Below are 134226 nucleotides of genomic sequence, written 5' to 3'. Positions count from 1 at the left end.
CAGCGTCAAGAGGATGCTATCCCAATCCAGTGTATCTATGTCAGATGACAAATTATCTGCTCACTTTTCAATAGCACTACTCGCCCACGCAGATGCAATGGCAGGTCTGAGCAGCGTACCTGTGGTCCCATAAATGGATTTTAACGTAGTTTCTTGCTTACGATCTGCTGGGTCCTTAAGGGCCGCCGTGCCCGGTGCTGGGAGAGCCACCTTTTTAGACAAACGTGAGAGGGTCTTGTCCAAAATGGGGGGTGACTCCCACTTTTTCTTGTCCTCAGTGGGAAAAGGATAAGCAACCGGAATCCTTTTAGGGATTTGAAACTTTCTGTCAGGGTTTTCACAGACTTTTTCAAATAGAGCGTTCAGTTCATGACGGAGGAAACGTCACCTCCGGTTTCTTTTCTTTATACATACAGACCCGTTTATCAGGAACAACAGGGTCCTCAGTGATACGCCATACATCTTTTATAGCCACAATCATGTACTGAATGCTCTTAGCCAATTTCGGATCTAATCTGGAATCAGTGTCCGTGTCAGTATCAGTGTTAACCAACTGGGCAAACGAACGTCTTTGTACCCCGAAGTGTCCTGGACCTGCGATAACATATACTCCACAGATTTTTTTGATTTTTTTTTATGCCTGGGTCCGAGACTCAGACTTATCCAACCGCTTACTGATACGAGTCCTATTCGCATTCAAGACATTCACCCAGTTAGGAGTCGGCACGACAGGGTCTCACCCCCATTTATCTGTGTTCCCAATACAGTCTCCTCCTGGGAAGAGCACTCAGCCTCAGACATGTCGACACACGTGTACCAAACACTCACAGACACACCGGGCTTATAAGGGGACAGACCCACAGTAAAGTCTGTTAGAGGGACACAGAGAAGATTTGCCAGCTCACAACCCAGCGCCAAACAACAACCCTGAAAACACTAAATAATGCCTCAGAAGTTGTAGCGCTTTTCTGCCAATATATTGCACCAAAAACTTACTGCACCCCCCCCCCCCCCCCCCCCATTTACACCCTGATAGTTGTCAGACAGTGGAAGGGAGGACCAGCGTCTCTGCAGCCTTGTGAGAGGAAATGGCGCCGAGCAGTGAGCTGAGGGAGTGAGGAAAAAGTCTGTAATGGCGCACTTCTGCCCGCTCCAAAATGAATAAATAATTATACTGGCGGGGGTTCGGACAGTGCCTAGGCACTAATGTCCTCTCTTGCCAGGTCAAATTGAGGATTTTATGCTACCCAGGCCGCCCCCCCCCCCCCCGCCCTGCCTGTGATTTGTGTGGGAGCATAGCGTGCAGCGTCTCGCCCGCCGCGCTGTACCTCATAAAGCCATCACTGAAGAGAAGTCTTCTTTCTTCTGCTACTCACCTGTCTTCTGGCTCTGTAAGGGGGTGACGGCAGGCTGCGGGAGTGAGCATCTAGGCGTACCCAGCACTCATCACCCTTTGAACTCACTAGAAGTAGGTCATACCTCTCTCACCTAAGTCCCACGAAGCAGGGAGACTGTTGCCAGCAGCCTCCCTGAAAATAAAAAACCTAACATAAGTCTTTTCAGAGAAACTCAGTAGAGCTTCCCTGTAGTGCATCCAGTCTCACTGGGCACAATTCTAAAACTGGAGTCTGGAGGAGGGGCATAGAGGGAGGAGCCAGTTCACACCCTTTCAAAGTCTTAAAGTGCCCATGTCTCCTGTGGATCCCATCTATGCCCCATGGTTCTAATGTGACCCCAACATCCTCTAGGACGTATGAGGGGAAAAAAAAATTAATAGAACCACCACCCAACTGAATCTGGGAAAGGCAAAACTAGGACACACTTCTGGCGCACACCCTTAAAATAAAAATTATTATAATCACATTCACCTATTAGAATACATATACACACACACACACACACACACACACACACACACACACACACATAATATACATACATAATGAGATATCCTGGCGATGGGACCCAAGTCTAAGCACAGAATGCAGTTATGTTTCATATACACCCTATGCACACAGCCTGAAGGTCATTTTAGCCAATATTTTTAATAACTGTACGATTAACAAGGTATGTGTACATACACACAATTCATTTATGTTTCATATACACCTTATACACACAGCCTAAAGGTCATTTAATACAATATTTTTAATATCTTTGTGTATTAAACAAAGTTTGTGTACATTGAGCCATCAGAAAAAGGTTTCACTATCTTAGTCTCACTCAAAAAATTCCGTATTTTGGAATATTCTGTATTTCGGAATATTTGGATATGGCACACTCAAAATAAATATATATATATATATATATATATAAAACACAATCTACAGTAGGGTTGCAAATACTTCCTTGGATGTACATAAATTAGCACACGTTTGGGCCAGCCTAATCTTCCAAAGAAATCTCCACCAAAATGTGAGAATTCAATTGTGGATGTAACATAAACCTACTACCTGTATATCATATATCTTGCTTGGTCAGGCATCCCACCCAATCAGGCAGGTCCCCAGGCTGAGGCATGCCCACAATTAGCATGCTGCATGAATGTTAAGGGCAGTACACACAGGAAAAAAGGTTTGCTGAGTGATCTGTCACAGATCGCTCAGCACACATCTCTCCCCCCACTCAGTACAGCACAGTGTGCTCAGCGAGGGGCACTCATTTCACCCAGCGGGTGAAGTGAGTGATGTGCTAGATTGGCCAATCTAGCACCGGCGACAACAAAGCGCGGGGCCGCACATCGCTATTGCTGTGGGGCATACACACGGAAAAATCTGTGCTTAAAATCTAAGCAATCTAGTCATCACGGATCTCTCCGTGTGTACCCCCCTTTACAGCCTACTTCCGCTTGGGTGAGGAAAGCTTTAGTGGACAACGGAAAATATGGGAAGACCTAGCAGATTGGGTAGAATGCTGAAACGCCACTAATGTACTAAATTACATTTGTAACCTTTAAAGGGGGGTACACACAGAGAGAAATCCATGCTTAAAAATAAGATTTTACTTACCGGTAAATCTATTTCTCGTAGTCCGTAGTGGATGCTGGGGACTCCGTAAGGACCATGTGGAATAGACGGGCTCTGCAGGAGACAGGGCACTTTAAGAAAGAATTTGGATACTGGTGTGCTCTGGCTCCTCCCTCTATGTTCCTCCTCCAGACCTCAGTTAGAGAAACTGTGCCCGGAAGAGCTGACAGTACAAGAAAAGGATTTTGGAATCCAGGGCAAGACTCATACCAGTCACACCGTATAACTTGTGATAAACTTACCCAGTTAACAGTATGAACAACAACAGAGCATCAGATCAACCCTGATGCAACCAAACATAACCCTTATGTAAGCAATAACTATATACAAATATTGCAGAAGAAGTCCGCACTAGGGACGGGCGCCCAGCATCCACTACGGACTACGAGAAATAGATTTACCGGTAAGTAAAATCTTATTTTCGACTCCGTAAGGACCATGGGGATTATACCAAAGCTCCCAAACGGGCGGGAGAGTGCGGATGACTCTGCAGCAACGAATGAGCAAACACAAGGTCCTCCTCAGCCAGGGTATCAAACTTGTAGAACTTTGCAAAAGTGTTTGAACCTGACCAAGTAGCCACTCGGCAAAGCTGTAATGCAGAGACCCCTCGGGCAGCCGCCCAAGAAGAGCCCACCTTCCTTGTGGAGTGGGCTTTTACTGATTTTGGAAACGGCAATCCAGCCGTAGAATGAGCCTGCTGAATCGTGTTACAGATCCAGCGAGCAATAGTTTGCTTTGAAGCAGGAGCACCCAGCTTGTTGGGAGCATACAGGATAAACAACGACTCAGTCTTCCTGACTTTAGCCGTTCTGGCTACATAAACCTTCAAAGCCCTGACCACATCTAGTAACTCGGAATCCTCCAAGTCACGAGTAGCCACAGGCACCACAATAGGTTGGTTCATATGAAAAGATGACACCACTTTTGGCAGATTCGCAATTCTGCCCTGTCCATATGGAAAACCAGATAGGGGCTTTTATGTGAGAAAGCCGCTAATTCTGACACATGCCTAGCTGAAGCCAAGGCTAACAGCATGACCACCTTCCAGGTGAGAAATTTTAACTCCACGGTTTTGAGAGGCTCAAACCAGTGTGACTTCAGGAAACTCAACACCACGTTAAGATCCCAAGGTGCCACTGGAGGCACAAAAGGAGGCTGAATATGCAGCACTCCCTTTACAAACATCTGTACTTCAGGAAGAGAAGCCAGTTCTTTTTGAAAGAAAATGGATAGGGCCGAAATCTGGACCTTAATGGAACCCAATTTTAGGCCCAAATTCACTCCCGACTGTAGGAAGTGAAGGAAATGGCCCAGCTGGAATTACTCCGTAGGGGCATTCCTGGCCTCACACCAAGCAACATATTTTCGCCATATACGGTGATAATGTTTAGCCGTCACGTCTTTCCTAGCCTTTATCAGCGTAGGAATAACCTCATCCGGAATGCCTTTTTCTGCTAAGATCCGGCGTTCAACCGCCATGCCGTCAAACGCAGCCGCGGTAAGTCTTGGAACAGACAGGGTCCCTGTTGCAACAGGTCCTGTCTTAGAGGCAGAGGCCATGGGTCCTCTGTGAGCATTTCTTGCAACTCTGGAAACCAAGTCCTTCTTGGCCAATCCGGAACAATGAGTATTGTTCTCACTCCTCTTTTTCTTATGATTCTCAGTACCTTGGGTATGAGAGGAAGAGGAGGAAATACATAAACCGACTGGAACACCCACGGTGTCACTAGTGCGTCTACAGCTATCGCCTGAGGGTCTCTTGACCGGGCGCAATTCCTCTGTAGCTTTTGTTGAGGCGGGATACCATCATGTCCACCTGTGGCAGTTCCCACCGACTTGCAATCTGCGCGAAGACTTCTTGATGAAGTCCCCACTCTCCCAGGTGGAGGTCGTGCCTGCTGAGGAAGTCTGCTTCCCAGTTGTCCACTCCCGGAATGAACACTGCTGACAGTGCTCTTACGTGATTCTCCGCCCAGCGAAGAATTCTGGTGACTTCTGCCATCGCCACCCTGCTCCTTGTGCCGCCTTGGCGGTTTAGATGAGCCACTGCGGTGATGTTGTCTGACTGAATCAGCACCGATTGGTCGCGAAGCAGGGTCTCCGCTTGACTTAGGGCGTTGTATATGGCCCTTAGTTCCAGGATATTGATGTGAAGGCAAGTCTCCTGACTTGACCACAGACCTTGGAAATTTCTTCCCTGTGTGACTGCCCCCCACCCTCGGAGGCTTGCATCCGTGGTCACCAGGACCCAGTCCTGAATGCCGAATCTGCGGCCCTCGAGAAGGTGAGCACTCTGGAGCCACCACAGAAGAGACACCCTGGCCCTGGGGGATAGGGTAATCATCCGATGCATCTGTAGATGTGATCTGGACCACTTGTCCAACAGATCCCATTGAAAGGTCCTCGCATGGAACCTGCCGAAGGGAATGGCCTCGTACGATGCCACCATCTTTCCCAGGACTCGCGTGCAGTGATGCACCGACACATGTTTTGGTTTTAAGAGGTCTCTGACCAGTGTCATGAGTTCCTGCGCCTTCTCCGTCGGGAGAAAAACCTTCTTCTGGTCTGTGTCCAGAATCATGCCCAGGAAGGGCAGACGTGTCGTAGGAATTAGCTGCGACTTTGGAATATTTAGAATCCAGCCGTGCTGTTGTAACACTTCCCGAGAGTGTGCTACGCTGATCAGCAACTGCTCTCTGGACCTCGCCTTTATGAGGCGATCGTCCAAGTATGGGATAATTGTGACCCCCTGCTTTCGCAGGAGCACCATCATTTCCGCCATTACCTTGGTAAATATTCTTGGTGCCGTGGAGAGACCAAACGGCAACGTCTGGAATTGGTAATGACAATCCTGTACCACAAATCTGAGATACGCCTGATGAGGTGGATAAATGGGGACATGAAGGTATGCATCATTTATGTCCAGAGACACCATAAAATACCCCCCTTTCAGGCTTGCGATGACCGCTCTGAGCGATTCCATCTTGAACTTGAACCTTTTCAGGTATATGTTCAGGGATTTTAAATTCAATATGGGTCTGACCGAACCGTCCGGTTTCGGTACCACAAACATGGTCGAATAAGAACCCCTTCCATGTTGAAGGAGGGGAACCTTGACCACCACCTGCCGAAGATACAATGTGTGAATTGCAGCTAACACTATTTTCCTCTCTAAGGGGGAAGCTGGCAGGGCCGATTTGAGGTATCGGTGAGGGGGCATCTCCTCGAATTCCAGCTTGTATCCCTGAGACACAATCTCTATTGCCCAGGGATCCACCTGGGAGTGAACCCACTTGTGGCTGAAATTTCGGAGACGCGCCCCCACCGGGCCTAGCTCCGCCTGTGGAGCCCCAGCGTCATGCGGTGGATTTAGTGGAAGCCGGGGAGGACTTCTGTTCCTGGGAACTAGCTGTGTTGTGCAGCTTCTTTCCTCTACCCTTGCCTCTGGCAAGAAAGGACGCACTTCGGACTTTCTTGCCTCTTTGTGAACGAAAGGACTGCATTTGGTAATACGGTGCTTTCTAAGGTTGTGAGGTAACGTATGGCAAAAAATTTGACTTTCCAGCAGTAGCTGTGGAGACCAGGCCCGAGAGAGCCTCCCCAAACAATTCCTCACCCTTGTAAGGTAAAACCTCCATGTGCATTTTTGAGTCGGCATCGCCTGTCCATTGCCGAGTCCACAGGACCCTTCTGGCAGAAATTGACATTGCATTTATTCTAGAGCCCAGTAGGCTAATGTCTCTTTGAGCATCTCTCATATACAGGACAGCGTCTTTTATATGCCCCAGGGTCATTAATATAGTATCCTTGTCTAAGGTATCCAGATCCTCAGATAAGGAATCCGTCCATGCTGCTACAGCACTACACACCCAGGCCGACGCAATTACCGGCCTTAGTAAGGTACCTGAATGTGTGTAATTGACTTCAGGGTACCCTCTTGCTTTCTATCCGCAGCATCTTTTAGGGTGGCCGTACCCTGTGACGGCAGGGCTACCCTCTTGGATAAGCGTGTTACAGCTTTGTCCACCCTAGGGGAGGATTCCCAGCGTAACCTGTACGTTGGCGGGAAAGGATACGCCATAAGCATCCGTTTGGAAATCTGCAGTTTTTTATCTGGAGATTCCCAAGCCTTTTCACATAACTCATTTAGCTCATGTGAAGGGGGAAAGGTCACCTCCTGCCTTATTTCCCCATACATATGAACCCTCTTGTCAGGGACTGGGGTTTCCTCTGTGATGTGCAACACATCCTTCATTGCTATAATCATATAACGGATGGCTTTTGCCAATTTAGGCTGTAACTTTGCATCATCGTAATAGACACTGGAGTCAGAATCCATGTCGGTATCTGTGTCAACAATTTGGGATAGTGGGCACTTCTGAGACCCTGACGGCCTCTGCGACATAGGATCAGGCATGGGCTGTGACCCCGACTGTACTAAGGTTTCAACTTTATCCAACCTTTTATGCAAGGAATTAACATTATCATTTAAAACCTTCCACATATCCATCTACTCAGGTGTCAGCGCCGTCAGCGGCAACCCCACATTCATTTGCTCCCGCTCTGCTTCCACATAGCCTTCGTCACACATGTCAACACAAGCGTACCGACACACCACACACATACAGGGGATGCTCTTTTTTGAAGACCATTCCCCCACAAGGCCCTTTGGAGAGACAGAGAGTATGCCAGCACACACCCCAGCGCTATATGTCCCAAGAATCACACAGTAACTTAGTGTTAACCCAGTAGCTGCTGTATATAAAGCTTTTTGCGCCTAATTTATGTGCCCCCCCTCTCTTTTTACCCTCTTCTACCATGTTTCTGCAGGGGAGAGCCTGGGGAGCTTCCTCTCAGCGGAGCTGTGGAGAGAAAATGGCGCTGGTGAGTGCAGAGGAAGAAGCCCCGCCCCCTCAGCGGCGGGCTTCTGTCCCGCATTTGTGTGTAAAAAATGGTGGGGGCTCATGCATATATATATACAGTGCCCAACTGTATATATGCTGCTTTTTTGCCAAGAGGTTCCTAATTGCTGCCCATGGCGCCCCCCCTGCACCCTACAGTGACCGGAGTGTGTGAGTTTAATGTGGGAGCAATGGCGCACAGCTGTAGTGCTGTGTGCTACCTCAATTTGAAGACTGGAGTCTTCTGCCACCACTTTTGAAGTCTTCTTGCTTCTGTCACCGGCTTCCTGTCTTCCGGCTCTGCAAGGGGGACGGCGGCGCGGCTCCGGGATCGGACGACAAAGGGTGAGATCCTGTGTACGATCCCTCTGGACCTAATGGTGTCCAGTAGCCTAAGAAGCAGGACCTATCTTCAGTGAGTAGGGCTGCTTCTCTCCCCTCAGTCCCACGCTGCAGAGAGTCTGTTGCCAGCAGATCTCTCTGAAAATAAAAATACTTTCTTATAGTAAGCTCAGGAGAGCTCACTAAGTAGCACCCAGCTCGTCCAGGCACAGATTCAAACTGAGGTCTGGAGGAGGGACATAGAGGGAGGAGCCAAAGCACACCAGAATCCAAATTCTTTCTTAAAGTGCCCATGTCTCCTGCAGAGCCAGTCTATTCCCCATGGTCCGTACAGAGTCCCCAGCATCCACTAGGACGTTAGAGAAATATAACCAATCTAACTAGATTGCATAGAAATTAAGCAATGATCTCTCGTGTGTATGCCCCCCATGCGATAGCGATGTGCATCGCTATCGCAGTCTAGCAGGTCGCTCACTTCAGCGCTGGGTGAAATGAGCGGCACCCCTCCCCCTCAGCACACATCACGCTGAGCGGGGGAAGAGATGTGTGCTGAGCGGTCACTGATAGATCGCTCAGCACACATCTCTAGGTGTGAACCCTCCTTAAGTCACAAGGTGAATCTCAGTGAATATTGTTCGGCAGAACGAAGATTTCAAATATTCTCAAGAACAGGGTGTAACATTGGCAAGCTCCTGAAATAGCATTTTCAGCCATGTACTAGGGAGCAGAGATCTACACCTCAAACAACTAGACTTAGCATAGTAATATTTAGTATTTATTCCTTATACTAAACTGGTGTAAGACTATTATTAAGAGTAAAGGCCCGTACACACTGATCGATGTATCGGCCGTTCTCTTGAACGGCCGATACATCGCGGGACCGTCGGCCAGTGTGTACGGGCGATACGTCTGTGAACTCAGTCGTTCACAGACGTATCGCGGCGGTCGCGCAGCACAGCCGACAGCCAATATATCTAACGATATATTGGCCCGTCGCTGTGTGTGTACGTGGGGGTCGTCCGACCGCCCGTACACATGCTGCGGCGGCCGGCGGTGATTGACAGGTGAACTGGGCGGGCGCGAGCGCCCGCCCAGTTCATGACGTCAGTCTCCCGACGGATCGGGCTGTATGTATGCACAGCACACTGCCCGATCCGTACATAGATATATCTAATAGTGTGTACCCACCTTAAGAGTACAGCAAGAAATCTGATCTAGCTAAAATGCTCCACTTCACCTGCTGAGAGGTGCAAAGTCAAACCTACATACAGAAGCTGTGGAATGTGGATTCTGACTGCGATAGGAATGGGAGAGACTCTTCAAAATGTAAAAAAAAGGGGGGGGGGGGGGGGGGGGGAGTCTAGAGATTATCCCTCAATCAATGATGGACTACACAAATTAGTAACATACACATCTCAGTACAGTGATGTGACATTTGCTTGTTAAAAGTATAAATGCACATGAAGAACGTAAAGAAAAAAAAGAAAAAACAAAACACACCACCACAATACATACAAAATAATAGGATTTTAATACCTACCGATAAATCCTTTTCTCTTAGCCCGTAGAGGATGCTTCAAGAACCATGGGCACACTATAAGACTTTGAATGGGTGTGAACTGGCTCCTCACTCTTTGCCCCGCCTCCAAACTCCAGTTATAGGAACTGTGCCCAGGGAGACGGACATTTCGAGGAAAAGGATTTATTTAATTATTTTAAACTAAAGGTGAGATACATACCAGCTCACACCTCTAACACGCCGTACAACATGGCATTCAACAAACAATGCATGCAACGGCATGACCAACAACAGTCACAGAGTGACTGAACTCAACGCAACATGAGCGTAACTATAACCAAACTACAGATACAGCCCGCACTGGGACGGGCGCCCAGCATCCTCTACGGACTAAGAGAAAATAAGAATTTACTCACCGGTAATTCTATTTCTCGTAGTCCGTAGTGGATGCTGGGAACTCCGTAAGGACCATGGGGAATAGCGGGCTCCGAAGGAGGCTGGGCACTCTAGAAAGATTTAGGACTACCTGGTGTGCACTGGCTCCTCCCACTATGACCCTCCTCCAAGCCTCAGTTAGGACACCGTGCCCGGACGAGCAGACATAATAAGGAAGGATTTAGAATCCCGGGTAAGACTCTTACCAGCCACACCAATCACACCGTACAACTCGTGATACTATATCCAGTTTGACAGTATGAAAACAACTGAGCCTCTCAACAGATGGCTCAACAATAACCCTTTTGTTAACAATAACTATTTACAAGTATTGCAGACAATCCGCACTTGGGATGGGCGCCCAGCATCCACTACGGACTACGAGAAATAGAATTACCGGTGAGTAAATTCTTATTTTCTCTAACGTCCTAGTGGATGCTGGGAACTCCGTAAGGACCATGGGGATTATACCAAAGCTCCCAAACGGGCGGGAGAGTGCGGATGACTCTGTAGCACCGAATGAGAGAACTCCAGGTCCTCCTCAGCCAGGGTATCAAATTTGTAGAATTTTGCAAACGTGTTTGCCCCTGACCAAGTAGCTGCTCGGCAAAGTTGTAAAGCCGAGACCCCTCGGGCAGCCGCCCAAGATGAGCCCACCTTCCTTGTGGAATGGGCATTTACAGATTTTGGCTGTGGCATGCCTGCCACAGAATGAGCAAGCTGAATTGTACTACAAATCCAGCGAGCAATAGACTGCTTAGAAGCAGGGGCACCCAGCTTGTTGGGTGCATACAGGATAAACAGCGAGTCAGATTTTCTGACTCCAGCCGTCCTGGAAACATATATTTTCAGGGCCCTGACCACGTCCAGCAACTTGGAGTCCTCCAAATCCTTAGTAGCCGCAGGCACCACAATAGGCTGGTTCAGGTGAAACGCTGACACCACCTTAGGGAGAAACTGGGGACGAGTCCTCAATTCTGCCCTATCCATATGGAAAATCAGATAAGGGCTTTTACATGATAAAGCCGCCAATTCTGACACTCGCCTGGCTGAAGCCAAGGCCAATAACATGACCACTTTCCACGTGAGATATTTCAGATCCACGGTTTTTAGTGGCTCAAACCAATGTGATTTTAAGAAACTCAACATCACGTTGAGATCCCAAGGTGCCACAGGAGGCACAAATGGGGGCTGAATATGCAGCACTCCTTTCACAAATGTCTGAACTTCAGGTACTGAAGCTAGCTCTTTTTGAAAGAAAATCGACAGAGCCGAGATCTGTACTTTAATGGATCCTAGTTTTAGGCCCATATTCACTCCTGCTTGCAGGAAATGCAGAAATCGACCTAGTTGAAATTCCTCTGTCGGGGCCTTTTTGGCCTCGCACCATGCAACATATTTCCGCCATATGCGGTGATAATGCTTTGCCGTAACATCTTTCCTGGCCTTAATAAGCGTAGGAATGACTTCTTCCGGAATACCCTTTTCCTTTAGGATCCGGTGTTCAACCGCCATGCCGTCAAACGCAGTCGCGGTAAGTCTTGGAACAGACAGGGCCCCTGTTGTAGCAGGTCCTGTCTGAGCGGTAGAGGCCACGGGTCCTCTGAGAGCATCTCTTGAAGTTCCGGGTACCACGTTCGTCTTGGCCAATCCGGAACCACGAGAATGGTGTTTACTCCTCGCTTTCTTATTATTCTCAATACCTTTGGTATGAGAGGCAGAGGAGGGAACACATAAACCGACTGGTACACCCACGGTGTCACTAGAGCGTCCACAGCTATCGCCTGAGGGTCCCTTGACCTGGCGCAATATCTTTTTAACTTTTTGTTGAGGCGGGACGCCATCATGTCCACCTGTGGTTTTTCCCAACGGTTTACCAGCATCTGGAAGACTTCTGGATGAAGTCCCCACTCTCCCGGGTGGAGGTCGTGTCTGCTGAGGAAGTCTGCTTCCCAGTTGTCCACTCCCGGAATGAACACTGCTGACAGTGCTAGTACATGATTCTCCGCCCATCGGAGAATTCTTGTGGCTTCCGCCATCGCCATCCTGCTTCTTGTGCCGCCCTGTCGATTTACATGGGCGACTGCCGTGATGTTGTCTGACTGGATCAGCACCGGCTGGTGTAGGAGCAGGGATTTTGCTTGACTTAGGGCATTGTAGATGGCCCTTAGTTCCAGAATATTTATGTGAAGGGAAGTCTCCTGACTCGACCATAGTCCTTGGAAGTTTCTTCCCTGTGTGACTGCCCCCCAGCCTCGAAGGCTGGCATCCGTGGTCACCAGGACCCAGTCCTGTATGCCGAACCTGCGGCCCTCTAGAAGATGGGCACTCTGCAGCCACCACAGTAGCGACACCTTGGTTCTTGGAGACAGGGTTATCAAGCGATGCATCTGAAGATGCGATCCGGACCACTGGTCCAACAGGTCCCACTGAAAGATTCTGGCATGGAACCTGCCGAAGGGAATTGCTTCTTAAGAAGCCACCATCTTTCCCAGGACCCGCGTGCAGCGATGCAGATACCTGTTTTGGTTTCAGGAGGTCTCTGACTAGAGATGACAACTCCCTGGCTTTCTCCTCCGGGAGAAACACCTTTTTCTGGACTGTATCCAGAATCATACCCAGGAACAGTAGTCGTGTCGTCGGAACCAGCTGTGACTTTGGGATATTCAGAATCCAGCCGTGCTGGTGCAGCACCTCCTGAGATAGTGCTACTCCCACCAACAACTGTTCCTTGGACCTCGCTTTTATTAGGAGATCGTCCAAGTACGGGATAATTAAAACTCCCTTTCTTCGAAGGAGTATCATCATTTCCGCCATAACCTTGGTAAATACCCTCGGTGCCGTGGACAGTCCAAACGGCAGCGTCTGGAATTGGTAATGGCAATCCTGTACCACAAATCTGAGGTACTCCTGGTGAGGATGGTAAATGGGGACATGCAAGTAAGCATCCTTGATGTCCAGGGATACCATGTAATCCCCCTCGTCCAGGCTTGCAATAACCGCCCTGAGCGATTCCATCTTGAACTTGAATTTCTTTATGTATGTGTTCAAGGATTTCAAATTTAGAATGGGTCTCACCGAACCGTCCGGTTTCGGTACCACAAATAGTGTGGAATAATAACCCCGGCCTTGTTGAAGTAGGGGTACCTTGATTACCACCTGCTGAGAATACAGCTTGTGAATTGCCGTTAGCACCGCCTCCCTGTCTGAGGGAGCAATTGGCAAGGCAGATTTTAGGAATCGGTGGGGTGGGGACACCTCGAATTCCAGCTTGTACCCCTGAGATACTATTTGCAGGATCCAGGGATCCACCTGTGAGCGAACCCACTGATCGCTGAAATTTTTGAGGCGACCCCCCACCGTACCTGGCTCCGCCTGTGGAGCCCCACCGTCATGCGGCGGACTTGGAAGAAGAAGCGGGGGAGGACTTTTGCTCCTGGGAACCTGCTGTTTGTTGCAGCCTTTTTCCCCTACCTCTGCCTCTGGACAGAAAAGACCCGCCTTTTCCACGCCTGTTTTTCTGGGTCCGAAAGGACTGAACCTGATAAAACGGCGCCTTCTTAGGCTGTGAGGGGACATGGGGTAAAAATGCTGACTTCCCAGACGTTGCTGTGGAAACTAGGTCCGAGAGACCATCCCCAAATAATTCCTCACCCTTATAAGGCAACACTTCCATGTGCGTTTTAGAATCTGCATCTCCTGTCCACTGGCGAGTCCATAAGCCTCTCCTAGCAGAAATGGACAATGCACTTACTTTAGATGCCAGTCGGCAGATTTCCCTCTGTGCATCTCTCATATATAAGACTGAGTCTTTTATATGGTCTATGGTTAACAGGATCGTGTCTCGTTCTAATGTGTCAATATTTTCTGACAGTTTATCTGACCAAGCAGCGGCAGCACTGCACATCCAAGCTGACGCAATAGCTGGCCTAAGTATAATGCCTGTGTGTGTATATACAGACTTCAGTATCGCCTCCTGCTTTCTATCAGCAGGTTCCTTGAGGGCGGCCGTATCCTGAGACGGTAGTGCCACCTTTTTAGACAAACGTGTGAGCGCTTTATCCACTCTAGGGGGTGTTTCCCAACGTGACCTATCCTCTGGCGGGAAAGGGAACGCCATTAGTACCTTCTTAGGAATTACCAATTTTTTATCAGGGAAAGCCCACGCTTCTTCACACACTTCATTTAATTCATCTGATGGGGGAAAAACTACGGGTAGTTTTTTCTCTCCAAACATAATACCCTTTTTAGTGGTACCAGTAGTTATATCAGAAATGTTTAACACCTCTTTCATTGCCTCAATCATACAGTGAATGGCCTTAGTGGGCATCAGGTTTGACTCATCGTCGTCGACACTGGCGTCAGTATCAGTGTCGACATCTGGGTCTGCTTGAGGTAGCGGGCGTTTTAGAGCCCCTGACGACCCATGCGACGCCTGGGCAGGCACGAGCTGAGAAGACGGCTGTCCCACATTTGGCATGTCGTTATATAGGGAGTCTATACGTGCACTCATTACTTTCCATAAGCCCATCCACTCAGGTGTCTGCCCCGCAGGGGGTGACATCCCTTCTAAAGGCATCTGCTCCGCCTCCACATCATTATCCTCATCAAACATGTCGACACAGCCGTACCGACACACCGCACACACACACAAGGAATGCTCCGAATGAGGACAGGACCCACAAAAGCCCTTTGGGGGGACAGAGTGAGAGTATGCCAGCACACACCAGAGCGCTGTATAATGCAGGGACTAACTGAGTTATGTCCCCTATAGCTGCTTTTTATATTATATATGTATTGCGCCCAAATTTAGTGCCCCCCCTCTCTGTTTTTACCCTGTTCTGACGTGTAGACTGCAGGGGAGAGCCAGGGAGCTTCCTTCCAGCGGATCTGTGAAGGAAAAATGGCGCCAGTGTGTCTGAGGGAGATAGCTCCGCCCCTTTTCCACGGCCTATTCTCCCGCTTTTTTCAGGATTCTGGCAGGGGTATTTACCACATATATAGCCTCTAGGGCTATATATTGTGGTATTTTTGCCAGCCAAGGTGTTTTTATTGCAGCTCAGGGCGCCCCCCCCCCCCCCCCCCAAGCACCCTCAGTGACTGAAGTGTGCATGAGAAGCAATGGTGCACAGCTGCAGTGCTGTGCGCTACCTTGGTGAAGACTGATGTCTTCTGCCGCCGTTTTTCCGGACCTCTTCTTGCTTCTGGCTCTGTAAGGGGGACGGCGGCGCGGCTCCGGGACCGAACACCAAGGACTGGGCCTGCGGTCGATCCCTCTGGAGCTAATGGTGTCCAGTAGCCTAAGAAGCCCAATCCGGCTGCAAGCAGGCGAGTTCGCTTCTTCTCCCCTTAGTCCCTCGTTGCAGTGAGCCTGTTGCCAGCAGGTCTCACTGAAAATAAAAAACCTAAAACTATACTTTCTTTCTAAGGGCTCAGGAGAGCCCCTAGTGTGCATCCAACCTCGGCCGGGCACGAAATCTAACTGAGGCTTGGAGGAGGGTCATAGTGGGAGGAGCCAGTGCACACCAAGTAGTCCTAAATCTTTCTAGAGTGCCCAGCCTTCTTCGGAGCCCGCTATTCCCCATGGTCCTTACGGAGTTCCCAGCATCCACTAGGACGTTAGAGAAAAGGATTTACCGGCAGGTATTAAAATCCTATTTTCTCATATGTCCTAGAGGATCCTGGGGATGCTTCAAGAACCATGGGGTATAGACGGGATCCACAGGAGACATGGGCACACTATAAGACTTTGAATGGGTGTGAACTGGCTCCTCCCTCTATGCCCCTCCTCCAGACTCCAGTTAGATTCTGTGCCCAGTGACACTGGATGCACACTGAGGAGCTCTCCAGAGTTTCTCAGAAAAAGACTTTTGTTAGTTTTATTATTTTCAGGGAGGCCTGCTGGCAACAAGCTCCCTGCATCGTGGGACTGAAGCAGACCTACCTCTGAGTTCAAAGGCTCTGCTTCTTAGGCTACTGGACACCATTAGCTCCAGAGGGTTCAATCACTTGGTGCACCTAGCTGCTTATTCCCGGAGCCGCGCCATCACCCCCCTCACAGAGCCAGAAGACAGAAGCCGGGTGAGCATGAGAAGATCAGAAGACTTCAGTGATGGCAGAAGACGGCGTTTGAGGTACCGCGCGGCAGTAGTGCTGTGCGCCATGCTCCCACACATAACACGGCACTGCAGGGTGGACACCCTGGGCAGCATGGGAACCTCAAACAGCACTGGCATAAGTGAAAACAGTGCCTAGGCACTAGTTAAGGGACCCCCACCAGTATGAATATAAATTTAAGCGGGACTGAAGCGCACCATGTAGTGGGCGGGGCTTAGCCCACACAGCTCTGACCAGCGCCATTTTCTCTTCACAGAAGCTGCAGAGACACTGGCCCTGACCTCCACACTGCTGTACAAGTAACAGGGTGCCAAACCAGGGGGGGGGGGGGCACAAGTGTGTGTGTGTGTGTGTATATCTATATATATATCTATATATCTCTAACAGGTCTGGGCAGTCTTTTTACTTGCTTCAGTACTGGGATAGGCGCTGTGTTGTGAGCTGGCAGAACTCCCTCTGTGTCTCTCTTACAGGCTTTGTTGTGGGTCTGTCTCCTATAGCCCCAGTGTGGTTGTGGGTGTCGGTATGTCTGACGGACGACGGATGAGTGGGTAAACATGTTGAGTGTTTTAAATGCAAATGTGACTCGGTTGACTAAGGTATTTGATAAATCTGAGTCTAAGAACCAGACACAAACACACAACACATACAAAATAATAATTTAATACTACCAAGGAGCAGGTTTGCATTTCAAATATATTCTGTTATGGGTAAGTAAGTGTTAACGTTCTTAAAATCAGGAGATTCCAGTAAACAGTGCTCATTAGCATCACACACTTACAGTATTTCTGCCAGCTACTCAGGCAATGAAACAAGACATTCAGGCTGAGGTAAGTGACATTGTGAAGTCTTTAGTTGTACCTATGTAAACAACTTTCCATTGTACAGTAAGTGCACAAATCACATTACAAGATCCCACAAAAGTGAAGTGGTTTTAGAAATTCACAGCTACAAGGTGATCCAGATCCAGGAAGGATTAGACTTTAATCAAGTTCTCCACAATCAGCTATAACAATCTTTTTGGTAGGACGTCCATTCTTGCTCCCACAGGCTTCCATTTTCCTGACTACATCATAGCCATCTTTCACATATCCAAAGACCACATGTTTGCCATCCAGCCTAGAAGTTAAATGCATTGAAAAATTATTGTGTATCGTCCCAAGAGTGTCCAAATAAAAAATAAATTACATATACATATATACATATACATATATATATATACATATATATATACATATATATATATATATATATATATATACATATATATATATATACACATACATACACATACATACATACATACACACGTTGAGTATCCCATATCCAAATATTCCGGAATACAGAATTTGAGTGAGATCGTGAAACCTATGTTTTCTGATGGCTCCATCTACACAAACTTTGTTTAATAAGCAAAGTTAGTAAAAATATTGAATTAAATGACCTTCAGGCTGTGTGTATAAGAAACAAATGAATTGTGTGGATGTACACGCTTTGTTTAATGCACAAAGTTATTAAAGATAATGGCTAAAATTACACTCAGGCTCTGTGTATATGAAACACAATTGTATTCTGTGCTTAGACTGGGATGGGGGGGGGGGGGGTGTACATACACACATATTATATACATACACACAAAACAATAACAAAATTAAACTTGCATTCCACTATATAGTAAAATGTAAAGTGTTACATTTAAGTGAAACTATGGGTGATTTGTACATACATGTGTAAACATTAGTAAATCTGTAAATATTTTTCAAATTTGTAGTCCTTAAAATCCCCCAATTGTGTACACGATGAATGACACTTGGTTTATCTGATAAGTCTCCACTTTTGGCAGCAATAAATAATTCAAAGCAAAAATAATCGAATACAGCCACTTCTGTTAGAGACAGTTTTATGGGATTTAGAGAGACTGGATATAGCCGTTTTTAAACTGTACTTTATTTTTAAATTTCCTTATCTTTTCATGCTATCCTCACTTTAATCAAATATTTTGCTAGGGATTTCATAACAGACGGTGGCAGTGCAGGTTAACAAGCCATTGTTGATCTGTTTTAATAAGATACACAGTTGGCAAGCAAGAAAAGCAGTGCCAAGATTGACATTAAGGAAAACCTGGACTCAGAATTAAGACTATAATGAATATGTGAAAGCTGTTCTGATGGTAACCAGAGCAGACAGGGACAAAATGAAAGCATGTTGCCATTTACAATACCAGGATCCTAAAATCTAGCAATAATAGGCACTGAAGAAGCAACAAAGAGCTGATGCATTAATGAGGTTAGAGGACTGTGCAGCGCTTTGGGACTGGCTTCATGGAAAGTGGGTGTGGATCAGTGGATCATTGATTTGACCAGAATAAGGTCGACAAGTCAATACGACGATTCCATATGGTCGACTTGTACAAGGCTGATAGGAAAGGTTGACACGAGTTTTTTTTTTTTGTTTGTTTTGTTGGTGTCATTTTCCAAGCTAAAATGCATGTGACCCCCAATTAGCGTACCGCTTTGCTCACCACACTTTGGGCAAGGTGCCTCGCTCCACTGTGCTCGACACTGGTTACTATTTCTAATAGTAGTCCACATGGATGGTAAATAATGTTGGGTTAAAAAAAAAATAAAAAAATTTGAGTCGACCTGTTTGTTAACCATTGTCATGTTGTTCTTTGGTACCTGTCAAACTAATGCACAACACCCATACGGGGGTCGACCCTATCATCCTGATCCCATGGAGATGCAAATGTCCAGATGTTAATATGATATAGGAGAAGTTCACTGTTATTACATATTCCCATCCAACACATTAGCATTGTTAGAGGTAGCAGCAACAAACAGAAAAAAAACAAAAAAACAAAAAACAAAACCCTAAACCACCCTCGTATTATCAGCACTAGGAGTATACTGAACACTATTGTTTACACTCGCATGCATTCTTAGCATAAAAGGTTCTTACAGGGATAGCCTTAACAACCTCTACTCTGAGAGCCTGATTATAAGCTTATCAAGTTCCTCACATAAGAGGAGATGTATCAAAGTTTGAAGAGATAAAGTACTAACCAATGAGCTTCTAACTGCCATGCTACAGGCTGTATTCGAAAGTGTCAGGAGCTTATTGGTTTGTCCTCTTCTCTCTCAAAGCTTTGAAAAAAAACCACCAAAATGTTGGTGTGGCTGGCGTACTGAAAGTGGTTTCTTTTCAATAGACTTTTTGTTAATATTTTAAAATCGGTTAGCTGAGAAGACGTGTATACTTTCAGGAGATTGGCCTACAGTTTCTTTTCACTGCAGGTTGCTGTGGAAGATCTCTGGCTAGTTATTTATAGACATGTTAACTGTATCCAAGAGAGACTAGTCATATGTGCTTAAGAGAAATTTACACCCTTAAGTTCTGTTACACACATTAAGTAATGCTTTACAATGGCTTTGTCCTATTTGACATACATACTGAAAAAAATCAGTACAGTATTATTATAGGAGGCCATTGTCTCAACATGGTTTTGTGAGAAATAGGTCATGCCAAACTAATCTTATTAGCTTTTATGAGATAGTAAGTGACAATCTGGACCAGGGCAACGCAATAGATGTGGTTTATCTGGATTTTGCAAAAGCTTTCAACACAGTTTCTCACAAGAGGCTGATTTTCAAATTAAGAGAGCTCGGTATAGGGGACACTGTTTGTACATGGGTAAGTAATTGGCTTGATAACAGGGAACAGCGAGTGGTGATTAATGGGATGTTTTCCTCCTGGGCTAAAGTAATTAGTGGAATACCGCAGGGTTCTGTGCTGGGGCCACTATTGTTTAATATATTTAGTAATGATTTAGGAGTAGGATTAGGAAGCTGTGTGTCAATTTTTGCAGACAATACTAAAATATGTAGGATAATCAAGTCAGATGTGGAGTCTCTCCAGAGTGATTTCTTTAAACTGGAAGTTTGGGCATGAGGTTTAATGTGAAACTTATGCACTTTGGGACCAAGAATAAACCGGCAACCTACCAATTAAATGGGGGGGGAATAAAAAATAAAAAAATAGGGGAAACTATTAGAAAATGATTTGGGGGTGCTCACTGATAGCAGTATTAGCAGCAACACACAATGATAATCTGCAGCAACAAAGGCAAATGAGGCCTTAGCATACATTAGAAGGGAAATTGAGACAAGGGATGAGAGTGTAATCCTGCCACTGTACAAATCATTGGTACGACCGCAACTAGAGTATTGTGTACAGTTCTGGGCACCACTATTTAAAATAATACATATTAGAACTTGAAAAGGTTCAGAGCTGAGCCACCAAACTGATTAAGGGGTTGGAGACGACTAAGAGGAGATATGATTAATATTTTCAAATATATAAAGGGGCAATATGCGGAACTATCATGCGAGTTGTTTATTAAGCGACCTCTACACAAACCACATGGACATCCGCTAAGGCTTGAGGAGAAGAAATTTCATACTCCGCGCAGGAAGGGATTCTTCACTGTAAGGGCAATATACATATGGAATACACTGCCAGTGAAGGTTGAAATGGCAGACTCAGTCAATGCTTTTAAAAATGGGTTAGATAAATTTCTAATCGAAAAAGATATAAGAGGATATAGCCTTTAACCTAAATATATTAGGGAATGCATTATAATTCAGGTTGAACTCTATGGACTACTAGTCTTTTTTCAACCTCACCAACTATGTTACTATGTCTGAGCAGGGCACATCATGTACCAAATAAAAAAGGTATTGGTCTGTAGATTTGCAAAATTACACTGGCATTGTAACTTGGTGCTTCGTTTCAGTGTTATGTGGCAAAACGTCCACCTGCCATTTACAATGCATCACCATAGTACTCTGGAAAATTTAACAGTTGGTGAACTCTAGCTGTGCACCTGCTGGGCGACCTGGAACATGTGACCTGCTGGATGGTCTGGAAAGTGTGATGAGTATTTGCAGCCACCCACAAGGCAGGGATTTACTGAAATTCTACTTTTAAAGGGGTAAAATGTTCCACCAAGCAAACCTTTTCCTAGTTGAAACCGGGAACATCAGCTAGTTATTAGGCGGGGAACCAAAGCGCTTTCCAAGATTAATTACGTTTGAAAAAAAAAAAAAAAAAAATATAGAGTTGCTCATCTTAAAGCTTTAATAATAGTATTGTATGAAGCATGAGTAGAAGGCATGATATTATCTGCCTCTTAAAAACAACATCAACTGTTAAGAACACATAGAACAATTATATACTCACCATTCTGTTTTCACCGTGCAAATAAAAAATTGAGATCCATTTGTGTTTGGACCAGCATTAGCCATTGAGAGAATACCTAAGTAAATAAAATAATATCCATTAAGAGAAACTATTATAGAACAGTAAAAGCAGCTGGAAATGAATACAAAAAGGAAGTCTAGAATCCCTTGTGCTCCACAGATTAACAACAACATTGACAGTATTGTTTCTTTCTGAACATACAAATTGTGATGTGGTCCAGCTGTTGCAATTCTTACTAAAAAATTATACATAGTTTACATAATTGATTATGCTAAATTTGGCGAGTTCCCCACACCTCTTAGATTACAAACTCGTTGGACAGGGCTTTCATTGTAATTATTTTTTGTATCATGATTGCCTTGATATACAGCACTGCATAATAGGTCAGCACTTTATAAATAAAGTGACAATGAAGTACTGTACAGAACAAAAGATATAATTACTCTGAATTTAGAGCTTCCACAATAAATTAACAAGGAAACAGTTTTATGGGGGAAATCTACCTGTTATACCCCTTCTCCACTGCCGGAATTAACAGTGTAATTGCCAGGTTAACCTGGGTCGCGGCTCAGTGGAAAAGGGTCCCTTTAAAAGCATAAGGAGAGCCAGACCACCAACAGTACAGAAACAATGCAGTGTGAAAGAGGCTGACCAGGGAAAAACCTGGGTTGAAGGTACAGTGGAAAAGAGCACTGACCCAGGTTGGGCCCAGGATTTAGTTGGGAAAGTGGCGGCAAGGGGTCAGTGTCCAGATTGCCCATCTGTGCCAGTTATTTTCAGTCCACAAATACAGATCTGGAGAAAGTCTGGATATCCAAATTGAGGCATGTATTTGCAGCTTTAATTACCAGTAATCCAGACATACCTGGTCCTGTGTGTTTCAGTATAAAGTTCTCATCTGGGAAGCGACTTCCATAAATAGATTTCCCTCCAGTGCCATTATGATTTGTGAAATCGCCACCCTGTACAAAAACAGCTCATGTTTACCAAGAGGGCAGCTACAGCAAGACCAAGTACAAGAGCAGTGACGTCACTTTCAGAGCGGAACGGCTTGCAGGACAAGAGAGATTAATATCACAATGTATTCTTGTAATGTTATAAGGTATCAACTGTAGCCAAGTTATAGGCACCACTAGACGTTTGCTCTATAAGAAGTGCTGTAGGGCATATTCTCCATTATAGTAAAAGTTCTTCTAGTAGGATGCATTCATTAGGTTGACAGTGACATAGTCGACACTGTTAACATACTACTTAAAGCATTTTCACAGTGTCGGCAGGATAAACTTAAACATCCTGCTTTAACAGTTATACAGATGTGTCCTCATATATCCAGCCTCAATATGCCACAACGCAAGATGCCTGGCGTGAGTGAGCCACCAGGTCCCATGCCTATACGGATTAATAGGATATGCAACTTGTATATGTGTCTCGCTTAGACTGCAAATGGAGCAGAACTTGCAGATTTTTTCCCCCAATGCAACTGTACATTGTAGCACTTAGTATGCAGATTCAGAAGGCAAGATTCAAATCTCCATCCTATTCTACCGCCCCTTATCGCGCCCGCCGGCAGTATTCTAATGAATCTGCGGACAGGCACGACAAGTTAATTTCAGCTCGCTACCACTAGGAGATGTGTGTAGAGACCCATTTGCATGCCCAAACGGGTCTTTTCATGCTCGCCTAAACCAGAGTGTAATGGGCACGATAAGTTGGGGGACATTTGAAGATCAACCCGCGATCTCCCGTCACTTTAGACTGGATATCGGGGGGTGCGATAACATTTGAATTCCCCTCAGAGACGGTCAAACACAGATATACAAGCATCATATCAAATTAATCAGCACAGTGTCATGGTGTTTTCCAATCACATAGCATTGTGATAAAGACACATTTTGGTCAAAAAGACGCCTGGTGCTAGTAGTTTCACGGGACCTGGCATGCCGAGAGAGGATGTTTGGCGTGACTGCAGCAATGATGTACGAGGACACATCTGTAGTGTGAACATAGGTGCTGCCAAAGTGAAAATGGTCACAGACAACGTATCCTATGTATGCCATTCTAGCATATAGCATAGGATAAAGAAACCAAAAAAGAAAAGGAAAAAAAAAAAAATGGTTTTGTCTATGCAGTCCAGATATATTTATCAAGACAGGGCTACATTTCAGAAAAGTGTACATAAACCCCTGTAGTTTATGTGTAGGGAGATAGGCACATTTGTGTATAAGCTCAGTTGTAAGATCATTCTATATATTTATACTTGATTCAGGTAGCCCTCCGACACCTAACTAACATAAATTACTCTATTCTAGGTCTTGTCTCCTAACTACACCATGTAATTATACCATATAAATAAGCACCTTTGTTTTTTTTTTATTTGAGCACAGAGGCAAGACAGGCAAGAGGTGACTGTGAGAGAAACATACCTGGCACATAAAATTCTGAATTATTCTGTGGAACGTGGATCCTTTATAACCAGACCCCTTTTCAGCAGTGCATAGCGATCGGAAATTTTCTATAAAAAAGGGAAAGATAAAAATACTCCGTTTTTGCCAAAACATTATAGATACTTAATATAAACATGATCAACTTTATACACTAAAAAAAAAAAAAGCAAAAAGAAGAAGATGTAGCAAGTTTGCACCTGGACAAAAACCATGTTGCAATTCAAGGGGTGCAAATAAGAGGCGAGATAAAAAAAACAAGCCCACAAACAAAACACTCCAACATTTTAAAGGTTAACAAAAAAAAGGCAAGGTAAATACTATTCAAAATGTTAGTACAGAATCTAGAAAAGTGTATGGAATAGTATATTTTTAATTGGTTTTAATTTGGATATCGTCCAGATGGTGGCCTTTATTCATGATACACATTTGAAGACGTATTCTTAAGTTTTGCATCACTAGGTGGGTCATTTCTGGGCATTATTGCTGCAACTTCTTGGTGAAGCGTTGTCTGGCTAAGCTTAAAAGCAGAATTTTCATTACTGGGCAAAAAACAATCCTCATCAGCTTCATGAGAGGCCTCTACACAGCCAATGGGATCATCTACAAACATCCACCAAGAACCATTAATGAACTGAAGGCTGCTACGCGCCAAGAAATGACAATACAGGTATCATAATAAACTGTATTCCAGGCGCTTTTAGATTATGTACTAAAATTTTGATTAGGATTCACCATGCCTTTTCTGTAAGCCTTCAAAATCTGGGAGGTTTTTTTTGCCTCACCTTGTCCAACTACAATTTTTTATTTTTTTATTTTTTTTTACTCCTCATGCAGGGTAAATTCTGGCTGCTTTTGAATGCAGCCTACAAATGCTGGACAGTTATACCCCTTTCAGACCGCACAAATAACCCGATATAAATCCGGTATTATTGCCGGGTCGATGCGGGTTCGCTGTGCAGTGTGAAAGGGTCACTGCCGAATACCTGGGTCACCAGACCCGGTAATTCAGCCCGGGAATAAAGGGTTATTCCCATGTCAGGTGCAGTGTGAACGGGTTACCCGGGTCGATGTGACCCGGTACCCGTTCACAGCATAGGGAGAGGTGGCGAGGAGATGATCTCATCTCCCAGCGCCGCCTCCGCACCCATCCCAGCATACTGCCGGGTCGGGAAGCCAGTTCTCCAGTTCCAATGTCGAGTCGCACCCGGGAAGGACCAGTTTCCAATTCCCGGGTGCGACCTGGCATTTGCGATCTGAAAATAAGATTTTACTCACCGGTAAATCTATTTCTCGTAGTCCGTAGTGGATGCTGGGGACTCCGTAAGGACCATGGGGAATAGACGGGCTCCGCAGGAGACTGGGCACTCTAAAAAAGAATTAGTACTACTGGTGTGCATTGGCTCCTCCCTCTATGCCCCTCCTCCAGACCTCAGTTAAGGAAACTGTGCCCGGAAGAGCTGACATTACAAGGAAAGGATTTTGGAATCCAGGGTAAGACTCATACCAGCCACACCAATCACACCGTATAACTTGTGATAACATACCCAGTTAACAGTACGAACAACAACAGAGCATCACTAACAGATGCCAACATAACATAACCCTTTATTAAGAAATAACTATATACACGTATTGCAGAAAGTCCGCACTTGGGACGGGCGTCCAGCATCCAATACGGACTACGAGAAATAGATTTACCGGTGAGTAAAATCTTATTTTCTCTAATGTCCTAGTGGATGCTGGGGACTCCGTAAGGACCATGGGGATTATACCAAAGCTCCCAAACGGGCGGGAGAGTGCGGATGACTCTGCAGCACCGAATGGGCAAACACAAGGTCCTCCTCAGCCAGGGTATCAAACTTATAGAATTTTGCAAAGGTGTTTGAACCCGACCAAGTAGCTGCTCGGCAAAGCTGTAATGCCGAGACCCCTCGGGCAGCCGCCCAAGAAGAGCCCACTTTCCTTGTGGAATGGGCCTTTACCGATCTTGGATGCGGCAATCCAGCCGCAGAATGAGCCTGCTGAATCGTTTTACAGATCCAGCGCGCAATAGTCTGCTTTGAAGCAGGAGCACCCAGCTTGTTGGATGCATATAGTATAAACAGCGAGTCAGTTTTCCTAACTCCAGCCGTTCTGGCTACATAAATCTTCAAAGCCCTGACTACATCAAGCAACTTGGAATCCTCCAAGTCACGAGTAGCCGCAGGCACCACAATAGGTTGGTTCAAATGAAAAGATGACACCACCTTCGGCAGAAATTGCGGACGAGTCCGTAATTCTGCCCTGTCCATATGGAAAACCAGACATACGCCTAGCCGAAGCTAAGGCCAATAGCATGACCACTTTCCACGTGAGATACTTCAGCTCCACGTTCTTAAGTGGCTCAAACCAGTGAGATTTCAGGAAACCCAACACCACGTTGAGATCCCAAGGTGCCACTGGTGGCACAAAAAGGGGGCTGAATATGCAGCACTCCCTTCACAAACGTCTGAACCTCAGGAAGAGAAGCCAGTTCTTTCTGAAAGAAAATGGATAGGGCTGAAATCTGGACCTTTTTGGACCCCAATTTTAAGCCCATAGTCACTCCGGACTGTAGGAAGTGCAGGAACCGGCCCAGCTGGAATTCCTCTGTAGGGGCCTTCCTGACCTCACGCCAAGCAACATATTTTCGCCATATACGGTGATATAGTGCTTTGCTGTCACATCCTTCCTAGCCTTTATTAGCGTAGGAATAACTTCTTCCGGAATTCCTTTTTCCGCTAGGATCCTGCGTTCAACCGCCATGCTGTCAAACGCAGCCGCGGTAAGTCTTGGAACAGACAGGGCCCCTGTTGCAACAGGTCCTGTCTGAGAGGCAGAGGCCATGGGTCCTCTGTGAGCATTTCTTGCAGTTCCGGGTACCAAGCCCTTCTTGGCCAATCCGGAACAATGAGTATTGTTCTCACTCCTCTTTTTCTTATGATTCTCAGCACCTTGGGTATGAGAGGAAGAGGAGGAAACACATAGACCGACCGGAACACCCACAGTGTTACTAGTGCGTACACAGCTATCGCCTGAGGGTCCCTTGACCTGGCGCAATACCTTTTTAGCTTTTTGTTGAGGCAGGACGCCATCATGTCCACCTGTGGCAGTTCATCGATTTGCAATCAGCGTGAAGACTTCTTGATGAAGTCCCCACTCTCCCGGGTGGAGGTCGTGCCTGCTGAGGAAGTCTGCTTCCCAATTGTCCACTCCCGGAATGAACACTGCTGACAGTGCTTGCACGTGATTCTCCGCCCAACGAAGAATCCTGGTGGCTTCCGCCATCGCCACCCTGCTTCTTGTGCTGCCCTGGCGGTTTACATGAGCCACTGCGGTGATGTTGTCTGACTGAATCAGCACCAGTTGGTTGCGAAGCAGAGGCTCCGCTTGACTCAGGGCGTTGTATATGGCCCTTAATTCCAGGATATTGATGTGCAGACAAGCCTCCTGACTTGACCACAGCCCTTGGAAGTTTCTTCCCTGAGTGACTGCCCCCCATCCTCGGAGGCTTGCATCCGTGGTCACAAGGACCCAGTCCTGTATGCCGAACCTGCGGCCCTCGAGAAGGTGAGCACTCTGCAGCCACCACAGAAGAGACACCCTGGTCCTGGGGGATAGGGTGATCAGCCGATGCATCTGAAGATGTGATCCGGACCACTTGTCCAACAGATCCCACTGAAAGACCCTCGCATGGAACTTGCCGAAGGGAATGGCTTCGTATGATGCCACCATCTTTCCCAGGACTCGCGTGCAGTGATGCACCGACACCTGTTTTGGTTTTAGGAGGTCTCTGACCAGAGTCACGAGCTCCTGAGCCTTCTCCGCCGGGAGAAACACCTTCTTCTGGTCTGTGTCCAGAATCATGCCCAGGAAGGGCAGACGCGTCGTAGGAATCAGCTGCGACTTTGGAATATTCAGAATCCAGCCGTGCCGTTGCAACACTTCCTGAGAGTGTGCTACACTGATCAGCAACTGCTCTCTGGACCTCACCTTTATGAGGAGATCGTCCAAGTATGGGATAATTGTAACTCCTTGCTTTCGAAGGAGCACCATCATTTCCGCCATTACCTTGGTAAATATTCTCGGTACCGTGGACAGACCAAACGGCAACGTCTGGAATTGGTAATGACAGTCCTGTACCACAAACCTGAGGTACTCCTGATGAGGTGGATAAACGGGGACATGCAAGTAAGCATCCTTGATGTCCAGAGACACCATAAAATCCTCCTCTTCCAGGCTTGCAATGACCGCTCTGAGTGATTCCATTTTGAACTTGAATCTTTTCAGATAAATGTTCAGGGACTTTAAATTCAATATGGGTCTGACCAAACCGTCCGGTTTCGGTACCACAAACATTGTGGAATAGTAACCCTTTCCCTGTTGGAGGGGAACCTTTACCACCACCTGCTGGAGATATAACTTGTGAATTGCCGCTAACACTAACTCCCTTTCCATGGGGGAAGCTGGCAGGGTTGATTTGAGGTAACGGTGAGGGGGCATCACTTCGAATTCCAGCATGTATCCCTGAGACACAATCTGTATAGCCCAGGGATCCACCTGTGAGCGAACCCCCTGGTGGCTGAAATTTCGGAGACGTGCCCCCACCGCTCCTGGCTCCACCTGTGGAGCCCCAGCGTCATGCGGTGGATTTAGTGGAAGCCGGGGAGGACTTCTGTTCCTGGGAACTAGCTGTATGGTGCAGCTTCTTTCCTCTACCCCTACCTCTAGCAAGAAAGGATGCACCTCTGACTTTCTTGCGAACAAAAAGACTGCATTTGGTAATACGGTGCTTTCTTAGGCTGTGAGGGAATATATGGCAAAAAATTGGACTTCCCAGCCGTAGCTGTGGAAACTAGGTCCGAGAGACCGTCCCCAAACAATTCCTCACCCTTATAAGGTAAAACCTCCATGTGTTTTTTAGAGTCGGCATCACCTGTCCATTGCAGAGTCCACAGGACCCTTCTGGCAGAAATCGACATTGCATTTACTCTAGAGCCCAGTAGGCAAATGTCCCTCTGGGCATCCCTCATATATAGGACAGCGTCTTTTATATGCCCCAGGGTCAGTAAAATAGTATCCTTGTCCAAGGTATCCAGTTCCTCAGACAGAGTATCATGTCCATGCTGCTACAGCACTACACATCCAGGCCGACGCAATTGCCGGCCTTAGTAAGGTACCTGAATGTGTATAAACAGACTTCAGGATACCTTCCTGCTTCCTATCCGCAGGATCCTTTAGGGAGGCCGTATCCTGTGACGGCAGGGCCACCTTCTTAGATAAGCGCGTGAGAGCTGTGTCTACCCTAGGGGAGGATTCCCAGCGCATCCTGTCCGTTGGCGGGAAAGGGTACGCCATAAGCAACATCTTTCATTGCTATAAATCATGTAGCGGATTGCTTTAGCCATTTTAGGCTGTAATTATGCCTCATCGCCATCGACACTGGAGTCAGAATCCGTGTCGATATCCGTGTCAACAATTTGGCATAGTGGGCGCTTCCGAGACCCTGACGGCCTCTGCGCTGTGGGATCAGGCATGGGCTGAGACCCCGACTGTCCCAAGGCTTCTGCTTTATCCAACCATTTATGCAAGGAGTTTACATTATCATTTAACACCTTCCACATATCCATCCAATCAGGTGTCAGCGCCGTCGGCGGAGACACCTCATTCATCTGCACCTGCTCTGCCTCCACATAGCCCTCCTCGTCAAACATGTCGACACAAGCGTACCCACACACACAGGGGATGCTCTATATGAGGACAGGACCCCTACAAGGCCTTTTGGGGGGGGGGGGGGGGGGGGGGGGGGTGGAGAAGAAAGAGAAAGAGAGAAAGAGAGAAAGAGAAAAAGAGAAAAAGAGGAGAAAAAGAGAAAAAAGAGAAAAAGAGAAAAAGAGAAAAAGAGAAAAAGAGAAAAAGAGAAAAAGAGAAAAAGAGAAAAAGAGAAAAAGAGAAGAAAAGAGAAAAAGAGAAAAAGAGAAAAAGAGAAAAAGAGGAAAAAGAGAAAAAAGAGAAAAAGAGAAAAAGAGAAAAAGAGAAAAAGAGGAAAAAGAGAAAAAAAGAGAAAAAGAGAAAAGAGAAAAAGAGAGAAAGAGAGAAAGAGAGAGAAAGAGAGAAAGAGAGAAAGGAGAAGAGAGAAGAGAGAAAGAGAGTATGCCAGCACACACCCCAGCGCTATATAACCCAGGAATCACACAGTAACTTAGTGTTTACCCAGTAGCTGCTGTATATATGATTAATGCGCTAAATTTATGTGCCCCCCCTCTTTCTACCGTGAGTCTGCAGGGGAGAGCCTGGGGAGCTTCCTCTTAGCGGAGCTGTGGAGAGAAAATGGCGCTGGTGAGTGCTGAGGAAGAAGCCCCGCCCCCTCAGCGGCGGGCTTCTGTCCCGCGATTTGGTGCAAAAAATGGCGGGGGCTCATGCATATATACAGTGCCCAGCTGTATATATGCTGCTTTTTGCCAGGAGGCACTCAATTGCTTGCCCAGGGCCCCCCCCCCCCATGCACCATACAGTGACCGGAGTGTGTGGGTTAGTGTGGGCGCAATGGCGCACAGCTGCAGTGCTGTGCGCTACCTCATCTGAAGACGGGAGTATTCTGCCACCGATTTTGACGTCTTCTTGCTTCACTCGCCGGCTTCTGTCTTCTGGCTCTGCGAGGGGGGCGGCGGCGCGGCTCCGGGAACGGACGACCAAGGTTAAGTTCCTGTGTTCGATCCCTCTGGAGCTAATGGTGTCCAGTAGCCTAAGAAGCGCAACCTAGCCGCAGTTAGTAGGTTTGCTTCTCTCCCCTCAGTCCCACGTAGCAGAGACTCTGTTGCCAGCAGAAGCTCTCTGAAAATAAAAAACCTAACTAAAATAAAAAAACCTAACTAAAATACTTTAATAGCAAGCTCAGGAGAGCTCACTAAAATGCACCCAGCTCGGTCCGGGCACAGATTCTAACTGAGGTCTGGAGGAGGGGCATAGAGGGAGGAGCCAGTGCACACCAGTAGTACTAATTCTTTAAGAGTGCCCAGTCTCCTGCGGAGCCCGTCTATTCCCCATGGTCCTTACGGAGTCCCCAGCATCCACTAGGACGTTAGAGAAAGTGGTATTATTTTACACCTTGATTCAAGGGTCAGCTAGAACATGCCAAATCTTAGAAGTTTATTTACGAAGAACCCAGGGTTTCTTAAAACGTTTATGCCATATATTTCAAATGGCAATGCTTATGCTAGCCAGGTCTTTGCTTCTAAAAGCACTGTCCTTTTAAATAATCAATCAGAAACATGATCAGAAGTGCAGATGCTTTGTAAATAAACCGCCTAAATCTCTGCACTTTTTTTTTTTTTTTTAAACTGCCCCACTTGCAGCGCAGCATGGTTTTGCGACGGTTCAAGTTTGCCGATTTTTTTATTTTATTTTTTTCAATTTCAATTCTGATTCAGTCACAAAAATGTATTTTATATCAACATTTGTTAGAATAAACTACTATGGCACTTCATGTCATGTGAAACAAAACACATGGTTTGACACTCAATGGTGCCTTCTCTTTGTAGGATGCTTACGGTGAGGTTCCCCCTCAAACACTAGGAACCCAGAGCGCTGCACTCATCCATTTTCACGAAGGCATCTTTAAATCAAGTCATGCAACATGCTCATTAACATTACAAGGACATGCAGGTCCTTTTCATCACAATGTGCAGCACACATGAAATACACAGGTTCTGGCGCAGATTAAAGCCAGGCGAAATGCAGGCTTGAAGTCAAGCCAGCAACAGAACCGGTGTAATTTTGGAGTGTCCCGGTTTAAAAGTGATATATATATTTTCTGATCATTTTGAAATGTACTAGAAGTTTAATACAGTATGTTTTTTTTTCAAGCTAGTGACCAATGCAGTGAATGAGCACTATAATTGAATTTACAGGGAACTGTATTAAGCTCTGTATGTCAGGAGTTCAATGACCTCTTAACTTCATATACAACATTCTGAAAACTAATAGTTTCACAATACTTACCAGCAGTTTTAGGCACCACATCTGCTTTCAACTGCAAGAAAAACAAAGAACAAACAAAAAAACATAAGATTTGAGTAGGGGTGGAGTAGTGGTGTATGCAAGAGAGTCGATTACATTAGAAAATAAGATTTTACTTACCGATAAATCTATTTCTCGTAGTCCGTAGTGGATGCTGGGACTCCGTAAGGACCATGGGGAATAGCGGCTCCGCAGGAGACAGGGCACAAAATAAAAGCTTGAGATATCAGGTGGTGTGCACTGGCTCCTCCCCCTATGACCCTCCTCCAAGCCAGTTAGGATACTGTGCCCGGACGAGCGTACATAATAAGGAAGGATATTGAATCCCGGGTAAGACTCATACCAGCCACACCAATCACACCGTACAACTCGTGATCTGAACCCAGTTAACAGTATGATAAATTTAAAGGAGCCTCTGAAAGGATGGCTCAACAATAATAACCCGAATTTTTTGTAACAATAACTATATACAAGTATTGCAGACAATCCGCACTAGGGATGGGCGCCCAGCATCCACTACGGACTACGAGAAATAGATTTATCGGTAAGTAAAATCTTATTTTCTCTAACGTCCTAAGTGGATGCTGGGACTCCGTAAGGACCATGGGGATTATACCAAAGCTCCCAAACGGGCGGGAGAGTGCGGATGACTCTGCAGCACCGAATGAGAGAACTCCAGGTCCTCCTCAGCCAGGGTATCAAATTTGTAGAATTTAGCAAACGTGTTTGCCCCTGACCAAGTAGCTGCTCGGCAAAGTTGTAAAGCCGAGACCCCTCGGGCAGCCGCCCAAGATGAGCCCACTTTCCTTGTGGAATGGGCTTTTACTGATTTTGGCTGTGGCAATCCTGCCACGGAATGTGCAAGCTGAATTGTACTACAAATCCAACGAGCAATCGTCTGCTTTGAAGCAGGAGCACCCAGCTTGTTGGGTGCATACAGGATAAACAGCGAGTCAGTTTTCCTGACTCCAGCCGTCCTGGAAACATATTTTCAAGGCCCTGACAACGTCCAGCAACTTAGAGTCCTCTAAGTCCCTAGTAGCCGCAGGTACCACAATAGGTTGGTTCATGTGAAATGCAGAAACCACCTTAGGTAGAAATTGAGGACGAGCCCTCAATTCCGCCCTGTCAGAATGAAAATTTAGGTAAGGGCTTTTACATGATAAAGCCGCCAATTCTGACACACGCCTAGCTGAAGCCAAGGCCAACAGCATCGACACCTTCCACGTGAGATATTTTAAATCTACCGTAGACAATGGTTCAAACCAGTGTGATTTTAGAAATCTCAACACAACATTGAGATCCCAAGGTGCCACTGGAGGCACAAAAGGAGGCTGTATGTGCAGCACCCCTTTCACAAATGTCTGAACTTCAGGTACTGAAGCCAGTTCTTTCTGGAAGAATATCGACAGGGCCGAAATTTGAACCTTAATGGACCCTAATTTTAGGCCCATAGACAGTCCTGTTTGCAGGAAATGCAAGAAACGACCCAGTTGAAATTCCTGTGTAGGGGCCTTCTTGGCCTCACACCACGCAACATATTTACGCCAAATGCGGTGATAATGTTTTGCGGTTACTTCCTTTCTGGCTTTTACCAGAGTAGGGATGACTTCTTCTGGAATGCCCTTGTCCTTCAGGATCCGGCGTTCAACCGCCATGCCGTCAAACGCAGCCGCGGTAAGTCTTGGAACAGACAAGGCCCCTGCAGTAGCAGGTCCTGTCTTAGAGGTAGAGGCCACGGTTCGTTCGTGAGCATCTCTTGAAGTTCCGGGTACCAAGACCTTCTTGGCCAATCCGGAACCACGAGTATAGTTCTTACTCCTCTCCTTCTTATGATTCTCAATACTTTCGGTATGAGGGGCAGAGGAGGGAATACATACACTGACTGGTACACCCACGGCGTTACCAGAGCGTCCACTGCTATTGCCTGAGGGTCCCTTGACCTGGCGCAATATCTGTCCAGTTTTTTGTTTAGACGTGACGCCATCATGTCCACCTTTGGTCTTTCCCAACGGTTTACAATTTGGTGGAAGACTTCTGGGTGAAGTCCCCACTCTCCCGGGTGAAGGTCGTGTCTGCTGAGGAAGTCTGCTTCCCAGTTGTCCACTCCCGGAATGAACACTGCTGACAGTGCTATCACATGATTTTCCGCCCAGCGAAGAATCCTTGCAGTTTCTGCCATTGCCCTCCTGCTTCTCGTGCCGCCCTGTCTGTTTATGTGGGCGACTGACGTGATGTTGTCCGACTGGATCAACACCGCCTGACCCTGAAGCAGAGGTTTTGCTTGAATTAAGGCATTGTAAATGGCCCTTAGTTCTAGAATGTTTATATGAAGAGATGTTTCCATGCTTGACCACAAGCCCTGGAAATTCCTTCCCTGTGTGACTGCTCCCCAGCCTCTCAGGCTGGCATCCGTGGTTACCAGGATCCAATCCTGAATGCCAAATCTGCGGCCCTCTAGTAGATGAGCCCTCTGAAGCCACCACAGGAGAGACACCCTTGTCCTTGGCGACAGGGTTATCCGTTGATGCATCTGAAGATGCGATCCGGACCATTTTCCCAGTAGATCCCACTGAAAAGTTCTTGCATGGAATCTTCCAAATGGAATCGCTTCGTAAGAAGCCACCATTTTTCCCAGGACCCTTGTGCACTGATGCACTGAGACCTGTCCTGGTTTTAGGAGGTTCCTGACTAGCTCGGATAACTCCCTGGCCTTCTCCTCCGGGAGAAACACCTTCTTCTGGACTGTGTCCAGAATCATTCCTAAGAACAGTAGACGTGTCGTTGGAATCAGCTGCGATTTTGGAATATTTAGAATCCATCCGTGCTGACTTAGCACTACCTGAGATAGTGCCACTCCGACTTCTAACTGTTCCTTGGTTCTTGCCCTTATCAGGAGATCGTCCAAGTAAGGGATAATTAAGATGCCTTTTCTTCGTAGAAGAATCATCATTTCGGCCATTACCTTGGTAAAGACCCGAGGCGCCGTGGACAATCCAAACGCAGTTTTGTACTACAAACCTGAGGTACCCTTGGTGAGAAGGATATATTGGGACGTGGAGATAAGCATCCTTGATGTCCAGCGACACCATATAGTCCCCCTCTTCCAGGTTCGCTATCACCGCTCTGAGTGACTCCATCTTGAATTTGAACCTTTTTATGTAAGTGTTCAAAGATTTTAGATTTAATATTGGTCTCACCGAGCCGTCCGGCTTCGGTACCACAAATAGTGTGGAATAATACCCCTTCCCCTGTTGTAAGAGGGGTACCTTGATTATCACCTGCTGGGAGTACAGCTTGTGAATGGCTTCCAGAACTGCCTCCCTGTCGGAGGGAGACTTTGGTAAAGCAGACTTCAGGAACCGATGAGGAGGAAACGCCTCGAATTCCAGTTTGTACCCCTGTGATACTACCTGTAGAATCCAGGGATCCACTTGCGAGTGAGCCCACTGCGCGTTGAAATACTTGAGACGGGCCCCCACCGTGTCTGAGTCTGCTTGTAAAGCCCCAGCGTCATGCTGAAGACTTGGCAGAAGCAGGGGAGGGCTTCTGCTCCTGGGAAGCGGCTGCATGGTGCTGCCTTTTTCCTCTTCCTCTGCCCTTGGGCAGAAAAGAGTGACCTTTTGCTCGCTTGTACTTATGGGAACGAAAGGACTGAGTTTGAAAAGACTGTCTTTTTCTGTTGATGTGAAGTAACCTGGGGTAAAAAGGTGGATTTTCCAGCCGTTGCCGTGGCCACCAGGTCTGTTAGACCAGCCCCAAATAACTCCTCCCCCTTATATGGCAATACTTCCATGTGCCGTTTGGAATCTGCGTCCCCTGACCACTGTCTGGTCCATAATGCTCTTCTGGCAGAGATGGACATTGCGCTTACTCTTGATGCCAGGGTACAAATATCCCTCTGCGCATCACGCATATATAGCAATGCATCCTTTAAATGTTCTATAGTTAACAGAATATTGTCCCTATCCAGGGTATCAATATTCTCAGTCAGGGAATCCGCCCATGCGACTCCAGCACTGCACATCCAGGCTGATGCGATTGCTGGTCGCAGTATAACACCAGTATGTGTGTATATACTTTTCAGGATATTTTCCAGCCTCCTATCAGCTGGTTCTTTGAGGGTGGCCGTATCAGGGGACGGTAACGCTACTTGTTTAGATAAACGTGTGAGCGCCTTATCTACCCTAGGGGGTGTTTCCCACCGTGCCCTAACCTCTGGCGGGAAAGGGTATAGTGCTAATAACTTATTAGAAATTAGCTGTTTTTTATCGGGGGAAACCCACGCTTTATCACACACCTCATTTATTTCCTCAGACTCAGGAAAAACTATTGGCAGTTTTTTCACACCCCACATAATACCCGCCTTTGAGGTATTTGTAGTGTCAGAAAGGTTTAATGCCTCTTTCATTGCCGTGATCATGTAACGTGTGGCCCTACTGGACATTACGTTTGTCTCGTCACCGTCGACACTAGATTCAGTATCTGTATCTGGATCCGTGTCGACCCACTGAGGTAGCGGCCGTTTTAGGGCCCCTGAGGGTGTCTGAGACGCCTGAACAGGCACTAATTGATTTGCCGGCTTTCTCATGTCGTCAACAGTTTTTTGTAAATTGCTGACATTATCACTTAATTGCTTAAACACAATCATCCAGTCAGGTGTCGACTCCCTAGGGGGTGACATCACTAACACAGGCAACTGCTCCGCCTCCACCTCATTTTCCTCCTCATACATGTCGACACACGCGTACCGACACACAGCACACACACCGGGAATGCTCTGATAGAGGACAGGACCCCACTTAGCCCTTTGGAGAGACAGAGGGAGAGTCTGCCAGCACACACCCAGCGCTATATATATATATATATATACAGGGATAACCTTATATAAGTGTTAATCCCTTATAGCTGCTGTTAATCTAGTTATTTGCTGCCAAAATGCCCCCCCTTCTCTTTTTTACCCTGAATCAGATGCAGTACTGCAGGGGAGAATCAGGGAGCCGTCCTTCCAGCGGAGCTGTGAGGGAATAATGGCGCCAGTGTGCTGAGGAGATAGGCCCCGCCCCTTCACGACGTCCTTAACTCCCGCTTTTTTGTGTAAAATGGCAGGGGAAAAAATACATCCATATAGCCCTGGAGCTATATGTGATGTATTCCTTTTGCCAGCTAAGGTATATGTGTGTTATATTGCGTCTCAGGGCGCTCCCCCCCAGCGCCCTGCACCCTCAGTGACCGGAGTGTGAAGTGTGCTGAGAGCAATGGCGCACAGCTGCGGTGCTGTGCGCTACCTTAGTCTTGAAGACAGGATGTCTTCTGCCGCCGCTTTCACCGGACCTTCGTCTCTTCTGGCTCTGTAAGGGGGACGGCGGCGCGGCTCCGGTGACCCATCCAGGCTGAACCTGTGATCGTCCCTCTGGAGCTAACGTCCAGTAGCCTAAGAAGCCCAATCCACTCTGCACTCAGGTGAGTTCGCTTCTTCTCCCCTTAGTCCCACGATGCAGTGAGCCTGTTGCCAGCAGGACTCACTGAAAATAAAAAAAACCTAACTAAACTTTTATTTTAAGCAGCTCTGGAGAGCTACCTAGTTTGCACCCTTCTCGGCCGGGCACAAAAATCTAACTGGCTTGGAGGAGGGTCATAGGGGGAGGAGCCAGTGCACACCACCTGATATCTCAAGCTTTTATTTTGTGCCCTGTCTCCTGCGGAGCCGCTATTCCCCATGGTCCTTACGGAGTCCCAGCATCCACTTAGGACGTTAGAGAAATGTAATTACTTTACTGGCTAAAATAAACCACAAAAATAAACAAAAACACACAATCCACAGTTTATATTTATAAGTGAGCTATAAGAGTTCAGGAAAACTATTTAGACATGTAGGTGATCAGTTTATGGGCCATGTATTAATATTGGCCACAGAAACATGATGCACCATGTACATGCTGCTTTGTAGTTAACTGCCACCAGTGCACGTGGACACAGTCTACTTAATAAGGGAGAATTCTGCAACACGTCAGCACATGATTTCCTGTCCAACAGCTTCCTGCATATGTATGATACACATAGGACAGAAATGATACTGTATATTCCACTGCTTGTTTTGCCTGAGTGGATCTTAAAGAGCAAACATTTTATTACAATCATTTCACTTACAATCGATCCATAGAAAATGTAAGACTAATGCAGGCATCGTAGCTGCTATCAGTGCATTGTCGGCTTGGCAAAGGAGGATCTGGCAGCAGCAGACTTCTACAATGACTGCTCTAAGTGCAAACAAAAGTCGCTTGTTGCCTCAGTGGAGTCACAGTCCTTTTTAAGATAAAAAGCCAAGTTCACAGGCTAATATTTGCTGGTGCAATGTTCATTCGGGAACTTAATGTGCTACATAGTCCCTACAGAGGTGACTGCAGTTCAAACCAGGCGAGTGAGCGATTGGCAATAAAAACTACCAAGGTCATGGGTTACCAGGAGAGATGTCACTCCACAGCATCTTATTTAACACCACCACCACCACCAAAAAACAGAGGGAAGTGTGATGCACCACCTTCAGCAAACAGCTCTGCTATGGCAGATTCCTACATGAACAATACAGGACACTTGAATGACATTATCAGCCAATAACTTCTGGTCTGGCGGTTACTCTTCAACGCAAGAGATATGATTACACTTTTTTTTTTTTTTTTAAAGTTAGAACACCCTTCAAAATGAATTCCTATGAGGGCATATGAATGTATGACAGCTCATGTTTTGGTGTTGCTCATAAAAAGGTGGCAGTCACATGAAGTAATGTTTCATCTTCCCAGTACATTCCTTGATGAGTAACAGAATGCAATTGTGCCTATTTATCACGTACATTCTGACAACAGGTATTGGCTGTTTGTATGAGAAACCTTCACAACTTTACTCATTGTATTTTTCCCCAAGAATAAGTTACAAAAACAGATCATTGCATCATTCAGAAACCAAAATTACCTGTCCTCACTCTTGGGCTAAGTGCTACTACGGAAGCCAGTGACCGAATGATGTTATTTGAAAGGGATGGTGGCCTCACTATTAATAAGTTAGTGGCAAGCCCCATTTCCGGATCATTCCAGTGGCCATGAGAAGGGAGCTAAAACTAAGCCAGGGGTGGGGAACCTGCTGCCCCTCCAGCTGTTGTTGAACTACACATCCCAGCATGCCCAGCAACAGTTTCAGCACCGCCAAATAGCAAAACAGTGGCAGGGCATGCTGGTATGTGTAGCCCAACAACAGCTGGAGGTCCAAAGGTTCCCCACCCCTGAACTAAGCTAGTGGTGAATATGTGGATACAGCCAAGTGGAGCAACACACCAAGAACCAGGGAAACTGGCAAGAGGGGGCAATCCAGAAGCCCTGAAGGTTATTCTTGCATTAAGACTGTCAGGAAAGGAAATTATTTGCTGGCTTAGGGGGTTACCAATTCAGTTTTACTTCGGTCATTTTGTGTGGGTATAAGTTTTCTACATAAACATTTTCACTACAATAGATGACTTCATGTACTGTGTGGTTCTTTACTGCACGGTCTCTAAAGTCTACGGTACACACTTTGCCAGTCACTTGGCTGATTAGATTGGTACACTCTAATCGGGTGATCAGGAGTGTTTTAAACATGATCCCCTGTGACCCCTGTACATGCTGAACTAGAAATACTGTAACTCAGTCTGTGGGGGAAATTCAATTGTTTTATTGCAACCAATCTCCCATCTAAAGTGACGGGAGATCGCCAGCTGATCTTTAATTGCCCGCACCCAGGCGGGTTTAGGCGTGCAAAGCACCTAAACCAGAATAAAACTAATAGGTGCCAGTGTGAAAAGACCCATTTGTGCGCATTGCATTTCAACTCGCTACCTCTAGGGGTAGCAAGCAGAGATTAACTTCACGCATCCATCGGCAGCAACATTGGAATAGCTACCGGCAGGTGCTCGCCTGGACCAGCGATAACATTTGAATCTGGTCCTGTATGGGATTGGGAGGTTGACAGATTAAATATTAAAACGCCCATAATATGCGACCTTTGATCCGACAGCAGCAGGAGCATTTTAAGCAGTTTATCAGCTAACGCTTTAGCATGCACACCTATACAGTTGTCATGACCATCAGCAGATATCAGCCCAACCAGAGCTGGATTTTTTTTGGGGGGGGGGGGGGGAGGTGTAGAGCCCTGGTGGTAAGTACCCCCCCTTGCCACCCACCGGCTCTCTTATCCAATTCGTTCTGCAGTGCTGTGCTCCCTACTACACTGGTGCCGCATAGCTGTACAGGGCAGCTGAGCAACGTCTCAGCTGTCCATTATTGCATGAAGCAGCAGCCTGCGGCTCAATCATTGGCTGGGCACGCAGGTGGATTTGGTATGTAATCCCGTCGCCCAGGATACCTAATGTCACTATCCCGACATCGGCATAGCGAGCGGTGGAATGCCGGCGAGTGAAACGAAGCCACTTGTTGGCTCAGTGGCAAGCTACGCTCACCACAGGTTCTATTCTCCCTCTATGGGTGTCGTGGACACCCATAGAGGAGGAATCACCTACCTCAACGGTATACCAGCAGTAGATAGTGCCCCCTGTCAGGATCCAGACGATTGGACGCAGGGTAGAAGGAAAAGGGATCCCTGGCAGTATGTGTGGAGCCTCTGGAGGTTGTGTGCTGCTTAGAGGAGAAATACAATTTTTAGATATCGATAGGAGAGATAATTCATCTGCTGCCACTTTATTAGGGGCCCCACTGTCTGAAGTGCCCTGGGACCCCCATAGGCCTTAATCCAACCCTGGGCCCAACAACTGTATAGGTACCTACCCAGCACTACAGTCTCACACATGAAAAGAAAACCCAGTCAAAATACAGATACAGCACATAAAAGGACACAACACAAAATCAAGCACAATTCACTTAACTAATACACAGAGAAACTTAACTATTATGTATAATGACATTTAACAAAAAAACAAACAAAAAAAAAAAACACACCACACACAAACACCACATTTCCCATCTTTTTAAACCGCTTTATACAACTGGGATTATTCTTCCTGAAGAAGTCTATAGAAAATCTTCATATACAATAATCCTTAAAGGGGGGACCTAACACACCACTAAGATTAAAGCATACTTCCCTTTATAGAACAGAATGGGGCCAGACAAGTCTTATGTAATCTACTTAATTGCAGAGTAAGGATACACACATGACACATCTTTACATTGTACTGTAGATACTAGTGTAGCATCATGCCATCACCCAGTCTATACAGCTAACTATTGTAATGTCAATTCATCTAGTTATATATAAAGGCAATGCTTTTTGTTTCTAAATTGTAACATTACTGTAAACAACCCTAATGGGGGTATCCAATTAGTCGCCATAATGCAATCTGCGATCGTGGCTAAGGTTATCGCACCTATCTCCCGAAAAATCATCTTATGCTGATCATTTTTTCAAAGTACAAGGTAAGCTTCAAATAGTTAGAATTATCCATCTTTATATGCAAGATAGCTCATTTAATAGAGTGTCTGACTGCAGTGCTACAGGCATTAGTTCGAATCACAGATATGTCATCATCTTGAAATGTAATAAAGGAGAGTGTGACTGAATAAACAAAGGAATCTCAAGTTGAGTTAATGAATGCTGTATAGGTATTAGTGACAGAAGGGGTCATGGTAGGAGACGGGTGGTCAGGAGATGTCAGGCTTAAAATTATATATATATATGTGTGTGTGTGTGTGTGTGTGTGTGTGTGTGTGTGTGTGTGTGTGTGTGTGTGTGTGTGTGTGTGTGTGTGTATATGTATATATATATATATATATATATATATATATATATATATATATATATATATATATATATATATATATACACACACACACACACACACACATACATACATACATACACACACACACACACACACACACACATATATATATATATTTATTTATTAATAAAAAGGGGGGGGGGGCGAGATGCAAGTGAAAGCAATTAAAACAGATAACTTACAAGTGCCGCCAACAGTGCCCCCTACCATGCAGAGCTATGTGCGGTGCCCCCTCCGTGCACCTAGTGCCGGCCCTGATTACATGACATGCATTAAACCAATTCCTTCTTTTCTATTAGTGACACTGAATAGGGTAGGGGTTGTCCAGGTTGGTTCTCACATCAATACTGAAATGGAAGTTGAATGGTAGTTTGTTGGCTACAAGTAGTGACATTCTGGTTGAGCCACATTATATTAGCTGCAAAGTGTAACACTTCCTAGACCTAAGGGTGCCATGAAAAAATTGCTGAGGGCCTCAAATTGCCAAGAAACATTATATTACAGGATAAATAGGGCAGAGTAGGTAGTACTTATTCTCCTAATCAATGCAAGTACTAATCTTTGCATGACAGGGATATATAAAAGAACTAATCAGCAGCTTTCACAATATAATTTTAAAGCTTTCTAACACACATTGGATCCCGTACTGAAATCTAGTGGAATTTAAATGATCCACAACATAATGTACATACATCACACTTTGGTAATAAAATTACAAGACTGTTGTAGTTTAACGACTAAAGCTAAAACTTGTTGTTCAAACAGAAGTGTGTCAAGGTTTTACACACATTACATCCAAGTTCCTTAGTATTGGCAGAGCTTGTGGTGCTGGGCCAAAACAAACAAACATAAAAAAAATATATAATAATAAATAATAATAATAATAATATTTTAATACCTACCGGTAAATCCTTTTCTCTTAGTCCGTAGAGGATGCTGGGGACTCCGTAAGGACCATGGGGTATAGAAGGGATCCGCAGGAGACATGGGCACACTATAAGACTTTGAATGGGTGTGAACTGGCTCCTCCCTCTATGCCCCTCCTCCAGACCTCAGTTAGAAAACTGTGCCCAGGGAGAAGGACATTTCGAGGAAAGAATTTATTGTTCAAACACGGTGAGTGTCATACCAGCTCACACCACGAACATACCGCAGAACGTGGCATTCAATAGAACACCAGCCACTTGCTGAAAAAATATGTAACACAACCTGTGTGTCAACCCAATCAATAATAAGATACCGCATGCCATGAACATTGTCAGCAACAGCCTGACAGAAAAGAACCACCACAAGAGTGTAACCATATCTGCAGACAGTACGCACTGGGACGGGCGCCCAGCATCCTCTACGGACTAAGAGAATAGGTATTAAAATCCTATTTTCTCATACGTCCTAGAGGATGCTGGCGACTCCGTAAGGACCATGGGGTTTATACCAAAGCTCCAGACCGGGCGGGAGAGTGCGGACGACTCTGCAGCACCGATTGAGCAAACAAGAGGTCCCCATCAGCCAGGGTATCAAACTTGTAGAGCTTAGCAAAAAAGTGTTTGAACCCTACCAAGTGGCCGCTCGGCAAAGTTGAACCGCCGAGACTACTCGGGCATCCGCCCAAGAAGAGCCCACCTACCTAGTAGAATGGGTCTCCACCGACTTCAATACGACAATCCAGCCGTAGAACGAGCACACCGAATCGTATCATAGATCCAGCGTGCAACAGACTGCATAGCTGCAGGCGCCCCAAACATGCTGGGAGCAGACCGGACAAACAGAACCTCTGTTTCCCCAATCAGAGCCAATTTGGCGACCTAAATATTCAAAGCCCTGACGACATCGAGAGACTTTGAATCAGCCAATGCTTAAGTAACCACAGGCATCAACATAGGCTGGTTTCTGCGAAACACCTAAACCACTTTTGGCAGAACTATTATCAGAGTTCTCAATTCCGCTCTATCCACATGGAAGATCAAACAGGGGCTCTTGTGAGACAAAGCCGCTACTTCCCACACCCGCCTTGCGGACGCCAAGGTCAATAGCATGACCACTCTCCAAGAGAGAAATTTTAACACAACCTTCCATAAAGGTTCCAATCAGCGTGACACAAGAAACCGCAACACAATGTCAAGGTCCCACGGTGCCAATGGGGCACAACTGGAGGTTGGATGTGCAGTACTCCTTTCACGAAAGTCTGAACTTCCGGACAGGTGGCCAATCTTTTTTTTTTTTTTAAAGAAAATTTTTAAGGCCAAAATGCACTGAAATGGAGCGTAACTTTAGGCCTGCCTCCACACCTGCTTGCCAAGAATGGAGAAGACGACCCAGCTGAAAGTCCTCCGTAGGAGCCTTCTTGGATGCACACAAGACACATACTTACGCCAAATACGGTGGTAAGGCCTTTGCCGTTACTTATTTTCTAGCCTGAAGAAGCGTGGAAAACGACTTCATAGGGAATACCCTTTCGGGCTAGGATATGGCGTTCAACCGCCACTCTGTCAAACGCAGCCGCGGTAAGTTTGATACACTCCCGGATCTTGCTTTAACAGTTCCTCACGTAGAGGAAGAGGCCAGGGATCTTCTATGAGTAAATCTTGAATAACTGGATACCAAGCCCTCCTTGACTTAGACCGGAACAATGAGGATCGTCTGAACCTTTGTTCTTCTTACGTTTATCCCCTTCAGAAAAATTGAAAGCGGAGGGGACACATAAACCGACTGAAAACACCCAATGTGTCACGAGGGCGTCCACTGCCATAGCTTGAGTGTCCCCTGACCTGGAACAATATCCCTGAGGTCTCTCGTTAAGGCGAGACGCCAACATGTCCCATTGAGGCACCTCAAAGACTTGTCACTTCTATGAAAACTTCGATAACTGTATTCCTCCCAGATGGAGATCGTGTCTGCGGAGGAAATTAATTTCTCTGTCGTCTACATCCGGGACGAATACTGCTACCATAGCGTTTACCTGACTTTCCGCCCAGCGGAAAACTCTCGGCTTCTGCCATTGCCGCTTTGCTCCTTGTTCTGCCCTAGCGGCTTACTTACGCCACTGCTGTCAAGTCGTCCGACAGAATTAACACGGGCAGATCACGAAGAATGTGTTCGTTGAAAATAGCTCTTAATTCAAGAAAGCTTATTGCAAACAAGCACCGAGCTTGACCTTTTCCTCTGGAAATACTTCCCTTGGAAAGACTGCTCCCCAGCCTCGGAAATCTGCATGCATGGACACCAGGATCTAATCCTGGATCCCGAACCTTCGTCGCTCTAGGAAGTTAGACTGTGCAGACACCACAGGAGCAATATCCTGGCCATTAGGATAATATTCCGGTGCATGTGCAGGTGAGATCCGGACCACATTTTCAACTGGTCCAGTGAAAACCACTCCGGCATTTGACCTGCTCACCGAACAGGCCTCTTAGGCCGCACCCATCTTCTTCAACAACGGAACATATTGATGGATTGTCCATGCAAATCTGATCTGACGCTGGTTCCTCAGACCTCTTTCCACAGGAAAACATAGAACCTCAACCATTCAGTATCTACTCTGATACCCACCTCAGACATCCGCGTCGTTGGGAACAACAGCTATTCCCTGTGTTGAAGAACAGTCAGAGAGAAACAACGATTTGAACCACTTGTTTCTTGACCTCGCCGTAATCAGGAGAGCGGCTCAGTACAAAAATAAGATTTTAAACCTACCGGTAAATCTATTTCTCCTAGTCCGTAGAGGATGCTGGGGACTCCGTAAGGACCATGGGGTATAGACGGGCTCCGCAGGAGATAGGGCACCTAAAAAGAACTTTTACTATGGGTGTGCACTGGCTCCTCCCTCTATGCCCCTCCTCCAGACCTCAGTTAGAGAACTGTGCCCAGGAGATGGACAATACAAGGCAGGATTTAGAAATCCAAGGGCAAGATTCATACCAGCCCACACCAATCATACCATGTAACCTGAATCATACATAACCAGTTAACCGTATGAACAATAACAGTAACGGTCCAAGACCGATTCCAACTGTAACACCCTTATGTAAGCATCAACTATATACAAGTCTTGCAGAGTTTCCGCACTGGGACGGGCGCCCAGCATCCTCTACGGACTAGGAGAAATAGATTTACCGGTAGGTTTAAAATCTTATTTTCTCTTGCGTCCTAGAGGATGCTGGGGACTCCGTAAGGACCATGGGGTTTATACCAAAGCATCCAATCGGGCGGGAGAGTGCGTATGACTCTGCAGCACTGACTGAGCAAACGCTAGGTCCTTATCAGCCAGGGTATCAAACTTGTAGAATTTAGCAAAAAAGTGTTTGACCCCGACCAAGTCGCCGCTCGGCAAAGCTGCAATGCCGAGACGCCTCGGGCAGCCGCCCAGGAAGAGCCCACCTTCCTAGTGGAATGGGCCTTAACCGAATTTGGTACCGACAATCCAGCCGTAGAATGAGCCTGCTGAATCGTATTACAGATCCAGTGAGCAATAGTCTGCTTCGAAGCAGGTGCGCCAATCTTATTAGCAGCATACAGGACAAACAGAGCCTGTGTTTTCCTAATTCTAGACGTCCTGGCTACATAAATCTTTAAGGCCCTGACTACGTCCAGGGATCTGGAATCCTCCAGGTCACTTGTAGCCACAGGCACCACAATAGGTTGATTCATATGGAATGAAGAAACCACTTTAGGCAAAAATTGCGGACGTGTCCTCAATTCAGCTCGATCCACATGAAAAATCAAGTAGGGGCTCTTGTGTGACAAAGCCGCCAATTCTGACACTCGCCTTGCTGATGCTAAGGCCAACAACATGACCACCTTCCAGGTAAGAAATTTCAACTCAACCTTGTTAAGCGGTTCAAACCAGTGTGATTTTAGGAACTGCAACACTACGTTCAGGTCCCATGGTGCCACTGAAGGCACAAAAGGGGGCTGGATGTGCTGCACTCCCTTTACAAACGTCTGGACTTCTGGAAGAGAAGCCAATTCCTTCTGAAAGAAAATCGAGGGGGCAGAAATCTGTACCTTAACAGAGCCTAATTTCAGGCCCATATCCACTCCTGTCTGTAGGAAGTGTAGAAGACGACCCAGATGAAAATCTTCCGTAGGTGCATTCTTGGTCTCACACCAAGACACATACTTTCGCCAGATACGGTGGTAATGTTTTATCGTCACCTCCTTCCTAGCCTTTATTAAAGTAGGGATGACCTCTTCCGGAATCACCTTTTTTGCTAGGATTCGGCGTTCAACCACCATGCCGTCAAACGTAACCGCAGTAAGTCTTGAAATACACAGGGCCCCTGTTGCAACAGGTCTTCCCTCAGAGGAAGAGGCCAGGGATCTCCTGTGAGCATCTCTTGTAGATCCGAGTACCAGGCCCTTCGAGGCCAGTCTGGGACAACTAGTATCGTCTGTACTCTTCTTCGTCTTATGATCCTCAACACTTGTGATAAGAGGAAGAAACACGTAGACCGATTTGAACACCCACGGTGTTACCAGAGCGTCTACTGCTACTGCCTGAGGGTCCCGAGACCTGGCACAATACCTCTGAAGCTTTTTGTTGAGGCGTGACGCCATCATGTCTATTTGAGGAGTTCCCCAAAGACGCGTTACGTCTGCAAAGACTTCTTGATGAAGTCCCCACTCTCCTGGATGGAGATCGTGTCTGCTGAGGAAGTCTGCTTCCCAGTTGTCCACTCCCGGAATGAAGACAGCCGACAGAGCGCTTAAGTGATTTTCCGCCCAGCGAAGAATCCTGGTGGCTTCCGCCATCGCGACTCTGCTTCTTGTCCCGCCTTGGCGGTTCACATGAACCACTGCTGTGACATTGTCTGATTGAATCAGAACCGGTAGGTTTCGAAGAAGACTCTCCGCTTGTCGAAGGCCGTTGTAAATGGCCCCGAGTTCCAACACATTGATGTTTAGACAGGACTCCTGGTCTGACCACAGTCCCTGAAAATTTCTTCCTTGTGTGACTGCTCCCCATCCTCGGAGGCTCGCGTCCGTGGTAACCAGGATCCAATCCTGAATTCCGAACCTGCGACCCTCCAGCAGGTGAGTACTTTGCAACCACCACAGGAGAGATACCCTGGCCCCTGGGGACAGAGTTATTTTCCGATGTAAGTGCAGATGGGACCCGGACCACTTGTCCAGGAGGTCCCATTGAAAAGTCCTTGCATGGAACCTTCCGAAGGGAATGGCCTCGTAGGCCGCCACCATTTTCCCCAGAACTCGAGTGCATTGGTGAACGGACACCCTTTTCGTTTTTAGCAGGTCTCTGACCATGTTCTGGATGTCCTCGGCTTTCTCCAGTGGGAGAAAGACCTTCATTTGTTCCGTATCCAGTATCATACCTAGGAACGTTAGCAGAGTTGTCGGAATCAACTGTGGCTTCTGTAGATTTAGAATCCAACCGTGTTGCTGGAGCACTCTCAGAGAGCGTGCCACGCTGCTCAGCAATTTCTCTCTGGATCTCGCTTTTATTAGGAGATCATCCAAGTATGGGATAATTGTGACTCCATGCTTGCACCATCATTTCCGCCATTATCTTGGTGAAAATCCTCGGGGCCGTGGAAAGCCCAAACGGCAACGTCTGATATTGGTAATGACAATCCTGTACAGCGAATCTCAGGTATTCCTGATGGGGGGAATATATGGGGACATGAAGGTACGCATCCTTTATGTCCAGAGACACCATAAACTCCCCCTCCTCCATATTGGCTATTATCGCTCTGAGTGATTCCATTTTGAATTTGAATCTTTTTATGTACAGGTTTAGGGACTTCAGATTCAAAATAGGTCTGACCGCACCGTCCGGTTTCGGGACCACAAATAGGGATGAGTAGTAACCTCTTCCCTGCTGGTTCAGGGGAACCCTGATTATTACTTGCTGTAGACACAGCGTTTGAATTGCAGCTAAGACTACATCCCGTTCTGATGTGGAAGCTGGTAGGGCCGATTTGAAAAATCGGCGCGGGGGCACCTCCTCGAATTCCAGTTTTAACCCTGGGAAACTATTTCCAACACCCAAGGATTCAGGCCTGAGCTGACCCAAGCCTGGCTGAAAAGTCGAAGACGTGCCCCCACCGGTGCGGACTCCCTCAGGGGAGCCCCAGCGTCATGCTGTGGGCTTTGGAGTAGCCGGGGAGGACTTTTGTTCCTGGGCACCTGCCGAAGCAGGTGCTCTTTTGCCTCTGCCCTTACCTCTGGCGAGGAAGGAGGATCCCCGACCTCTTCTAGACTTGTGCGACCGAAAGGACTGCATCTGATAGGGTGGTACTTTCTTTTGCTGTTGGGGAATAAATGGTAAAAAGTTTGATTTACCTGCTGTGGCTGTAGAAACCAGGTCCGTCAGCCCATCCCCAAACAATACATCTCCCTTATAGGGTAGAACTTCCATATGTTTTTTGGAATCTGCATCACCCGTCCATTGGCGAGTCCATAAGGATCCTCTCGCAGAGATAGACATGGCATTGGCCCTAGAAGCCAGCAAACCAATGTCCCTTTGAGCATCCCTCATAAATAAGACTGCGTCTTTAATATGGGCTAGAGTTAAGAATATAGTATCCTTATCCATCTTATCAAAATCAGCTGTCAGCTCATCTGTCCAAGCTGAAATCGCGCTACACACCCATGCCGACGCAATTGTCGGTCTAAGGACTGCTCCAGTATGAGAATAAATACACTTTAAGGTAGTCTCTTGCCTGCGATCTGCAGGGTCCCTAAGGGCAGCTGTGTCAGGAGACGGTAGCGCCACTTTCTTGGACAAGCGCGTCCGGGCCTTGTCCACAGTGGGAGGTGATTCCCAACGCTCCCTGTCTTGTTTAGGGAAGGGGTATGCCATATAAGTTCTTTTGGGTATCTGCGGTCTCTTTTCCGGAGTCTCCCAAGCTTTTTCAAAGAAATCATTTAGTTCATGAGCTGTGGGAAAAATTTTAATCTGTTTCTTTCCCTTAAACATGTGCACCCTTGTGTCGGGGACAGAGGGTTCATCCGCAATATGCAACACATCTTATTGCCACAATCCTACACTGAATGCTTTTTGTCACCCTAGGGTGCAATTTCACTTAATCATAGTCGACACTGGAATCAGAGTCAGTGTCGGTAGTAGTGTCTTGTGTTAAGGGACGCTTTTGAGACCCCGACGGGCCCTGTGAGTCGGTCCAATCCAAGGATTGACCCCCTGATGTCCCCCCTAGTTCAGCCTTATCAAGCCTCTTATGTAAGGATGCCACACTTGTATTCAACATATGTCACATGTCCAACCATTCCGGAGTCGGCACAACCGACGGGGACACACCACTCATTTGCTCCACCTCCTCCTTGGAAAAGCATTCCGCTTCAGACATGTCGACACCACGTACCGACACCCCACACACACAGGGATTAACCTATAAGGGGACAAAACCCCAACCAGGCCCTTAGGAGAGACAGAGAGCGAGTATGCCAGCACACACCCAGCGCTTAATAACACTGGAAAGATATGACCAGATAGCACGTGTGTGTGTGTGTGTGTGTGTGTGTGTGTGTGTGTGTGTGTGTGTGTGTGTGTGTGTGTGTGTGTGTGTGTGTGTGTGTGTGTGTGTGTGTGTGTGTGTGTGTGTGATATATATATATACATACATACATACATACATACATACATACAGATTCCCACTCACTGCGCTCAAAATGCCCCCCTCCTCTTTTTTCCAGCCTGAATGTTCAGCAGAGGAGAGACCAGGGAGCCAGCGTTTTCCTCATGCAGCTTCTGTGGAGAAAATGGCGCCGGTTAAGTGCTGGGGATCAAGCTCCGCCCACCCGACGGCGGGCTTCGGTCCTGGCGATTTTTTTTTTAATAGAAAATGGCGGGGGATCGTAGAATTACTGCCCAGCAGCCTAATCTACCTTGTCAGTGCCCAAATGTGAGGTTTATTGCTGCCCAGGGCGCCCCCCCAATGCGCCCTGCTCTGTGTGTGTGAATGGGAGCAATGGCGTGCAGCTTACCGCTGCGCGCCTTACCTCATGAAGATCTGATGTCTTCTGCCTTCTCATACTCACCCGGCTTCTATCTTCGGCATCTGTGAGGAGGACGGCGGCGCGGCTCCGGGACGAACCCCAGGTGAGACATGTGGTCCGACTCCCTCTGGAGCTAATGGTGTCCAGTAGCCTTAGAAACAGAACCCAACCGTTAAGCCAGCCCTGCTTCTCTCCCCTCAGTCCCACGATGCAGGGAGCCTGTTGCCAACAGGACTCCCTGAAAATAAAAAACCTAACAAAATTATTTTTCAACAAAAAACTCTGGAGAGCTCTCTGCACTGTACCCATTCTCCTCTGGGCACAAGATCTAACTGAGGTCTGGAGGAGGGGCATAGAGGGAGGAGCCAGTGCACACCCATAGTAAAAGTTCTTTTTTAGGTGCCCTATCTCCTGCGGAACCCATCTATACCCCATGGTCCTTACGGAGTCCCCAGCATCCTCTAGGACGTATGAGAAATAACAATGGCTCTTACTATTGAAAGAAAACCATCATACTGCCAACACTCCGGTGACATGGCAAAGACACTCCTGGATATCAACCCAGGTACGCTGAATGCTGAGAAAAACGCATTTAAACCCTTTTTCTACCTTTACGTGCTGGAGCTCCCTGGCCTGAGAGATTCCATCCTGTAATTCAACTTCGTAAGTAGAAATGTTTGTTTGTTTGTTTGTTTGTTTGTTTTTTAACAGGGACAGCAGGACAAAGTCCTGAACCTGACGCAACTCTGGTATGGCGTTGCATACTACCTGCCCTTCCAGAGGAGAATCAGTAAGATCTATTTGAAAAATCAGTGAGGGGAATCTGTAAACTCCAGTATGACCCCCTTTGGATTCTATTATTAACTCCCAGGTCTAGGTCCATTCCTGGACTGACGGAAAAACCTTAGACGAGTTCCCATCAGTGTGGGCTCCAGCCAGATAGACCCAGCGACATGAGGTGGACGTGGTAGAAACAGAAGACAATATCCCCTTCTGCGAACCTAACAAGGCTGCAGAGCTCTTACCTTTTCACCTTCCACTATCTGCACAGAAAGGGAAAAAAAGAACGGTATCGAACCGGTTAAAATGACTGCATCCCACAAAAGAATGCGTCACCAACCGTTGTGAGGGAATCTAACTCACGAAGGTAGACTTACCAGTGGTATCCGCCGAGAGTGACTTAACTGGGGCATCCACAAACAACGGTACACTGCCCCAGGGAAAAACTCCAGTATCTCTGAGTCAGCCTCAGCATTCCCCCGGCCACACCTCCTGTATACGCACGGCTGCCTGCCGCCATGTTATAGAGAAGAACCAACATAAGAAACATCCCCTCTCTCTAGGGTAATTCTATCGGATGCCTTTCCGAGTGCATGTAATGCAAATAACTTCAAAGCATATAAATAAAATATCACTTAGCTTCCTGTACAAAGGATCGTGATAGGGCCCCTTGCCGACCAGTAGTTGACATTCACAGTATTCTATCCGCGGCGGGAAAAGAATAAACACTCTGACTCCTCGTGAGGATCTGAGACCAACTCGTCACGGCCGACCTAGAGCTTTATCAACAGAGCGACCAGCACGAGAAGGAACACTTTTACTTCAGCATTCATTAGAAATCGTAATATGAATATACATATTGTAATACACAAACACACAGATCCTATAAATATATACATATTAATATAATACATATAAGCAGATTGTCCGGAACCGTCGGGTCCCTAGTGACATTAATGTTTTCTTAATGTGTATGACCATGTACTGAATGCCCAAGTTGTGGATCTAACCAGGAAACCTTATGGTCGACAGAAAAACCTAGTATTTGTCGACAGCAGGGAGTAGTAACCAGGGAAGTATACATATATAATTTTAATCTCACTTCCACACAAATACTACCATGTCTGTGCTCGAGCTACAGGTCCATGGAACAGTAAAATATATATATATATACATATACACACACACACACACACACACACACACACACACACGTATAAGTTAGTTACAGCATGTTAATTTACACCCAGTAATAACAGTTGGTGCCGACAGGGTCACCCACATACTATTGTGTCTCCCCTACAGTGTTTACTTTTGAAAAGCATACAATTACCAACCTGCTGACACTGCATCTACTGAATCAAGTATCAACAGGAGACGGCGATGCCAACAGATTCCCATAGCGGTTTGCGACATAGCACTCAAACATGTCAACACATGTGCACTAAAAAGCTATAGTGGGTATAGACATATATGCACAACTCAATGATTACATGCCCATTGTCTAAGATAGTGCTATATTTCATTCTATATATCACTAAACACTGTGCCCCCCCCCCCTTCGTTTACACTGTACACACTGTTTTGGCGGGGACCGTGAAGAAAATGGCGCTGTATCATGTTGTGAGGGCTAAGCCACGCCCCTTCTCGGCGCGCTTCAGCCCCGCTATTATTTTAGCTTTTTATGCTGGCAGGAGTCCGTATACAGTGCCTATGCACTGTATACATGTTTAGCCAGGCTTAATGGAGAGGTATATTGCTGCCCAGGGCGCCCCCCCTGCACCCTTGTAAAGCCGTTGGTGTGTGTGGGAGCATGGAGCGCAGCGCGACTGCTGCGCGGTACATCTGAGACTGTGAAGTCTTCTGCCGTCACTGAAGTCTTCTGTTCTTCTAATACTCACCCGGCTTCTTTCTTCTGGCTTCTGTGAGGGGGGTGACGGCGCGGCTCCGGGAACAAGCAGCTAGGCGCACCAAGTGATCGAACACTCTGGAGCGAATGGTGTCCAGTAGCCTAATAAGCAGAGCCCTTGAACTAAGAAGAAGAAGAAGTAGGTCTGACTTCTCTCCCCTCACTCCCACGAAGCAGAGAGCCTGTAGCCAGCAGGTCTGTCTGAAAAACCTAACAAAGTATTTCAGAGAAACTCAGTAGAGCTCCCCTAGTGTGTGTCCAGTCTCTCCTGGGCACAGAATCTAACTGAGGTCTGGAGGAGGGGCATAGAGGGAGGAGCCAGTTGACACCCATTCAAAGTCTTATAGTGTGCCCATGTCTCCTGCGGATCCAGTCTATACCCCATGGTCCTTACGGAGTCCCCAGCATCCTCTAGGACGCATGAGAAAAATATATGCACCAATAAATAAAATCGGGCAGCGACGGACCAACGGCAGGGGCCTCTCTAATAACCCGTCGGCACTGCATGTAGGGCCGAAGGAGATTGTCTTTGAAAACCCACAGGAGTGCGCACCATCAGCAACATAGTGGGTACACAGTAGACGATGTGCCTGATTGGACGGCATATCATCTGGGATCCGCTCTTTAGGTTGACGGTAAGTAGGTCGACCACTATTGGTCGACAGTAAGTAGGTCGACATGACATAAGGTCAACATGAGTTTTTCATTTTTAGAACTGTTTCATACTTTACGATCCACGTGGACTACAATTGAGAACGGTAACCTGTGCCCAGGGTAGCGGAGCGAGGCACCTTGCCCGAAGCATAGCGAGCAAAGTGAGGGACACAGTGCACTAATTGGGGTTCCCGGTCACTGTAAGGAGAAAGCAACACAAAAAAAAAAAAAAAACACACACAAAACAAACTCATGTTGACCTAGTACATGTCAAGCTAGAGTGCCTGTCGACCTACTTACTCTGAGTCTAATCTACCTAACATACCACACCCTATCGTCTAGTGCAGTGGTTCTCAAACTCGGTCCTCAGGACCCCACACAGTACATGTTTTGCAGGTAAACCCAGCAAGTGCACAGGGGTATTAATTACTCACAGACACATTTTAAAAGGTCCGCAGGTGGAGCTAATTATTTCACTTGTGATTTTGTGAGGAGACCTGCAAAACATGCACTGTGTGGGGTCCTGAGGACAGAGTTTGAGAACCTGTGGTCTAGTGCAGTGATGTTTAACTTACGGCACACCAACAAGACTTTAAAATTGCCAAGGCACACAATCAGTGCCCCACAGGAACACACAAACAAGCCCCCACAGTAGTACAAACACACTGGTCCCCAAAGTACTAAATCAGACACACTGCCCCTCACAGTAATACAAAAACATTGGCCCTGACTATAACTAAAGAAAATTAGTCCTCCACAGAAACCCCCCCCCCCCCCCCCCCCCCAAAAAAAAAAAAAAAAACCAGGATATTAAATTCTTTCCTCGTAGTCTGTAGAGGATACTGGGGTTCCATGTAGTACCATGGGGTATTATAGACAGGTCCACTAGGAATTTGATAGTGTGGGCTGGCTCCTCTCTATGCCCCTCCTACCAGTCTGATTCCGAAACAACACACAAACCAGAGGAAAGCTATGCTAACAAAACTTCAAAACAGTAACAGCAACCGCTGAACCAACAATACTTAACGAAGTAACTGTGCAGGAAAAACGAAGCACCGGGCGGGCGCCCAGTATCCTCTACGGACTACGAGAAAAGGGATTTACTGGTAGGTAATTAAAATCCTATTTTCTCTTACGTTCTAGAGGATACTGGGGTTCCATTTAGTACCATGGGGATGTACCAAAGTTCTCAAACCGGGTCGGCGAGTGCCGAGGTTCCTTTAGAACAGATTGACCAAACTGAAGGTCCTTAGAGGCCAAAAGTATGAAACTCGTAAAACTTAGCAAACGTGTTCGAACCAGACCAAGTAGCCGCTCGGCAGAGCTGTAAAGCCGAGACACCCTGGGCAGCCGCCCAGGAAGAGCCCACAGACCTGGTAGAGTGGGCCTGTACAGATTTTGGATTCGGCAAACCTGCAGTTGAATAAGCATGCTGGATAGTGAGCCTGATCCAGCGTGCAATTGTCTGCTTTGAAGCAGGACACCTCATTTTCTTGGGATCATAGAGAACGAACAACGAGTCAGATTCCTGTGACGAGCTGTCCTCTTTACGTATACCTTCAAAGCGCTCACAACATGTAAAGACTTTGAAGTAGCAGAGGTGTCGGTGACAACCGAAAACACAATAGGTTGGTTGATGTGAAACGCAGACACCACTTTAGGAAGAAATTGCCGACGAGTTCTCATGGAAAATTAAACAGGGGCTTTTGCGAGACACAGCCCCCACCTCCGACACACATCTTGGTGAAGCTAAGGCCAACTGTGTGACGGTTTCCCACGTAAGGTCATTTACGTCCACTCCTGTAACGGTTCGAACTGGTCCCATTGGAGGAACTGCAGCACCAAATTGAGATCCCAAGGTGCCCTGGGAGGCACAAAGGGAGGCTGCATGTGCAGAACACCTTTGAAAAATGTCTGGACCGCAGGGAGAGAAGCCAAATGTTTTTGAAAGAAAATGGACAAGGACAAAATCTGGACTTTTATGGAGCCCAGACGTAGGCCCACATCCACACATGCCTTCAGAAAAAGCAGGAAACGTCCTAGGTGAAATTCCACCGCAGAATAATTTCTGCTCTCACACCAAGAGATGTATTTCTTCCAAATACTGTGGTAATGTTTAGAAGTTACCCTCTTCCTGGCTTGGATCATAGTCAGGATAACTTTGTTAAGGATCCCTCTTCTGGCTATAATCAGCCGTTCAACTTCCATGCCGTCAAACGTAGCCACGTTAAGTCCTGATAGACGAATGGGCCCTGTTGCATAAGATCCTCGCGAAGAGGTAGAGGCCACGGATCTTCAAGGAGCATCTCCAGAAGGTCCGCGTACCAGGCCATTCTTGGCCAGTCCGGAGCAATGAGTATTGCTTGAACCTTTTCCCTTTTTATTCTTTTTAGAATTCTTGGGACGAGAGGAATTGGAGGAAACACGTACACCATCTGACAGACCCATGGAGTCGTTAGAGCGTCCACCGTCACTGCCTGTGGATCTCTCAACCTGGAACAATACCGCTTGAGCTTCTTGTCGAGACGAGAGGCCATCATGTAGATTCATGGCTATCCCCATCGACGTGTCAAGCACCTGAACACTTCCGGGAGAAGGCCCCACTCCCCCGGGTGCAGTTCATGTCTGCTGAGGAAGTCCGCTTCCCAGTATTCTACTCCCGGAATGAAGACCGCTGGCAACACCACAGCGTTTTTTTCTGCCCAGAGGAGAATTCTTGACACCTGACATTGCTGCTCTGCTTTTCGTTCCGCCCTGTCAGCTTATGTACGTCACATTGTCCGATTGGACCTGAATGGCCAGATCTTGAAGATAGGGGCCTGCAGAAGGGCATTGTATATGGCCCTGAGTTCCAGAATGTTGACAGGAAGGATGACTTCCTGACTTCACCATCTTCCTTGAAATTGCACCCCGTTGGTGACTGCTCCCCAACCTCTGAGGCTTGCGTCCGTGGTTAACAGAATCCAGTTTTGAATTCCGAACCTCCGACGAGGTGAGAAGTCTGTAGCCACCACAGAAGAGAGATCCTGGCTTTTGGCGACAGACGGATCCTCTGGTGCATGTGAAGATGCAATCTAGACCATTTGTCCGTCTTGCGTGAAACCTTCCGTATTGAAGCGCCTCGTAAGAGGTCACCATTTTCCCCAGAAGGAGAAAGCATAGATGCAGCAATACCAGTGTTACCTTCAGGGCATCCTGAACCATCAACTGGATTACCAATGCCTTTTCCTACAGAAGGAACACTTTCTGCAAATCCATGTCCAGTATCATTCACTGGAATGGAAGCCTCAGTATTGGCTCTAGGTGAGATTTCGGAAGGTTCAGAATCCACCCGTGATCCTGGAGACGTTTGGTTGAGAGACCAATGCTGTCCAGCAACCTCTCCCTGGACGGCGCCTTTATCAGAAGATCATCCAGGTACGGAATTATATTCACCCCCTGTTTGCGGAGTATAAACATCATCTCTGCCATCACTTAGGTGAATACCCTCGGTGCTGTGGAGACCAAATGGCAGGGCCTGGAACTGGTAGAGACAGTCCTGCAGTGCAAACCGTAGATAAGCCTGAGGAGGCAGCCAGAACGGAATGTGAAGGTACGCATCATCGATATCCAGAGACACTAAGACTTCCCCTTCCTCCAGACCCGAGATCACCTCTCTCAGAGACTCCATCTTGAACACTTAAAAACGGGTTCAAGGACTTGAGGTTCAGAATCTGCCGTACCGAACTGTCCGGTTTCGGTACTACAAACAAGTTGTAATAGTACCCCTTGTTGTGCAGATGAGGTAAAACTGGAACAATGACCTGAGTCTGTACCAGTTTTTGGATGGGCTGCTGTAAAGTTATACTTGCCTCTTGTGAAACTGGTAAGCCTGATTTGAAGATTCTGAGGTGGGAGCTCTTGGAACTCCAGTCTGTAGCCCTGGGAAATAAGATCTATGACCCAGGGATCCCGGCATGAACTTGACCAGATGTGACTGAAGAATTTTAGTCGGGCTCCCACCTTACAGCCCTCCAGGCATCGCGGTCCACAGTCATGCTGAAAGCTTTGAGGAAGCAGAGCCTGAGCTCTGTTCCTGAGCACCTGCAGTTGCTGGTTTGCGTGGTTTACCTCTGGAGGCCGTAGAAGCGCCTCTGGATTTGCCCTTAAACTTGGCCGTCCGAAAGGACTGTAAATTTGAAGCTGAAAAAGCTTTCCTGGCAGAGGGAGCTGCGGAAGGAAGATACGTAAACTTATTTGCAGTAGCTGTAAAGATCCATTTGTTTAATTCATCTCCAAACAAGGCCTCTCCTGTGAACGGTAGGCCTTCCACGCCTTTCCTGTAGTCCGCATCAGCAGTCCACTGGCGTAGCCACAAGCCCCTGCGTGCCGACACTGCCATAGCGGTGGTGCGTGCATTAAGCAAGCCCATCTCTTTTATGGCTTCCACCATAGAGTTCGCAGCGTCCTGTATATGCAGCAGGAGTAAAACAAAATCCCCTTTAGACAAGGAATCTAACCCCTCAATTAGGTTACACAAAACAAAATGTAGCGCCTAAGGTCGTCAATGAGTGAGAACAGTCATTAGTACCACAAGATTTATTTATAAACCATTAATAGTGCACATATTTAAAAACCAGTAATAAAAGCAAATATGAAGCTACTCCTATGAATGATGGAGGTCAGTAACGAAATGTTCAAAGAACCTGTTCCATTTATAAAAGTCCCTTATGGATCCTGCGAGGCCAAAAACAGTCACAACCGTGAGTATATATTTACCACCATATTGTAAAGGCGTTTAAGCAGAGCAGCGTCCGCAGATGGCAGTCCCTTATTCAGTGGTGGTAATTCCAAGAGTCCACGGTGTACGTCGTCCCTCTTTCAGGAAACCAATCGGTAAGAAGCAGTAGTCAGGGACTTGGTCCAGGTGTTCGATCCTCCAGATGTTTAGATAGGTAGTAGACTTACAACAGATCCCACCAACGCATTTCGTTGCGTTCACGCAACTTTTTCAAGGTGCTACTGGTCCTGCTGTGAGGGGTTTTTATACCCCTTTCCAATATGAATGCTCATTTGCATAAGTGATACAATTGACCTTCTCACCTCATTAGACGACCAGAATAATGACAGACATATTACTATTTAATAAAAAAACTTATTCACACATATGATCATATATATGATATTCATATTATAATTCATAATTTAATTTAAAAAACGTTTGTTTAAAAATTGGTCACATGACCATTCATCTCATCTGAAAGGGAATTGATGTAAAAAGCGGGATGGACTAGATAAACTATAAATATAGACACATTAAGCCCTGATGATCATATATATCCACATTTTAGATATATCTCAAATGCTAAATCAAAGTTGGGCGGAAGGGCAGCTGTGTATAATCATTGCGCTCACCGAGCGGCGCCGCGCCTAAGCGCGCACCCTGATGACGCGGCACAACAAACGTCGCGTCATCCCGCTGCATCCGCGTGTAGTTCCGTCGCCGGGGGAGACGTGGCATGGAGGTCTCAATGCCGCGTCATCACCCTGCGTCCATTGACGGTGATCATATACAAATCGGAAGTATCAAATGGTTGTCAAGGCAACGCATGTACATGCACGTTGCCCCGGTAACCTGGTTAACACTGGCTCATGTTTTTAGTTGATGGTAATAAAAATAAATATAAAAGACAAAAGAAAAGAGAAAAAGAAGAATAGTATGGTAGCGAAAAAATCCCATAGTAGGATTCAAACCAGTTTGTAATCAATGTTGGGAGAACCCTGTAGTATATTCAGTGGATCAATACAAATTTATTATAGTTCTAAATGCATAATAATAGTATTACATAATCTAAACTATATAATGATCCACTGGACAAACTAGATCAAAATATATAGCAAAGTTTGGACCAACAAATTTTAAACAAAGATGATAATAGTGTGTATTACAGAGAATATACATATATTTAATCTAAAAGGTCCCCTATTATAGTCTATATTGATATTCACATGTATATAGGAGGGGGGAGAGACTGCAAAAAATAAGAATTTACTCACCGGTAATTCTATTTCTCGTAGTCCGTAGTGGATGCTGGGAACTCCGTAAGGACCATGGGGAATAGACGGGCTCCGCAGGAGACTGGGCACTCTAAAGAAAGATTAGGTACTATCTGGTGTGCACTGGCTCCTCCCTCTATGCCCCTCCTCCAGACCTCAGTTAGGGAAACTGTGCCCGGAAGAGCTGACATTACAAGGAAAGGATTTGGAATCCAGGGTAAGACTCATACCAGCCACACCAATCACACCGTACAACTTGTGATAACCATACCCAGTTAACAGTATGAACAACAACTGAGCCTCATTCAACGGATGGCTCATAACAATAACCCTTTAGGTAAGCAATAACTATATACATGTATTGCAGAGAGTCCGCACTTGGGACGGGCGCCCAGCATCCACTACGGACTACGAGAATTATAGAATTACCGGTGAGTAAATTCTTATTTTCTCTTACGTCCTAGTGGATGCTGGGGACTCCGTAAGGACCATGGGGATTATACCAAAGCTCCCAAACGGGCGGGAGAGTGCGGATGACTCTGCAGCACCGAATGAGCAAACTCAAGGTCCTCCTCAGCCAGGGTATCAAACTTGTAGAATTTAGCAAATGTGTTTGAACCCGACCAAGTAGCAGCTCGGCAAAGCTGTAAAGCAGAGACCCCTCGGGCAGCCGCCCAAGAAGAGCCCACCTTCCTTGTGGAATGGGCTTTTACCGATTTAGGATGCGGCAGTCCAGCCGCAGAATGTGCCAGCTGAATCGTGCTACAGATCCAGCGAGCAATAGTTTGCTTTGAAGCAGGAGCACCCAGCTTGTTGGGTGCATGCAGGATAAATAGCGAGTCAGTTTTCCTGACTCCAGCCGTCCTGGAAACATAAATTTTCAAAGCCCGGACTACGTCCAGCAACTTGGAATCCTCCTAGTCCCAAGTAGCCGCAGGCACCACAATAGGTTGGTTCAAATGAAACGCTGATACCACCTTTGGGAGAAATTGGGGACGAGTCCTCAATTCTGCACTGACTGAATCAGTACTGGTTGGTTTTGAAGCAGGGGCTCTGCTTGACTCAGGGCGTTAGTTCCAGTATATTTATGTGTAGAGAAGTCTCCAGACTGGACCACTGTCCTTGGAAGTTTCTTCCCTGAGTGACTACCCCCCATCCTCGGAGGCTTGCATCCGTGGTCACCAGGACCCAGTCCTGTATGCCGAACCTGCGTCCCTCGAGAAGACGAGCACTCTGCAGCCACCACAGCACAGACACCCTGGCCCTTGGGGACAGGGTGATCAACCGATGCATCTGAAGATGCGATCCGGACCATTTGTCCAACAGATCCCACTGAAAGATCCTTGCATGGAACCTGCCGAAGGGAATTGCTTCGTAAGAAGCCACCATCTTTCCCAGGACTCGCGTGCAGTGATGCACCGACACCTGTTTTGGTTTCAGGAGGTCCCCGACCAGAGATGACAATTCCTGGGCCTTCTCCACCGGGAGAAACACCTTCTTCTGTTCTGTGTCCAAAATCATTCCCAGGAAAAGCAGACGCGTCGTAGGAATCAGCTGCGACTTTGGGATATTCAGAATCCAGCCGTGCTGTTGCAACACTTCCTGAGAGAGAGTGCTACGCTGACCAACAACTCGCCTTTATGAGGAGATCGTCCAAGTACGGGATAATTATAACTCCCTTCCTTCGAAGGAGCATCATCATTTCGGCCATTACCTTGGTAAATATTCTCGGAGCCGTGGAGAGACCAAACGGCAACGTCTGGAATTGGTAATGACAGTCCTGTACCACAAACCTGAGGTACTCCTGGTGAGGTGGGTAAATGGGGACATGCAAGTAAGCATCCTTGATGTCCAGCGACACCATAAAATCCCCCTCTTCCAGGCTTGCAATAACCGCCCTGAGCGATTCCATTTTGAACTTGAACTTCTTTATATAAGTGTTCAAGGATTTTAAATTCAGAATGGGTCTCACCGAACCGTCCGGTTTCGGTACCACAAACATTGTGGAATAGTAACCCCTTCCCTGTTGAAGGAGGGGTCCTTGATTATCACCTGCTGGAGGTACAGCTTGTGAATTGCCGCCAGTACTACCTCCCTTTCCCTGGGAGCAGCTGGCAAGGCTGATTTGAGGTAACGGCGAGGGGGGAGTCGCCTCGAACTCCAGCTTGTATCCCTGAGATACAATTTGTACAGCCCAGAGATCCACTTGTGAGCGAACCCACTGGTTGCTGAAGTTTCGGAGACGCGCCCCCACCGCACCTGGCTCCGCTTGTGGAGCCCCAACGTCATGCGGTGGACTTAGTGGAAGCAGGGGAGGATTTTTGTTCCTGGGAACTGGCTGCCTGGTGCAGCTTCTTTCCTCTACCCCTGCCTCTGGCCAGAAAGGATGCGCCTCTGATCCGCTTGCCTTTGAGGCCGAAAGGACTGCATTTGATAATACGGTGCTTTCTTAAGCTGTGAGGGAACCTGAGGTAAAAAAGTCGACTTCCCAGCTGTTGCTTTGGATACGAGGTCCGAGAGACCGTCCCCAAACAATTCCTCACCCTTATAAGGCAAAACCTCCATGTGTTTTTTAGAATCAGCATCACCTGTCCACTGCCGAGTCCATAATACTCTCCTGGCAGAAATGGACATTGCATTAATTCTAGATGCCAGCAGGCAAATGTCCCTCTGGGCATCCCGCATATATAAGACGACGTCTTTAATATGCTCTATGGTTAGCAAAATAGTATCCCTGTCAAGGGAATCAATGTTATCTGACAGGGTATCAGTCCATGCTGCTGCAGCACTACACATCCAGGCTGAAGCAATAGCAGGTCTCAGTAGAGTACCAGAGTGTGTATACGCAGACTTCAGGATAGCTTCCTGCTTTCTATCCGCAGGCTCCTTTAGGGCGGCCGTATCCTGAGACGGCAGTGCCACCCTTTTAGATAAGCGTGTGAGCGCCTTGTCCACCCTAGGGGATGTTTCCCAACGTAACCTATCCGTTGGCGGGAAAGGGTACGCCATCAGTAACCTCTTAGAAATCACTAGTTTCTTATCAGGGGAACTCCACACTTCTTCACACAATTCATTTAACTCATCAGATGGGGGAAAAGTCACTGGCTGCTTTTTCTCCCCAAACATAATACCCCTCTTGGTGGTAACCGTGTTAACGTCAGAAATGTGCAATACATCTTTCATTGCAGTAATCATGCATCGGATGGCCTTTGTAGACTGTACATTTGTCTCATCCTCATCTACACTGGAGTCAGACTCGGTGTCGACATCTGTGTCTACCATCTGAGCCAGAGGGCATTTATGAGCCCCTGACGGCCTCTGAGTCGCCTGGGCAGGCGCGGGCTGAGACCCCGGCTGTCCCAAGGCTGCTGCGTCATCGAACCTTTTATGCAAGGAGTTGACACTGGACAGGACCCCACAAAGTCCTTTGGGGAGACAGAGAGAGTATGCCAGCACACACCACAGCGCTATATAACACAGGGATTTACACTATACAAAGTGATTTACCCAATAGCTGCTTAAATATCTTATTTGGCCTAAATTTATGTGCCCCCCCCCCCCCCCCCCCTCTCTTTTTTACCCTTCTTGTATCAGGATACTGCAGGGGAGAGCCTGGGGAGCTGCTTCCAGCAGAGCGGTGAAGGGGAAATGGCGCGGATGTGCTGAGGAAGAAGGCCCCGCCCCCTCAGCGGCAGGCTTCTGTCCCGCGTTTTGTGTACTTTAATGGCGGGGGGTTTTACACATATACAGTGCTAGACTGTATATGTGTATTTTTAGTGCCAAAAGGTATTAAAATTGCTGCCCAGGGCACCCCCCCAGCACCCTACAGTGACCGGAGTGTGTGGTGTGCAATGGGAGCAATGGCGCACAGCTGCGGTGCTGTGCGCTACCTTAATGAAGACAGGAGTCTTCAGCCGCCGATTTCATCGTTTCTTCTGTCTTCTGGCTCTGCAAGGGGGGCGGCGGCGCGGCTCCGGGAACGGACGATCGAGGTCAGGCCCTGTGTTCGAACCCTCTGGAGTTAATGGTGTCCAGTAGCCTAAGAAGCACAAGCTAGCTGCAAGCAGGTAGGTTTGCTTCTCTCCCCTCAGTCCCACGTAGCAGTGAGTCTGTTGCCAGCAGATCTCACTGAAAATAAAAAACCTAACAAATACTTTCTTTTCTAGCAAGCTCAGGAGAGCCCACTAGGAGCACCCAGCTCTGGCCGGGCACAGATTCTAACTGAGATCTGGAGGAGGGGCATAGAGGGAGGAGCCAGTGCACACCAGATAGTACCTAATCTTTCTTTTAGAGTGCCCAGTCTCCTGCGGAGCCCGTTTATTCCCCATGGTCCTTACGGAGTTCCCAGCATCCACTAGGACGTCAGAGAAAATAAGAATTTACTTACCGATAATTCTATTTCTCGGAGTCCATAGTGGATGCTGGGGTTCCTGAAAGGACCATGGGGAATAGCGGCTCCGCAGGAGACAGGGCACAAAAAGTAAAGCTTTCCGATCAGGTGGTGTGCACTGGCTCCTCCCCCTATGACCCTCCTCCAAGCCTCAGTTAGGTACTGTGCCCGGACGAGCGTACACAATAAGGGAGGAATTTTGAATCCCGGGTAAGACTCATACCAGCCACACCAATCACACCGTACAACTTGTGATCAAACCCAGTTAACAGTATGATAACAGAGGAGCCTCTGAAAGATGGCTTCCTAAACAATAACCCGAATTAGTTAACAATAACTATGTACAATTATTGCAGATAATCCGCACTTGGGATGGGCGCCCAGCATCCACTACGGACTCCGAGAAATAGAATTATCGGTAAGTAAATTCTTATTTTCTCTATCGTCCTAGTGGATGCTGGGGTTCCTGAAAGGACCATGGGGATTATACCAAAGCTCCCAAACGGGCGGGAGAGTGCGGATGACTCTGCAGCACCGAATGAGAGAACTCCAGGTCCTCCTTAGCCAGAGTATCAAATTTGTAAAATTTTACAAACGTGTTCTCCCCTGACCACGTAGCTGCTCGGCAAAGTTGTAATGCCGAGACCCCTCGGGCAGCCGCCCAAGATGAGCCCACCTTCCTTGTGGAGTGGGCCTTTACAGATTTAGGCTGTGGCAGGCCTGCCACAGAATGTGCAAGTTGGATTGTGCTACAGATCCAACGAGCAATCGTCTGCTTAGACGCAGGAGCACACATCTTGTTGGGTGCATACAATATAAACGAGTCAGATTTTCTGACTCCAGCTGTCCTTGCAATATATATTTTTAATGCTCTGACAACGTCCAGTAACTTGGAGTCCTCCAAGTCACTTGTAGCCGCAGGCACTACAATAGGCTGGTTCAGATGAAATGCTGACACCACCTTAGGGAGAAAATGCGGACGAGTCCGCAGTTCTGCCCTGTCCGAATGGAAAATCAGATATGGACTTTTGTAAGATAAAGCTGCCAGTTCTGACACTCTCCTGGCCGAAGCCAGGGCTAGTAACATGGTCACTTTCCATGTGAGATATTTTAAATCCACCTTTTTTAGTGGTTCAAACCAATGAGATTTTAGAAATTCCAAAACCACATTGAGGTCCCACGGTGCCACTGGAGGCACCACAGGAGGCTGTATATGCAGCACTCCCTTAACAAAAGTCTGGACTTCAGGAACTGAAGCCAATTCTTTTTGAAAGAAAATCGACAGGGCCGAAATTTGAACCTTAATAGATCCCAATTTGAGACCCATAGACAATCCTGATTGCAGGAAATGTAGGAATCGACCCAGTTGAAATTCCTCCGTCGGAGCACTCCGATCCTCGCACCACGCAACATATCTTCGCCAAATGCGGTGATAGTGTTGCACGGTTACTTCCTTCCTTGCTTTAATCAAAGTAGGAATGACTTCTTCCGGCATGCCTTTTTCCTTTAGGATCCGGCGTTCAACCGCCATGCCGTCAAACGCAGCCGCGGTAAGTCTTGAAACAGACAGAGACCCTGCTGAAGCAAGTCCCTCCTTAGAGGTAGAGGCCACGGATCTTCCGTGATCATCTCTTGAAGTTCCGGGTACCAAGTCCTTCTTGGCCAATCCGGAACCACTAGTATCGTTCTTACGCCTCTTTGCCGTATAATTCTCAATACTTTTGGTATGAGAGGCAGAGGAGGAAACACATACACCGACTGGTACACCCAAGGCGTTACCAGCGCGTCCACAGCTATTGCCTGCGGATCTCTTGACCTGGCGCAATACCTGTCCAGTTTTTTGTTGAGGCGAGACGCCATCATGTCCACCATTGGTCTTTCCCAACGGGTTACCAGCATGTGGAAGACTTCCGGATGAAGTCCCCACTCTCCCGGGTGAAGGTCGTGTCTGCTGAGGAAGTCTGCTTCCCAGTTGTCCACTCCCGGGATGAACACTGCTGACAGTGCTATCACATGATTCTCTGCCCAGCGAAGAATCCTTGCAGCTTCTGCCATTGCACTCCTGCTTCTTGTGCCGCCCTGTCTGTTTACATGGGCGACTGCCGTGATGTTGTCCGACTGGATCAACACCGGTTTTCCTTGAAGCAGAGGTTCTGCCTGGCTTAAAGCATTGTAGATTGCTCTTAGTTCCAGAATGTTTATGTGAAGAGACGTTTCCAGGCTCGTCCACACTCCCTGGAAGTTTCTTCCTTGTGTGACTGCTCCCCAGCCTCTCAGGCTGGCGTCCGTGGTCACCTGGATCCAATCCTGTATGCCGAATCTGCGGCCCTCCAATAGATGAGCACTCTGCAACCACCACAGAAGAGATACCCTTGTCCTTGGAGACAGGGTTATCCACTGGTGCATCTGAAGATGCGACCCTGACCATTTGTCCAACAGATCCCTCTGGAAAATTCGTGCATGGAATCTGCCGAATGGAATTGCTTCGTAAGAAGCCACCATTTTTCCCAGGACTCTTGTGCATTGATGTACAGACACCTTTCCTGGTTTTAGGAGGTTCCTGACAAGCTCGGATAACGCCTTGGCTTTTTCCTCCGGGAGAAAAACCTTTTTCTGAACCGTGTCCAGAATCATCCCTAGGAACAGCAGACGAGTTGTCGGCATTAACTGGGATTTTGGAATATTCAGAATCCACCCGTGCTGTTTTAGCACTTCTTGAGACAGTGCTAATCCCATCTCTAGCTGTTCTCTGGACCTTGCCCTTATTAGGAGATCGTCCAAGTATGGGATAATTAATACGCCTTTTCTTCGAAGAAGAATCATCATCTCGGCCATTACCTTTGTAAAGACCCGAGGTGCCGTGGACAATCCGAACGGCAGCGTCTGAAACTGATAGTGACAGTTTTGTACAACGAACCTGAGGTACCCCTGGTGTGAGGGGTAAATTGGAACGTGGAGGTACGCATCCTTGATGTCCAAGGATACCATAAAGTCCCCTTCTTCCAGGTTCGCTATCACTGCTCTGAGTGACTCCATTTTGAACTTGAACTTCTTTATGTACAGGTTCAAGGACTTCAGATTTAGAATAGGTCTTACCGAGCCGTCCGGCTTCGGTACCACAAATAGAGTGGAATAATACCCCTTTCCCTGTTGTAGAAGAGGTACCTTGACTATCACCTGCTGAGAGTACAGCTTGTGAATGGCTTCCAAAACCGTCTCCCTTTCGGAGGGGGACGTTGGTAAAGCAGACTTCAGGAAACGGCGAGGCGGATCTGTCTCTAGTTCCAACCTGTACCCCTGAGATATTATCTGCAGGATCCAGGGATCTACCTGCGAGTGAGCCCACTGCGCGCTGAAATTCTTGAGACGACCGCCCACCGCCCCCGAGTCCGCTTGAGAAGCCCCAGCGTCATGCTGAGGCTTTTGTAGAAGCGGGGGAGGGCTTCTGTTCCTGGGAAGGAGCTGCCTGTTGGTGTCTCTTCCCCCTTCCTCTGCCTCGTGGCAGATATGAATATCCCTTTGCTCTCTTGTTTTTAAAGGAACGAAAGGGCTGCGGTTGAAAAGTCGGTGTCTTTTTCTGTTGGGGAGTAGCTTGAGGTAAAAAGGTGGATTTCCCGGCTGTAGCCGTGGCCACCAAATCTGATAGACCGACTCCAAATAACTCCTCCCCTTTATACGGCAAAACTTCCATATGCCGTTTTGAGTCCGCATCGCCTGACCACTGTCGCGTCCATAAACTTCTTCTGGCCGAAATGGACATAGCACTTACCCGTGATGCCAGTGTGCAGATATCCCTCTGTGCATCACGCATATAAAGAAATGCATCCTTTATTTGCTCTAAAGACAGTAAAACATTGTCCCTATCCAGGGTATCAATATTTTCAATCAGGGACTCTGACCAAGCTACTCCAGCACTGCACATCCAGGCTGTCGCTATAGCTGGTCGTAGTATAACACCTGTATGTGTGTATATACTTTTTTGGATATTTTCCATCCTCCTATCTGCTGGATCTTTAAGTGCGGCCGTCTCAGGAGAGGGTAACGCCACTTGTTTAGATAAGCGTGTGAGCGCCTTGTCCACCCTAGGAGGTGTTTCCCAGCGCGCCCTAACCTCTGGCGGGAAAGGGTATAAAGCCAATAACTTCTTTGAAATTAGCATCTTTTTATCGGGGGCAACCCACGCTTCATCACATACATCATTTAGTTCTTCTGATTCAGGAAAAACTATAGGTAGTTTTTTCACACCCCACATAATACCCTGTTTAGTGGTACCTGTAGTATCAGCTAAATGTAACACCTCCTTCATTGCCAAAATCATATAACGTGTGGCCCTACTGGAAAATACGGTTGATTCGTCACCGTCGCCACTGGAATCAGTGCCTGTGTCTGGGTCTGTGTCGACCGACTGAGGCAAAGGGCGTTTTACAGCCCCTGACGGTGTTTGAGGCGCCTGGACAGGCACTAACTGATTGTCCGGCCGTCTCATGTAGTCAAACGACTGCTTTAGCGTGTTGACACTATCCCGTAATTCCATAAATAAAGGCATCCATTCTGGTGTCGACCCCCTAGGAGGTGACATCCCCATATTTGGCAATTGCTCCACCTCCACACCAATATCGTCCTCATACATGTCGACACACACGTACCGACACACAGCAGACACACAGGGAATGCTCTTATCGAAGACAGGACCCCACTAGCCCTTTGGGGAGACAGAGGGAGAGTTTGCCAGCACACACCAAAAGCGCTATATATGACAGGGATAGCCTTATAATAAGTGCTCCCTGTATAGCTGCTTTTATAATATAATTTTTGCCACTATTTTGCCCCCCCTCTCTTGTTTTACCCTGTTTCTGTAGTGCAGTGCAGGGGAGAGATCTGGGAGCCGTCCTGACCAGCGGAGCTGTGTAAGGAAAATGTCGCTGTGTGCTGAGGAGATAGGCCCCGCCCCTTTTTCGGCAGGCTCGTCTCCCGCTCTTTAGTGTATTCTGGCAGGGGTTAAATATCTCCATATAGCCCCCGGAGGCTATATGTGAGGTATTTTTTAGCCAAATAGGTTTTCATTTGCCTCCCAGGGCGCTCCCCTCCCAGCGCCCTGCACCCTCAGTGACTGCCGTGTGAAGTGTGCTGAGAGGAAAATGGCGCACAGCTGCAGTGCTGTGCGCTACCTTTAGAAGACTGAGGAGTCTTCTGCCGCCGATTCTGGACCTCTTCATGTTTCAGCATCTGCAAGGGGGCCGGCGGCGAGGCTCCGGTGACCATCCAGGCTGTACCTGTGATCGTCCCTCTGGAGCTGATGTCCAGTAGCCAAGCCGCCAATCCATCCTGCACGCAGGTGAGTTCACTTCTTCTCCCCTAAGTCCCTCGTTGCAGTGATCCTGTTGCCAGCAGGACTCACTGTAAAATAAAAAACCTAAGCTAAACTTTCTCTAAGCAGCTCTTTAGGAGAGCCACCTAGATTGCACCCTTCTCGGCCGGGCACAAAAATCTAACTGAGGCTTGGAGGAGGGTCATAGGGGGAGGAGCCAGTGCACACCACCTGATCGGAAAGCTTTACTTTTTGTGCCCTGTCTCCTGCGGAGCCGCTATTCCCCATGGTCCTTTCAGGAACCCCAGCATCCACTAGGACGATAGAGAAATAAAAAGATATATGGATAAGTGGAAACAAGCATAGTCTGGTTTCCCATTTGTGAAAAAGGAGGGGGGGGGGGGGGGGGGGGGAATAGAGAAGAGAGAGGGACGTCAGGAACGCAGACGAACTATATGTAATATTATAAAACTGTATTGAGTTCCATTGCTTCATTTAATCCTAATGGATAGATGGTATTTAGTTTGAACATCCAATATAGTTCTTGTATACACAAATTTCTGTACCGATCCCCACCCCTCTTTGTTATTTCTATATGTTCAATAGCTGTCAAGCAAAGGGAACTTGGATCTCCATTATGAGTATCCCTAAAGTGCCTAGACACGCTATGCGTCTGTACTCTGTTGATAATGTTGCGTCGATGTTCTAAAAAACAAAAGTTCTAAACAAGAACTATATTGGATGTTCAAACTAAATACCATCTATCCATTAGGATTAAATGAAGCAATGGAACTCAATACAGTTTTATAATATTACATATAGTTCCTCTGCGTTCCTGACGTCCCTCTCTCTTCTCTCTTTTCTCCCCCTTCCACCCCCCCCCTCCTTTTTCACAAATGGGAAACCAGACTATGCTTGTTTCCACTTATCCATATATCTTTTTATTTTTGCATTCTCTCCCCCCTCCTATATACATGTGAATATCAATATAGACTATAATAGGGGACCTTTTAGATTAAATATATGTATATTCTCTGTAATACACACTATCATCTTTATGTTTAAAATTTGTTGGTCCAAACTTTGCTATATATTTTGATCTAGTTTGTCCAGTGGATCATTATATAGTTTAGATTATGTAATACTATTATTATGCATTTAGAACTATAATAAATTTGTATTGATCCACTGAATATACTACAGGGTTCTCCCAACATTGATTACAAACTGGTTTGAATCCTACTATGGGATTTTTTCGCTACCATACTATTCTTCTTTTTCTCTTTTCTTTTGTCTTTTATATTTATTTTTATTACCATCAACTAAAAACACGAGCCAGTGTTAACCAGGTTACCGGGGCGACGTGCATGTACATGCGTCGCCTTGACAACCATTTGATACTTCCGATTTGTATATGATCACCGTCAATGGACGCAGGGTGATGACGCGGCATTGAGACCTCCATGCCACGTCTCCCCCGGCGACGGAACTACGCGCGGATGCAGCGGGATGACGCGACGTTTGTTGTGCCGCGTCATCGGGGTGCGCGCTTAGGCGCGGCGCCGCTCGGTGAGCGCAATGATTATACACAGCTGCCCTTCCGCCCAACTTTGATTTAGCATTTGAGATATATCTAAAATGTGGATATATATGATCAGGGCTTAATGTGTCTATATTATAGTTTATCAAGTCCATCCCACTTTTTACATCAATTCCCTTTCAGATGAGATGAATGGTCATGTGACCAATTTTTAAACAAACGTTTTTTCAATTATATTATGAATTATAATATGAATATCATATATATGATCATGTGTGTGAATAAGTTTTTTTATTAAATAGTAATGTCTGTCATTATTCTGGTCGTCTAATGAGGTGAGAAGGTCAATTGTATCACTTATGCAAATGAGCATTCATATTGGAAAGGGGTATAAAAACCCCTCACAGCAGGACCAGTAGCACCTTGAAAAAGTTGCGTGAACGCAACGAAACGCGTTGGTGGGATCTGTTGTTGTAAATCTACTACCTATCTAAACATCTGGAGGATCGAACACCTGGACCAAGTCCCTGACTACTGCTTCTTACCGATTGGTTTCCTGAAAGAGGGACGACGCACACCGTGGACTCTTGGAATTACCACCACTGAATAAGGGACTGCCACCTGCGGACGCTGCTCTGCTTAAACGCCTTTACAATATGGTGGTAAATATATACTCACGGTTGTGACTGTTTTTGGCCTCGCAGGATCCATAAGGGACTTTTATAAATGGAACAGGTTCTTTGAACATTTCGTTACTGACCTCCATCATTCATAGGAGTAGCTTCATATTTGCTTTTATTACTGGTTTTTAAATATATGCACTATTAATGGTTTATAAATAAATCTTGTGGTACTAATGACTGTTCTCACTCATTGACGACCTTAGGCGCTACATTTTGTTTTGTGTATATGTTGTTTGGGGGTCTGACCAACCCCGTGTGTTTAGCTGCTGTGGTGCACCTTCCCATCTAGCGCCAGGACTAAATCACCTAGGTGATTTACCTTCTTCTTCACCCTCAATTAGGTTACCTGACCATTTAGCAATGGCTTTTGTGATCCACGCACATGCAATAGTGGGTCTTTGGTCCACCCCAGCAGCTGTGTACGATGATTTGAGTGTAGTCTCAATTTTACGATCAGTCGTGTCTTTTAGGGAGGCTGCACCAGGTGCAGGCAATACAATTTTTCGTGACAGCCTAGAGACTGATGCGCTCTCCATCAGTGGATTTTCCCATTTTTTCCTATCCTCCAGAGGAAAAGGAAAAGATAAGAGCAACCTTTTAGGGATTTGAAATTTGTTATCAGGATTAACCCACAGTTCTCCAAACAGGGTATTCAATTCCTTTGACGCAGGAAAAATGACTGAGGACTTTTTTACATTAAAATAAGATTACTCACACTCCTCTGACACCTTATCAGGAATTTGCAGAACATCTCCGATAGCCTCTATAAGAGCCTCTATTCCCTGTGACAGAGTAGCATCTTCTCTCTCCAAATCCACCTTGCCCTCCTCCATGTCTGACCCGTCAGCGTCAGACTGCAGGATATGGGCCAGAGATAGTTTTTGCAGACGAATGGGAGGGGATTGACTCTCTATTCATAAACTCATCCACAGTCTATCTTAAGTATTGTGTCTCTCATTGCGGGATAATTTCGTAGAACTATTCCTTTAACGAAATTAACCCACTCCGGTTCAGCGCCACTATTCTGGGAAGGTGCACTGCCCTGAGTACCCAGCAGTGAGCCCCCTGGTTAATAGGAACACTCCGCTGTACAAGAAACACACTCTTTGCCTGAAATAATGTAAATGTGACAGCGCGCGCGCGCACACACACACACACACACACAGGTTAAGCACAATTAACCCACAAAGAGCCCTTCAGGGAGACAGTTATTTGGAGCCAGCCCCCACCGCGCCCTAATCACTAATACCAAGCTTAGCTGGGTTGCAGACTAAGTACCCTGATAGGGGACTTTTAGTACACTAATAACAACTCCCCCCTGCTATGACCCCCTGGTACCGCTCACATAAACAAATAATCAAACAGGAAAACAGCAACATATGCGCCCTACACACTGGGCGATAAAACTGCAAGATTTGAACGATCTCGTTCATTAATGAATGAGATAACGTTCATATCAGTCAGTGTGGAGGCATCAGCGATGAAAGATGCGCGGCCCCGCGCTCGTTCATCGCTGGTTCCCCGTCGGCTGTGCATGCAGGCCAATATGGACGAGATCGTCCATATTTGCCTGCACGTCTACGGAGCCGGGTGACAGGGGGAGTGAAGAAACTTCACTCCCCCCGTCACTGCCCCCCCCGCCGCCGGGTCGCCCGTCTGCCGTATCGACGGTCGGGCAGCTCGGCGGCACATCGCCGAGTCTGTAGGGCCCATTACAGTTGATGACAGTATAGGACAAATACAGGGTAAATAAACATAGCTACATCAGCAGATGACACTGGAATAAGTATCAGGTGGCAGAAGACTGATGGATTTGGTGCAGTTGAAGATTATTAAAGTAAGAAAGGATAAGCACATGAGGGAAGAGGGCCCTGCTTGTGAGAGCTTACATTCTAAAGTTCAACAGCTGGAGTGTCAAGGTTAGCCATCACTGGTGTACAGTGTACTGAGACGCAGCTGTGTACTGCATCTGGAGACGCATTCCGCCCCAGTTAGAAGCCGTGGGTCTCCGTACCCTCATGCCGTCATAATGGCCGGCGCCCCGCTAACCGGGACGCCGGCTTAGTACTCACCATTCTTCTGGCTCTGTTAGGGGTGGCAGCTAGCTGCGGGAATTTACGGTCGCCGTGGTGGGGCTTGCGAATAGTTCCCTCAGGAGCTCAGTGTCCTCTCAGCGGGGAACAGGACCATTAACCCCTCAAGGGGTTGGGCCGTTCCCACCCCTAAGTCCCACGAAGCAAGCAGGATGGTGCCATCCAGACCTGCCTGAAAATAACAAACATATAAAATAAATGCAGAAACCTCTTCAGGAGCTTCCATAAGCGTGACTGGCTCCTCCGGGCACATTTTCTAAACAGAGTCTGGTATGAGGGGCATAGAAGGAGGAGCCAGTCCACACTATCAAATTCTTAAAAAACCCATGGCTCCTAGTGGACCCATCTATACCCCATGGTACTAAATGGAACCCCAGTACCCTCCAGGACGTAAGAAAGAAAAAAAGAAAAGAAAAGAAAAGAAAAAAAAAAAAAAAAACACACACACACCCCAACACCACCACTGCGTCCTACCAGTCAGTTGGTGATAAAAGAAGAAACTCAGTTGTCACTGTCCTTCAGTGACGGGAGCTTCAGCATCCTCAAATGTGTGGCAGTAGCCTGCACTAACGGTGAGAAGGTAGCAGCACTAAGCAGGCGGGTGCATGACCTATGGAGGTCCACATCTGAGCCACCTGGGCCCAAAATAAGTTAATTAATGGCAGCAGATGCGCACCTGATCATGGACTCAGGTGTGCTGTGGCACAGCGGTCGAAAACCACCGGTCTAGAGTGTACCCAGCTTAACACCAATCTGCCGACCTGTCTCCTCTGGACAGGAAGTCCAAACTAAGGTCACCCTGCACAGTATTTAAGGTAGTGATAGGCAACCTGATACAGTCCAAGGACCGCACTATGTGGCCCTCTAACCTTCAAACAAGCTGCATATTACCAATCTCAGTAGCAATTTAAATGAATATTTAAATGGGGGTGGGGGTATTTGTCAAAGCTCGGAGAGAGATACAATTGTGACAGATAAAGTACCAACCAATCAGCTCCTGTCATTTTTAAAATCAGCCTGTAAAATAAAAGTAGAAGGCAGTTATTACTTTATCTCTCACAATTGTATCTCTCTCCAAGCTTTAATAAATACCCTCTTTAATCAAGAGAGACACCTATATGTAATAACTGATCAGTAGGCATCTCAAACAATTATAAAAGTTACACCAAACATTAATGAGAACATAGGAAGGAGCTGGGGGCTGCTAGTGAAAGCTTGGAGGGTTGCCTGTTGCCCATCACTGATTTGGGGACACGAGGACAGTGATAAGAAGCATTGCACCAGCTGACACACAGCCAGCACCGTGACCTTGACAAAGACTGGAAAGTGAAACAACACAAGAGATAATTAGAACTTGTGAAGCATAACCTGTAGCTTCTGCTGCCACTGCCCACAAGGTAAACCAGCGTTGCACCAGGGACTACAGGACCAGGATCAGGCGCAGGACTCCGAGACAACTTTCTCAAATAAATGGTGGGGGGGTTGCTCTAAAAACGTCCTACAACTTGCACATTGGATACATAGGAGGACATGGACTCTGGCAAGTTATGAATGAAGAATTCACCCCCTCAGCCTGTAACCTAGTAACTGGCTACAGTCTACACGGTACTACCAGTGCAGAGCAGCCATGCAGCAACCGGCCAGGATCAGGATGGGAAGGGTACACTACACAGACACTGCATGCAAAACTGCAATCACGGGACAACGCAAGGATTACTGCTCACCTCGAAAACAATCCGCCCCAGAGGCTGGTTGTCCGCCGTCACATCCATGTACACCAGCGGGTTACCCTTACGGGTAGCCGTACTGTCCGTGCATGCTCTGGCAGAGATTAATGAACCATTTCCCAGGCGGCAGCACCGGAGCAGGAGGCGGCTGTTTGATAACAACATAATGCGGGAACGTGAAGCTACTCTGTGCGTGTGTCCATGTGCCGGCCCGGCCGCCGGTATATATACTGTGTGCATGTGTGCAGCGACGCCAGCGGCCAGGACGGGAAGTGCAGGCGCTGTGACATAAGTGAGATTACATAGTGTACTGTACTTAACCACTTTATGTCACTTCCTTCATGCCAGAGACAGAAGTACACGTTTTATTGGTTTTCTCTGGAGAAATAGGGCTATGTGGCAGCAAAGTCAAATGAATATATATTTTCAGGAGCCACTTTTGTTTAATTTTTTCTATTTTGTATAGTGCAACCCTATAAAGCCTGTCACATGATCATCAAATAACAAATGTGATACATTTGGTATTTACTTCAAACAGACTTGTTCCCAAGACTGTAAGGAACCCAAATATATGTGGTTTATTTTACATTTTGAGTAATTATATGGCTGTAAGTAAAATACATTTATATATATATATATATATATATATATATATATATATTTATTTATTTTTTATTTTTTTTTACTTTTTTTCACACTTTTTCATTTTGTATAATTCATATTTTATCTATACTTTTTTTTTGTAATACCAATATAAATAGTAAAGTAACAGAACTACAGCACTAATAACAAGTCAAGCTTAAAGCACCATGGGGTGAGAATGAATGCCAAAAATCAACCTGATTTAGCGTGGCAAATGAGTACGTTTTTACAGAAGTCAGGAAGGGGTATAAAAATAAGTTCATATTATGTCACACTATAGTAACGCTACTTCATCACTTCATAATATGCCCCAGGTCATATTAAGTAAGTTTTTAATGGGTTCCAGTTAATTTTATACACCATTACAATGAGTAGGTTCAGGGAAATACCTAGATATATTGTAGACCAAGGCAAAAGTTTGTAAGGGCCCCTATGTACCACCAACCCATTATGAAAAATGTATAGAGCACGTGTAACTGTGACAGGGAGGGTGGGCCTTCCTCAGCTCTGGGCCCCATAGTAGCAGTGGTGCTGATTCTGAATATGACATCGCATTTGCTAGATTGGCTCTAAGGCTGGGTACATACTTACCCCTGGCACATTAGATGTGACATCGTGCAAGATCCCCCCCTGATACTTATATCGTTCATACACAGTGAATTATATAGTTTGCATCTCGCCAGTGACGGCATGCACCCACAACCAGATGCATGCCGTCTTGTACAATATCTTTAGATTTTAAGGTGAAAACTAAAGTTATTGTACATCATTAATGACCCGCAGGAGCGCGCATCGTTAACAATATAGTGAATACACACTGGACGATGTGAACAATATATCGTCTGATTCAGCAGATGTATATATATTGGGTGCACATCGCCAAGTGTGTACCGAGCCCAAGTTTTGAAATTTTATCTTTCAACTAGTCCTTGGCATCCAGCTCCCAGTTCATCTCGTGAGGGGGTTTATTAATTCTTAGTTTTATCTTTGTTAGTTTGTCTGATGGGTCAGCATTCTGTCAGGCCTAGACAATAATTAACCGATCTACTTCTATTAGCTCCAGTTTATGTGGATTCAGTAGTGCTGGTTCTTTCTGTAATAGTTATCTTGGCAGTGTCTGCGCGCCCAGGAGACCAAATACACCATTTGAACTGAGCCCTTTTAATATAGATAATGGTGGGACAATTTTTAAAAATCTTAAATTAAACCTGAAGTTATTTCTTTAAAACGCATGTATCATAAGCGTAAATAAATTGCTGGGCATTCTGTGATTATGAAGAAAGTATAAAATTGTGGCAATTATTAAATAAACTGATTTCATGCATGCAGTCTTGCAAACTGTCAGTAAATTTACTACTACTATATAAAATAATTCATAGTTTTACCTGCCAGAAAGACAAATCTAATGATAAATAAAAATAATAATAAGTAAAAAATGTCTAGCAATCTGTAACATTGTTTTCCAGGATACTTGGGACAACCCTTGCAAAATACAGTATATAATGACCATTTTATGGAGACGTATTAAAAACTAGAATACTAACCCATGTTACAAATATATACTAAATATTCATTATTTATATATAGGAGAAAAATGACACTACAGAGGTATTCTGCTTGTTTTAATGTGGTTTGATTTCAACAGAACAGAAACGGAGAGAGTGGTCTGTGGTTTGTATATCAATGTGTGCTGTAATGCTTACTTGTTATATCCCAGCTTTTAATTGTTATTTTATGGGTCTGATCATCCGTGTGTCTCGTGGGAGATATGACGGAGAACTGATTGTTCTAGGATTAAAGAAGGCATGTTACACATATGCAAGTCATACTAAAGAATACCACAACATCATTTACATAACATAACACTGGTCAGCACACTACATGATGTACAAAACATTGCCAACGTCTAGACTGTCAGAGGACACAGGTCATAACATCATGGAGACCTTTTGTTACATTCCACTATTGCTTGTCATAGGCAGGTTGCAAGATCTTCATGAGAGGTAATTAATGAGTCAAAGCATTTACAAAGCAAGAACAAGCAGTCACCGTATGTTTCAAAGCACAGGTGTAATACTGTACCTTAGTATGACTGTACAATAAAATGCTATGTCATAGATACACATTAAGTACATATGCATTCTGTAACAAGGGTTGTACTAGAGCAGACATGTCAAACTCAAAATCCCAACTGGGCCAAATAATCAAAGTCTTGTGTGTGCCGCAAGAAAAGAAACAGTCTTATATGCAATTTTCAAAGTTTTTTTTAGAAAAACTAACAATAAAAGTATAATCAAAGAGATGTCAAGTATCGTGATGAAAACATTTACTTTAATGCAGTGGTGCAAGTAGGAAAAATTTCTTAGTGGTAATGGGTGTGTGATACACACATGGGGGCCAGATACAAATATGCTCTCAGTAGTGCAGTGCTAGATACACATATGACACCAATAGTGCAAGATACACATATGCCACCAGTAGTGCAGTGCCAGATACACATATGCCACCAGTAGTGCAGTGTCAGATACACATATGCCCCTTTAAAGTGCCAGATACACATATGCCCCTACAGTGTCAGATATACATATGCCCCCCCACAGTGCCAGATACACATATGCCCAGACTGTGCCAGATACACATATGCCCAAACTGTACCAGATCACATATGCCCCCAATGTGCTTACCACTGCTGCTGCCAGGGATGTCCTGCCTGGCAGTTTGTGAGTGCAGGAGGGCGCAGTGCGCGCCTCTCCTGCTCCTCAGTCTGGTCTTCGGCAGCAGCGCAGGTATCTTAAATCAGGTGTCGGTTCATGAGCCAATCAGAGCTCGCAGATCGGCAGCTCCTGATTGGCTGCCAGTTCGCGAGCTCTGATTGGTTCACGAACCGGCGCCTGATTTAAGATACCAGCACCGCTGCCGGAGAAAGCAGTCGGGCCGCAAAAAGAAACCTGCCTGCGGGCCGCAAAAAGAAGTCGAGGCCGCGAGTTTGACACCCCTGTACTAGAGGGATGTAGTTATGTGACCGAACCCAACCCATACTAGATGAAAGACTCAGTGTTCTTTGTTGGTATTTCTTAAAAAATATTTTTTTAGGCATCTGTGTCTCACATCAATGGTGATGTTTTCTACCTGTTGGTCCCAAGGCTTTGGTGAGATATTTTAAGGTAATTTCTGGAACAGGAGAGGCAGACAACACTATAATAGGGCGACCTGCTGCATTGTATCCCTCTGTCATTATGTGATGCCAGTCCCAGCCTGGTCACCACAGTGAAGAGTTGCCTATAAGAACTGGGACTGCAAAAGTGGTGTGAGCCCCTTCTGCTTCCAGGCAAACCAGCTGTGTGCTGAATAGCATCGGGACTCCACTTGACGCTCATGAGGGTATAGTGTCAAGGTAACGGGAGATGCAACAAACCTATGAGAGAGAAGATAGAGAAGCTGCTTTTAGCATCCAATTAGATTCAAGCTGTCATTTTATAGGCTGTGCTAGATAATTATAGCTAGAACTGATTGGTTGCTATGGGAAACTTCTCCACTTTATCTGTCTCATAGGTTTGATACATCTATCCGCATGTGTAATAATATTTAAAATAGGGGTGTGCAATTGTTGCACCTGGACTGGAGGCACTTAAAGAATTTTAGAGGCTCATTTATTAACAAGTGATAAAACTTGTTGCATATCATGAATGGTGCTACTGCCAAACAGCTCCTGTCATTCTAAAGACAACAGTTAGGAGCTGATTGGCTGGAGCACCATATATCATACGCAACAAGTTTTATCTTTAGCAATGAGTTTTATTACTTGTTGATAAATAAGTCCCTTAGTATGCTGTTGAAGGCAGCACACAAATATTTTTGTATTTACAATACATTTCAATAAAAAGACAATGGTATTTATTGTGAGACCCATTTGTGTATCTTCCACACAAATTTACAACACTAATGTTAAATAAATTTATACCTCTTTTAAACCAAACTTCTGACCCAGTTTATTGCCGGGGCAACTCAGGTCCTGGCAAGGGTCTATGCGCGTTATGTCCCAGGACTTCGACCCTGGTCACAAGGGTTAAACCCAGGACCAACCCAGGTAGGCTGCTATCAGGGCCGGCCCGCCCGTTACGCGGGTTACGCAAAAGAGTAAGGCTCCACAGTGTGGAGGGCGCCGACAGCCTGCACCACGCTCCCAGCCCATGCTGCATACCTCCAGCTCCGTAATCACCGATCCGCGGTGTCGCAGCAGCGGCCACTAAAAGCCGTCATACTGGCGGCGCCACACTGCTGTGTTGGGCTGCCGGCGGCCTTGGAATGAATGAAAGGCTCTCAGTCAGTGGCCACACAACCTGCAGCAAGGAGCCGGCTCGGGGAGGGAGGCAGTATGCAGCCAAGCACATGGCTCAACGCAGAGGGAAAAGTAAGCCAGAAGCGTTTTTTTTTTGTTTTTTTTGGTAATAAGTTAAAATTAAATAAACAAAGATTATCTATCTCTATACACTGACTATCAGTTTAAGATGAGGCTGCTTCATCTATTTTCAACATGATGAGTATACAGTATGCTGCTGTAGCTGTAATCATTGCCACTTATGCTGTGACTTTGCACTTTATGGTCATCTATATCTTTTTGTCTACTTTTGCATTATATGGATGTGCTGGATATATATATATATATATATACACATGCGCGCGCGCGCGCACACATACATATTTTATATATATATATATATATATATATATATATATATTTACTCTGTTTACTACTAGTGCACTAGCCTTGAAAACAGTGTGCTAGTGGCACCGAAACATTGGCATCATGGTGTCACATTTGTATTGTGTCTTTACTAAACTTCAATAATTCTTCAATCATCTGGGAGTGCCCCATTTTTCTTTTAACTGGTAACTATCTCTTCACTGAGGGCACCCATATATCACACAGCACCAGTGCCGAGTGGCAGCTCGAAATTGTATCCTATATTAGATAGATTACATATATACTGGGGTGCCCAAAGTATTATATTGAAATACAGTGGACGGGACTCCCAGACCCTGTTATCTTAAAAATCAATGCAACACAAAGGTTGTTATGATCAATGTTTCATGTAATTAAATAGGAATCAAACAGATATTACACATGTACATACATATATAGTGCAATGTTGTGGACACCCATGAGTGGGAATAGCCCTGGCGCAGCTGTTGGCATTCTCGGCGGTCTGGATCCCGGTGTCAGTATTCTGACCGCTGTTATCCCAACTGCCAGAATATTGACTACATCCCATGCTGGGGGGAGCACCAAGATTGTTCTTGCCTCCGGGCTATTGGGATGAAGTTACGCCACTGCGCACCAGGTATCTGTATAACATGTTCTACCTGGTACAATGTGTATAACGTGCTCTACCTGGTGCAATGTGTATAATGTGCTCTACCTGGTGCAATGTGTGTAACATGCTCTACATGTGTGGTGTAATGTGAATTGGTACTATTATGTGGCCATGCTCTTTCCCTATGAAGCCACGCCCCTAAATTTTTGGTGCGCGCCTATGGCGCGCACTGTCCTTGAATTCAAATATGGGAGGGGGAGCATCAATTTACTTTCTGCCAAAGGGCACCAAAATGTCTGCTACACAGCCCAGCAGCACTGTCACCCCATCGACCCCCTTGCAACAGTTTTGTAGTGTCCAAGTCAAGTCTGTTTTTATATTTGAATAATTAATAAGATTAATATGAACCTTCATTCCAATGGGACCCAGAAAAGGATGGGTAGGACCCCAATTTTTAAACGTTAGATTAATTAGATTAATTAGAAAACACTTATTTAGATGTTTTGCCCTTTAAGTTTTAACTTTGTGGTAGGCAGTTGATTTCGCCCATATTTCGCTTAATGCGCTTTAAGCTTTTGTGTGTGTATAATATTTTCCATCAGCCATGGGGGGCGCCAAAATCTATATTCGCTTACCAAAAAATGTAGGCTTGGGCCAGCCCTGGCTGCTATGTGAATGGCGTGACACAGGTTATCCGACACGGCTAAAAAGACCAGAGAGACAAATCAGCTATAATTGGAGATGATGTCATCTCCAAGCGCCGGCAGATCAGGCAGATTACACCGGGTGCATTTTGAAAGGGACAAGCCAGCAATAACTCGGTCAAGTTTGCAGTGTGAACACAGTTTCCTCAGCTGTGACACGGCTTGCAACAGTGTTCAATAACCAAGGTTGGACCCGGATTTTTATTGTGAAGTTTCTTTTGTATTTGTTGAAAGATTGGTAGAATCTGCTATATTTGCATAGTGTCAAATATCTAAGCTCTCTGAGAACAAAAACTGTGGCAGAACTAGGTGCAGCAATTAACCCTTTTTGTGTAAAATAGCAAACAACAATATTACAAGGGTTGAACCTTGCAAGTAGAACATTTTAATTCACTGTATTCTCTCCAGGTATTCACAACTCAACATGCTGACCAGGGCTGTAACTAAGGTTTGGTCAGGATGGCAACCACCAGGGCAGATGGTTAAGGTGGGACACCACGAAGCTCGGCCTGCCAACCCATAAGGAATATGACTAGTGATCCCATCTCCTTCCAAACCTTCCAAAGCAATAAGGAAAATAGGACTGCTTGGTGTGGCACTGCCTTCATGTTGCTTTGAGCTGATGGGCTCCATAAGGCAATGCACCACTCTTAATAGATTTAATAGATTTTGCCTCAGGTCATGCCTCCCCTACTCCCCACCCCCTCTCTTTACACTCAAAAGGCCACCATACATCAACAGTCATTTGGGGCAATTTGGTGTTTGGCAGACAATTGTGTAAATAAATATGCAATGTATGGGGTTCACAGACCGCAGATTCAAACCAAAAATCGATTGGGATTGTTAAATCAGGTTGTTTAACATGGTGGATTTCACAGATCAATTGGGACTGTAAATTGCTAGTGTATGGTAACAATCAGCAGATTTGCAGACAGTTTCTAGTAAACTGATGAGCCTTTCAAGATTGGCAGATCTGTATTTGCTGAAAATGATCTGCAAATCACTGAAAAATATCTGCTATGTATGGGCACAGACTGTGGGATTAGGGAATCTTTACATCTGGGTGAAAAATCTCAGCTCATGCCCTTGTTGCATTCTCTATCATTAGCCCCATGTTTGCATATAACCTAGAAAGTCCTCACATGTTGCACCTCTGTCCTCCCCTGCTCTTATCCTACAGCACCTCTACTGTCCCCCCACTTTCCCATTGTCACAACTGAGGGCCTGAGCTGACGGAAGGCAGCCTCAGTTGTAGGGGCTGAGATGTACCGGAACCTGGGAGGTTGTATCAGACCCCTGGACATGTAAGTAACATGAAGAGAAACCGCCCGAAGGCGTGACCACGACAACTTGAGTAAAAGTCAATGATATTTATTTATGACAAACTCCATGCATCACAGTAGCAGTAAAAAGTAACATAAAAATCAGCAGAGAAATAATAATACAGTTCCTGGGTACTACAGGGTGGCAGGGGCCACAGAGCTCTGGTGGTATGAGACAGTTCTTATTATCTGCAAGTTGGAAAGTCCTTACCAGGCTCAACTGTAGCAATGAGGAAAGCCCAGGGTCGTACCAGCTGGTGTTCCAGGGAAAGCTGGACTGCTGTAGATAAAATGCTGCTGTGGGTACTGGTTAGAACCAGACAGGTGTTGGCACGGAGTGGATACTGGCTGGAACCAGTTAAATCATAAATAAAGCTTGAGAGCGATGCAATGTAGATGAAATGTAGAATTTGAGAGCGGAGAAATAATAATACCGGTGGAGAGTGGTAAACTGCAGAAAGGACACCGGCCCTTTAAGAGAAGCTGTACACTGCTGGAAGCTGAGCTGGAAGCAGGTGATGTTGTAGTTGGAAACAGGTGAGTCCAGAATGGATCGGAGAGTCAGGCTACACCGCAGATGGAATGCTGGTGCGGGTCTCTATAGCAGAAGTCTGGAGACAGGAGCTGGAACCTGGAAGACAATCACAGGAGAGAGACAAACTGGAACTAGGTTTGACAACCAAAGCACTGACGCCTTCCTTGCTCAGGCACAGCATATTTATACCTGCAGCAAGGAAGGGGTTGGCTAGGCAATTATGCAGATTAACAATACAGACAGCAGATTGGTGGAAATGATCAGATGACAAAATCCAAGATGGCTGCGCCCATGCAGACACTTGGAGGGAAGTTTGGTTTGTAATCCATGTGGTCTGGAAAACAGTAATGGCGGCGCCGGCCACCGGAGACAGGAGACGCCAGGCTGACAGATGCACATCCGACCACGCGGACACAGCGGAGGCCGCGGCTGACGTAATCGCCACTCTGAATGCAGAAGCTCAGGGACGGCGGCGGAGGCCGCGGGAGACGCCATGCCAGATGTATAAGGCGTTACTGTGACTGCGTCCAGAGAGACAGGAGAGGATGCGGGAATGTGCACATCAGGATAACAGATGGGATCCGGTCCTGGAGCGCTGAGCCAGCCTTAGGAGGCATCTGATAGGTAAGAAATGGCGTCCAGATACCCGGATCGTGACAGCACCCCCCCTTTAGGAGTGGCCCCAGGACACTTCTTTGGCTTTTGAGGAAACTTGGAATGGAATCTCCGGACCAAGGCAGGAGCATGGACATCAGAAGCATTGGTCCATGAACGTTCCTCAGGGCCATAACCCTTCCAGTCAATAAGATACTGAAGTTGACCGTAACGGTGACGTGAGTCCAGGATCTTGGCTACTTCATACTCAACGCCTCGTTGAGTTTGGACTTTCGGAGTTGGAGGGAGTGAGGAATGAAACCGATACAAGATTAGCGGTTTCAACAGGGAAACATGGAATGTCCTGGGTATCTTTAAGAAGGGAGGCAACTGGAGTCTGTAAGCAACAGGATTGATGACTTGATCAATTTTAAAAGGACCGATGTAGCGAGGTGCAAACTTCATACTGGGAACTCTTAACCTCAAATTCTTCGTGGATAACCATACCCGATCACCCACCTTGAGAGCAGGAACTGCTCGACGCTTCTTATCCGCAAACTTCTTGTACCTGAACGATGCCTTGAGCAGAGCTGATCGTACGCTCTTCCAGATATTGGCAAACTGATGCAAGGTGATATCCACTGCGGGAACAGAAGTTGCTGGAAGCGGTTGGAACTCAGGGACTTTAGGGTGGAATCCAAAGTTAGTGAAGAATGGTGTTGAAGAAGATGAAGAATGATACTGGTTGTTATGACAGAACTCGGCCCAGGGAAGTAATTGAACCCAGTCATCTTGAGAGGAGGACACATAGATGCGGAGGAAGGACTCCAAGTCCTGATTCACCCTCTCAGTTTGACCATTGGTCTGAGGATGGTAAGCCGTGGAAAACTTTAGCTTGACTTGGAGGGCTTGACATAAACTTCGCCAGAATTTGGCTGTGAATTGAACTCCTCGATCTGAGATAATTTCTTCAGGCAGACCGTGGAGTCGAAAGATCTCTTGTATGAATACTTGAGCCAACTTGGAAGCTGACGGAAGACCGGTGAGAGGAATGAAGTGTGCCATCTTGGTGAACCGGTCAACTACCACCCAGATGGTATTAAACTTGTTGCACATGGGCAAATCTGTAATAAAATCCATCGACAAATGGGTCCATGGTCGACGGGGAACAGATAGTGGAACCAGTTGCCCCGCAGGCGACTGGCGGGATACTTTATGTTGAGCACACTTTGGGCAAGATGCAATAAACTCCAAAACGTCCTTTTTCAGAGTTGGCCACCAATAGGACCTAGAGATAAACTCCAGGGTTTTTTGGATACCTGTATGTCCGGCAAAGCGGGAAGCATGGGCCCAATGCATGAGCTTCTTCCTTAGTGTCGGCTTCACAAAACTTTTCCCTGATGGGGGCGTAGAGTCCATCCCTACCGTGGAGAATGCCAACGGACTTATAATAGGATGCTTGTCTGAAGACTCTGACTCATTTTCTTGCTCCCATGAGCGGGAAAGGGCATCGGCCTTGCGATTCTGAGAGCCCGGACAGAACTGGAGTTTAAAGTCGAACCTGGAAAAGAAAAGTGCCCATCTGGCCTGACGAGGGTTGAGACATTGTGCGCCTTTCAGATATAGAAGGTTCTTGTGGTCTGTAAGGATGGTGATTGAATGAGAAGCTCCCTCCAACAGATATCTCCACTCCTCTAGAGCGAGCTTGATGGCTAGCAACTCCTGGTCGCCAATGGCATAGTTGCGCTCCGCTGGGAAGAACTTCCGTGAGAAGAAACTGCAAGGATGTAAATGGCCATCTTTAGCCCTCTGAGATAACACCGCTCCTACTCCAACGGAGGAGGCATCCACCTCTAGGATGAAAGGAGAGTCGATGTCAGGCTGTTTCAGGACAGGCGCAGAGATGAACCTCTGTTTTAAAAGATGAAAAGCTTGCATGGCTTCTTCAGACCACTTGGACGGGTTAGCACCCTTCTTGGTGAAAGCAGTAATAGGCGCCACAATGGTGGAAAAGTCTCGTATAAACTTTCGGTAATAATTGGCGAACCCTAAGAACCTCTGGACCCCTTTGAGGGTTAAGGGTACCGGCCAATTCTGGATTGCTTGTAGTTTCTCAGGATCCATCTCTAGTCCGGAACCGGACACAATGTACCCTAGAAACGGAATGGACTTGACTTCAAAGACGCATTTCTCTAATTTGCAATAGAGATGATTGACACGGAGACGGGACAGAACCTCCTTTACCCAAAAACGATGTTCCTCTAAATTGTTGGCAAAAATGAGGATATCATCTAGATAGACCACGACATGACGGTATAGAATGTCTCTGAAGATCTCATTGACGAAATGCTGGAAGACAGCTGGAGCATTGCTCAATCCGAAGGGCATGACGAGGTACTCATAATGTCCGTCACGGGTGTTAAATGCGGTCTTCCACTCGTCACCCTCACGGATCCGGATGAGATTGTATGCACCTCTCAAGTCCAGCTTTGTAAAGATGGTAGCTCCGCTAACTCTGTCAAAGAGCTCAGTAATCAGGGGTAAAGGATAGCGGTTCTTGATGGTAATGTCGTTCAAACCTCTGTAGTCGATGCACGGCCGCAGACCACCATCTTTCTTTTTTACAAAAAAGAAGCCTGCGCCGGCTGGAGAAGAAGAAGGTCGAATGAACCCCTTTGCTAGGTTCTCTTTAATGTATTCCTCCATAGAATGCGTCTCGGGCAGAGACAACGGATAAGTTCGGCCTCGAGGTGGAACCTTCCCTGGAACGAGATCAATCGGGCAGTCCCATTCTCTATGAGGAGGAAGGATATCAGCAGAAGCTTTACTGAACACATCCGTGAAATCTTGATATGGAGGAGGTGGAACATCAGACGACCTGGGGGAGGAAGAACAGACAGGCAACACTTTAAACAAACATGTCTCAGCACAGGAGGGACCCCATGCCAGGATTTGCGTAGTCGTCCAATCAATTGTAGGATTGTGAAGACGGAGCCATGGAAGGCCCAGGACCACAGGATGTGTGGCTCTTGGAATCACTAAAAGTGAAATAAGTTCGGAATGAAGAACTCCCACTCTCAGACGAACTGGTAGAGTCCTTAGAGCAATAACTGTATCAAAAATTTTACTGCCATCCACGGCAGTTAAGGAAAAGGAGGAAGGAAGTCTCTCGGTGGGTAGGGACCACCGTTTAACATAGGCTTCGGTAATAAAGTTCCCAGCTGCTCCGGAATCCAGGAGGGCAATGACGTTCTGATAACGTTGAGCAACTTGAAGCGAGACTGGGAGATTACAATCTTGAGGAGATGGAGAGGAGATCATTACTCCTAGCCGGCCCTCTCCTTGGCGAGCTAGGATTTGAAGTTTCCCGGACGTTTGGGACAGGCATGAATAGTGTGAGACGGGGCTGCACAATACAGACAGAGAGACTCAGAGAGACGTCTTCGGCGCTCAGCAGGAGTTAAACGGGAACGGCCAATTTGCATGGGTTCATCTTTAGTTGGTGACAGTTGGCGAGAAGGAGGAGCAGAAGATTTTGGAGCAGATGATCTTCCACGCTCAGTTGCTCTCTCTCTGAAACGTAAGTCAACTTTTGTACAAAGTGAGATTAGCTCATCTAACTTGGAGGGTAAGTCTCTGGTAGCTAACTCATCTTTAATACGCTCGGATAAACCATGCCAGAATGCAGCATACAGGGCCTCGTCGTTCCATGCCAGTTCAGATGCCAGGATCTGGAACTGTATAAGATATTGTCCTACAGTATGTGATCCCTGGCGTAAACGGAGAATCTCAGACGAAGCTGAAGTTACCCGGCCTGGCTCGTCGAAGATGCGCCTGAATGTTGACACGAATGCAGTGTAAGAAGATAGCAGGGTGTCGGACCTCTCCCATAACGGTGATGCCCAGTCAAGGGCTGAGCCACTGAGAAGTGAGATGATGTAGGCAATTTTTGTACGGTCACTGGGAAAATTGCCAGGTTGTAGCTCAAACTGAATCTCACACTGGTTGAGAAATCCCCTGCAGAATCTTGGAGATCCGTCAAATTTTGCTGGCGTTGGAAGATGAAGACGTGGAGCAGAAACGGGTAAGGTGGGTGGGGTTATAGTTGGAGTCACTGTGGTTGACGCCCCAGATGCGCCTGATCCACGGAGAGTTGTCTGAATCCCATCCAGCCGAGTAGAGAAATCCTGGAGACAGCGGATGATGTGGCCCTGTGCAGCCTCCTGATGTTCAAGTCGGGCTGCCAGTTCTTGCATCGGCCTGGCCGCTTGATCCTGGTCTCCGGCTGGATTCATTTGGTCAGTGCTTACTGTCACAACTGAGGGCCTGAGCTGACGGAAGGCAGCCTCAGTTGTAGGGGCTGAGATGTATCGGAACCTGGGAGGTTGTATCAGACCCCTGGACATGTAAGTAACATGAAGAGAAACCGCCCGAAGGCATGACCACGACAACTTGAGTAAAAGTCAATGATATTTATTTATGACAAACTCCATGCATCACAGTAGCAGTAAAAAGTAACATAAAAATCAGCAGAGAAATAATAATACAGTTCCTGGGTACTACAGGGTGGCAGGGGCCACAGAGCTCTGGTGGTATGAGACAGTTCTTATTATCTGCAAGTTGGAAAGTCCTTACCAGGCTCAACTGTAGCAATGAGGAAAGCCCAGGGTCGTACCAGCTGGTGTTCCAGGGAAAGCTGGACTGCTGTAGATAAAATGCTGCTGTGGGTACTGGTTAGAACCAGACAGGTGTTGGCACGGAGTGGATACTGGCTGGAACCAGTTAAATCATAAATAAAGCTTGAGAGCGATGCAATGTAGATGAAATGTAGAATTTGAGAGCGGAGAAATAATAATACCGGTGGAGAGTGGTAAACTGCAGAAAGGACACCGGCCCTTTAAGAGAAGCTGTACACTGCTGGAAGCTGAGCTGGAAGCAGGTGATGTTGTAGCTGGAAACAGGTGAGTCCAGAATGGATCGGAGAGTCAGGCTACACCGCAGATGGAATGCTGGTGCGGGTCTCTATAGCAGAAGTCTGGAGACAGGAGCTGGAACCTGGAAGACAATCACAGGAGAGAGACAAACTGGAACTAGGTTTGACAACCAAAGCACTGACGCCTTCCTTGCTCAGGCACAGCATATTTATACCTGCAGCAAAGAAGGGGTTGGCTAGGCAATTATGCAGATTAACAATACAGACAGCAGATTGGTGGAAATGATCAGATGACAAAATCCAAGATGGCTGCGCCCATGCAGACACTTGGAGGGAAGTTTGGTTTGTAATCCATGTGGTCTGGAAAACAGTAATGGCGGCGCCGGCCACCGGAGACAGGAGACGCCAGGCTGACAGATGCACATCCGACCACGCGGACACAGCGGAGGCCGCGGCTGACGTAATCGCCACTCTGAATGCAGAAGCTCAGGGACGGCGGCGGAGGCCGCGGGAGACGCCATGCCAGATGTATAAGGCGTTACTGTGACTGCGTCCAGAGAGACAGGAGAGGATGCGGGAATGTGCACATCAGGATAACAGATGGGATCCGGTCCTGGAGCGCTGAGCCAGCCTTAGGAGGCATCTGATAGGTAAGAAATGGCGTCCAGATACCCGGATCGTGACACCCATCTTTAGTGCCTAAACTCCAGTTAAACTCCTGCTACTGTTAAACTAGGCATACACAATACAATTACAACACAACTACAATCTATCATTTGCTCCCAACACTGGAAAAAGAACAAAACCTGTCATTCATACAAATTGGTTAAATATAAATGTAACCAACTTGGATGAAGTGAACTACTGTTTTTGTCCGTTTTGCAGTGTTTGGGTGCAAATGGTTGATTGTCATTTGTCCTCATCCATTGCCAGATCTTCATTCCAACCAGCAAGATATGGCAGATAATCTGCCAGATAATTGTATAGTGTGTACCTAGCATAACTGCACAGTCTCATCCTGATCAGTTTCCCATAAGGACCACTAATTCCACTGTATCACCTACCTTTATTGTATATTACACCTCCTACTACATTTCAAGTTTTTATGGGCAGAGTCTTCAACGGGATGCGCTATACAGCACCGATAGGCAAGTTATAAGTAAACACTACTCTGAAATCATTCACTTTGCCATGGGAGTCCTTGGTACAACCCTAGCTCTGAATATGGTGGCTCATAAGACGAGAAAAACAAAGACTTTGGGGAAAATGTCATAGGGTCCGAGTTTGCTGAGGTCCAGGATTTTGGCTGAGATTGACCGTATTTTTTAAGTGGCAATCATTTACAAGGCAAAACCAGGTTGGTTTTGCCACTATAAAAATATGGGCCCTCATTCCGAGTTGTTCGCTCACTAGCCGCTTTTCGCAGCAGTGCACACACTAAGCCGCCGCCCTCTGGGAGTGAATCTTAGCTTAGCAGAATTGCGAACGAAAGATTCGCAAAATTGCTAATAGAAATTTCTTAGCAGTTTCTGAGTAGCTCGACACTTACTCCTACACTGCGATCAGTTCAGTCAGTTTCGTTCGTGGTTTGACGTCACAAACACACCCTGCGTTAGCCCAGGCACTCCCCCATTTCTCCAGCCACTCCCGCGTTTTTCCCAGAAACGGCAGCGTTTTTTCACACACACCCATAAAACGGCCAGTCCGCCCAGAAACACCCACTTCCTGTCAATCACACTCCGATCACCAGAACAGAGAAAAAACCTCGTAATGCCGTGAGTAAAATACCAAACTTCTTAGCAAATTTACTTGGCGCAGCCGCAGTGCGAACATTGCGCATGCGTAGTTAGCAGAAAATCGCACCGATGCGAAGGAAAATAACGAGCGAACAACTCGGAATAAGGGCCATGGGCAATTTTGGCTGAAATCCCAGACCCTAATACATTTTTTCCTTTATTTTGTGTTGCTGTCCATGTCTCTTTGTCTGAATGGACATACCCAGCTCCAACAACAATACCAGTCAGCTAGCCGCTGACTCATTACTGTGCACAACCACAGTAGAGTGGGTTCCTGGTTTAAAATGTTAATTTGGTTAAACTACAACTATTGGCAGTAATTAACCACTTGGTCATGCACACACTTGTAGAACCACAAGCTGGTGCACGCTCATGGTACTGAAGTCACTAATTTCCAGATAAAGCTACAGCTTGTAGAACTACAAGATCCAGCTTGCCCTAACAGATTTTAATATTTTATTTGATATCCAAATTCCATTATTTTTTTTTACAATATTGATCATCTAAATTCATATGAGAATTTTCTTTACTCCCATCCTGAAGTGATGCTAGCTGAGACGCAACGCGTTTTAATTAAAATGGGTCTGTACACGAATAGCAAATGTGAGTGACTTGCCTGATTGGCTGGAGCATAGGAAAGTCACTTTTTAAAAAATATCTGTTTACTTTTATTATAATAATCCACAATACAATATGTACAATAAGAAATGCAGATGCATATAGTCTGTAAATAATTCAACAATAAAACATACTAGAATACATACAGAAAGGTGCCCAATGAGGGTTACATATGGCATTCAGATAAGTAGAACATATACTATGCCAGTTAAACCTGGAAGGAATACCGACAGCATGATAGTCAGTAAAGGACAACTATCACAAAGCAGTATGATGGCATTCATTCAGGTAGAGTAGCACCAAAACAATAAATGAGAATTCAACTGAATATGGATAATGAGGACAAAATAAAAACAAAAGGACGAAAGCACTAGGAGAGGGAAAGAAGGGATAGCAGAAAAGGGTCAGCTTACTACAGCACAATGCCCAACTCTGTAGAACAGTGATTTTCAACCTTTTTTTACTCGCGGCACACCAAACAATATTTTAAAATTGCCAAGGCACACCATCAGTTCCCCACAGAAAAAAACAAAACACACACATTGGCCCTCACAGTAAAAAAAATAAAAAAAATAAAAAAATTCACACATACATTGGCCTACACAGAAAAAACAATCACATTGCTCCCCACATAAATCATGTTGCCTACTTAAATCCTATTGCTCCACACATAAATCAATCACATTTCTCCCCACATAAATCCTATTGCTCCCCACATGAATTATTCACATAGGCCCTCATTCCGAGTTGTTCGCTCGGTATTTTTCATCGCATCGCAGTGAAAATCCGCTTAGTACGCATGCGCAATGTTCGCACTGCGACTGCGCCAAGTAACTTTACTATGAAGAAAGTATTTTTACTCACGGCTTTTTCTTCGCTCCGGCGATCGTAATGTGATTGACAGGAAATGGGTGTTACTGGGCGGAAACACGGCGTTTCAGGGGCGTGTGGCTGAAAACGCTACCGTTTCCGGAAAAAACGCAGGAGTGGCCGGAGAAACGGTGGGAGTGCCTGGGCGAACGCTGGGTGTGTTTGTGACGTCAACCAGGAACGACAAGCACTGAACTGATCGCACAGGCAGAGTAAGTCTGGAGCTACTCTGAAACTGCTAAGTAGTTAGTAATCGCAATATTGCGAATACATCGGTCGCAATTTTAAGAAGCTAAGATTCACTCCCAGTAGGCGGCGGCTTAGCGTGTGTAACTCTGCTAAATTCGCCTTGCGACCGATCAACTCGGAATGAGGGCCATTGTTCCCCCATAAATCCTTATTCTCCCCACATAAATTCTATTGAAATCCTATTGTTCCCCACAGGAGAAATAAAATAACTAATGTTATCAGATGTCCTCCTCTCTGTCCCTCAGTGGCAGGGGTTGTTCATAGTGGATTGTTGCGAAATACTGAGCAGCGGGCGGTCGGGCAGGTGTGGATGTAGGTGGGCAAGGAAAGCTGTTTATGCATACGGGAACTGGAAGATGTGTATGCAGGCGGGTGGGCTGGCTGGGTGGTGAGAAGCGGCGGCCGTGACCTATGATATCACATAGTTTTCAAGGCATAGGTCATGGCCAGAGCACGACTGATCCTCTAAGAAGAACCTGGGCCAACAGTTCACTCTGAAGGTGCAGGAAGCTGCTCTGGCTCCGCGGCACACCTTGCAACTGGTTGCGGCACACTAGTGTGCCACGGCACACTGGTTGAAAAAGCCTGCTGTAGAACAATATCATGTTAGTGATGGGTGCCAATGCCATTTTACTACCAATTTCTCCTCTTTGGCCCAATTGCATTATACATGTGGACACTGGGTATTGTTGTACCCGGAACATCCAGTGAGGCTACTTTTACCACTACTAGCTTGGCGTGCTATGTCTAGACTCTCTAGCCCATTGACAATTTAGCTGTTTTCTGCTGTTGGTTAGTTATGATTTCAATCTGTTCGCCCTGGTATTTGTTTATCATGACGCTCTCACTGCTGTGTTACATAGGGGCCTATTTATTAATATTATTTTTACTAAAAAAAATGTGAAAAAGGGTGTTGTTACACTTTATTTTAGTATCACTAAAATGTATTAAAAAGCTTTTAGAGCAGTTTTCGGGGGGAAAACTGCTCTATACCCTTTAATTGTCATTTGTTTTAGTAACCCACACCGCATTTCTCATACTTATATATTGGGAAATGCGATATGGCCGAATTTACAAAAAAAAAAACAAAACACTGCAGTGTGCCCTGTGATAATAATGCCAGCTCAGGCTGGCATAATCACAGGGCAGCACTGCGATATGCAGCCATTTGCCCAGCTTTCTCTGCCCCCTGATCAAGCTAATCACCTTTTAAAAAAAAAAAGTTTAAAAAATCCCCCATATTTACTAGTCCCAGAAGCCAGGGATCGGTGCTCCAGTGAGCGCTGTCGGGCTCCAGGTCCTCCATGTGCTGAGCTGTGACCCCCTGTGTAGCTCACATTACAGCAGCGGGGGTCACAGCACGGAAGCAGGATCCGGCACCCGGCAGCCTCCTGGAGCAGCGGACACTGGCTCTTGGGACTGGTAAGTATAAATCCTGGGTAGGGGGGGATGCTTTTTGCAGTGCATGGGTAGGCGTAACGGGGGCGGGTGTGTGTGTGTGTGTGGGGGCGGTTGTGGCTGGCCAGTACTGGTACCTATTATTACAGTTCATTAGTATGGTAGATAATATAATGATGATCACAATCATGTACTTAATTATTATACATATGTTACATTATATTATATATCCAGTGGCTATGGTGTATCCCAGGGGTGGGCAATTATTTCAGCTGGGGGGCCACTTAACACTTTCGAGTGAATATCGAGGGCCACACACAAAACAATGTGGCTCCAGCAGGGTACTTATCGCAGATTATGCTTTGAGTGCATTCCCTACTGCCACCGACATTGAATAGTCAGGTGTCAAAACACCACTTGCTAACAATCACATTTAATAATAATAATAATAATAATAATTAAAAAAAAAAACTTTTTACAGTTATCTTCCCTCTCATTTCCTCCCTCCGTGGACAAAATAATCAGCTCCCCTCCCCAGACAAAGTTACCAACTTCCCTCCCTGGACAGAATTGCCAGCTCCCCCCACCCTGGCATCCCCACACTGGGCACCCCTGCCCCTTTGCCAGGCAGGTCCCGTTGCCACCAGCCATCCAAACATGTACCTTACTTAGGTGCTCTTCCCAGAGTCCAGATAGTGCTGTGCCTGTGCTGCTGCATGTGTTCAAACTGCCCGCCACACGCCGCCTGCATCCACGCTGCCGCTCTGCCTTTAGCTCCACCCCCAACGGCGCCTGATATCACAGGTAATCTGGCCGGCTGTACCCAACATGACCAGGCTTACTCAGCAGCGCCCACGGCTCAGAGGTAATGCAGCGCAATGACAAGCAGCTCAGCCAGTTGTAGCGCTGGTCATTGCACACTGATGCGGGCCGGGCAGGATCAGTTCACGGGCCGCATGAGGCCCGCGGGCCGTAGTTTGCCCACCCCTGGTGTATCCACTATAGTGCATTGCTGATACCTAATGCATTATCATGCATGCACTATCAGTATTTACTATATATACTTATAAAGGGGCCCAGACCACGTACTCGGTAACAGTTAGTCTATGGTGGCTGACCACACCCCTTAAGTATGAGCCCCTACTACTGAATTTCCCCCGGAGGACCTTCCAGTGAGTGCACATACACTTGTATAAAGAAATAAAAAATGGGTATAACTTATCCGGCGCTGTTGTTTTAAATGCAGGTCATGTAAACACAATTCTGGTTAGGCTTTTCCTTAGGGCAATGTCCAATCATTCACATGATATATGGGAATGAAAAAGAAATGTAATATAGTGAAGTACAATTTCATATATGTTTAATGATTAAAAAGATTCTCGCTCCACACAATGCATATACAGCAATCTATCCAGCACAGGTGAAATGAATGTAATTACCAGAGTCCTTTGAACTGAATAAACAGTTCAAAACAGCATGTATAGAGTGAGTCCCGGGCACCCTTGATGTTAGGCAATGCTGCAATGGATATTCCGGTGTCACAGTCACACATCCGTCCTGGATTTGCTGCCACCCAGGACGGATGTGTGACTGTGACACATTTCACCTGTGCTGGATAGATTGCTGTATATGCATTGTGTGGAGCGAGAATCTTTTTAATCATTAAACATATATGAAATTGTACTTCACTATATTACATTTCTTTTTCATTCCCATATATCATGTGAATGATTGGACATTGCCCTAAGGAAAAGCCTAACCAGAATTGTGTTTACATGACCTGCATTTAAAACAACAGCGCCGGATAAGTTATACCCATTTTTTATTTCTTTATACACGTTTGTGGTGGAGGTTGGAGGAATCCTCCTATTGGTGGCATTTCATATCTGGCTGCATATTGTTTCTTTTTAGCGCATCACACTGTAGTCTCACGTCCTTGTTTCTTTAATACTAGTGCACATACACTGCCTGCACTGTTAGTATTTCCCCTTTTGGTCTTAACAGCTGGATGATAAACAGTGGCAATAATTACTAGGGATTGCCCAAGACCAGCGATAATTCCTAATCATTGATGGATTATGGCCGATGTTGAATGCTTTTGACATCGATGGGATAGAACTAGATGGTTTCCCTTCATCGATGGCACAGCATATACAAATTTTAAAAAATGTTTGCAAGGTGCCGGGACACGGAGCATAGCTCTGCCCCTGACACCCGTGAAGCCCCGCTCCCGGGCTGTGATTGGCACGTGGGTTATTTACTGAAATACCAGGGATGACCATCGTTGGGTGAAACCATCGATGTTCTCCCATAGCACATAAATGACCATCAATGGCCACTCAGAGTTTCACCATCGATGGCTAGCACACCGATGGCCATCCCTTATAATTACTGAAGTATGGGAGATATTTCATAAATTTTAGGTTACAAAGAGACATTCTATTATTTTTAAATAAAAGGATATTTTCAGGAAGTACAGGATTATTATCTCCATTGTGACATATACCAGATATAATTCTAAATTATCTGAGCTCATTCATGCCTGATGACATATAACAAAATGTAAACACGCCTGTATAACAGGAATATCTACTCCAGTTTTGGTGTACTTATATTTAGAATATCTTTTATATTTTATTCCCAGATTACGTAACGTAATTGGAGTTCAAGCAGCCTAAGCAGGAACTGCAGGTTCTTCTAAATCTAGAAAAAAGGAAATATTACAGACTTTTGTTGGCGTCACCTGGGATATTCAGCAGAATCTTTTCATTCACTTACTACAATGGTTACCAACTTTTTGGAATCACGGCGCCCTAGATTATTATTTTTACACGGCACCCCTAAGCCAAAAGTTTGTTATTGTGAAATTCAGAAAGCTGTATTAAATTAAGTAAATTATGTTTATACTGCATGTCATCTTTTAGGTTCAGCTATGTGGTGAGGGACAGGATTTGCTTCTTTTTGTCCACATATTTTATTATGGAAATCCAAAAGCACTGGTTTTACCTATTACATTGACCATACATAATTTCAATTGGTCCTAGACCACCAACCCAGAGCACCCCTGCAAGTGCCCCCCGAGGCTCACCTGTGTGACATGGCAATTGCACCCAGTTTGGGAACTACTGACTTAGTACATATGATTCCACAATATCTGTATCCTATTACTGCATACTGTTGTATGGGAATCTTACACCAGACTGAAAGATGATTCCTATTGCTGTCAGACCATCTGCCTGTATTCATTTATAAACATGTTCCAGGGACACTTTGCTGTAGGGCAGGTGAAGGAATTTCTATTATGTGTGCTGACATGCCCTACATTAAGCCATTTTAACATATTTTCTTTTTAAAACATAATGGATAGAAGAGGTGTGGAGCTGTACTAACTACATTTAAAAAACAAACTGTATATGTATTAGATGGGTCCGGTATGAAATTCCGACCATCGGGATCCCGGCGGTCAGAAAACCGTTGCCAGAATCCCAACAGCCAGAATCCCGACATCGAGGCAGCGAGTCCCCTCGCAGGCTCGCTATGCTGGCCAAACTAATATATTCCCTTTCGGGTGGTGGCATGGACCCACCTCGTGAGTGGGAATACCGGGCAGCAGCTGGGATTCCGAACGCTGGCATTTCCCTTGCTATCAGGATTCGGTCATTGGTATTTCGACCGCAGGGATCCCGTCATTCAGGAAATTAACTGTGTCCCATAGTAGATACTATACACTGGAATTGGAGACCAGATTACAGAAAGAAGGGTGAAGAACAATTTATAATAATGGTCGCTGATGGATTGGAATTGCAGTAAGCACCCAGTTAAATTACTGGGTAGCTGAGCGATTGCCCATACAGTGCATCCGGAAAGTATTCATAGCGCTTCACCCCAATGAGCACAGTGGCCTCCATCATCCGTAAATGCACGAAGTTTGGAACCACCAGGGCTCTTCCTAGAGCTGGCCGGCCATCTAAACTGAGCGATCGAGGGAGAAGGGCTGTAGTCAGGGAGGTGACCAAGAACCTGTTGGTCACTCTGTCAGAGCTACAGCATTCCTCTGTGGAGAGAGGAGAACCTTCCAGAAAGACAACCATCTCTGGAACCAGGGCCGGCTCCAGGCCTACTAGCACCCTGAGCGAGAAAATTTAAAAGCGTCCCCCCAACCCCTATGGGAACCCCAACCCCTGGGAAAGTGGGTGTGGCTTCGGGAAAAGCGGGCGTGGCCTCCTGGGAAAGTGGGCGTGGTCTCGGGGAAAGTGGGCATGGTCTCCTGGGGAAGTGGGTGTGGCCTCGTAACTTCATATTATTAAACTATAAATAAATATATTTTTTCACACCCCCTCTATGCACACAATTAGCAGCCTTATGCAGAACAGCCACAGTAGTGTTCCTTACACACAATGTCTCCAGTGTAGTGCCAGCTACACATGACATGCCCAGCAGCAGTGCCAGCAACACATGACATGCCCCGCAGCAGTGCCAGCAACACATGACATGCCCCGCAGCAGTGCCAGCTACACATGACATGCCCCTCAACAGTGCCAGCTACACACAATAGACCCCCAGCAGTGCCAGCTACACATGATAGTGTTCACGTTTTAGGGCAGGGTGCTGATCACAAGGAGGGCACATTTTTAAGTAAGGAGGGCAAAATGATGTACATACTGTAATGCTTGGTGCTCCTCCACCCACATGCTGAAGCAGGGACAGTGCGCGCCGAAGGCGCGCAGCAAAAATTTAGGGGCGTTGCTTCGTGGGGAAGGTGCATGACCACAGAATAGTGGCAATTCGCATTACACCACATAGTAGTGCAGCTACACATTGCACCAGGTAGAACCTCCTATACACTTTGCGCCAGGCAGAGCACGTTAGACACTTTGCGCCAGGCAGAGCACGATAGACACTTTGCGCCAGGCAGAGCACGATAGACACTTTGCGCCAGGCAGAGCACGATAGACACTTTGCGCCAGGCAGCGCACGATAGACACATTGCCTAGCCACAGACGCCTAGTAGATACACTACATGATATGCCCCCCAGCAGTGCCAGCTACACGTGACATGCCCCCCAGCAGTGCCAGCTACACGTGACATACCCCCCAGCAGTGCCAGCTACACGTGACATGCCCCCCAGCAGTGCCAGATACATAAATGGCCACACAGTGCAGATATGCCCCCAGTGCCAGATACATAAATGCCCCCACAATGCCAGATACATAAATGACCAGACAATGCCAGATACATAAGTGCCCCCACAGTGCCAGATGCATCAATGACCCCACAGTGCCAGATACATAAGTGCCAGATACATAAATGCCCCCAGTGCCACAAAACATAAATGCCCCCACAGTGCCAGATAAATAAATGCCCGCCGTGCCACAAAACATAAAAGCCCCGACAGTGCAGATATGCCCCCACAGTGCCAGATACATAAATGCCCCCAGTGCCAGAAACATAAATGCCCCCACAGTGCAGATATGCCCCCACAGTGCCAGAAACATAAATGCCCCCACAGTGCAGATATGCCCCCACAGTGCCAGAAACATAATGCCCCCACAGTGCCAGAAACATAATGCCCCCACAGTGCAGATATGCCCCCCACAGTGCCAGAAACATAATGCCCCCACAGTGCAGATATGCCCCCACAGTGCCAGAAACATAATGCCCCCACAGTGCAGGTATGCCCCGACAGTGCCAGAAACATAATGCCCCCACAGTGCCAGAACCATAATGCCCCCACAGTGCAGATATGCGTATGCCCCCACAGTGCCAGAAACATAATGCCCCCACAGTGCAGATATGCCCCCACAGTGCCAGAAACATAATGCCCCCACAGTGCAGATATGCCCCCACAGTGCTAGAAACATAATGCCCCCACAGTGCAGATATGCCCCCACAGTGCCAGAAACATAATGCCCCCACAGTGCAGATATGCGTATGCCCCCACAGTGCCAGAAACATAATGCCCCCACACAGTGCAGATATGCCCCCACAGTGCCAGAAACATAATGCCCCCACAGTGCAGATATGCCCCCACAGTGCCAGAAACATAATGCCCCCACAGTGCAGATATGCCCCCACAGTGCCAGAAACATAATGCCCCCACAGTGCAGATATGCCCCCACAGTGCCAGAAACATAATGCCCCCACAGTGCAGATATGCCCCCACAGTGCCAGAAACATAATGCCCCCACAGTGCAGATATGCGTATGCCCCCACAGTGCCAGAAACATAATGCCCCCACAGTGCAGATATGCCCCCACAGTGCCAGAAACATAATGCCCCCACAGTGCAGATATGCCCCCACAGTGCCAGAAACATAATGCCCCCACAGTGCAGGTATGCCCCCACAGTGCCAGAAACATAATGCCCCCACAGTGCAGATATGCCCCCACAGTGCCAGAAACATAAACGTCCCCACACAGTGCCAGACAGATTTTAACTTACCTGTCACTGACACTGCGGTGCTGGGAGCCGGGAGTACTGCTGTGGGCGCGGGCGGGTGGGGGGGCCGCGGACGGAGGAACGATACTGTATGCGCGCTATGCACGCTGCGCGGTGCCGGTGTCCAACGTCAGACGCCGGCGCCGCACAGCGCGCTGCATAGCGCGCACACAAGCGGCCGGGAGTGGGACACACAGATTAAAGGCTGGCTCCAGGCAGGAATATGGCGGCCGCAGCGTGCAGCGCCCTATAAGAGTGGCGCCCCGCGCGGCCGCTCTAGTCGAACATGCCTGGAGCCGGCCCTGTCTGCAACAATCCACCAATCAGGCCTGTATGGTAGAGTGGCCAGACGGAAGTCGCTCCTTAGTAAAAAAAAAAGCACATGGCAGCCCACCTGGAGTTTGCCAAAATGCACCTAAAGGACTCTCAGGCCATGAGAAACACTGTAGTGCCCATGATACATTATGCCACAGATCATAATGTCCGTGACACATTATCACACACACTGTAATGCCTGTGATACATTATGCAACACACCATATTGGCCTTTACACATTATGCCCTACAGTAAGTCTTCAAATTACTTTTAAAATTACCTGCTCGTTTTTGAGGGTTGTCAGGGGTTTTTGCTCATTGTCAGGGGTTTCATGCTTTGGGTTACATGCTCGTTGCCAGGGGTTTCATGCTTTGGGTGTAATGCTTGTTGCCAGGGGTGTAATGCTCATTTCCAGGGGTTTCAGGTTCTGGGTTCCATGCTCGTTGCCAGGGGTGTAATACTTGTTGCCAGGGGTGTAATGCTCATTGCCAGGGGTTGCATGCTCTGGGTGTCATGCTCATTGCCAGGGGTTTCCTGCTCTGGGTGTTATGCTTGTTGCTCTGGGTGTCATGCTCGTTGTCAGGCATGTAATGCTCATTGCCAGGGGTGTAATGCTCATAGTCAGGAATGTAATGCTTGTTGCCAGGGGTGTAATGCTTGTTGTCAGGGGTGCAATGCTCATTGCCAGGGGTGTAATGCTGGTTGTCAGGGCAGATGATGCAGCTGAGCGCTACCGGCACTTTCGGGTAATGCAGTAGTGCTGGGATCCCTGTCAGATGCTAGAAGTCATGTATGACCTCTAGCATCTGTTTCCTCCAAGGTGGAAGAGTGCTAGGAGTACTGTGAATGGGTGTGGTGACTCCTCCTGAGGTCAGGCAGCAGCACCCCAGGGATTGAGCAGATGGAGATGGAGTAACATTGTAACTTAATGTTGGCCAAATTTGACCAGGATCCTGTCTACATCCCCAGATTTGGGTACTGTGTGATAGAGCTGGGGAAATGCCCTGGATGACATTGGGGCACTGCAGTGCTGGCTCTTCCTGATCTTTATCCCACAGTATGTTAAACAGACAGAGGTTTAATGGAATGTTGTTCTCTCTCTCTCTGGCTTTATAATTTGGAGGGTGGTTCTGTCTCTGGCTCTATAAAGTGAAAATATGACTTTGTAAAGCTCCACAGGACAGAATGTGGCTTGTACTGCATACATTCATATGCTGTTTCCATATGACATGGATATTGCATATACAATATGTACGATAGGGGGCCTTGTTCATTGGCAATGTAGTGTCAATCTATCTGCCCATCCTCTACACCTGCCTCTCCCCATCACCCTCTTCCTGTTACCCACTGTCTTCCCCAGTCACCCACTGCCTCTCCATGTCACCCTCTACCAATCACCCTCTCTCTCCTGTCACCTTCTGCCTCTTCCCATCACCCTCTCCCGATCACCCTCTGCCTCTCCTTATCACCCACTCCCTCTCTTGGTCTCTTTGTCACCCTCTACTTCTCCCCAGTGTCACCAACTGCCTCTCCCCAAACGTTTTTTGAAAGGGGCAATCATGTAGTGCTCACTGGGCTCCTGCATATGTGCCGCACTTTTTACCACACATGCATGGCAGCCATTGGTGGGGCTTGTTCTGTGGGAACCCTCTGGTAGTTAATTTTATGATGTGTAGGTCATAGGCTATACAGCATTGTATTCCCCATACAAAACTATGGGGGCTGGGGCTGCTGGTGGAAATGGAGGGCTCACAACAGGCCTCACAGATATTTACTACAATCTCTCAGTGATATTTTGTGGGGAAGCTAAATATTTGGGTTTTTCCTCAAAAACTAGAGTTTTTGGAAAACAATCAAAAAATATTTTTGGATAAATGGGACCACTAAAGATAACTTATACCCCTTTCACATCGCAAAAATAACCCGGTATATTGCCGAGTTTGAGCCGTGTCAACCCGGTTTGAGGTGCAGTGTGAAAGCGCTATTATGAATTTACCGTGTCAAACAACCCGGTATTTCAACCCGTGTAAAAAGAAGGATCCTACACGGTTCGGAACCGGTTCATTTGGCAGTGTGAAAGCCTCAAACCCGCTATATTCAACCCGGTAATCTTAAAAAGGAGGTGATAGGTTGTCTCCCTGCATGATGTCACCTGTCTGAACCCGGAAATAAACAGGCAGCACGCTTTAAACAGTGTGTTTTTATTTATACTACATTCACAGTGCTACATTGCTACAGTGCTTGGAGAATATGGCAAACTGGAGTGAGGATGAGGTTAGGGAGCTGTTACGGATAAGAGGGGAGTCTGAAATCACCCACCAAATGCCAGGGACTGTTAAGGATGCAATCACGTACAAAAACATAACAAAGATGCTTGCAGCCTCTGGATTCCACCGTACCTCCCAGCAGGTAATCAATCAACTAAAGGCCCTTAAAAGGAATTTCTATAAGGTCCACGACCACAACAGAAATAGAAGTGGTGCTGCCCGTATGGAGTGGCAATATTATGAGCCGTGTGCCACCATATTTGGCCACACAGCACTTGCAACACCGGTTAGCTTATCCTCCAGCATAGCAGCAGCAGAAACAAGACAGGCCTGTGCTGCTTCCACCTGCAGCGTACAGGACCCAGACACCCGATCACAGGACCCAGACACCCGATCACCACCACCACCACCATCTCCACTACTCGTACTGGATGATACGCAACCGATGCAAACCACTATGCCTGACCCAGTTGTACAGGAGCCCAGCAGAACTGAAACCACTGACACAGAGGCTGGGCCAAGTCAAATGGCCCCAATTGCACAAACGCAGCCTTTGCGTGGAAACAGTACGTACAACAATCCTAAAAGCATAACTAACATTAACAATTAACGTAAACTAAACACAAACTAACAACTCTAAACATTAACGTCATTAAATCTTAACAATAAATGCATACAATTAAAAATGATAAATGTTGCACAGTAAGTACAACAATCCTAAAAGCATAATAACTAACATTAACAATTAACGTAAACTAAACACAAACTAACAACTCTAAACATTAACGTCATTAAATCTTACCAATAAATGCATACAATTAAAAATGATAAATGTTGCAGAGTATATGCAGTGTGTAGGTGGAAGGAGGCCACAAACACAGAGCCGGCCCTAACCAATATGATGCCCTAGGCAAGATTTTGGCTGGTGCCCCCTAGCACCACCGCTGGTTCCGCCTCTGACCTTGCACCTCTTTCCCAGCACCATCACCCCTCACCCAGAGCAGTCCTTATTTTGGTGTTTGTACCCCCTATATTTTAAATAGGAACAGTTTGCACATTTGGCGCACAGCCCAAAAAGGGGTGTGGTTTTGCTTGCAAGAGGCATGGCCACACAATAGTAACCCCAATTCCAAAAACGCCACACAGTACTGAACCTTTATTCACATTTGATCATGTGATAGTGTCCATAATTCATATTACATCCCACAGTAGTATCACTTTACCTTAAACGTTACTCCTCACAGTAGAGCCCCTTATTCACATTACATCACACTGAATTGCTCCTTATTCACATTACACCACACCATATTGCTCTTTACTCACATTAGATGACACAGTAGTGCCCTTTCTATACGCAACGCCACATAGTAGAGCACCTTATACACATAATGCCACACATTAGTAATGTATTTATACACATAATTCCACACAGTAATGCATCTTACACATATGACACACATTATTAATGTCCTTATAAACATAATGCGCATTATGACAACCTTTATTAATGCCCTTTTACACATAACGTCCCTTACACATATGCCGGACATTATTAATGCCCTTATACACATAATGACATAGTGCCCCCTACACATTTGCTGCACATTATAAGTGCCCCTATACACATAATGACACACATACAGTAGTACCCTGTTACACATATGCCGCACATTATTAATGCCCTTATACACATAATGACACACATAGTGCCCCCTACACATATGTTGCACATTATTAATGCATTTTTACATGACACACATACTCCTTACATATATTCCGAACACTACTGCATGCACAACCAACCCACTCACATGCACACAGCACTCACACTACCACTAACACTGTGACCTCGGCCTCTGCTTGGATACAGATGTGTCCTCATAAATCTTGCCTCAATGCTAACGTCGGGCACCTTTTTTAATGAAAATGCATCTTATTTGCATTGCTATGTGGCTAGGATGCACAAGCAGCTTCTGCTGATTAAAATGATATGCAGCATGCCTAGATACTGTGTGAGACTGTGGCTGTATGTGCATATGAAATGCTACACACAGAATATAGGCATGCCGCATATCATTTTAATCAGCAGAAGCTTCTGATGCCCATAGGCATATCAAATGCCATAGGCAATCGCCTAGTTTGCCTATACCTATGGCCGGCTCTGCACAAACACGTTTGCGAACACTGCTATTTTATATACCGTATTTGCTGGCGTATAAGACGACTTTTTGGCCCTGCAAAACATGCCACCAAGTGGGGGGGTCGTCTTATACGCCGGGGGTCGCCTTATACGCCGGGGATCGTCTTATACGTCGTATACGCCGCAGTGCCTCCCGATGCACTGCGGCCGCGGCGGGTCATCAGCGTGGCTGCGGCGATACAGGGGTGCCAGCCTTTTCGGCGTGACCAGCCCGTTCTGCTCGGGAAGCAGCGTCGCTCCGGCCCGCCCCTTGCGGTCATAATATAGTAATGTCACTTGGTATTAATAGACTGCTGCTAGTGACAGGGAGACAGGGAGGGCAGACAGGGAGCAGGGACCAATCCAATCAGGCTTTGTATACAGCCAACAGCCAACCACAGTACTGCACCATTGTACAGTACAATACAGCATAGAAAAAGTCCAGCCATCAAACGCCTATCAACCCTATCATGGCACCAGCAAAAAGAAAGAAATATGATGCAAGTTTTAAACTTCTTTGTTCTTTTACGTTTTATTTGGTGTGTGGAAGGTGTGCGGAAAAGGGGGTAGTCTTATACGGCGAGTATATAACAAACTCTATATTTTGAGTGGAAATGTTGGGGGTCGTCTTATACGCCCAGTCGTCTTATACGCCGGCAAATACGGTAAGCTCTTTACAAATTCCAATAACATAATTATTTGATTTGTGTCTGCAGTATATACTGTTCCGCCAAGGAGGCGTCCGCCCAAACAAAACGGAGCAAGCTGCAAGAATTATGACCACTGTCCTGGTGGAGAAATTAGAGCAGATGGACGCTGCCATGGCTGATCGAGAAGATTCTCGAGCGATTTTTGCAGGCAGAGCAAGACATGAACAACACATTTATGACGCAGCTGATCTCTATGCAGGAAACCTATAATAGGGATGCAAGAGAACGTCAGAGGGAAATGCAGGAATTTCAAATGTCCATATTTGACCGAATGTTCCAATGCAGTGAAGGGCTGCACACAGTGCCACCAAACTACCCTCAACCGTATACCCAATATTACCCTGGCCCCCCCTACTATGATCATACCCCACCTTAACCAACGCCACACCATACCCATCCTCGACATAACCAACCTCAACAAACCCCACCTCTACTAACTCCAACTCACTATACCCATCCTCGACATACACAACCTCAACAAACCCCACCTCCATTAACTCCAACTCACTATACCCATCCTCGACATACACAACCTCAACACACCCAATCACCTTCTGAAACGGAGATAACTACAGAGTCTCCTGTTTATCGTAATTTATCTTAAATGGTTATTGTTTTTAAAAAAAAAGTTGGTTTTAAAATCATAGGAGTGTTTTTCCTACACTATTACTGGTTTGACTTTTATTACTGTAAAGATTTCACTACTTTATTTACCAAAGTTTTATACAAATTAAAATTCTAAGGTCTCTGACCTTTTGTTAATCTTTGGACTTGTCCTATTTTTACTTACAAACAAAATGCATGATACATCCATTTCAAATTGGATATTGATGTTGTACATTTGTTATCGACACAGTAGCAGAACGTCAACTAAACAGGTTTATTTTTTGTAGCAACAACAATTAACTGAATATACAAACTGAAAAAAATTAACGGAGTAATGAGGGAAGGTTGGCCATTATAGCAGACCTCATCCGTTCTGCACTTCCAGAATGGTCGCCCAGATAGGCCTCACAATCAAGTGCAGGGTACGCAGCAGAGACCTGCACTGTCCACTCTGGTAGGAATTCCTCCCTCTGAAACTCACATAGGTTATGCAGAATACAACATGCTGCAACAATGTTAGGCATGATATTAATGTCTACATCATTGCGCTTCATAAGACAGCGCCAACGTCCTTTTAATCGTCCAAAGGCATTTTCGACCACCATTCTTGCTGAGCTCAGGGTGTGCGTATATGTAATTTGATTGGGGCTCAGCTGGACATGTTGGGTGAACCCCTTCATGAGCCATCGTCGTAACGGGTAGGCGGCATCACCAATTATGTGTACCGGGATCTCCACTCCGTCCACAAATTTGGATTTCTAGTAGGAATATAGATAAAAAAATGTACGTTAGCAACAAGAAATTGGAATACAAATATGAGCAGACTCCTCCGTGATGGGCAGGCTGGTGGGCACATAGGAAGCATGTTTGAAGGGAACGCCAACTAATTGGTCCCAATGTAAATTAAATTGCATTCATCTATTACCTGCTTGATTCATGAACATTGCGTCATTTTAACACATCTTTTCTTGGGCATGTTTTCAAAAGTATTAAAATTATTAAACAAAATCACCTCTCTTGGAAAAAGGTAGCCCCCTTGCTTGTCCACTGCTACCCGGTACAGATCAGAGTTAGCAAGCACTCGAGCGTCATGTGACCGTCCCGGCCAACCGATGAATACGTCTGTGAAGCTAATATAAAAATATATATTAAGTTGTAAATTAATTATAAACAATTAGCATTAAGAAAACACACTGACAAGAACATTACCAATACTTATGATACACCACAGCTTGCAAAACAATGGAATGCCATCCCTTTCTGTTGTAGTAGTCGGCAGGATTATCATAAGGTGCGATTATAGGGATGTGGGTACCATCAATTGCACCTGCACACTGCGGATATCCAGACTCCACAAATCCCAATATTGTTTTATCCAAACGCTGGCCATGCGGAAGAGAAATAAATCTGTGGTATAGGTTGTCCACCAATGCTCTGGTCACCTCATGTACAATGGTGCAAACGGTAGATATCCCCACACCAAACAGGCAAGCAATTGTGCGATATTCACCTGGAGTGGCATACCACCACAATGCTATAGCTAGCCTCCTGCTTGGCTCTATTGGTGACCTGAAGTTTGTGGTCTGTCTAGAGAGTGCTGGGGACATTAAATCCAAAAGATAGTGGAATGTGTGACGTGACATTCTGAAGTGACACTTCCACTGAACATCCTGAAAGTTCAGCACACTTTGCATAAAAACTTGCCCATGCTGCCGTTCTCTAGACCACAATCTTCATTGAGTAGTGAGGTTAAGGTTGAGTATGGTGGTCACAGAAGCAGATATAAACGATCTCCTCCTGCGCAGGTATTGTCGGTGACGAATGGCGGTGTCTCTCAAATACTGCAGCCTCCTCATAACATAGCTGCTGAATAAGCTACAGAATGTGAGAAGCTCAAATATCCTCTGACAGGCTGAATCCAAGAGCAGCACAGCTGAGACAATCATAAAGTCTATAGAGACATGTGCTGTGTCGGCCATGATTGCTGCACTACTGAGCACTCCCCAGCTCCTCCTTGTAATACCCTTCAAACCTCATCAATAGGAGACAGAAAAGTCCATTTATAATGACATCACAAATGTTTTCAAAGGGTGAACCGGGTTCAGTGTGAAAGGCACCAACCCGGGAATAACCCGATAATAACACGGCTCCAAACTGCGATGTGAAAGGGGTAAAGCGTGTTCAGACCCGGGTCGGAAGCGTGTTTAAAAGCCGGTTCTTTACCGGGTTAGCGATGTGAAAGAGGTATTACTTTGGTTGGAAGGCCCCACTTCGCTGCGTATACTTCAGAGCCACTCTCTGAAATGGGATTCTCCCTACCTGGGGATGTTGGTATGGTATGGCTGGAGAGGTCAGGGTATGGTGGGCTGGAGTGGGCAGAGGATAATAAGCTGGAGTTGGCAGGGTATGGGGGCTAGAGTTGGCAGGGTATGGGGGGCTGGAGTGGGCAGGGGATGTTCTGAAGTGGGCAGGGGATGTTGGGCTGGAGTGGGCAGAGGATGGTGAGCTGGAGTGGGCAGAGGATTCTGGTCTGGAGTGTTGTGTGGTGTTGGGGGTGTGGATGGTGAATTTGGCTGGTGGGGCCGTCTTCTATGCTTCAGACATTGGCGTTGACATTGTTTGTTTCCCATGAAGACACAAACACAGGATGTTTTCTTTTTTTTCTTATAAACAAAAAACAGGCCTTTCTGCACATACTATGATCAATTCTGTTTTAGCTACCTACATCTTTACCTTTCTTCACTTCACTCAGTTAAATGTGGACACGTCTTAATCAATATGGCCCCTCAGCATGCAATACTGCAAAGACCAAACATACAAGTACACACAGAAACTGCAACTCACACGTGACAGCTCTCACTATACTTCTCATTGAACAACTCTCAAACACAGTAAAAGCAGCAATTGTTACAAAAAATACTGCTGCTAAAACACGCCTTTTGGCATGCAAGCAGCTGCGTTCCAACTGGACGATGGTCTGCCTGCTGTGCAATCGGGCACGGTGGTGCCTTTGCACTTCTGCATATGCCGCCACCTTCAAGGCATTGGACACAAAGGGCATATGGTGCCCTAGCCTCCAGTAGTGAGATCGCAGAGCTCCCACATGGTGAAGGCAGCGGCTCTTCTATGAGTGTGATAAAGTTAAATATCTACATAAGCAGTAAGTTAGTTAACATACATATAAAATATGTCTCTCTTTTGATGTATTGTTGTGCTTGATAAATGTAATTGTTTAAAAAATGCATGTGTGAACCTTGACACATGAAAACCTCCCTCTCCCTCCATAAATCCTGTTTGGATTATATGTTCTGATTATTTACATGTGTAATTTCAGATGGTGTGACTTGCGCAGCAGGCTGGGACAAAGTGGGGGAGGAGGGCAGAGGCCACTATTAAATGTCGCCAGATCTTGGCCTTTTTTTTTTTCTTGTGACCTTGAATTCAGAATGCTATGTTGCCATTGCCTCTTTATTAAGGATTGTATTCTCACTTTAATACCCCTTTCACACATGCAGCCATATTCCGCTTTTTGCACATGAATGTGCATCAACCCAGGATTCCGGCATGTTTGAAAGGAAACAACCTGGGATCAAGTCGCAGGTCCATGATCCTGCTCCCAACCAGGGTCATGGAGCTGATGTGCAGGAATTTGCCAGCTGACAGCAGCATTAGTGATGTGTGACACTTGGCAAGAAATGTCATCTTCTGTGAATAAGTACAGGTGTGTTCTGACTGTTGGATAGGACACATTGGAGTGGGTGCTTGAGGAACAGCATCCATGATGTCCTCCAAATCTATAACCCAAACCCATAACATGCAACTTTGAACAAAGTTGCATGTATGATGTGTGAAATTCTGCTAAGTTATGGTCCTTGTATATGCTGACAGTATATAATGTGGTATATAATGTGGCCTCCATGACTTTGTATTGTAGATTTAGGGTTATCATACTATCCTTTTAAACTGGGACACTCAGGAATTATACAATTTTCAGACATAAGACACAGGAAATACATGGGTAAGACCCAGCACTATCAACCCGGGAATTTCATGGGTCTCAGCCTGAGAATTATATATCCTATAATTATACAGTTATTTGCAGTGTCTGTAGCTGGATCATAGGTTTTAGCCTTACAACCAATCAGACAATTTTCTTCCAAGCTGGGTCTAAAATCCCAGATTGGATGCATTTACACAAGAAGCGACCCGGGTCATACCGGGGGAATATCTCGGGACCCAAGACTTCAACCTGGGCTGTTTCTGTTTACAGCAAATTAAACAGGATTGATGCACGTTAACGGGCAAAAACCTGAGTTTTTGCTGAATGTCTGAAAGGGGTAAAACACAGGTTCTGTGGCTGGCTGACTTCAAACCTGCATTTCACCTGGTTTTAAACGGCTAGAGAACTTACTGTGTATTTCATGAGTGTCCTGGATTAAAGGGATAGTATGGTAAGCCAATGTACAGTAGGTTAGAAGTGGTATATATTTAGTGGATTGCTCATACATGGTAGATGAAAATGAAAATCACAAGGCGTTGTACAGGGAAAAGGTATTTGTTTTTACATTTTATTTATCTCACTAAAAGCAGATCAAACACAATGGGGTAAAAAATTTTTTTATATATTGTAATCATTAGCTTTATATATCTATACTATGGAGATTGTGTAAAGTGCAGTAACTGAGCTTGCTACAGTCTATTTCTTTACTAGAGATTAACATATTTATTTTTAACTGGGTAAACAAAAATGTGAAAAAGTTAATTGCTTGCTAAGGAGAGGCAATTAAACCATACCTCCCAACATGACCCCCTCCAGGAGGGACAGGATGCTCTGCTCCTGGATTTCCCTCTTAATTTATGATTGCCATTACCTGTGCTGAAACACCTCTTTCTTTATTCATTTACCTGTTCAAAACAGGTGTTGGCAATCACAAATTAAGAAAAAAGTTCAGAAGCAGTGCATTGTGTCCCTCCTGGAGAGGGTCATGTTGGGAGGTATGATTAAACAGATGCATACCTCCCAACATGACCCTCTCCAGGAGGGACACAATGCTCTGCTTCTGGACTTTTCCTTAATTTATGATTGTCTGCACCTGTTTTGAACAGGTAAATGGATAAGAAAGGTGTTTCAGCACAGGTGAGGGCAATCATAAATTAAGAGAAAAGTCCAGGAGCAGAGTAGTCTGTCCCTCCTGGAGAGGGTCATGTTGGGAGGTATGCAGATGAGTGTTTTTAAACCTGATAGTTAACACTTTACAATTGTACCAGTTTCAAATCAGACCAGTCGCAGCCAGGCGCGTTCGCACTATGCCGTGAAGCATATGCCCGTACATACGCATCGGGGCATCATCAGCTCATTGTTTGAAAAGTAGTTTCCTCTGGGGGAAAAAAAAAACAATTTGTGGCACCAGAACTACATATGAAACTTCTCCAGTGGGCACATTCATCACGCTTCTCCGGACATTGGAGGGTAATTTATTAGCATTTGGTCAAAACCATGGCCCTCATTCCGAGTTGTTCGCTCGGTATTTTTCATCGCATCGCAGTGAAATTCCGCTTAGTACGCATGCGCAATGTTCGCACTGCGACTGCGCCAAGTAACTTTACTATGAAGAAAGTATTTTTACTCACGGCTTTTTCTTCGCTCCGGCGAACGTAATGTGATTGACAGGAAATGGGTGTTACTGGGCGGAAACACGGCGTTTCAGGGGCGTGTGGCTGAAAACGCTACCGTTTCCGGAAAAAACGCAGGAGTGGCCGGGGAAACGGTGGGAGTGCCTGGGCGAACGCTGGGTGTGTTTGTGACGTCAACCAGGAACGACAAGCACTGAAATGATCGCACAGGCAGAGTAAGTCTGGAGCTACTCTGAAACTGCTAAGTAGTTAGTAATCGCATTATTGCGAATACATCGGTCGCAATTTTAAGAAGCTAAGATTCACTCCCAGTAGGCGGCGGCTTAGCGTGTGTAACTCTGCTAAATTCGCCTTGCGACCGATCAACTCGGAATGAGGGCCCATGTGCACTGTAGGTGTGGCAGATATTACATTTGCAGAGAGTTAGATTTGGGTGGGTTATTTTGTTCCTGTGCATGGTAAATACTGGCTGCTTTATTTTTACACTGCAATTTAGATTTCTGTTTGAACAAGTTATATCTGTCCCCCCTGGGGTGCACATGGTTTTGCCCATCTGCTAACAAATTTGCTGCTGCGATCAACTCTGAATTACCCCCTTTGAAATTAATTCTCAGAGGTTATTGGTGGCCGACTGCCGAGATGTTAAGGACTTCGTGGTCAGCACGAAGATTCCACCTCAGGAAGGACTATTGTGCTCAGCATCTAAACTCAGAATCTAAAGACTATTGTGCTCAGACTATTTGTGCTTAGCAGAAGTGCAACCGAAAGGATTGCAGAATTGGGTTAACTTTTTTTTCATGCAGTTTCAGAGTAGCTGCAGACCTACTCCTTCCTTGCGATCACTTCAGTCTGTTTAGTTCCTGTTTTGACATCACAAACACGCCCTGCGTTCGGTCAGCCACTCCCCCGTTTCCCCAGGCATGCGTTTTTATCTGACACGCCTGCGTTTTTTAGCACACTCCCGGAAAACGGTCAGTTACCACCCAGAAACGCCCACTTCCTGTCAATCACTCAACGATCAGCAGTGTGACGGAAAAGAGTCGCTAGACCTTGTGTGAAACTGCATAGTATTTTGTGAAAGTACGTCGCGCGTGCGCACTGCGGCACCTACGCATGCGCAGAAATGCCGATTTTTAGCCTGATCGCTGCACTGCGAACAACGGCAGCTAGCGATCAACTCGGAATGACCCCCATAGGTCTGCCCTCTTGTCAAGGTTTCAATATAATCTGGGTGCTGGTGGATAGATTTTACAAGGCTGCTTACTTCATTACACTAAAGACCCAAAGATAGCAAAAAACAGGATTTTGATACCTACCGGTAAATCCTTTTCTCCTAGTCCGTAGAGGATGCTGGGGTCCACTTCAGTACCATGGGGTATAGACGGTTCCGCAGGAGCCATGGGCACTTCAAGACTTTTTCAGAATGTGAACTGGCTCCTCCCTCTATGCCCCCCCCTCCAGACCTCAGTATAGGAACTGTGCCCAGGGAGACGGACATTTCGAGAAAGGATTTACTTTTAAGTTAATGGTGAGTTTCATACCAGCTCACACTTCAACCATGCCGCACAACATGGCATTCAACAAAACACATGCCAACGGGCATGAACATTACAGCAAACGTGCTAAAAACCTTTTCAACAAATTAACAATTGCAGGTAAAGTACGCACTGGGCTGGGTGCCCAGCATCCTCTATGGACTAGGAGAAAAGGATTTACCGGTAGGTATCAAAATCCTATTTTCTCATACGTCCTAGAGGATGCTGGGGTCCACTTCAGTACCATGGGGTTATACCAAAGCTCCAGTACGGGCGGGAGAGTTCGGATGTTCCTGTAGCACCAATTGACCAAATTTTAGGTCCTCATCGCCCAAGGTGTCAAACTTGCAAAACTTAGCAAACGTGTTTGTCCCTGACCAAGTAGCTTCTCTGCAAAGTTGTAATGCCGAGATCCCCCGGGCAGCCGCCCAGGAAGAGCCCATCTTTCTAGTAGAATGGGCATTCCCCGAATTCGGTATCAGCAATACAGCCGGCGATTCAGCACAATCATTCCGAATGGAATGTTCGTGCTGAATCGCACTTCTGATCCAGCGCGCAATAATCTGCTTAAAAGCAGGACACCCAAACTTGTTGGGAACATATAGGACAAACAGAGCCTCTGTTTTCCGTATCCGAGCTGTTCTTGCGATATAAATACTCAAAGCTCTGACCACCTCCAGAGACTTAGAACCAGCGAAGGTGTCAGTAGCCACTGGCACCAAAATAGGTTGGTATATATGGACAGAGGAAACCACCTTTGGAAGAAAATTCTGACAAGTTCTCAACACAGCTCTATCTTCATGGAAGATTAAGTAAAGGCTATTTTGAGACAAGGCCCCTAACTCAGACACCCTCCTTGCGGATGCCAAGGCCAACAGCATGACCACTTTCCAAGTGAGAACTTCATATCTATCTCCTGGAGAGGTTCAAACCAATCCGATTGAAGGAACTGCAACACCACTTTAAGATCCCATGGTGCCACAGAAGGCACAAATGGAGGTTGGATGAGCAGAACCTCTTTCACGAACGTCTGAACTTCTGGAAGGGAGGCCAATTGTTTCTGAAAGAAAACGGACAAGGACGAAATCTGGACCTTGATTGAACCCAATCGTAGGCCTGCATCCACACCCAGAAAAAAACAACAGCGGCTGCTCTGTATATCAGGAGTTAAAAGAAGGAAAGAGAGAGCCAACGTGTGAATGTATAAAATTTAATAACGATGCTTCACAAATTAAAACATGTAGAAAATAATAAAAAACAACAGAAACACACCCAAAGTTATCTCAGGTAATTCATAAACTATTTTGCCATGTACTTAATAGTAAATATGAATTGATAATGTCCGTATTCCACAAATTGTTAAAGGTGGCTGAAGTGGAGAAAATGAAAGTGCTGGTGGTGCAGTTCCAAATAGTTAGTAGCTCAAAGTCACCAGGTGGAATAGTTATGTAGGTTTTTACCTCTCTGGTGGGCTGGTTAATTAGCCGAGCGTCCTCGGCTAAAAGGCCTGCATTGCCCACAACACTGTGCAGCGGAGAGGAAATGCAATAGCCGCTGGATGACTTTCGCTGACCGGAGCGGTATGATAAGACGAGGCGGCCACCTGCAGTGATGAAGTAGTCAAATGGTGTTATGGCTAAAACAGTTTGGATTGCACCTGACGTTCACCTGGGCAAGGTGTGCATAGAGGCGGGGTCCTGACGCGTTTCGTCACGCTCACGTGACTTTATCGAAGGTGTATTCCTGCCTCCAGACTAACCAGTATTTAAAGCCAGAACGGCTAATGACGGGCAGATGTCAGTAATCAATACCTAATTAAGAACAATGTATTATACACACGTCGGCTCTCATATATAAAATAAAAGACTTTTAAACAACAAATAGATATATATGGCAGAAGTCACTTGTATCAATAAAAACAAATTATATCAAGATACGTTATACAGATGTATATAGAAAGCAATAAAATGTATATCAATATTCATTTAAAGGATACTGTTATAATTCACTTGCATTTTAATAAAATGTAGGCGATCAGAGGAACCATGATTCTAGTCCCAAGAATGTCATTAAATGCTTCCAATGGAGCCATTTGAACCAGGAGTAATTCTACAAAGATAACTATCTTTCAAATGAAGTCAAAAGTACTAAATAAAAAATGAAAAATAATTATCAGACACAACACATATATTAATAGTATCATTGATGTCTATTCTAAGATTTAAACAAAATTATTAAAAAAAGGTAAACCATTCACAAATGTGACTGGTATGGATTCGAACTTGGGTCCGTACTCCGTCACAACTCTGTGACCTAACCCGACATGTCACTGAGCCCGCTAAATATGAAGCGGACAAGTTTGGAAGCATAAGATTACAAAACAAAGTTTACCAATACACAAATCATCTGGTCTAACTTGTCTAAATGTAATTTTATTCTCAAAGGAAGAAAGAAAAAACATTTAATGTAAGTTTGGAACTGGTCCATAAATGAACCAGAGAAAGAAGAAATAGATTACAGTTATAGAGAAAAGACCCGATCTCTTGGTCTATCAAAGTAAGGCTCTAGATCTCCATTTATATAAGTCTGCAGCTTCACTATTCCATATCACTTGATCTAATCGGATAGAAGTGGAACCTTTTTTCAGAGTCCATAGGATATAGTAACAGACTTTATAGATAAATATTACTCTAAAGGCTAACGTACAGTTCACTCTGAAGGTTCAAACAATTGGTAATAGATCTGCATGTTAATCAGATCGTGTATAAAGATAAAGTAATATCAAAAAATAAAATAAAAAATACAGATCAACAAACAGACTAGCATAACAAATATAAAAACATTATTGTCTAGTTATTACCAAAGATCAAATTCAATGCATTCATTTAACCCCTCCGGTATAAGAGTTCTCAATTTATGGATCCAGTAATTCTCTCTGAGGCATAATTTTCTATGTCTATGCCCCCCACGTACTGTAGGCATGATAGTTTCAATACCAATTAACTGGATATCATCTGGATTTTTTGGGTGGTTATCCAAAAAGTGTCTAGAGACACTGTGAAACATAAAACCTTTTTGGATGTTACTTCTGTGTTCAAGGAATCTGATCCTGAGTTTATGTGTTGTCCTTCCCACATAAATTAAATTACATTTACAGATCAATAGATAAATTACAAAAGAGCGGTTACATTTAATATGTGAACGTATATCAACTTGTAAAGAATTAGATGCACTGAAAACCTTCAAATTATTCTGTATATATGAGCAAGTGATGCATTGTTTTGCACCACATTTAAAACATCCTATAATTTTAGGGAGCCATTGAGAAGTTTTAACAGAAGTTATGTTATCATCTGTGTTTCTTTTGTCTACAAAGAGACTTGGTGCAAGATATTGTTGCAAATTATTGGATTTTTTTTAAATCACTGACGGTGTGTCTTTCAATTCAGCTCTAAGGACCTGATCTGTAAGGAGAATAGAATAATTATTATAAATAATATTTCTAATCTTAGACGAGGAGCTGTTAAACTGTGACATGAAGTGAGGTTGATCTTGTTCAAATTTATTGGAATGGATTTTATGCAGTAAAAGATCTTTCCTATCTAAAGCATCATCCTTTAAACGGGCTGATTTGATTAAAGTTGCAGGATAACCTCGGTTCTGGAAAGATATAGATATCTCGTCTGTTTGTAGTTGATAGTCAAATATGTCACTACAGTTACGTTTGATGCATCTTAGTTGTCCAAAAGGAATATTATTTAACCACGGTTTATAATGTGAACTGTTACAGTGTATAAAATTTAGAGTGTCAACCTCCTTACGAAATATTTTGGTAGAAATTTTACCATCAACTATGGTAAGGGAAATGTCAAGAAAAGAAATAGATAATTTATTGGAAATACCCGTGAAACATAAATTAAAATTATTTGTGTTCAATTGAGTGATAAAATCAGATGAAAGAGAGATGTTGCCTTAAAAAATAAAAAACATATCATCTATGTAACGGCCATAGTAGACGAGGTCCGTGCCAAAGCTCCGCCCCCACACATGGTGGTCCTCAAAGGCCCCCATGTACAGGTTGGCGATGCTCAGAGCGAACCTTGTCCCCATGGCCGTCCCAAGTATTTGTAAATAATATTTCTTATCAAAAAAAAATAATTATGCGATAAAATAAAAGAAATTGAGTCCAATAAAAATTGCTGTAACTCAGACTCAATATAATTAGTTTTAGAAAGAGAATCCGCTATAGTGGATAAACCCTTCTGATGCGGAATATTAGAATATAGCGTCTGTGCGTCACAAGTCATAAAGAAAAAATAACTTTTCCAGTTAATATTTGAGATGGCGTTCAAAAAGGATGTAGTGTCTTTGATATGTGAACGTAAAGATGATGCTAGTGGCTGTAAAAAAAAATCAACAAAATGTGATAAATTAGAAGTGAGGGACCCAACACCAGAAATGATGGGTCGACCAGGGGGTGCAGTGAGTGATTTATGGATCTTAGGTAAGTGGTAATAAGTGGGAGTGATGGGGTGTGTGGGGATGAGATACCTGGATTCCTCCTTGGTTATAACACCTTTATCCAGTGCATCCTTAACTAAAATAGTCAAAGATCTATGATAGTTCTGAGAAGGATTGTTGGACAGTTTAACATATGTATTACTGTCATTGAGCTAAGAGCTTCCAATAAGTAGTCATTTGTATTCTGAATTACAATCCCCCCCCCCTTATCAGCCGTCTTAATGACAAGAGAGGGGTCATTGGCAAACCTCTGAAGGGCCAGTCTCTCTTGAACAGAAAGATTGTGTCTATATTTGAATCTCTTATGTTCCTTCTGACAAAGAACATTAAAATCATCCAATTTTTTTTGTAAAAAATATCAATAGGAGGGCTCCTATGGTGTAGGGGAAAGAATTGAGATTTATTCCTAAATTGGCAAGTGCGTTCATTTGAGCGGTCTTGACTATAGACCAGAACTGTGGAGTCCAATGTGTTATTCTCTAAGAAAAGGGACTCCAGCATATCTAAACTGGTTTTATCCTGATCATCCAGTACAATAGGGAAACCATCAAGTTTACGTTGAGTAAGGTTCTTAGTGGCAAAGTATCTTTTACGTGCTAACGTTCGAATGTAAGTGTTAAGTACTACAAGCAAATTAAAAAAAGCAGGGGGTTTGGAGGGAGAAAATGTAAGACCCTTAGCTAAAAGTAATGTCTCAGATTCACTAATTACTGCAGAGGAAAGATTGTAAATGTTAGTTTGGCTTATGGTCTCAGACAGGGCCGGACTGGCCATCTGGCACTTCTGGCAAATGCCAGAAGGGCCGATGGCCACTTGGGCCGGTCCAGCGGTCACTGAGACAGGCTGCCGCTCAGTCCGGCGGCAGCATGTCTCAGCTGTCAGGAGAGGAGAGCAGAGCGCCCGCCAGCGCGGCTGTGTCTGGTGCTGCGGCGGCTTCGTTCAAACCAGCCGCCGGTTCGTGAGCCAATCAGAGCTCGCGGACCGGCAGCCAATCAGAAGCCGCCGGTCCGCGAGCTCTGATTGGCTCACGAACCGGCGGCTGGTTTGAACGAAGCCGCCGCAGCACCAGACACAGCCGCGCTGGCGGGCGCTCTGCTCTCCTGATTCACCTCCGTCCCTCACAGCCCGGAGGAGCAGCAGCAGCAGTAGCAGTGCAGCAGCTGTAAGTAGCTGCAGCACTGGCTGCTGTGGGGACAATTGTATATCTGGCACTGTGGGGGCAATTGGCTGGCACTGTGGGGCATTTGTATACCTGGCACTGTTGGGGCAATTGTTCACCTGGCACTGTGGGGGCATTTGTATACCTGGCACTGTGGGGGCATTTGTATACCTGGCACTGTGGGGGCAATTGTTTACCTGGCACTGTGGGGGCATTTGTATACCTGGCACTGTGGGGGCATTTGTATACCTGGCACTGTGGGGGCAATTGTTTACCTGGCACTGTGGGGGCATTTGTATACCTGGCACTCTGGGGGCATTTGTATACCTGGCACTGTGTGGTATAATGTGAAAGAGGCACCAGTACTAGATAGTATAAGGGGTCCTACTATTGTGGTGCATAATGCGTATAAGGGGTGTATGGTGTGAAACTACACTGAAGGACATGCCCCCTTTTCCGGCGCGTGCTTATTTACAAACTTCACATTTACATACCCCCACTTAAAAATGTCCACTTCAACCACAGGTTGTGTGTATTTTAATAGAAAATGATGTACGCTTGTATGTTGTTAGAATATTAATTATATTTGTAAGAGCATAGACTAATAAGTGGGAGGAGTCAGAAATAGTAAGGGGAGGAGTCACAGAGGTGGGCCTGTGTGCTTCAAAAATGTCAGGGCCTATTTTTAGTCCCAGTCCGGACCTGGTCTCAGATCTCGCTTTTTTTCTCTGTAACCTACGGCCTCCTCTGCATCCTCTGGGTTTTCTTCTCTTGCACTTTCTGGAGAGTCGAATCTGAGGGCATCGTAACGATTCGGCATGTGGTAGGGGGGTCTGTATTTTCTCTAAAAAATTATGTGAATGTTTTATCTTTTTTTAATAATTTTGTTTAAATCTTAGAATAGACATCAATTATGCTATTAAGATATGTGTTGTGTCTGATAATTAATTTTCATTTATTTTTATTATTTAGTACTTTTGACTTCAGTTGAAAGATAGTTATCTTTGTAGAATTACTCCTGGTTCAAATAATGGCTCCATTGGAAGCATTTAATGACATTCTTGGGACTAGAATCATGGTTCCTCTGATCGCCTACCTTTTATTAAAATGCAAGTGAATTATAACAGTATCCTTTAAATGAATATTGATATACATTTTATTGCTTTCTATATACATCTGTATAATGTATCTTGATATAATTTGTTTTTATTGATACAAGTGACTTCAGCCATATATATCTATTTGTTGTTTAAAAGTCTTTTATTTTATATATGAGAGCCGACGTGTGTATAATACATTGTTCTTAAATAGGCATTGATTACTGACATCTGCCTGTCATTAGCCGTTCTGGCTTTAAATATTGGTTAGTCTGGAGGCAGGAATACACCTTCGATAAAGTCACGTGAGCGTGACGAAACGCGTTAGGACCCCGCCTCTATGCACACCTTGCCCAGGTGAACGTCAGGTGCAATCAGAACTGTTTTAGCCATAACACCATTTGACTACTTCTTCACTGCAGGCGGCCGCCTCTTATCATACCGCTCCGGTCAGCGAAAGTCATCCGGCGGCTATTGCATTTCCTCTCCGCTGCACAGTGTTGTGGGCAACGCAGGACTTTTAGCGGAGGACGCCCAGCTAATTAACCAGCCCACCAGAGAGGTAAAAACCTACATAACTATTCCACTTGGTGACTTTGAGCTACTAACTATTTGGAACTGCACCACCAGCACTTTAATTTTCTCCACTTCAGCCACCTTTAACAATTTGTGGAGTACGGACATTCTCAATTCATATTTACTATTAAGTACATGGCAAAATAGTTTATGAATTACCTGAGATAACTTTAGGTGTGTTTCTGTTGTTTTTCATTATTTTCTACATGTTTTAATTTGTGAAGCATCGTTATTAAATTTTATTCATTCACACATTGGCTCTCTCTTTCCTTCTTTTAACTCCTGATATACAGCGCAGCCGTTGTTGTTTTTTTCTTTGTTTGCTCTATCACTCCACATAGTGTTTTCGGCAAGCGCAGTCTCTCAGGAGTTTTTAATTCTACTTAACACATATATTTGTAATATTGTTGTTGAGGCGCTGTTTAGTAGGTTTTTGTCTTTGCTCTTTTTTTTTAGTATTCTGCATCCACACCCGCCTGGAGAAAATGAAGAAAACGTCCTAACTGAAACTCTTCCGTTGGAGCCTTCTTGGTTTAACACCAAGACACATATTTTCTCCAAATACAGTGGTAATGTCTAGACGTTACTCCTTTCCTGGCCTGAATAAGAGTGGGAATGACTTCTTTGGGAATACCCTTCCGGGGCTAGGATCCAGCGCTCAACAGCCATGCCGTCAAACGTAGCCGCGGTAAGTCTTGATACACGCACGGCCCCTGCTGCAGCAAGTCCTCGCGAAGAGGAAGAGGCCGAGGATCTTCTATGAGCAACTCCAGAAGATCTGGATACCAAGCCCTCCTTGGCCAGTCTGGGACAATGAGGATCGCGCGAACCCCTGTTCTTCTTATGATCTTGAGAACTTTCGGTATAAGTGGAAGTGGAGGGAAGACATATACCGACCGAAACACCCACTGGGTCACTAGTGCATCCACTGCTATTGCTTGAGAGTCTCTCGACCTGGAACAATATCCCTGAAGCTTATTGTTGAGACGAGATGCCATCATGTCTACTTGAGGAACGCCCCAAAGACCTGTCACCTCTGCGAAGACTTCTTGGTGGAGGCCCCATTCTCCTGGATGGAGATTGTGTCTGCTGAGGAAGCCTGCTTCCCAGTTGTCCACTCCCGGAATGAAAATTGCCGACAGAGCTCTTGCATGTCTTTCTGCCCAGAGGAGAATTTTTGTCACATCTGCCATTGCCGCTCTGCTTTTCGTTCCGCCCTGACGGTTTATGTACGCGACTGCTGTTATATTGTCCGACTGGATCTGTACAGGTTGATCTTGAAGAAGATGCACCGCTTGTAGAATGCCGTTGTAAATGGCTATCAACTCCAGAACGTTTATGTGAAGACAAGTTTCTTGACTTGACCATCTTCCTTGGAAGCTTTTCCCCCTGTGTGACTGCTCCCCAGCCTCGGAGACTTGCATTCCGTGGTTACTAGGACCCAGAGGCGTAACTAGGGTTTTTGGAGCCCAGGGCAAAATTAAAAATGGCGCCCCCCCCCAAACAAAACAAAACAAAACAAACAACCGAAAAGCAAAATAAATATATATATATAAAAGCATGATAGAAATCTTATATATATAAGCTGGTTAATTGCTAGAAAACGGCTTACATAATTGGACATGGAGAAAACATTTACAAGTATGAAACTATTATTGTTTCCTGGGGCCAAGGTCTAATGGGCCCCACACACTGGGCGATATTAGTGAAAGATATGAACGAGATACCGTTCATATCTTTCAGTGTGGAGGCACCAGCGATGAACGATGCGCGGCCCCGCGATCGTTCATCGCTGGAGCCCCGTCGCTTGTGCATGCAGGCCAGTATGGCCGATCTCGTCCATATTTGCCTGCACTGCTATGGAGCCGGGTGACGGTGGGAGTGAAGAAACTTCACTCCCCCCCCCCCGCCAGCTCGGCGGCAGATCGCGCAGTGTGTAGGGCCCATAAGTTTTATTTTTGTTTTTTTAAATAAATAAGTAATCCTTTGGGCTTTTAATAAAAATAATTTAACAAGGCCTAGGGCTTTTCTTTTAATAAATAAGGTTTTTATTAATATATAAAAAAGGCTTGGGACTCTGTTTTCTTAATTCTAAGCAAGGCCTTTGGCTTTTTAATTTATTTATTTTTTATTAAATCAGGGGTGGCTCAGGGTGATTTTTCTTAAATTAATATGATCCATATTACATCATATATTATGTAATAAAATGGCAAAATCTCACATGCCACATAATAGTGCTCCTTATTCATATTACGCCACACAGTAGTAGTATGCCATATACACCTTACACCGCACAGTGTACCCATTGCACACATTCAGTGCCGGTTCAAGGGCGCAGAGCGCCCCGGGCAGGAAAGGGGTGTGGCCTAATACAGGGGGCGTGGTGAGTCACGCCCCCTGTACATTGAAAGCGCCGCTTGAATGCTGAGCGGTGCGCGATGACGTCATCGCGCACCGCACAGCAAAAGGTCCTCTCCACGAAGAGAAACTAGACGCTATGCGTCTAGTTCCCTTCTTGGAGAGGACCTTTGCTGTGCGGTGCGCGATGACGTCATCGCGCACCGCTCAGCAGTTACTCTCCACGAAGGGAAACTAGACGCATAGCGTCTAGTTCCCTTCACAGGAGGCGCCGAGGACGGGGACGGCAGCGGGCAGCGGAGGCGGACGGGGGACACAGCGGGCAGCAGTGGCGGATCTTGCCACGGTGCGGCGCCCTCCGGATGGCGCCAGCGCCCTCCGGAAGGCGGCACCCCGGGCAAAAGTCCTGCTTGCCCGTGGCAAGAACCGCCACTGCACACATTAGGCCGCACAGTGTACCCATTATACACCTTACACCGCACAGTAGTAGTACCCCATATGGTATCCGGTCTCTAGGTCAACCACACTTAGGTCGACAACGTCTAGGTCGACCACTATTGGTCGACAGTAACTAGGTCGATAGGGTTTCTAGGTCGATAGGGTTTGTAGGTCGACAGGTAAAAAGGTTGACATGAGTTTTTCACGGCTTTTTTTAAAACTGTTTCATACAGTGAAGTGAGCCATGCGAGGGGACACGGCGCATTAATTGTGGTTCCCTGTCACTGGACACCCAAAAAAAAAAAACTCATGTCAACCTTTTCACCTGTCGACCTATAACATGTCGACTTAGAAACCCTGGCGACCTAGAATCCCTGTCAACCAATAGTGGTCGACCTAGACACTGTTGACCTAAGTGTGGTCGACCCTCCATGCCACACACACCCATATACACCTTACTCTGCACAGTGTGCCTATTATACGCCTTACTCCGCAGTGTGCCCATTGTACGCCTTACTCCGCAGTGTGCTCATTATACGCCTTACGCCGCACAGTGTGCCCGTTGTACGCCTTACTCCATACAGTGTGCCCGTTGTACGCCTTACACCGCACAGTGTGCCCATTATACGCCTTACTCTGCACAGTGTGCCCGTTGTACGCCTTACTCCGCACAGTGTGCCCGTTGTACGCCTTACTCCGCACAGTGTGCCAATTATACTCCTTACTCCGCACAGTGTGCCTATTGTAGGCCTTACTCCACAGTGTGCCCATTATTCGCCTTACTCCGCAGTGTGCCCATTATTCACCTTACTCCGCAGCGTGCCCATTATTCGCCTTACTCTGCAGTGTGCCCATTGTCCACCTTACTCCGCACAGTGTGCCTATTGTACGCCTTACTCCGCACAGTGTGCCCATTTTACGCCTTACTCCGCACAGTGTGCCCATTGTATGCCTTACTCCACACAGTGTGCCCGTTGTACACCTTACTCCGCACAGTGGTGTGCCCGTTGTACACCTTACTCCGCACAGTGTGCCCGTTGTACACCTTACTCCAGACAGTGTGCCTATTGTATGCCTTACTCCGCACAGTGTGCCCATTTTACACCTTACTCCGCACAGTGTGCCCATTGTATGCCTTACTCCGCACAGTGGTGTGCCCGTTGTACACCTTACTCCGCACAGTGTGCCCGTTGTACACCTTACTCCGCACAGTGTGCCTATTGTACGCCTTACTCTGCACAGTGTGCCTATTGTACGCCTTACTCCGCACAGTGGGGGTCATTCTGACCCGTTCTCTCGCTGCTGTTTATCGCAGCCGAGCAAACGGGTCTCTACTGCGCATGCGCCGTAGTGCGCTGGCGCATGCCAGACGGCCAGAGGCCGTGGCAGGGCTGCCATCGCCTCTGCCTGATTGACAGGCAGAGGCAGTCGCTGGGCAAGAGGGGGCGAAACGGCGGCGTTTGGCCGCCGTTTCGTAGACGGGGGGCATTTCGTAGACGAACGGGGGGCGGGCCGCAGCGAACGCGTGACGTCACACGCAGCCGCTGCGGGTCGGGGAGCGAGGAGTAGCTCCCGGCCAGCACGGTAAAGCTGTGCTGGCCGGGAGCTACTCCTAAAGTGCAAAAGCATCGCCGCTGTGCTATGCCTTTGCACTTCTGCGGGTGGGGGGGGGGGGGAAGGGGGGCGGCACTGACATGCGGGGCGGGATAGCCCTGTGATGGGCGTCCCCCCGCATGTCCGTGTGAGTGATCGTAGCTGTGCTAAATTTAGCACAGCTACGATCAACTCGGAATGACCCCCAGTGTGCCCATTATATACACCCAGCCCCCTTCTTCATACACCCCAACACCCAGACAGCCCCCCTCATACACTCCAACACCCAGCCCCCTCCTTCCTCATACACTCCAACAACCAGCCCCCTCCTTCCTCATACACTCCAACACCCAGCCCCCTCCTTCCTCATACACTCCAACACCCAGCCTCCTCCTTCCTCATACACTCCAACACCCAGCACCCCCCTCATACACTACAACACCCTGCACCCCCTCATACACTACAACACCCAGCCCCCCTCATACACTACAACACCCAGCACCCCCTCATACACTACAACACCCAGCCCCCTCATACACTCCAACACCCAGCACCCCCCTCATACACTACAACACCCAGCACCTCCCTCATACACTCCAACACCCAGCCCCCCTCATACACTCCAACACCCAGCACCCCCCTCATATACTACAACACCCAGCACCCCCCTCATATACTACAACACCCAGCCCCCCTCATACACTACAACACCCAGCACCCCCCTCATACACTACAACACCCTGCACCCCCCTCATACACTACAACACCCAGCACCTCCCTCATACACTCCAACACCCAGCCCCCCTCATACACTCCAACACCCAGCACACCCCTCATATACTACAACACCCAGCACCCCCCTCATATACTACAACACCCAGCCCCCCTCATACACTACAACACCCAGCACCCCCCTCATACACTACAACACCCTGCACCCCCCTCATACACTACAACACCCAGCACCCCCTCATACACTACAACACCCAGCCCCCTCATACACTCCAACACCCAGCACCCCCCTCATACACTACAACACCCTGCACCCCCCTCATACACTACAACACCCAGCCCCCCTCATACACTACAACACCCAGCACCCCCCTCATACACTACAACACCCAGCACCCCCTCATACACTACAACACCCATCCCCCTCATACACTCCAACACCCAGCACCCCCTCATACACTACAACACCCAGCACCTCCCTCATACACTCCAACACCCAGCACCTCCCTCATACACTCCAACACCCAGCCCCCCTCATACACTCCAACACCCAGCACCCCCCTCATATACTACAACACCCAGCACCCCTCATACACTCCAACACCCAGCACCCCCCTCATACACTCCAACACCAAGCACCCCCCTCATATACTACAACACCCAGCACCCCCCTCATATACTACAACACCCAGCCCCCCTCATACACTACAACACCCAGCACCCCCCTCATACACTACAACACCCTGCACCCCCTCATACACTACAACACCCAGCCCCCTCATACACTCCAACACCCAGCACCCCCCTCATACACTACAACACCCAGCACCTCCCTCATACACTACAACACCCAGCACCCCTCATACACTCCAACACCCCCCTCATATACTACAACACCCAGCACCCCCCTCATATACTGCAACACCCAGCCCCCCTCATACACTACAACACCCAGCACCCCCCTCATACACTACAACACCCTGCACCCCCCTCATACACTACAACACCCAGCACCCCCTCATAGACTACAACACCCAGCACCCCCCTCATACACTACAACACCCAGCCCCCCTCATACACTCCAACACCCCCCTCATACACTACCACACCCAGCACCTCCCTCATACACTACAACACCCAGCCCCCCTCATACACTCCAACACCCAGCACCCCCCTCATATACTACAACACCCAGCACCCCCCTCATATACTACAACACCCAGCCCCCCTCATACACTACAACACCCTGCACCCCCCTCATACACTACAACACTCAGCACCCCCTCATACACTACAACAACCAGCACGCCCCTCATACACTACAACACCCAGCACCCCCCTCATACACTCCAACACCCTGCACCCCCCTCATACACTCCAACACCCAGCACCCCCTCATACACTACAACACCCAGCCCCCTCATACACTCCAACACCCAGCACCCCCCTCATACACTACAACACCCAGCACCTCCCTCATACACTACAACACCCAGCCCCCCTCATACACTCCAACACCCAGCACCCCCCTCATATACTACAACACCCAGCACCCTCTCATATACTACAACACCCAGCCCCCCTCATACACTACAACACCCAGCACCCCCCTCATACACTACAACACCCTGCACCCCCCTCATACACTACAACACCCAGCACCCCCCTCATACACTACAACACCCAGCACCCCCCTCATACACTCCAACACCCAGCACCCCCCTCATACACTACAACACCCAGCACCCCCTCATACACTACAACACCCAGCCCACTCATACACTCCAACACCCAGCACCCCCCTCATATACAACACCCAGCACCCCCCTCATATACTACAACACCCAGCCCCCCTCATACACTACAACACCCAGCTCCCCCTCATACACTACAACACCCAGCACCCCCCTCATACACTACAACACCCAGCACCCCCCTTATACACTCCAACACCTAGCACCCCCCTCATACACTCCAACACCCAGCACCCCCATTCCTCATACACTCCAACACCCAGCACCCCCATTCCTCATACACTACAACACCCAGCACCCCCTTATATACTACAACACCCAGCACCCCTCATACACCACAACACCCAGCATGCCCCTCATACACTACAACACCCAGCACCCCCTCATACACTACAACACCCAGCACCCCCTCATACACTACAACACCCAGCCCCCTCATACACTCCAACACCCAGCACCCCCCTCATACACTACAACACCCAGCACCTCCCTCATACACTACAACACCCAGCACCCCCTCATACACTCCAACACCCAGCACCCCCCTCATATACTACAACACCCAGCACCCTCTCATATACTACAATACCCAGCCCCCTCATACACTACAATACCCAGCACCCCCCTCATACACTACAACACCCAGCACCCCCCTCATACACTACAACACCCAGCCCCCCTCATACACTACAACACCCAGCACCCCCCTCATACACTACAACACCCAGCACCCCCTCAGACTACAACACCCAGCACCCCCTCATACACTACAACACCCAGCCCCCTCATACACTCCAGCACCACCCTCATACACTACAACACCCAGCACCTCCCTCATACACTACAACACCCAGCCCCTCTCATACACTACAACACCCAGCACCCCCTCATATACTACAACACCCAGCACCCCCCTCATATACTACAACACCCAGCTCCCCCTCATACACTACAACACCCAGCACCCCCCTCATACACTACAACACCCAGCACCCCCCTTATACACTACAACACCTAGCACCCCCCTCATACACTCCAACACCCAGCACCCCCCTCATACACTACAACACCCAGCACCCCCCCATACACTACAACACCCAGCCGCCCTCAAACACTCCAACACTCAGCCCCCCCATTCCTCATACACTACAACACCCAGCACCCCACTTATATACTACAACACCCAGCACCCCTCATACACTACAACACCCAGCACGCCCCTCATACACTACAACACCCAGCACCCCCCTCATACACTACAACACCCAGCACCCCCTCATACACGCCGACACCCCCACTTATACACTATACCATCCAGCCCCCCTTCCTTATAGACCCCAACACCCAGACAGCCCCTTACATCATATTACATCCCACCCTCTTCACATCCACTCACCGGGATGTGGGGGCCTTGTGGCTGCTGGCAGCTTTGTGCTCCGTGCACACACTGCTCCTTCTCCAGAGCAGAGGGAGCAGATCATCCCGCCCGCTGTGCAGAAGAGGGTTGGGGGAGGAGCCTCAAGCAGAGGTAAGCGCCGAGTAATGTGCCCCCGCTCTGGTTGCAATGCTCCTCTGTGCAGTCCGCTGCCCATCAGCCCAGATCTGTCACCAGCGCAACCCAGTACACGGGGGTGTAGGCAGCCGGGCTGTATTGAATGAGGTAAATACTGCAAAATCCGGTGACACCTCTGGACACCACGCACAGCCAATGATGGTGCCTTGTCTGCTACTTCCTCACCCCACTTTTCTCCTATTGGCCCGGCGGTGGCTACACAATTTTCTGATCCCCACCCGCCCTGGCACGGTCGAAGCGGAGGTGGGGCGGGAAGTTCAGCGGCTGACAGTATACTATTTAATCTGCCCTGGCCAGCAGCGCCCCCCTCTGCCATTCTTGCCAGGGCACCCAGGGCATATGCCCTGCTCGCCCTACCTTAGATACGCCTCTGCTAGGACCCAGTCCTGAATCCCGAACCTACGTCCCTCTAGAAGGTGAGAACTGTGTAGCCACCACAGAAGCAAAATTCTGGCTTTGAATGACAGGATTATCCTCTTACGCATGTGGAGATGGGATCCGGACCACTTGTCCAACAGGTCCCACTGGAATACTCTGGCATGGAATCAGCCAAACTGTATGGCCTCGTAGGCCGCTATCATGTTTCCCAACAACCGAATGCATTGATGAATCGACACTCTTGTTGGTTTCAGAATCCGTTTGACCATTCTCTGGATTTCCAGAGGCTTTTCTACTGGAAGAAATACCCTCTGTATTTCGGTGTCCAGTATCATCCCCAGAAAGGACAATCTTGTCGTCGGTTCCAACTATGACTTTGGAAAATGTATGATCCAAACGTGTTGTTGAAGTACTGTCAGGGAGAGTGCAATGTTCTGAACCAACCTTTCCCTGGACCTTGCTTTTATCAGGAGATTGTCCAGGTAAGGTATTATATTGACTCCTTGCTGTCGAAGGAGGACCTTATCTCCACCATCACCTTGGTGAACACCCTCGATGCCGTGGAGAGTCCGAACGGCAACGTCTGAAATTTGTAATGACAATCCTGTATTGCGAATCTCAGATAAGCTTGATGTGGAGGATAAATGGGAACATGTAAGTAGGCATCTCTTATGTCCACCAACACCATGAAGCCCCCTTCCTCCAGACTGGAAATCACTGCACTCAGAGATTCCATCTTGAACTTGAACCTTTGCAGGTAGAGATTCAGAGTTTTCAGGTTTATAATCGGTCTGACCGAGACGTCCGGCTTCGAAACTGGGAATAGGCTTTAGTAAAAGCCTTCTCCTTGTTGTAACAAGGGAACCAGGACAATGACCTGATCCTGACACAATTTTTGTATTGTTGCTGCTGCCACTTCCCTGTCTGGGATAGAAGCTGGTAAGGTCGATATGAAAAATCGGCATGGGGGAATGTCTTGAAACTCCAGTTTGTACCCGTGGGACACTAGTTTGTAAGACCCACGGGTCCAGGCCAGATTGAACCCAAATATGACTAAAGAGTTTCAGATGTGCCCCCACTTGAGCGGACTCCCGCAAGGGAGCCCCAGCGTCATGTTGAAGATTTGGCAGAAGCAGATGTTTATATCTGCTCTTGTGATCAAGGAGACGCTGTGGATTTTTTCCCTTTTCCCCTTCCTTTACCCACAAAGAAAGGGGAACCTTTACCCTTTGTAATTACTGTATTGGGTCGAAAGGACTGCATCTGAGAGTGATGTGTCTTTTTCGCCGGCGCAGGAGCATTAGGCAAGAATGTCGACTTACCTGCTGTAGCCGCAGAAACTAATGCTTCCTGCCCATCTCCAAACAAGGCCTCACCTTCATACGGGAGAGCCTCCATATTCCTTTTGGAATCTGCGTCAGCATTCCATTGGCGAATCCACAATGCCCTCCGTGCTGAGATTGCCATGGTAGCGGCTCTTGATCCCAAGAGACCAATATCTTTCATGGTTTCTAGCATGTACGCAGCAGCGTCTTTGATATCACCTAACATTAGGAGTATCTCTTCTCGATCTATTGTGTCCATGTCTGATGACAAGTTTTCTGACCACTTTTCAATAGCACTACTCACCCACGCACAGGCAATGGTAGGCCTGAGTAGTGTCCCATTGGCCACATAAATAGATTACAACGTATTCTCTAACTTGCAGTCTGCTGGCTCCTTAAGTGAAGCTGTCCCAGGCGCAGGGAAAATCACCTTGTTAGTTAACCATGACAGGGCACTGTCTAAAATGGGGGGTGACTCCCACCTTTACCTGTCCTCTGCAGGTAAAGGGTAAGCTGCCTGAATTCTTTTGGGAATCTGAAATTTCCTTTCGGGTTAAACCAGACTCCCTCAAAGAGACTGTTCAGCTCATGAGATGGAGGGAAAGTTACATTAATTTTCTTTATTAAAGTAAGCCTTCTACTGTGGTAAAGGAGGGGGCTCTGTAACTTCTAACACCTACTTTATAGCAAAAATCATGTATTGAATGTTTTTCGCTAACTTTGGATCTATTCCCCTGGAATCACAAGTGTCGACACAGGAATCAGAGTCCGTGTCGGTATCAGTTTGTACTACTTGTGCAAATGACCTTTTATGTGACCCAGAGGGGTCCCCTGTGGATGAAAAGGCAGAACTATTAAAAAATCACATCTTCAAACAGTTTTTTTTTTCAGTTTTCTGCATGAGACTCAGACTTATCCGATCTCTTACTGATATGATTCACACTATCACGTAATTCTTTCACCCAGTCAGGCTCTTGGTGTGACGGCAGCGCCACCACATTACAACTCTGTGTCCCTAAAATGGCTGATAATGTCAAATATTACCTTAAAACATAAAGCTATATACTATTACCGTGGAGCCGCTATGGCCGCTAGACTTATTACACACACTACGGACTAAGTACGCTATTTGCGCATTGAGTACCGTATGGGTACGCACTTAGCGTAGCAGACACTAAGCCGTGGGTGCGACGCACGAGTGGCACGTACGCTCACGGATTCACGCTTCGTACCAAGCACGCTATTGGCGTACTGAGTACCGTACTGCTACGCTATTAGCGTAGCAGACGTTGCGCCGTGGACGTGAGACACAAGCGGCACGGACGCTCACAGAATGATATACAGTAAACCTTGTTAACAAAACAATGTATGGATGTGCTTATACTCTAAACCTTAGTAGTCAAATACTGCAACGATGTAACGCATAAAAACCTTAATAATGCTTATGCTGTTATAGCGATTGAGACGCTAAGAAAGCCCTTTGCAGGAAAGTGAAAACACAACACCGGGTTTTGCTAAACCACAGGGCTCTAACACCACCGTGGATTATTCAGAGAAAAAGGTTAAACAGTTACAAGTTATACACTACAAACTAACAAGGAAATCTAACAGAATAACAGAGAATAATGATGATGACTACAGAGAATATACATACGTGGGGAATCATTCGCAAGGGCAACCTGGATCCAGTCCTCAGCTATTCAGGTAGAAAGCCTTCAGAGTCTTGAGTCCAGCCAGGCAACAGTGGTCTTTATATACACAACATACATTCGCAATACAATGGTCCCTGTAATCTCATTGTTCATTGGACACAGGGATGTGTCTCTACATTACAGTAAAGGTCATAGGTGGATTTTAACAGGTGGGCTGTGTCTTTCCCCAACTGCTCTGGTGGGAGGTATACTCAGGATTCCCGCCGCATGTGTAATTTTCAGCAAATACAGTTAATGTTCATAATCTACTTCTGTACATAACTATACGCAGGAGTGAGCGATCCTTTCCTAACTAACACCGGAATGTTACCCTTAAAATACCCTACAGCTGGATACTAGACACCAC

The 134226-nt window shown here is 46.4% G+C and overlaps 1 protein-coding gene across 1 annotated transcript; it reads right to left on the bottom strand.

Moving 5' to 3' along the window:
* Nucleotides 1–16990: 16990 nt before the first annotated feature.
* PPIF (peptidylprolyl isomerase F) lies at nucleotides 16991–76223 on the bottom strand. The gene is made up of 6 exons (XM_063958725.1): nucleotides 76000–76223; nucleotides 32066–32096; nucleotides 24026–24114; nucleotides 22468–22564; nucleotides 21582–21657; nucleotides 16991–17462 (listed from the first exon to the last, which is right to left on the bottom strand). Exons 1-6 carry the CDS (start codon nucleotides 76165–76167, stop codon nucleotides 17327–17329), a joined length of 597 nt encoding a protein of 198 aa, XP_063814795.1. The 5' UTR covers nucleotides 76168–76223; the 3' UTR covers nucleotides 16991–17326.
* Between the last annotated feature and the right edge of the window lie 58003 nt (nucleotides 76224–134226).

This window comes from Pseudophryne corroboree, chromosome 3 (genome assembly GCF_028390025.1).
Source record: "Pseudophryne corroboree isolate aPseCor3 chromosome 3, aPseCor3.hap2, whole genome shotgun sequence".
Classification (NCBI taxonomy): Eukaryota; Metazoa; Chordata; class Amphibia; order Anura; family Myobatrachidae; genus Pseudophryne; species Pseudophryne corroboree.
Note: the sequence above shows the minus strand (reverse complement) of the source record. Positions and strands in the feature narration are given on the sequence as shown.

Excerpts from the sequence above, each read along its gene's own strand:
- PPIF (XM_063958725.1), bottom strand. The coding sequence starts at position 76,167 with ATGTTGTTATCAAACAGCCGCCTCCTGCTCCGGTGCTGCCGCCTGGGA. Across the intron at positions 32,097-75,999 it reads TGGGGCGGATTGTTTTCGAG|TTGAAAGCAGATGTGGTGCC; the intron begins GTGAGCAGTAAT and ends TTTTTCTTGCAG. Across the intron at positions 22,565-24,025 it reads TTCAGAATTTTATGTGCCAG|GGTGGCGATTTCACAAATCA; the intron begins GTATGTTTCTCT and ends GTTTTTGTACAG.